Below are 121,832 nucleotides of genomic sequence, written 5' to 3'. Positions count from 1 at the left end.
GACCCTGAGATCATGACCTGAGCCAAAGACAGAGGTTCAACCCACTGAGCCACCCAGGCGTCCCCGGATAAAGAAGGGTCCTTAACTGAGTGGAAAACCAGAAGGCAGTGGGGGCATTTCCTCCCTCAGCCCTGGAAAGAAGGCGCATTCTCCCTGCCTGCACTTAAGGGCTGGGTGGCGAAGCCAGGGGAAGGGGGTTGCCGGCCAGGCAGGAGAAACTGCGTGTGCAAAGGCTTGGAGCAGACAGAAAGCAAGACGGGCCAGGTAGCAAGAGGGAGCTGTAAGTATGGAGAGAGCGGTGCTCAAAGGGGAGGCTGATGCCTGAAATGGGGGCTCTGATGTGGGGGGTGAGGAGATGGACCGCGTGGCAGTGGCGGCATGGGTGAGCTGGGAGGCCAAGGAGGAGCCCGAACTGCTTGCGGACTCTCCCTGACCCCCTGGGTCCCTCAGAGCCCATCCAGCTGGAGGGCAGAGAGGCTGGACCTGGGGGAGGCAGAAGCTGAAGGCTATGCAGGCTACACGGCTGGAAGGGTGATGGTGACCTGGGTGCCGACGGAGCACGCGCACCTGCTCTGAGTCGCCCCGCATGCCGCTGAGATGGACCCTGCTGTGACCCTGCTTCACAGATGGGAAAGCAGGGCCAGAGCTGGGAAATCTCTTCCTCCCATTCACACAGAGCTGCAGGGCTCCACAGGCTGACCTCGCTGCTGCCACCGTGACCCTCTCTGGTCCCTCTGCTTCCTTGGACAATCATGGAATGAAATCAGATAACGCTGTCCCTCTCAGCCACGTGTCCTGTTTCCAGCTGGTGCCCAGCCGTGGGGGATGTTATCAGCCAGGGAGGGCTTCTGCACGGGGGTGGGGGAGGAGGTGGGCATGGGAGGGCAGGGGCTTTCCAGGAAGCCCTGAGAGAGGAAGGCCAGGAGTGCAGAAGGGGCTGTTGAGTGCAAGGGGCATCTCCACCTTGGCAGGCACTGGGGTGGGGACTTAACTTTAGTCGCTGAGAGAGCCTGGAAATGCCTCTGCAGGGGAATTCTGACCTTCCGCTTATTCTGGAGTCAGAAAAACCTAGATTCCAAACCCAGCCCTGCCCATCCCCCTGTGCGATCTTGAGCAAATGTACTTACCTTGCTGAGTCTCTATAGACTTATCTATAAAGGGCTGGACAGCAGGGGGAGGGTTAAACACATATAACAAATAGAAATGTTTTAAAAGGTGGGACGCCTGGGTGGCTCAGTTGGTTGAGCAGCTGCCTTCGGCTCAGGTCATGATCCCAGCGTCCTGGGATCGAGTCCCGCATCGGGCTCCTTGCTCAGCAGGGAGCCTGCTTCTCCCTCCGCCTCTGCCTGCCACTCTGCCTGCCTGTGCTCGTTCGCTCTCTCTCCCTCTCTCTCTCTCTGACAAATAAATAAATAAAAAAATCTTTAAAAAAAAAAAAAAAAAAAAAAAAAAAAAGAAATGTTTTAAAAGGTGACCGGGGCGCCTGGGCGCCTCAGTCGGCTAAGTGTCTGCCTTTGGTTCAGGTCATGATCCCAAGGTCCTGGGATCGAACCCTGAATCAGATTCCCAGCTCGGAGGGGAGCCTGCTTCTCCCTCTCCTTCTGCCTGCTGCTCCCCCTGCTCACGCTTGTGCTCTCTTTCTCTGCCAAATAAATAAATAAAATCTTTAAAAAAGAGAGAGAGCGAGGTGATAGTAGCAGTTCGAGGCTGAATTCCCATGAAGGAGAGGATAATGGCTCACCCCACCCCCCACAGATGTACACGCAGCCCATGGAGCACAGTGCTGCAAAGAGTTCTTTTATTTGAGGGCAGTGCTAGGCCAGGCGGATGGGAAGAGGCAGGCACAGACCCCAAGCCAGGCAGGGGGCCCGCAGGCATGATGGGTAAGACAGGAGATGGCTGAAGAATGCTCTCGGATGCAGGTACCAGGCCCGGGACAGGAGGCACTGAACCTGCTTGACAGCCCACAGGGGCCAGACATGGGTGGCCAAAGTTTGTCCCACCCCCAGTGCCTACAAGGGGGCCAAGAGGGCACCCTCTTCGTCCTCCTTCTCCTGTGGAATCCAGGCCTGAAGGGGGTCAGATTCTGCGGAGGCCAGACAGAGAGGGCACTCAGGGCGGTGGTGCTGCCTCGGCTGGGCGAGGACCCCCACCCCCTGACGGCAGTGGCCGGAAGCACACACGTGAAGGGAGGCCACAGCAACCCGCCCCACTGCACACATGGGCACACGGGGGCCTCAGGGCAGCTCCCCTTCCTAGAGGAAAACCAAACCGCACACGTGTCCCAGGCTCCTGCCTATGGCCACAGGGCTGCAAAATGAAGGCTTGCCTGGGGTGTCACCTACTGGCTCTCCTCCCTGCCGGCAGCATGAGGGACAAAGACAGGTGGGCTCAGTTGGGCTCTCAGACGCAGGTCCAGGCTGAGTCCTGGCCCCAGCCAACAGGGGACAGAGGGAACCCCATGCGTTGAGGAGGGAGAGGTGTGGTTCCCATGGGTGACGTCAGGAGGAAGACATTGCCCTTAGGGCCACCCCATTGAAAAGACCCCAAACTGGCACTAAAAGGGACCCAAAGGGCAAGAGTGGGGTGGGGGAAGGGAACTGGGATTCTGCTGGCTGGCCAGGTACTCACAGTGTCTGGTAGGTGCTGTCCTTGGCCTTGAGGAAGCGTAAGACGAAGAAGGCTGCTGCCTGCAGGCTCAGCACCAGCACGACACCCCCAATGAAGCTGGCCCCGTCAAACCCAGGGTTGTGGGCTTCGGGAACTGGGGGGCTCCCTGCAGGGCGCAGGTCATAGCGGGTCACTGTGGACCAGGATCCCAACCCCACCCCGATAACCAGAGCAGGCCTCCTGGAGGCCCCAGTCCTCCAATGGGAGCCTTGAGCAGCAGGCTCAGAAGTTTGCCCAATCTGTACCCCAATGTTCATAGCAGCAATGGCCACAGCCGCCAAACTGTGGAAAGAGCCAAGATGCCTTTCAACAGATAAACGGATTGAGGGAAATTGGAAGGGGAGATGAACCATGAGAGACTGTGGACTCTGAGAAACAAACTGAGGGTTTTGGAGGGGAGGGGGCTGGGGGATGGGTGAGCCTGGTGGTGGGTATTAAGGAGGGCATGGATTGCATGGAGCAATGGGTGTGGTGCATAAACAATGAATCTTGGAACACTGAAAAAATAAAATAAAATAAAATTTAAAAAAAGAAGAAGTTTGGCCCAGATCCTGTGGCCAGCTGGGAAGTGCCTGTGGGAGGGACAGTGCCTGGCGGGGGTGGGGGGGTGGGGGGTGGGGCTTGGCTCCAGCCCTGGCTCTGCTCCCTGTTGCTCTGTGGCTTGATGTCTTTTCATATCCTCTCTGGGCTCAGGATGGCAAGGTCCTGAGAGCAATGAGCTCCCTTCTAGCCTCCCTATCCCACTCTGGCCAGGTGAGTTAAGGATGGACCCAGAAGCTGGGCCTCCAGACCCCTTTGCCTCAGAGTTTCTTTTGGCCTTGGTTCTCAGGGTTCAAAGCCAAAATACAGATGATACTGTCCCTTTTCAATACTCCTAAGTCCTGACACCCTGGAGTCACCCGATGTCAGAGCCCTTACAGAAGGAAGAAGTGGAGGCCCATGCCCTACCAAGTGTGTAAATGGAGACTAGGTGATGTACGTCAGAGGGAGAAGCTGGGTTCTGAGGACCAGACCTGCCCAAAGTCACCTCACAGTTAAGACAGAACCAGTCACACAGTGTCCCCTAAACATTTCTGCTCCCCCCACCCCCCACCCAGGCCCGTCTCAGCGCCCAGTTGCCAGGCTGTCTGGGTGGCTCCCACCTGTGCCACATTAGCCATCAACTCCCACTAGGGATTCAATTTCAGGCCCTAGGCCAGGTGCCAGGGCAGGCCTGGTGGCAGAAGGTGATTCTGGGGCAGTGGAGAGGGGCCCAGCTGGGAGATGGGTCCACCTCTCGGTGGGTGTAGCTTGTGTAAGGGGGTCTGAGAATACGAAGGGCAAAGGGTGGTCCCAGCTACACCACAGGGAGCCCCAGAGAAGGACACTGGGGGGAAAGTAGGAGAGGGAAGAAATGAGCTGCCCAAGACCAATCTAGGGCTCAGCCAGAGGGAGCTGAGCCATCAATAATTCAGCCTCCAAGATCAAGTTTCTGGCTTTAATTAACCAAAGCCTCTGCAGCCATCCCTATCAAGCCTGGTGACCTCTGGGCCCTGAGGGGCAGTGGGAACCAAGTGGCAGAGTTCTTGCTTCTGCTCTGCCAGGAGCCTGCTTTGTGAGGTAGTCACTGAACTACACCTCACTGGTGGCCTGAGCCAGCCATGAACGCTTCAGCACCAAGGGCAGGTCCTGAGAGGGTCAGCCTGAGCTCCCAGAACTGGTGGGAGGAGAGGGACAGGACCCATCACTTCCTCATCTCTTTCTATGCATCAGACACTGAACTAGGCTCTCTACGCCTGCCCGTAAAATCCTCGCAGCGATTCTGTGAGGTATTACCCAACCCATTTTACAGATGTGGGAACAGTCTCAGCAGGAGAAGTCACAGGGCTGAGGTCACAGGGCATGTCAGCACCCGAGCCCAGCTGTCTTTGCTGGCCCCTCTAATCCTTCCACCGCTCCCATTCTCCCGGGTAGCACCTACCTGTCGTGACTGTCTTTGGTTCATAGGTGGGGTAGTGGTGGGCAGCTGGAAAGACAGGAAATCCATACTAAATCACCTCTCCTACTCCATGACTCCCACCAAGAACCCAACCCAGGACAACAGCTTGACTTCTGACTCACATCAGGACCCCTGTTCCAGATCCAGGTCCAGCTAACATACTTTCAAGCCTCAGTTCATACAGTTCCTTCCACAAGGTGTGCCCTCTCTCCATTTCTACCTTTAAGGGTCATCTCTGATGACACCTCCTCCAGAAAGCCCTCCCTCCGTTCCCTTCTGAACTTCGGATTCTGAAGTCCTCACTGTTTTAAATTAGACGAGCTCACTTCTCCAACCCCTCCACACATCTGTCCTGGATCCTTTGGCTGTGCCAATTTTTAAATGGGGAAACAAGCCAGAGAGGGGAAGAGACTTCTCAATGAGCTAAAGGCAGAACTGAAAGTGGACCCAGGTGTTCGTGAGCATAGTCTGCTCCCTGAGAGAGGCCAGTTCCTTCCTGAAGGAAAGGCTCTGGCTGGGGACACCTCAGCCCCCTCTCTCCAACTCAGCTTAGGCCAGCAGGAGTCCCCTTACCTGGACACGACTCTGAGCGGTTGTAGAAAGAGCAACCTTCCTTGGCCACCTCAGCTTGGGCCACACAGTGTCCTGGTGGGAGAAGGTATAGGGGAGAGATTTGGGGAGAGGGGCCAAGGCCCTGGGGTTCTGAACTGGGGGCACTCGGTTTGGGGAGGGCCCACCTCCATACCTGGCTCCTCGGGTGGGCACTGCTCCCACACGCAGCTGGAGAGGTTGTGTGCTTTGTGCCCCTCCACACAATGCTCACAGAGCTTGAGCTGTTTGCAGGCCCCTCGGACAGCTGGCCAGATGTTCATGCGGAGCAGAGCTCCCCGCCCAAAGCCTCGAGCTCCTTTACCTGGGAGTGGGAGCAACTCCTTGAAACTGAGCTGCACCCGCCCTTCCCCGCTACTGTGTTGCTCACCCCTTTGCACACATACACTCACCTGGATCCCCTAAGGCCCACTACACACCTGGAGTTTCCACAAGCACATGGTTACACACACCCCAAGCTCCCCCACATTCACCCAGAGTCCCCTCCCTTTGCATACACCTGGGGTTTCCTGATAGATGTGGAGCGGCATACCCCAGACATACCTGGGGTCCCTTCACTTCCGAACACTTGGAGCCTATCATATACCGATGCTCCACACATGGCTAGAACCCCCTTCACCCACCGCTTGAGCCCTGAACTCTGTGGAAAGTCCCCTCCAGCCCCCCGCCCCCCAGCCCAGACAGCTCCAGAACCGGCGGCTGGATGAAGGCAGGTTCCACCTGCCCCTGCCCGGGCTGGGCCTCCAACCAGACCCTGGTCCGCGTTACCAGCCACAGCGAGCTGGGCACACAGGAGAAGGCAGCAGCAGCCGCCACAGAGCGCGACCCGTAAGGCGCGGGGTCCCGGCGCGGCCATGGGCGGGGCGGGGCAGGGGGTCGGCGGAGAGCTGGCGTGGTGCGTCCCTCCCGGACTCGGCTCGGCTGGGATGTGTGGAGCGAGACCCAGGCAACTTGGGCGTGGCCAGGTGGGCGGGGTCATTCTGGGGGAGGGGCCAGTCCCTCCGTCGGGGTGGGGCCCGGTCGTCAGGGGCGGGGTCATTGGGGGCGTGGGTGGTGGGCGCGGCCTGACCAAGCTCGGTTCGGCGATCTGGGCGGGGGCTCGGACAAAAGGGGGCGGGATCCAGGTGTAGTAGCAACAGCTGGTCCTGGGAGTCCTCACCAGCAGCTTCACGAAAACTTCGCGGGGTAGTTAGTATCCCTACTTCACAGGTGAGGAAACTAAGGTTCAGGAAAGGTGTGTGAGTAGGCGGAGGTCACAGTGCAAAATCTGGATTCGAAGCGAGGTGACTTTTCCCGCAGGCCGGACCTTGTTGAGTGAACCCAAATAGGCCCCACGCCCGGGGACTGGCTTCGCCCGGCCGCTGGACCCTGACCGCCCACCTCGCTTCACCCCTTGCCCTACTTCCTTCTGCCCCTCAGCTTCCCACCACGCCCTCCGACCAAGTTATTGGTCTCATTATTAGTAGGACAATTGGGGGTTTCCACAGACTTCCTTCCGCCTCAACTCCTGCCCTGGCACCGGCCTCTTCTAGTTCTTTCCCCCTCTGTATCTTCTCGGGTTTCTTAGAGGGCACCTCCTCTTTTTCCTCCTTCTCTTTCACTTCCACTCTCTTTCCCCTTCTCTGCTGCCCCCCCCTTCCCTCTCTTCTTCCTGATGGCCCCGTTCCTTCCTGAGATCTATTCCACCTCTCCTGGGATCATTTTGGCCATTCCTCTGCCATTGGCTCTGATCTGAAAGCCATCAGGTCTCCTATCTCCATCTCCAGCCCAGTGTTCCCGCCCCAGCTGCCACCTGTAACTAATAATACATAGTTCACACTACTGACCTCTTACTCTTAGTAGAGTATACATTCCACTAAGAGCTTACTTGCAGCTTCTCATCTAATGTCCATGACTACCCTCTAGGCATGGCTTTTGTTATCCCGTTTGTGGGCTTCAGAAGTAAAATCCGGCACCTGGCAGGCTCATTCAGAAGAGCATGTGGTTCTTGATCTTGGGGTCGTAGGTATAGAGATTACTAAAATAAGCAAATAAATAAATAAACTTAAAAAAAAAAAAGAAGGAAAATCACCTGCCCAGGGGCACATGGTTACAATGAGGGGGGCCAGGATGTGAACCCAGGACCCAGTGGGTCCATCTGCTTCCTGGGCACTTTCACCTGTGTCCCAGGGCCCTAAAACTGCCCCATTTCTCTTCCCCACTCATGATACTTCCTTTTTCCTTCAAAACACATATCAAATGTGTAATTAATTACTCTTTCGTATCCTAGGCTATAATTTCTATGAAGGCAGGAACCATGTTTATCTTCTTCTGTAGTTAACTCCCTCTACACTTAAGGGCTAAGTAGGTGTTTATTAAATAACCAGATTGTATCATGTTGTGACTGTATATTTGTCCTGTCCTTCTGGTCTGTGAGACCCTGGAGGGGCCCCCTACTTAAAATCATTTTATTTTATTTTATTTTACTTTTTTTTTAAAGATTTTATTTATTTATTTGACAGAGAGAGATCACAAGTAGGCAGAAAGGCAGGCACAGAGAGAGCGAGGAGGAAGCAGGTTCCCCGCCAAGCAGAGAGCCCCATATGGGACTCGATCCCAGTACCCTGAGATCATGACCCGAGCCGAAGGCAGAGGCTTTAACCCACTGAACCACCCATGCGCCCCCATTTTAAAGATTTTATTTATTATTTTTATTTGACAGAGATCACAAGTAGGCAGAGAGGCAGGCAGAGAGAGAGGAAGGGAAGCAGGCTCACTGCAGAACAGAGAGCCCGATGCGGGGATCCTGGGATCAGGACCCGAGCCGAAGGCAGAGGCTTTATTTAACCCACTGAGCCACCCAGACGCCCCACGCCCCTCATTTTAAATGTTTATTTGTAGATTGTCCATCTTTCCCCATCAGAATGGCCGCTCTGTGAAATCAAGGATTTTTGTTCATTGCCTTATCCTCTGTCCCTAGAACCATGCCTGGAAAGTAGCACATGCTCAATAAAACTTTATTGAACATTGAAAATGCAGGGATGTGGGGGCACTGGGTTGGTTCAGTTTGTAGAGCATGTGACTTGATCTCGGGGTTGTGAGTTTGAGCCCCATGTGTGGCATGGAGTTTACTTAAGAAAAGAAAGAATTAAAAGAAAGAAAAAAGAAAAGAAAAGGAAATGCAGGGATGTGGCCAGATCATCTCTCTGTCCATAACACCCACTCAAAGCCCAGGGAACTTTCAGTAAATACTGGGTGAATGAACAAATGGGTCTGTGTTAAGAATGTGTGCACAGGGGCGCCTGGGTGGCTCAGTGGGTTAAAGCCTCTGCCTTCAGCTCAGGTCATGATCTCAGGGTCCTGGGATCGAGCCCCACATCGGGCTCTCTGCTCAGCGGGGAGCCTGCTTCCTCCTCTCTCTCTGCCTGCCTCTCTGCCTACTTGTGATCTCTGCCTGTCAAATAAATAAATAAAATCTTTAAAAAAAAAAAAAAAAAGAATGTGTGCACAGACGATGCCCAGATTCTTGGGGCTTGAACAGGGGCTTGTGTGGATATTATCTGTGCCTCAGATACACGCCCATCTTCCATGAAGACCTAGGCCCATGGGATTCCCCAAATTGAAGAGAGAATGGTAAGGGAAAAAGTCTTACCTGGAATAGAGTGTTCATAGCCATCTGGTGGTCACCTGGGGAACTACAGGTGTTGTCCGCCCTGGTCAAACTTGACTCCCAGGTGAGTTTAGGATGGAATGGAAGACACACTGGATTTGCAGATAGACCAGCTTCACGTCCCAGCTCTGCCATGTACTGTGTGACTGGGGCCAAGTCCTTCAGCTTCTCTAGGCTTCACCCATGAAATGGGGATACAGGGTTGTTCTAAGGCCTGGGATCTGGTCTGGCACCTGGTAGGTGGGAAGGACTGGACAGGGTATCAGTAGTGGGGAGGAACCAAGGAGATAGGGCAGAGGACATGAGGAGGATAGAAGAGGAAGGGACAGCCATTTCTCTAGATAGCAGATCTTTGGGGAAGAGAGACCCAGTTGGCAGTGATGGCCTCCACTGTCCCATTGGCATCGGGCAGTTTTGAAGCGTGGAGGGAGTGCCTGTGGGAAAATCCATAGCTTCACTCGAGTCTCTTGGGTGTCTGGGGTTTCTCATGGCTATAAATATCACTGTACTCTTTTCCTCCCCGACTGCCTGAGAATCAGCTTCCATTTTGAACCACCCTGTGGCTCTCTGGATCAGGAAGTTTTAGCCAACCAACTACTTCAGTGGAAATGTGGTCGTTGATGTTCTTCACGGTGAGAAGACAACAGTATCCAAGGCAGAACGTTGGGGGAAAACTAGCCAAAATAGTATAAGACCATTCCAGATGTCATCTTTATATTTGGAGTCAGAACCCATGTTGACAGTGGCGCGGCAACTGGCTTGGGCGTGATTTACAATTCCTTGGATTATGAAAGAAAAATGAACCCAAAGACAGCCTTGCAAGACATGGTCAGCTTGAGAAGAAAAAGACCTCAAGAAAAGAGCGAGTGGGACATGGGAACAGAATGAAGAATGTCAGGCACCACACAGGCCCTTGCTGGCTCAGGCCAAAAGGACTAAAGACTCTGCAGTGACTTTATCTGTGGTGATTGTGCAGACATTTCATGAGAGGATTAATTAACTATGAACATTTGTAAAAAAAAAAAAAAAAGAAAAAAAGAAAGAACTATTACTGCCACTCAGAATAGCAGAAGATAGTCTCTCACATAGCTCTTTCCTGCCAACCTGCCAGCCACCTTCTCCCAACCCAGAGATCAGAGGGGAAGTTGCTAGAACCCAGCTCGGATGGGGAAGAGAGCGGACACCTGAGTTCTGGGGGGCTGATGCCCCTGTATGCTTTCTCTTTCACAACCCCTCCCATTCTGGACACTGGGCATAGCGGTACTCTCCACTTTCTCTAGATGCTGCTTTTTACTCTAAGCATCCTGCTACAGTACCAGGTGCTGTGGTGGCACGGAACAGGACAAAGTCTCTTCCTTCATGGAGCTTATATTCTGGTGAGGCCGACGTGAAGTAAAAAAGAAAATACATGAACAAACACAAATTTAGGAATGCAAAGCTCTGAGAAATAATAACTCAAGGAAAGAGGGGAGAGTGGGTGGCGTAATCTAGGATAGAGGTTTGGGAAGCCTGCTTCAGGGTTGACTTGAAGGCAAAGGCTTGAATGAAGTGAAGGGGTTCTGGGCGAAGGGAAGGCCAGGACCCTTTGCAAGGACACATTCACCCACAATCTGTGCCCTCAGTGGCGGTGTTCCCTGGGGCTTTTCTCCTCACTGAGTGAGATCATCTAGCCCTAGAAACTCAATTACTACGTGCACATCTATGCCTCCCAGGTGTCCTCCTCCTGCCAGATACACTATTGGTAGCTAACACAGTGCTGAGAATGTGCCGGGCCCTCCCACCAATCCTAAGGTAGATACTAATATTACCCTCTCTTACAGATGAGAAGACAGGCACAGAGTGCTGAAGAAATTCCTCCAAAGTAACACAGCGAGGAAATGCAGGAACTAGGATTCGACCACCTCTACCCCCAACTCACCACATCCAACTGGAAATGCATCATCTTCCCCAGCCCCTACGCTCTCCTCTTCCCTTGTACTCTGCCACTGGTCTGTCACCTCCTTCCCCCTGCCCCACACTGACTGAGGGAACTACAGCAGTGCCACGGTCAGGGGAGAAGTCAGTGGGGCCTGGGATCTGAGCCCCTCTGGTTTCCTGAAGCCCTAACCTAATCCCTGTCCTCCACCCCCATCCCACAGGCCTGGAGGGATCTACTGAGGATCAAAGCTAGAGACAGAGGAAGGAGAAGCAGCCAGTTTCTCTCCCCCTGGGCACATCTGTCACCTCTGGAAAAGTCAGCTGAATGGTGTATGTCCCTGGGACAAAGGACAGGAAAGCTGGGGAAGATGGAGCTCCTTCTCCGTGCCCTACCCTGCCAGAATGCCTAAGATGGGGATTGTGAGAGGGGCCTGCCCTGGGGACTGTGCTGCCAGGTTTTCTGCTTCCAAGTTCTTCCTGGCTCCCCCTCTCCTGCTGCTTCGGGGAAGTGCCCCCCCTCACCCTGCTGGCTTTCCAGATCCTTGAATAAATAATTCAGGTTTTGAAATCTTGCCAGGCCCACCCCTCCCGCGCTGGGAGGGCGCTATTGGGCTGACATGAGTGACGTCATGCAGCTCCTTATCCCAGCCCCAGCATCACGAGGACCTTCCCAGGCAGCACCTCACCTGCCTGGTCACTGTCAGTCCAGACCCTCTACCTTGTCCCTCTCACCCTGGAGTTCATTCACCACAGTCACCCGGTATCTTCATTCCAAGCTACCTTACAACCCTCTTCACTGTGTTTTGTCCCCTGGGTACCTCAGCACTTGTGACAGGGTCATGGTGACCTGAAGTCCTATCATCTGGACACTCCATCTTCCCTTTCCCTCGCCATCACCTCTGCCACCCTGGGATCCCTGAGCTCCATCATGTCACAGTCACCCTGACACTGCTATGGTTGCCCTGGGGGCTTCTCTTTCTTTGGCAGCGTCTCATGGCCACCATCCCCCAAGATCCTGTCACCTTGTTCATACTGTCACTGCCACCCACTTCCCTGCTCCTTCGTGTTGCTGTCACCATCACCTCAGGGCCCCATCATCTTGGCAACCCCCATCATCCTCACGGAGGACGCCCATTCAGCCTCATCACTCCGTCTCCGTCACCCGAATTCTGTCGGTCTCTGCCACCTGAGGGTCCCATCACCCCCACAGTCTTTCCAGGGCCCCTTTCTGCTTCCCCTTATATATTCCCCGCAACCTCCCTAAGACTTCTCCAAGGTATCCCATCGGCGCCCCCCGAAATCCCGGCCCGCAGAGGGCGCCGCGTCAAGGACAGCGCGGGCCGAGTGGGGAGGAGGCGGGGCCGCGGCCACGGTCGCTTTTTATGAATGGGGGAGCGGGCGGCGCGAGGCCTCATTACTATGCCTCGCCGACGCGCGCTGCGCCCGGGCGCGACGCACCCATTGGCCGGTCGGGCCGCTGACGTCACCGAACCCGGGGCCGGGGGCGGGGCGGGGCGGGTGACTCACGCCGCTTCTCCCGCGGCCGCGGGGGCTTCTCCGGGTCCGCGCAAACCCTTCGCCGCCCGGACCCGAGCAGAGCCTCCACGCGGCCCAGCCGCACCAGGTCCCGAGAGGTGAGTAGGGGGCCCCGCTGCAGGCACGAGGCATCCGGAAGGGCACGCAGGATGCTGGGGAGCAGGGCCGGCGGACAGGCTCCCAGCGGCCGGCAGAGGTCGGAGGTTAAGACCGGGAATCCAGAATCTGGGTTAGCAGGCGGGGATCCAGTGTCCGGGATGATGAGAACCGTCATCTGGGTGACCCCGCGTGGGGTGCGCTCTCCTCCGAGGCCCAAGGCCCTGGAAGGACTGATGGTCCTCTGCGATTGGGCTGGCAAGAGTCATCGGAGGCAGGGACCCAGGTGTCCGAGCAGGAGGTGTCTCACTTAGGGATCTAGACATACGGGCAGGATGCGGAGTCAGGCCCAAGATTCAGGTGTCCGGGCAGAAGGAGGGGTCTGATTCAGGGATCCGGGCCTCCTGCAGAGGGTGTCTGTTCCAAAGACCCGGAGGATTAGGCAGAAAGAGGTGTCTGGCGGGGACAGAAGTCTGGGCCCGTGTGTGTTGGGGGTGGGGCTGAGTTTCTAGGTGGTGTTACCCCGGGAGTGCAGGGTGGGGGCTGGAGGGAGCTTCACGCGCATTCTCTGGGGGCGGAGCCTCGGGCTGGCAATAGAGACTCGTGAGGGGTCTGGCAAGCCTCAGAAACTAAGCGTCATCCTCCCTGATGGGGAGGGAGCAGAGCTACCTCTACAGTCTAGAGATGTGTTTCCCTTCCCCAGTCCTGGGCCTACCCAGCATCGTCAGAATCCTACGGGCCCCCCATCCACTTATGGTAGTCCTTCACCTGGTTCTCCGCTGGTCACACACGTGGGAGAAAGAGGCCTGTGGGGCCCAGGGAGTTGGAGGGGAGAGTGGAGGGACCCAGTACAATGAGAGGAAAATAGGTCCCTCCTGGGGTGAGGGTGGGGGTGGGCAGGGGGAGACAATGGTATCCTGGAAGGAGCCCTGGGTCATGAGTTGGGGACAAGGCACTGGAACCCATCAGGTATCCTGAGGAGACACACTCACAAGGTATCCTGAGTGGCACCTTGTCCGGTTCAGACCCCTTCGCCCAGCACCCAGCCCGCCAGCTTCTCACAGGGCCTTTCTCCTACAGGTACCATGATGTGGGGTGCAGGCAGCCCCCTGGCTTGGCTCTCCGCCGGCTCAGGCAACGTGAATGTGAGCAGCGTGGGCTCAGCAGAGGGGTCCACAGGCCCAGCCGCCCCGCTGCCCTCCCCCAGGGCCTGGGACGTGGTGCTGTGCATCTCAGGCACCCTGGTGTCCTGTGAGAACGCGCTGGTGGTGGCCATCATTGTGGGCACTCCCACGTTCCGTGCCCCCATGTTCCTGCTGGTGGGCAGCCTGGCTGTGGCCGACCTGCTGGCGGGCCTGGGCCTGGTCCTGCACTTCGCTGCTGTGTTCTGCATTGGCTCGGTGGAAATGAGCCTGGTGCTGGTTGGCGTGCTGGCGATGGCCTTTACTGCCAGCGTGGGCAGCCTGCTGGCCATCACCGTCGACCGCTACCTTTCCCTGTACAATGCCCTCACCTACTATTCAGAGACAACGGTGACTCGGACCTATGTGATGCTGGCCCTAGTGTGGGGGGGCGCACTGGGCCTGGGGCTGCTGCCTGTGCTGGCCTGGAACTGTCTGGATGCCCGGGCCACATGTGGCGTGGTATATCCGCTCTCCAAGAACCATCTGGTGGTCCTGGCCGTTGCCTTCTTCATGGTGTTTGGCATCATGTTGCAGCTCTATGCCCAGATCTGCCGCATCGTCTGCCGCCATGCCCAGCAGATTGCCCTCCAACGGCATCTGCTGCCCGCCTCCCACTACGTGGCCACCCGAAAGGGCATTGCCACGCTGGCCGTGGTGCTTGGCGCCTTTGCTGCCTGTTGGCTGCCCTTCACTGTCTACTGCCTGCTGGGTGACGCCCACTCTCCACCCCTCTACACCTATCTCACCCTGCTCCCCGCGACCTATAACTCCATGATCAACCCCATCATCTACGCCTTCCGCAACCAGGACGTGCAGAAGGTGCTGTGGGCCATCTGCTGCTGTTGTTCCTCTTCCAAGATCCCCTTCCGTTCCCGTTCCCCCAGTGACGTCTAGTCCTATCCCGGTGACCCTCCAGCCCTGATCACTACAGAATTCCAGAATGTTAGGTCCTCCAGGGCTTTGTTCCAACCTCCCAGCTCCACACCCCCAAGACCCAGCTGGTTCTGGAGTTCTAGGACATCGGGTGTTTCACAAGATTCTGTCCAGATCCCTACAAGGCCCAGCTGGCTCCATGGTTCTAGAATGTTCAGGTGGCCAGGGTTCCACTCAGAAACGTCCCACAGCCCAGCTGGCTTGGAGTTCCAGAATGCTGCTGGGTGTTTTACAGTGCCATTCCAAGTCCCTGATCTCCCTCCACCCCCCTTTTGACCTTAATCATGTCACTTTACTTTCGGGTTTCCGAGCTAAAGAGTCAGAGAGGTTAGTCACTCAGTTGCCTAGATAGGAGAAAGAAAGAAAAATGTATCTATTTATATGTGCACATACAAAAAGAGTATCTATTTATAATTTATTTATTTACCTATTTATTTACGTATTTATTTATGGGCGGTAAGGGGAAAAAAAAGAGACCCACACCTTGAAATCCAGGCCATACCAGGGTACCCCCCAGTCCCCACACCCCCATTGCTGACCTCAGTTCCTAGAAGGGGGAAAGGGAGAAAGAGAAACCACGTATTTTGTTATTATTTTTGCTTATTTTTTATCAAAGAGATCATAGAAACCAGAGCCTTCTCCCCAGGCCCGCCCCTCTCGGGTTTGCTGGGAGAACACACCAGCCTCTGGTTTTTTATTTTTTTAAGAAGCCATCACCTGAGCAACCGAGAATTCCTCTGCGCTGGGGGCCGGCTGCCCTCTGGTGGCCGTTTGGGGGAAACTGCAGCCCGGCTAGGCAGCCGGGACCAGAACACGCAACCGCCCCAAGTCTACTCCAGCCTGGCATCCAGAGCCACAGCCAGGACCTGGGGGCCAGGCCCCACCCTGCGGTGCCCTAGAGGAGGCAGGGTGTGAGCCAACACCTGACCCCTCTGCCAACCGGGGTATGGCCTCCAGTGCTCCCCTATTCCTATCCCCAACCCATCGCTCAATAAAAAATGATTTTGTGATAAGTCTGTTTCTGTCTCTATGCGTGGAGGGGCTGAGGTGGACCCGATGTGGGCGGAAAGCCTGGAATGGGAGGGGATTAGATCAGGCCTGGGAGCCTGTGGAGGGATCTGGGAAAGCCCCAGGCCCAGGGTGGAGAGAGACTGACAGGTGACACCCCCACCCCTTTAGAGGCTGAGCTAATGGGCCTCTCTGCTCTGCTCAGACCCAGGCACTGCCAGACAAGGACCCCACCTTTCTTTTTTTTTTTAATATTTTGTTTATTTATTTGTCAGAAGGAGAGCATGCACATGCACAAGCTGGGGGAATGGGAGGCAGAGGGAGAAGCAAGCTCCTAGCTGAGCAGGGAGCCCCCATGCAGAACTCCAACCCAGGACCCCAGGATCATGACTCGACCTGAAGGCAGACACTTAGCCGACTAAGCCACCCAGGCATCCCAAGGATCCCATCTCTTTCTGAGGACAGGAACCAGGGTGCTAACCCTTTCTCAGGTTGAGAACGCGCTTTTGTTTCGAGCTTTGGCATGAAGTTGATGCTCAAAGTATTTCCATCTCCTTAATAACAGCTCCTTCTATTTGTGGGTGTTTACTGCGTGCCAGGCACTACGCCGAGTGTATTGCCTATGTTACCTCGTTTATGCTGAACAAGCCTCCCACGGCACCAGTAGTATCTTCTCCATTTTACAGATGAGAAAACTGAGGTTGAGGGAGGGTTAGTGACTGGCCTGAGGGAACATCCATTTCCACAACCTGTGCTCTGTTAGCCAATGGCCTCTCCTCTCCTTCCTTCCCAAGCCTGGAGCTTAGGACATTCTTTTTTTTTTTTTTTTTGGAAGATTTTATTTATTTATTTGACAGACAGAGATCACAAGCAGGCAGAGAGGCAGGCAGAGAGAGAGGAAGGGAAGCAAGCTCCCTGCTGAGCAGATAGCCCGATGCGGGACTCGATCCCAGGACCCTGGGATCATGACCTGAGCCGAAGGCAGAGGCTTAACCCACTGAGCCACCCAGGTGCCCCAGCTTAGGACATTCTGGACCCTGATTTGTGTTGGGATTCATTCTTGGAGGCAGAGGCCACATTTGGGAGGAGGTTGGAGGGACTATGGTCATTCTGGAGCTGGAAGAGCTTCTTTTCTATCCAAAGGCCAGTGATGGTAAGTGTGTGCATTTGAGGACATAAGTGTAAGTAAGTAAGTGTGAATAAGGTATTTCAGAGCCAGAAAGAGTATGTTCACCAGGCAAGGGCAGGAGCAGGTTTAGAAGTGTGGCTGAAGGGGAAGCTGTTTCTTGGCTTGCAAAGCCTCTCAGCCTCCCAGGGCTCTAGGTAGGCAAAACCTGGAGATGGAACCCTTAGAACACCCCCCCCCAATTGTACAGATGGGGAGACTGAGGCCTGATGTTGGGCAGTCATTGCTCAAACCCACACAGCTGTGCCAGGCTAAGACTCAGGTCTTTCTCCATTTCCCTGGCCAAGAGCTCTTACACATAGTGTTCAAGGCTCCTCCCCAACACTGGCCACAGGACCCCAAGGGGAGTGGACCTGCCAACAGGCGCAGGGTCAGAGCTGGTGGAAGGCAGACCTGGGCTGAGCTACACACAGCTCCAGTCCAGATACAAAGGAGGGGGTCCCACCAGGTCAGGAGGAGCTTTCTTTCCCCACCTTCCTGGAAGGTCCTCGGGAAAAGACACCCACTCAGCAAGCACCTCTCCATGCCAAGCTTTGGCCCAAATATTTCACACATCACCATGACCCTTTGGGTGGTATTATTGTTCTCCCCGTTTTACAGAAGAGGAAGTTGAGGCTCTGAGAATAAAAGCCCTCATTCATTCACTGCCCTCCTTGCGGACAATTTCAATTTCATAGGGGAGACTGTAATAAAGAAACAAGTTTAAGATTTGGTCATGTCAGAGAGCAGAGTCCTGGGAGAGAAATAAAGCAGGGAAAGGGCACGGGGAGTGTAATCTTTAAAGGAGGGATCCCAAGAAAGGCCTCACTGAAGGTGACAAGGGATCTACCTAAAGTCACATAGCAAAGGGCCAAACTGGGATTTGAATTTGGGTCCAGGGACGCCTGGGTGGCTCAGTTGGTTGAGCAGCTGCCTTCGGCTCGGGTCATGATCTCAGCGTCCTGGGATCGAGTCCCACATCGGGCTCCTTGCTCGGCGGGGAGCCTGCTTCTCCCTCTGCCTCTGCCTACCACTCTGTCTGCCTGTGCTCGCTCGCTCTCTCTCTCTAACAAATAAATAAATTAAAAAAAAAATGAATTTGGGTCCATTTGACTCCAAATCTGTTTCTATCCGGGGTAAGGGAATGAGTTTCCAGAGCAATTCAGAAACAGCAAGCAAGGAAACCCCGGGCAGGGAGCCCTGTCCCCAGGCTGGGGAGAAGTTGGAGGTCTCTAGGCACCCCCCGACCTTTGGGAGGGGCGGTGTGAAGAAGGGCCTCCTTGCTGCCTCACCCGTGTTCCCAAGGCGCCTCCACCGGCGAGGGGGTGGGGGAACGGACCAGAAGGAGAGGGTCCAAGTGCCTATACTATTCTGGGCAGGCTTGGCCCTTTGCCTCCCCATCCCAGCTCCTGGCTCCAGAGCTTAGCAGAGTCAAAACTCTTTGTCTGGGAGAGGCCGGGGTAGGCCGCCATGCTGCGGGCCCTAGTCTCTTTGCCTGCCTGTGGTAGTATGGTGGACCTGAGACATAGCTGGGAGCCCGTATCTGGTGTCTCTCTGCCTTGGGTTCTGGGCTCAACCTGAGGGATATCTCAGTCTGCTCCTCGGGTTGGAGCCCATGTGCGTGGTGGGGTTGGCTGGCTTCTCCCTCCTCCAGGGATTCTGCAGATACAGCTCAGGTCCTCCCTGCACCGCTACCCTCTGCTTCCTCCAGGAAGCCTCCTTGGCTAAGTCCTCTTGTGGCCATGAAGATGTGGTTTATACAAAACACCTTGCTATACTTCTCAAGTAAATATTATAGAGAAGTCTTGCCCTCTTCATCAGCAGAGGGACCCCTGAATGCAGGGCTGTGTGTCCCCCTCCAGCGGAGGGTCCTTGAGAGAGGGAACATGTCTGCCCTCTCAAGCTAAAGCCTTCTCTGTCTCTTACCGCTTCAGATTCATCTGGTTCTCAGCCCGGAGCTACTCAGCACTGGTGAGCGCGTGTCTGGTGCATATGTGTGTGTGGTGGGGGGGTTGTTTGGGGGTGGGGGGTGTCCAAGGCCCTGACGTTTTTCCACCCCCACGCCTGATCCTACCAGCTACAGAGGCTTGGGAGGTGAGCTGGGCAGTGGATTGGGGGAGGCAAGGGCTGGAGCCCTGAGCCCTGCCTTCTTGCCTGGGTAAGCCCTAGGGCCCATCTTTCCCTCCCTTCTTCCCAAGTCCTGTGTGGGGGAGGGGAGGAGCCCCGAGTGCTGAGCCCCTGCCGGGGCCATGACCGCCTCTCCCTGCAATAAGTGAGGAGACAGCAGCTATTAATATAAGATGAGTTCACGGGCTCACAGCTTCCGCAGGCTGGAAAACAGGCTCCCGGGGCTGGGGGCTGCGGCAAGTCTGGTCGTCTGTCAGATTCTCTCCTGGAGCCTGGAGCCCGCCAGTCCCACATTCCCCAGCTCCTGACACGCTGAGACCTGTATACGTGCAGACCTACGGGCATACACACACGGGCACACGCAGGCCGTTCAGAGAACACACACACACGCACATACATCCGTACATGCATGTCTAGCCAGGTGTATCTGGTATCTGGACACTGGTACACACACACACACCATTGCACACATGTTAGCGGGCCATGTCAACTTCATGTGCATGTGTTTGCATGGGAGCACATTCGTCAATGTGTGCACACACCCTTGCATGCACGAGTATGCACACACAGGCTTGGACTTGTATACGTGTGTGCACATGGGTCCAGGCATGCTTGCATACCCAGGCCCACTTGCACACCATTGCACACCCACATATACAGACACAAAACTGCACATGTTTAAACAGATGGTATCCCATCGGGTACACACATTGCACATAGGACCACATTCAAGGATGCAAATGCATGTATGTATGTCCCTTTGCACACACAGTCACACAGGCTCCCCGCTGCTATCAGTGCTCAGCAATCACGAATTCACAGGCAGACCCTCGGTTTCCAGCCACCAGGCGGGCTCAGCCTCCCCTCCTTGTCTCTCCCCTCCCCCACCCCCATGACAGGCAGTAAGTGCTCCTGCCAACCTCAATGCCTGCCTTCGGCTTCCCGCCCCCCAGGGGTCCCCAGATCCCTGATTAACCCCCTCGCTAATTGGCCACCAGCCCCTTGACTTTGCTGCAGGCCTTCTCGGGAGCTGGGAGCGAGAGGCTGCAAATTGGCCAAGCAGGATGGGTCTGGGGAATAGAATGCGGAGGTAGGGTGGGGGGTGCTGCAAGCCCAGTGCCTGGCTAGAGCCAGCAGTGCACACCCGGTACCAGAGCTTAGGGGAACACTGACATCATATTCTCTGCAGAGGGCACCCCTATGAGTCATGGGTACACAGTCACATGGAGCCTTCCCTGCACACACATTTACACACACTCAGCTGTCATTGGCATGGACGTGATTCACTCCACTTTTTTACGCAAATGCATGTGAACATTTGCACATACCCAAGTGCATTCATGAACAAACCCAATACGTGTGCAAGCAACATCTGACATGTACGTAAATTTACCTGCCAGATACACAGAAACCATTTATTCATGTACATCCAAACACGTCTTGTTTAGACACACGAGTGCTGTCCTAGGTATACAGGCTTGCAAACACATACACTTACATTTTACACAGACCTATGAATATGCTCCTAAGTGTACTTGTAGGCACATATGTGAGTACACACCCATGGAGTCCAGGCATACGTGCACATACCACTCACCTGTGTGGTACCTTGATGAACAGACTACCAAGTGGCCACCGAGTAGGGTGCCTCTTTAGCCTGCCTCTGGCTTTGCGCAGACTGCCAGTAGGGGTGGGGAGTGGTGGAACTCCCCTGGGGTGCAAGCTGCTGTTTCCCAGCCTCCATCTCAACACGGAACCTGGGACCTCTGTTGGGTTCCCCTTGGCCTTCAGGGCTCGACAGAAGGGCAGAACTTCTGGGGGCGCCTGGCTGGCTCAGTCAGTGGAGCATGAGACTCTTGATCTTGGGGTTGGGTGTTCAAACCCCACGTTGGGTATAGGGATTACTAAACAAAACAGAACAAAAGGAAAACCTTTAACCAAAAAAAAAAAAAAAAAAAAAAAAAAAAGGAGGGGCAGAGCTTCTGGCTTTAGTCTCTGTTGTTCCTGTCTCCTTGGCTCTGGGCCTGAGCCCACAGGGAGAGTTCTACTCTGTAGGCAGCTTGGGGCCCACAAGAAGAGGATATCTCTTTCCGTTCCTGCTGCCAATTTGCTGTGTGACTTTGGGTAAGTTGCTGTGCCCCTCTGTGCCTGGTTTCCTCAACCATAAAATAGCACTTAAAAGCTTTGTGTTGGAAATCCTCCCAGGACCAGCCTGAAGAATGCATGGGTCGTGTTTATGGATGTGCTATACTCAGGCATGTGACGTTTGGGAGAGGTGTCCCAAGATGGTGAGACTCCAGGGTGGAGGGTCACATGCATCGCGGTCAACTTTACTCTTCATCAAATAGGTGAGGAAGCTGAGGCCCAGAGAGGGAGCAGCAATGTGGGAGCTGGAAGGCCTGACCTCTGCCTTGCCGGCCCAGAGGTCCGCTTCTCCTGAAATCTGTGTACTGTGAGAGCACGTGTGCACAGTGCCCCAGGCAAGAGCGGGTGGCTGCCTGCGGAGGGTGTGGGGGGTGGTCTATGCAGGCCTCCTGCCACCACTGTACTGAGAATTCTACCATGAGAGATTCTTCTGGCTGTGAAAGCCTTTTTCCTTCCTTCCTTCTTTCTTTCTTTTTTTTTTTTTTTTTTGTCCTCCAGCTTCAGACCTCCCTCTAGACACCGTCATCTGCTGGGGCTGAGGGACTATGAAGAGCACCTGAAACTGCTCCCAGCCTCATTATGAGAAGGGAACTAGCTGACAACCACCCAGAGCAGAACTCACGGGAGAAGCTGCCAGGTTGCCCTGGCCACTGGGCGGCCAGGAGGGGGCAGTGAGGAACTGGCGGCGGCAGCGCGAAGGGAGGGGTGGCTCCTGAGGACCGCGGAGGCTGGCCTGCGATTATGTGTTCCTGTAACTGTGTGCTGATCTGTGCCCTTGTTTGCACAAGGGCAGGGCTCTAGGTGCAGTGTGTGCACATGTCCCCGGGCCTGGGATCTCAAGTGTGCCCGCTCACGTGTGCAGGTGTCACCTTGTGGGTGTCTGCATGTCTTTGTGCCTACATGTGCAATCTTCACGGGGGCGCGCGCGCGCGCGCGGGTCTTAAGCGCGGTGTACCTGCGGGAAGCCGGAGCCCGCACCTACGGACCCACTGTGTTCCCCCGCAGTTCAGGGCGCGAGGTACTTCCAACTCTCACGGTCTAGGATAGTTGGGCCCTCAGTCCGGTCCACTTGACTTTGGAGCAGGAGCAAAAACAGGTACCTGTAAACTTGGGCACCAGAGGGTGGGGCGGACCAGAACGGAAAACCCTAGCATGCTGCCCAGGACGCTGAAGACCAGGACTCCCGCTGGGGGGAGAATCCGAAAGCTGTTTCAGTTGCATGGTGGACAGAGCATGACCTCTGGCTTGAGAGAGACCCAGGTTTGAAGCGTGGCTCCACTCCTGGCCAGCTGCATGATCTCAGGCAGCTCAACCTCTGAACTTGTTTTTCTCATGTGTGCCATGAGACCTTGCCTCGTAAGGTTAGGATAAAGTGTGTGCAGTCTTGGGCAGGTAGTAGGCGCTCAGCAAATGCTCATTCTTCTCAGGATTAGCCCTGCGAGGTGAAGCATGGGGTCACGGCTCCCAAGTGGAGGAGCTGGAATTTAAGCTGGGGCCGCCTGCTTCCCAGAACCACATTCCTCCCCTCCAATTCCCCAGCAAGGGCGGCTCCCGACACCACCATTTTGTCTTCTCCCAGGGCGGGCGTCTGGCTGCCTGTCAGTCACCGGCCTTGGGAAGCCAAGTGCTGACTAAACACAGGCCTGAGCAGGAGGGTGGAGCGAGGGGCTCCGCCAGGGCGAGCCGGCTCCTGCGCCCCCTCCCCTGCACCCCCACCTCCAGCGATGAGCTCAGAGCGGCTGGCGCAGCAATTGCTGACAATTCAAAACTTCTGCCCCCTCTCCTGGGACGCCGGTGGGTGACTCTCTCTCCCTGAACAGCAGGCGTGACCAGTGGAGTCACCAACCTTGCTCCCCGCCCCTCTCCCGGGGCCACCCCACTGCGTCCTCTGAGCCCGGAACTAGAACTGGGTGTCTGCCCATAAATTACCCCCAGGGACTGTCACCCGCAGCAGCTGTGCTCGGAACAACTGTTGCTTCCTGGGTAGGTCATTTTTTGGGGTCAGAATAGAAACTCAGCCCCTTTGCCTTCCCAGGCAGGAGAGGGGGTGTACAGCAGCCTAAAAACTTTTTATCGGATTCCGCTGAAAATCATTCTATTTAAGGTAAGTTGCTTGGGTCTGAGAGGCAGACAAGATGCCGGCCAGATGTTGGGAGGCAACATCAGCATTCCGCCAGTGCTCCTCTTCTGCCTGATGCAAGTGGCCAACAGCTAGTCTCCCCTGGCCCCAATACACAGCCCTTGCTGGCTGAGGGCCGGGGATCTGGGCTTCTAGGTCCCCCAACTTGGGTCTCCTTCTAAACCAAAATGGTTTCCAGCCTTCATCTCCACCTCCCACACAGGGTACACCATCCAGACCCTGAGGGCTCCTGCTCCTCAAGCCTCCCCCCACCCCCAACCAGACCTCCCTTCAGAGCTCTGGCCACCACCTGTGGCTATCAACGTTGTCCCCTTCCAAACACTTTTCCCCTTAGAGACAGACACACACATGCCAGAGGTGGCTGAGTAGCTACAAAGATTTATCAAATTATTTAAAATGTTGGCATTTACATATATGCATGTATAACATAAAATTGTTACTTGGAATCCTCAGGTCACCAGGTGCTAATGTGGTCCACACATGGGCCTGGCAGGGAAACAAAGGAGACCAGGCTTGGAGCCACAGGGCTTTAAAAAACTGGACATCCTCCTAAGGGCCTAAGAGGAGTAGGGTGAAGAAGGGGTCACCGCAGGGGTTTGGTTTAATCCTACCCTCAGGGGAGAGGGACGCACTTCCAGACTATATCCCTACCACACAGATGCCCACTCCCTGAAATCAACGTGGCAACCACACCCGGAATCCACTGGAATAGGTCCTTATAAATATATTCATATCAGAGAAAACAAGGCACTTTGGGAGCATACAGCTCACGCTCCTACATGTACATCATTCTAGACAGGAAGTAAAAATTGGTTAGTTTCTCAAGTGAGTTAACTGAGTCAAGTTAATACAATAACAGAATTGTTCCCTAGCCCTCACTGAGGCACAGAATGAGGCGTATCTCCTAGTGACACCTGGTCCCAGGTCTGCTGGACCCCAGGAGAACTCAAAGCCTGAAGCCCCCAGGAGGCCTGACATCTCTCCTGAGCAAAAGCCCCTCACCCTGGGGCACCGGCCCCCTCCCCAGGCCCCGAGGTCAGGTGAGGGGGACTGCGGAGGGAGGCAGGCTGAGAGCAAAGCTGGGACACGGTGGGAATGCTTAAGCAGGGTCACCAAAGCCACAGAGACCTCAATCTGTCCAAGCTGGCGCTGCAGAGCCGGAGGACCGGCGCCACGGGAAGAGATTTCACATTAGCCCTGACAACACCGCCTCGGCTCTGCGGTGACATTGGCCAGGGTCGTTTCTGAGGGCGCTTGAGCTTCCGCTGGAGGCGAGCTGGAGCTTGGGCCAGCTGCTCTGAGCCTCCGAGGGATCGCACAGCCCGCCCCCTCCCTGTGGCCACTCCTTTGGAATGTAGTCCTCTCACAACCATGGCAAAGCCACAAGTCACTTCTGACACTGCCGATGGAAGCTGGGTCCCTGGGCCGCAGGAATGGGGGCAGGTCCCCAGGGCTGGGCAGACTAGGGAAGGGAGGTGGCTCCTTGCCTTCGTGCTTAAGAGTCCTCAGGAGCCACTGCTTGCACACTCTCCCCAGCTTCCGCCCAGTTTAAGTATCACTAAACTTTGCATTCTACAATTACAGGATTCTAAAGACACACAATTACCTGCATAGGGTCCTTTATCATCTTAAAGGGCTCTGGGTTTAAGGAAGCGGGGGTTTTTTGTTGTTGTTGTTTTTTGGTTTTCTGGTACACATATGCAGAAATAGAGCCCAAAGGGCCTCTCGGCTGACTGGGTCCCCAGCCCCCCGAGCTGAGGAGGCTGCGCAAGGCCGGCTGCTACAAAGCCGAGCTTGGCTGCATAGATTTTAATGAGAGCGTCAGGCAGAGCTGTGCTGTTGCTCTCCGGGACTTGCAGATCATTACCAAACCAGCTGTAGGATGAGAACACAGCACATCGAAACCCTAGGAGGTCACTGAGCTAATGATCTAATCCTACCTTCCACAGGCAGTGCCCCCACCTCCTCCCCCCTCCCCCGCCTTCTGCCCCCAGCCCTTTCCAGGGCGGACTGTGTCCATTCCAGAAGCCAGGCCAACACCGCCCCCTTCAAGGTCAGAGCAGAATGATAGCAAGTGGCTCTGGCTCCCCCTTTTCCGGAATGGAGGGGGATGGGGGTAATTTAGTCAAAGCCATTAGGCCCAAACCCTGGCCTGGCCAGGCCCCAGGACTCCTGTTTGGGAGAACCACTGCCCTCCACCCGCCTCTCCAGGCACTGCTGGGCTGCAGCCAGGGACACCTTCAAGCCATTTTAGGGTTCTGAAGAAAGCACCTTCAGCTTCCAATGTGCCAGGCGGGAGCACACACAGCCTGGACTGCTCAGCACTGGAGCATGGGGCCAGCCCTGTGCCAGACACCTGATGTGAGGAGGGGGAGGAGGGTCCACTCGGCAGCAGCCTCAGCAGGAGGGCACGAGGGCCCCTACAGGCTCGGCCCCCGCGCCGGGAGTTCACGGAGAGAAGGCAGGGGGGAGCAGCCAGCCCGGGCACAGCGGTAGTAGCCATGATTACACGCACTCCTCAAGCCGGAGGGCTTTATGAGGGCTTTGGCAATTACTACAACCATTTGCTGTGCTGGGTAGAGACAGATCCTGTTTCTCTTTGTTTCAGGGCTCTGAAAGCCAGAGAAGCCAGGAGAAGCTGGTTTCAGCATAAGAGGCCACACAATAGTTAGGGCAGAAGAGAAGAAACCTCAGTGTTGGCCAAAGCTGACCAGTTTTTTTCTGAATAATAGCACCTGTGTATTAGCTCTGGGAAGAGGGGGAGTGAGGGAGGAATATCACCGCACGCACTGAGGTGGGAGCTGGAAACTACAGCCAGAGCCCCTCTGCCTTTCAGCCCTCCTCACGGCTGCCAGGCCCCCCTAGGCAGCTACCTGCGGCAGCCATGAGCCCGAGGGACTGAAGTTTCTACAGCTGGCGGAACCTATGCTTAAATTGGGGAAATAAAAGGGGGACAAGTTGCAGAGGAATTGAAAACAGCACCTGTCAAAGCTGTGTACCCCCTTCCTTCTCTCACTACCTCTGGTGCCCCAGAAGGGCAGCTCCCAAGGTCATGTGGTTCAGTGGTGATAGTAAAGGGGGAGCAGAGAATTGTAAGACAGGCTACAGGCTCTGAGCAGCATGGATAGGCCTGGCACTGGCTCTGAGCCCTCCTACTGGACTCCCACCTACGGTGAGGTCTGGAGTAGCACAGAGCCAAGACTGTTCTGCCTAGATTCTAGCAAGTGCTCACTATTTGGTCCCAGAAGGCAGAGGTGACTTGGAATCAGGAATTCTGGGCTCTAGAGTTCTGTCACCATCCAAAGTGTGACCCAGAGCAAGTCATTTCCCATTTCTAGATTTCAGCGTCATTAAGGGCGTAGGATTCCAAGGAGTCCCACCGTTCTTCCAGTTCTGCAGTTCCGAGTCTCTAAGCTTGGCTCCTGATAGTCAGCAGAGGTCAGATCCCTGCACATCAGGGCTAGTTTGGTCATGGGTATTAGAGGTTTGAACTGGGCCGTGGTAGCTAGAGCACCTGGTAGCGAGGGAGGGCCATTTAAGGGACACCCGAACATCACACTCTGGAGAAAGGGCTTGGGAAGGAGGTAACAACCTCAGCCTTCAGAAAGGCACCATTTCTGGGCAAAGGGGGAGACACTCCTTAGGGCCTCATGGCTCCTAGAATAAAGGGTGTCCAGACATAGACATGGCTTAGCAAAGGGAAGCTCATCTTGCTGACCAGGGCAGAAAGGTGTGGCAGTCTGGCTGCTAGGGCACGACGTGGCCTGCTCAGCCCTCTTGGTGCATGGGAAAGGGGCTGCATGGATAGGGGCTGCCCCTAAAGGGGCAGGCTTTAGGACCAGAAGATGGCTGGCATTATTTGAAGGGTAAGAATTTTGGAAGGAGACCACAGTTGAAAATGGCTCTCAGGGGAAGTTACCAACTCCAATCTAAACCCAATCGAAGGGATCTGCTTTGGAGTTTTTCCTTCTCTCAATACGTAACAGTTACTTGAAGAGAAGAGGGAACATCTCAGCTACTGAATCTGGGGACCTGTACATGGGGAGATGGGAAAATATATGTTGATCTGGAGGAAGCACTTGGATATATCTTTGGTTGCTTCAGGGAAGACTTTGGCCCCTTGAAATTCTTTTTCCTCCCTTCCCCCCCCCCCATTAGACTGCTGGGATATGCATCAAAGAAAGCAGAAGGAGGAAAGAAAAAGGAGGTGGGCAGCAGGCAGAAAAAGTTAATCCGACCAGTCGTCCTCATCAAACTCAGAGGAGTCATCTTCTGAATCGCTATACTCCACAGCAATTCGACGGGACAAGATGGTGGCTACGTCATTGCCCACAACATCACGTTTCTCTTGTTCCTGCTGCTCCTCAACCCTGCGCAGCTGGAAGCCTGATGAGAGAGAGAGAGAGAGAGAGAGATGTGTTTAGAAGGTGAGTCAATCTCAAAAGGTCTCAGAATCCACATAGGCCTGAGGAAGGGGGAGTGACCAGGGGTGGATGGAGTCAGGGGAACAGGTGGGGGGAAGAAGGATCCTCTGAGAAAGCAAAAAGGGAAAGGGGGAAGCAAGGAAAGAAAGAAAGATGAGGGTTTATCCAATTCTGGCCCCAGTGCTACAGGTGTGTCGAAAAGGAAGCCTGCCATTCTTTCCATTTCCACACTGTCAGGCTGGTGAGGATGGCACTTCTCACGAGGGTCTAGGTGGGGAGTGGTCACCGAACCGTACCCACTGGGCACACAGTCTGCCCAGCTGATTACTGCTGAGCTCAGCTGCCCCAACTCCTCTCCCCCAGACAATCCTTTAGTTCTAAGAAGGCTCACAAACAGAAGAAACCACTCTAACCCACTGGGACCAGACCTAACCTCCAACAGAAAGAGAATAAATGCTCCACAACAGTGAGATGATGCGGGAGGGGAGGAAGGTGGGAAAGAAGGAAGGGAAGGAGACAAAGAGGGAAAGGGATAGGAGAAAAAGGCCGAGGAGGAAAGAGTGAGAAAGGGGAAAGAGAGAAGGGAGGACGGATATGAAAGGCACAAAAGTGGAGGACAGGGCATGACTGAGTGTGGCCAGAGAAGTACCTTCTAGGGTAGTGATGCTTGGTTTTCTCTGGGGCACAAAATGAATGCAAACACAGGCAAAACATCTCTTGTCAATGAGGTCAAAGACCCAAGTTAAGTATCCCTAACTTTACTTACTTACTTATTGTTTAAAGTAATCTCTGCACCCAAGGTGGGCCTCGAACTCATGACCCCAAGATCAAGAATCACGAGCTCTTCTGAGCCCAAGAATCCTTTACTTTAAAATAAGGTGGAAAGACATCTACATTTTTCATATTTTTAGAGTTAAGCCTTTCTTTAGGGTGATCTGAGGCCTGAGGTCCCTCCCAATCTGTCCCCACCCAAGGGCATGGAACCCCTAGCCCAATCTCCAGCCAGTCATCGTGGCTGCAGAAAGATAAGGCTTCGAGGTCCTGGACCCAGCACTGGGAATTACCTTGACGTATGGCTGAAAGTAAGTCACTGCGGGCATCACTCACAGGAGGCAAGGACGACTTAGGCTTGGTGGCATCAGAAAGCGGTGGTGGTGCAACAGACGGGTTTTCTGCACCACTGGAAGGGAAAGGAGGGGGCCCCGGAGGAGGAGGAGGGGGGGGAGGGGGAGGTGCACCTCCTCCTGGTTGGGGCAAGGGAGGTGGTGGCAGAGTTGGGTAGTCAGCTGTGGGTGGTGGGGGAGGAGGCGGAGGGGCAGCAAAATCGGGGTGAGGTGGGAAAGATGAGGGTGAAGGTGGTGGTGGGGTCCCTGGAGGCCCAAATCCTCCAGGTGGTGGCGGGGGTGGAACGCCCATCATTGGAGGTGGAGGCGGAGGGGCAGGTGGTGGAGCAAACCCGGGTTTGGAGCCAGGTGGAGAGCCCAGAGGAGGAGCCGGTGGTGGGTGGCTTGGGCTGACCACGCTGGATCTTTTGGGTCCAGCTAAGCCAGGCCCCCTTTGGTTGCTGTCCGCTGGGCAGCTGAAAGGACAAAGAAGAGACCCACCATCACTCTCAGCATGCAAACACCCATCTCTAATAAAGCTTATCTACAAACCTAGGTTCATTTTCGTTGACTGCTATCATTTCATTTTCACTCAAACAGAAAACACCTGAGAATGGTCAGAACAAACCAACAATCAATGACAGTCTTGTAACGCAATGAGCTTCTCATCAGCAGGGGGATGTAAGCAGAAATTGAGAAAAGCTATTTGAAAGAAGTTTAGACTGGGATTCCTCTATCAGGTAAGGGTTGGCCAAGGTCATCTCCTAGGTCCCCCTCAAACCTTCCAGCTTCCCCCCAAGGGAAGACACCCTCCTGAACCCTCCTCTAGGACAGATAGTCAGTTTAACTGTGGAACCAGGACAAAGAAGGCATGCAAGAAAAACTAAAATAAAAATCCAAACGTCAGGCGCCTGGGTGGCTCAGTGGGTTAAAGCCTCTGCCTTCAGCTCAGGTCATGATCTCACGGTCCTGGGATTGAGCCCCGCATCGGGCTCTCTGCTCAGCAGGGAGCCTGCTTCCTCCTATCTCTCTGCCTACCTCTCTGCCTACTTGTGATCTCTGTCTGTCAAATAAATAAATAAATAAAATCTTAAAAAAAAAAAAAAATCCAAACGTCACCCACCCACTGGGCTCTAGTCCTCAGGCTATTACCATTCACCAGATCTCGTGAGGGCAGGAAACCCGAGCTAAGCTGACCAAACCTGAACAGGGCACGGATTGAGGTAAATGCACCTCCAGTGTTCATGAGGAAAGTCCTGAGAAGGGATGAAGATCTGAGGGTCAGCAGAGATGGGAAATGAATGTGCCACCAGACTACTCCTGGGCTGAGAGACTACTAAGGAGCACCCCTCCCGGGTCAGATATGCTTGGCTGCAGCTGTAAGGTCTCAGGCCACGTGTGAGGCTGAAAGGTTTCTTTTTCCACCGTTGTACCTGCCCTCCACTAAGAGCTACTCCTCAGAAAAAAGCGTCCATCTTGGAACCTTCCACAGACCTTCAAGCCTTAGCTGCACCTGACAGGGCCGCCAGCAAGAAGCACTCTGGGATGAATGCTGTCAAGAGCCACCAAGAATGAGGCCAGGTTAGGGGAGGGGTTACAGCACTGCTCTAGGTGTCCAGCGGAGGGGTCTTCAACATATCTAATCTCTGATTAAACAGTGTCCACAGAGAACAGTGCACCTTTCAAAGCTCTCATTTGTCAGGCACCAGAAAGGGAAAAGTAACGGTAAGCAAACACTGAAATCTGAACCCTCCTCAGACAGACCCCTTTCCAGCCATTTTCTAACTCTTCCCCTGTACATCTCTGCCAAACATCAGTACGGACAAAGTCTAAGTTTCACCTCCCCTTTTCCTTTGTTTCATTCTTTCCGGCAGTGAAATGAACCAGAACAGGGTAGAAAGGTGACTGATGGCTAAGTTCCTCGATGACTGGGCAAGGTGTCTGTTAAATATTTTAAGGACAGCAGACGATATACCACTTTATTCCATGCTGAGTTAAAGCTAAGAAAAAACAAAAGGTAAGCTGGTGATCTCTATCTGCTCCAGTATAGCTAGTTGTTAAGAATATGGGCTCTCAGGGCACCTGGGTGGCTCAGTGGGTTAAAGCCTCTGCCTTCAGCTCAGATCATGATCCCAGGGTCCTGGGATCAAGCCCCACATTGGGCTCTCTGCTCAGCAGAGAGCCTGCTTTCCCTCATTCTCTCTCTGCCTGCTTCTCTGCCTGCTTGTGATCTCTGTCAAATAAATAAATAAAAATCTTAAAAAAAAAAAAAAAAAAAAGAATATGGGTTCTCAGGGGCCCCTGGGTGGCTCAGTGGGTTAAGCCTCTGCCTTCGGCTCAGGTCATGATCTCAGGGTCCTGGGATTGAGCGCCACATCTGGGCTCTCTGCTCAGCGGGGAGCCTGCTACCCCTCTTCCCCTCTGCCTGCCTGCCTGTCAAATAATAAATAAAATCTTCAAAAAAAAAAAAAAGAATACAGGCTCTCTCAAGACACGTAGGTGGCTCAGTCGGTTAAGCATCTGTCTTTCGATCAGGTCATGATCCCAGGGTCCTGGAATCGAGACCTGCATTGGGCTCCTTGCTTGGCAGGGAGCCTGCTTGCTTCTCTCTCTACCTACTCTGTTGCTCACTCTCACTCTCTCTGACAAATAAATAAATAAAATCTTAAAAAAAAAAAAAACTTAAAAAAAAAATAATAATATGGGCTCTGCAGACAGAATGACCTGCTCTCCAATCAGGGCCCGGCCTCTGACTGGCTGTGTGACCTTAGGTGAATTCATTGACCTCTTTGTGCCTCACCATTTACTCATCTGTAAAAATGGGTACCTACCTTAGGAGGGCTGTTGTGAGGATGAAGCAATATATACAGTGTTTGGCATGATGCCTGGCACCTCACAGACAATTAATAAAATGTTAATTATTTCTATTATCTAGACAGATCTGCTTCAAGTTATTTTACTGGTCCTGCCCTGAATTTGGAACAATTATTTTGTTGGGTTTTTTTCCTTAAGACTTTATTTTTTTAAGTAATCTCTACACCCAACATGGGGCTCGAACTCACAACCCTGAGATCAAGAGTAGTATGCTGCACTGACTGAGCCAGCCAGGCGGCCTGAGGTACACTTATTTTGTTCTTGAGTATGTAACCACCCAGAGTAGACAGGAGAGAGAGCACCATTTACCTGAATTCTGCTGGTGGGGGAGGCAAGCTGTCCTCAGAGAAGGAAGGAGAAGGTGGAGAAGTGGAGTCTGACAGCGGTGGTGGTGGGTAGCTGTTTGCGTCCACATTTTCAACAGAGCCAATACTGCCGTTCTGGTACACCAAGGTGGGTGGATACCTGACAATGAACCCAATGCCAAAACTGTCATTTAAAAAGTGTGAGTGGTACTCTCATTTTTTTTTTTAAGAGACCCTACAAAAATGCATTTGATACAAAAGATTTTGGGAAGAAAGAAGTAAGAATATTCCCACAAATTTTCTGCTATTCTGAAACTTTATTTTAGGACTAAATTCAGGATTAAAATTTAGTACTGAATTCTATTGCTAAGTCTCTCCCGGCTATTCCTGCTGGATTCAGAGGAATGGGATTCAACATGGATAATCAAAACCATGCTGCTCCTTCCCCAGTGCTGGCTGGCCTTGTCAAACGCAGCAGTTCTTTTAAATTCTCTCCCAAATGTTAAGAGCAGCCTATACGCAAAATCCCAAAGTCTGTCTTGTGGCAAAGGGCAAAGCTGAGCCCAAGGCTAGTGAGCTGCAAACACGTGACTGGCACACAGCCTGGTGTGGAGGTCAGCAAGCCTCTGGAGTACTCAAAGGCCAAGGAGGCATTTGATTGCAAAACCAAGCTAAGGACAAATGCAAGTTGCTGTGTGGGAGCTAGACTCGGTCTCCCTGCCAGGTCTCTTATCCAATATGACGAGCTGCCAACTTAAGGAGGGTACTAGGGCCTGTGCCTCACGTAAACCTGTCCCTCAGAGCACTGGGCCTTGGGTGAACAACAAACCTCCAAATGACACGAATACAACAAAGAGCAGCAGCAAAATACGGTTGGTTCTGCTCCATCTCCCCCTTCTCTCCACTACTGCTGGGTTCTAAAGAACTCATCTCAAACAGACCCCGGAGAGAAGAGTGCTGGAGGGAACTAATGAATCAAATGATGCTCTGATGCAGAAAATCCCCAAGGCCTGGAGCCCTGTAGGCCTGGTACATCTCTTTATAGGTTCACCAACAAGCACATCCAGGTAGACCAGTCATGTAGCCCAATCCCAAACTTCTTGGACAACAGGAAAATGGGAGGCAAAGTCCTCATTTTCACCAGTCCCATTCCACACACACAAACACAACAAAAACCAAATACATAATAGCTAGCATTCTGAATGTGCAAGTTTCTGGCCTTACAGTCATAGATCCTAGGATAAGGCCTGTCTGAACAGGATGGGACCACAGAACAAAATGGCCCCTTTTACTGGGAGGTGAAGGTAATGAAGGTACCCTCAGGTATGATTTCCCTGAAGAGAGAAAAGTTTATTTTTTCTCTCACCATCGTCATCACTCTTTAAAACAAATCTCTTAATCCAAGAAGAACTAGTGTCAGAAGTGTCAAGATTTTTAAAAGTCAAGATTTTCATGGTAGAGTTATTCCTAAAAGCAAGAACAACTCAACTCTTTCCTTTTATCATTCCTAGACACCCGGCATGGGCTGGCATGGTTCTCTGACAGCCAGGATGCAATGTATTTAGAGAAAAAACCAGGGCAACATTCATGCCAAGCAGTCGTGGTGACTTGGCTTTGAATGTCACACAGGTCGGACACCAGGATAAGCTTCAAACCAAGCTCAAAACCAATTTTTTTTTCCCCTTTTAAATCTCCAGTGTGATTTGGTATTGGGAAATGGGTCAGACTGACATCTACTGTTTCCCGATGGAGATATATAGCCTCAATACTGGCCGAGCGACCTTTCCCACACTGTCTCTGAGGTCTGCTTTCAGTCCCTTGGCCAGCCTCTCTCCCGAGACTGACAAAGGCTGACTGAAAAGTTGCTTCGGTGATGTACACAAATTCTCTGCCGGGCCCTTTCCAGTCCTGTGAAATGCCCAGCTCTTAGGCATGACCTTCAAATCAATGCTCTGGAGGCAAAGGGCTCCCAAGACCACTTTTCTTCTTTCCAGTCTTTTGTTTGGGGCCCACAGACATACTAGCGTCTGGCAGAGCAAGGGCACTAGAAGCCATGGGCCTTCTTTTCCGAACTACTACAGTTATATCATTTAAACTGCTGAGTCTCTTGATTTATTCAGCAAATTTTTATCACCAGATGGATGCACGTTAAGGTAGCTGATTAACAGTGATATTGATCTTAGCCACACAGCCAGACTTCAGGGGGGTGTGAAAGGTGTCACACCAGAGCTGCCAGGCTGTTACCCCTGTGGCCCCAGGCCCTTCAGAAATGCTACCAATAATACGAAAGCATTACCTACCCAGAAGGCCCCAGCTTTTCTTTGGATTCCACAAACTCCTGTCCCATCTTCATCTTCTCCCACTCTTCCTTCCTTGTCTTGATTTTACGTGGATTTACATTCCCTCTATTTGGATTATCTTTCTTTTCTTTCTATAATGAAAAGAAACAGAAAAGCCTTTGTAAAACACTATTCCAAAGTCCTCCGTTAAAATTCCATCCACCTTCAGGGATGCACACCCAAGAGATGACGTGCCTCGACAACACACAGTAACTAGAGAATTTATAGAATTACTGGTTTTGGAGTGACCTAGAGGTCATCTAGTCCAAACCACCTCCCAAGGTCAAACACATTCACTCAGTTTAACACTCAGACACCTCTACAGATGGGAAACTCACTACCTTTCTGGGTAACTCATTCATGTTTCTGAGCAGCTCTAATTGTTAGCAAGTTAGTAAAAAGCTATTTGTTACTTGCTCTGCCACAAAGGTCAGTCACTGTCTTTGGGACAAATAGAAGGAAACAGTTAACAAAACAAATCAAGCAACCAATGAGGAGTTCCTCAGCCTGTGCAGCTGCACTCGCCCCTGGTGCTCTCCTGGGCCTCCCAGCAGCCATGCTAATGGGATTGTGACGTTGCAACTGGTAGGTCATACGCTTACACACATCACTGGAGGTCGAAGGGGAGAGGAGCAGCTCCCAAAATTAGGCCTATGCCCTCACCCAGCCCTACCCAATCAGTAGTGAAGGTGTTAAACCGTTCCTGTTTGTAAATCAAACACTGTGGAGCCCTGTGCTGCTCTCTGAGAAATGAGCTGCAAAACTGGCGGGGAAGGGACTAGCCTAGCTTGAGTGTCCAGCAGAGTCAGGTGCAAATTGCAAGAGAAATAAATGGTGAATAGAAAAGTCAATTTCTAAAACTCAGCCTGAATATACTCAATTGTTAATAGCACTAGGGGGAACAAACACATTTTTGGTGTGATTTATACTTTCATCTTGGTTGTACTTGGAGTGGACACATTTTTTAAAGAGTTTCACCTGGCATCCAAGCAAGCAGCCACTCGGAATGATTACTTCATATAAGACTGGCTTCCTTTTTATCCCCCCTCCACAATCGTGCCTACTGATGTGTAGAACAGAGGCCCCTTTCCCCTCACCCTATGCTTTCTCTTCTCTTTCATGATATCCTTGGTGTCCTGCAGCATCTTCTCCTTCCAAAGATCAAAGAAGTACGAAGGGTCTGTGTAGAATTTGAGTGCCTCTTTCCCATCGTCCCTGGGATAGAAATGAAGACAAGTAGCTGTCAGTAGACAGATGAGCTCCCAACCAAATCCAATATTCCAAATACCTACCAGTTAGCAGTTTTTACACTGAGGAATCAAGAAGTCATTCAAATTGACTGCATATTTCCTCTTACACACCAGCATTCCAGTGCCCCCAGAATGGCACTTCTTTATTTATCTGGCTTTTTAAGAAACTTAGCCTTACTTTCAATTCCTGGTAGAGGAATTTGCATGGTCAGGGCAAGAACAGGCTAGAGCAGCAGGGATCCTGATTATTTCTAATGATCTGCATGGCTACAGACATCTCCCTGAGGATATCCTGATATCCTGGCACATCAGAGGGGATTTCTGCCATTGGTTCCCCTTCCCCCATCAATTCCCCAGGACTCTCCAGGAAGCATTAGCGGCTTCCCACCCACCTGAAGCCTGTACATGTATGTGCAGGCACACATGTGTACATTATGTATAGATACACATACACAAGAAAGTGTTTATGTATGCAGCTGTTATTCCTCTGTAAAAACAGGTAACCATAGCAATCCACCTTCCTGCTCCCTTCTGGAATAGCTCAGTACCCCCACCCTACCCCCAACCACAAGGGGGCCCCAGTGAGAACAGATGGCCAGCTGTTTTATGAGATTTAATTACCATCTTTTAGTGGCTGTGACAGAAGTAACCAAGAGAGCTACTGAGTGTCCATGTAAGGGTTACCTACCAGACTTGATAGTCCTGGTTGGAATCCTGCACTTTGGCATGACTAAGTCTCTCTCTCTTTCTAGAAAGCATGTGCTAGGGATGGACATTTATCAGAGAGGCAATTCTATTCCCTGGCCTGTCATGACACACAGAAAGCATTTCCGAATCAAACACTAATGACTTTTATATTAAATCTTGTTTTGAGTTAGCTACACCACTGCTCATTACTGTTAGGCTAAATCCAGATAACTGAGAGGAGAATGATAAAAAGGAAAATATCATTAACTGAAAAATAAACTTTGTTTTAATATCATTTTCTTATCCTATTCTATCACACAAGCCCCATGTCGTATGTCACACTCCCTTCAGTATCAGGTGTACACTCCCTTCTTGCCCTGAAACCTCTCTGCCCAAATCCAACTTGATAAATAATGGAGGCTACAGAGTCAAAACTCTGTCCTGCTCTGCTAGCTAGCCCCTTTGAAAGCCAAGGTAGAAACATAATTTTACATAATAATAACACAGGATAGACACTATGGGATAGATGCTGTGTACTTTTTTCTGTGTGAATAGTTACCACGTTCCTATTTCCAGGCTCCCTGGATCAGGTGGGTGTCCTTGAGTTCTGCACACACACACATCCTACTTTGCAGTATACCCATGTCTCGCAGAAGACATCTGCCTCCAGCTATCTGTAATTACTTTTTACCTGTTCCAAAGATATTTATGGATACAAGCAAGATAAATATTCACTTTCTGCCCCTGCTCAGTGGTTTTCTGCAGGATGATCGTACTACAGACCCCTGGAGGGGGAGGGGCTTTAAGTTGTCTATCTCAAGTTTAGCTGCAGCAGTATAAGTCCCAGCAGAGGGGAATGTCAAAAGGATGTTCTAAACAAAGTGAGCGACACTCATTTGGAAGAACGCCAATTATTCTTTAAGCTTTGGAAGGACCCTGAAGGCCCGGAGCAGCCAGTCCACAAAGCTAGCTCTACTAACACACCCAAACATCTGGTAATCTAGTGGTTTCAGAGTAAGTGGGAGCCTTGCTCGAATGCTGCCCCTGGGATGCAAGCTCTAGGACTGCTTTGTAACAAAGTCCTTTTGGTTCTATAATAACTAAATTCCTTGGATGGAATCCAGGATGGACCTGGCTTATACCAAATTAAACTCTGCAGCATGCAATGCTAGAGCAAACTTTCAATATATATTATATTTACTATGAATTTCAGAAACCAAACAATAATAAGTGACAAGTGTTTATATGGTAAACATTAGCTGCTGCTGCCACAAACAACTCTGGGGTAGGTAGTAAGCTTCTGGACACAATCCTCTGATGCAAACATCTTTAACTAAAATGCGAATCTAGTGCTGTTAACCACAGGTCAACAAAGGGAAGAACTAGCCAAGTTACCTGTAAGGGGTCAGATTGTTTAGAGGTGGAGGAGTATCACAGGTGTTATATGTTTCCAAGACAGGTACTGGGAGAGAGTTTCTGTCAAAAAGCTTCTGGTCTTGAACAGTAGAGCTTCTGAAGGCCTTCCGGGTGTTGATTCCTTGCAGTGACACTGAGAGAAGATGGAAGGCAGGAGAAAATGGACGACAGGCTATTTGAGCAAACACTGAGTCACACTAGCCTGAGAGGCCTCAGCTGCTGCGTTTCTTGGCTGCGGCTGTCTGCAGCCAGGTTTTTTTTCTCCCCCTCTGGGGAAGCCCCACAAGGCTGTCAGCAGCCCAGCCATTTCACGACTGAACAAAATGAGGCAACACAAAGGTTTACTATGTGGCCAGATCTAGGAGGCCTCTCCTTAGGAGGAATGATTCTTCCAAGTACTTTTATGGTAACAAAATACTATTGGGGGAGGGGGGATTTGAGCAAGAACTGGGGGAATGGGAGAAAGGGAGCATGTGGGGGTGTGGTAGAGCTAAAAAGGTTTCTTTACACCACCCGGGCTTGTGTCATTTCAAAGCAGAACTCCATAGGTCTCTGTGATTTTTTTCCCCTCACTTTTTTATAAATCCGGAGAAAAAAATCCTAAGAAACTACTCAGCAAAGCCTGCAAATGCTGAGCTCAGCTTCCTTACCTTCTTCTTCCTTGGGATCCAGCTGAGTGACTTTAACTTGTAGGCGGTCGACCCTCTCAGCAAGGGAACTTACCCGAGAGGCAAAGGTATTTGCCTGAGTAAAGAGCTCTCCAACAATGTCCTCTGCATATTTACCTGACAGAGCAAAGAAACCAAGTCACTAGAGCCTAAGAATGACATAAATGATTAGAAAAACTTGCTACTAAAGATTTCATTCCCCACCTCCCCAACACAAACCCACCCACCCCCAGGACAGTTTGGGTTACATGCAGACGCTTGCTCTTGGAGATGGAAGATGCGCCCTCCATAGCCTGAGCAGTCTGCATTTGTTCTCTAATAGTCTTCTAGGCAAACTCTGAATGGTCACGAACTCAGTGCAGGCTGAATAATATCAAAAGGTGCAATACAAAAAACTAATCCTGGAAGAGTAGACAATACGTCTACACATTTGCCTATAGCCCTTCACCCCTTGCTGCTCGGTAAAAGCACCTTGTAAAATGTTCTTGAAAACAGAATGGGAGTTACAAGGACCTTGTAGGTGTCTACAATTTACATGAAAAATAAAAAATTACATCCTGAATGGAACCTTCGAAGTACATTCAATAACCATGATGCGTTGTGGTATCTTCGAGGGGCCTTGAATTTATCAACAACTCAAAACAGAGAGTTAAAACTTCTTCTAAGAGGTGAAAAGGTTATTTTATGTTCTATAACCCACAACTTTGGAAGTCTTTGCTTTAGGTTATAATCCTTCAAATCTACATCTGAGGGAACAAGTGAAAAGCTGAAATTTTCAAGCCCTGCCTGAAAACCAACATACCAGTGGTCTCTTTTCACAGTATCTTATTTTTAAGAAAAAGAAAAGAGTTCCGTACTTTCAACCCTGGAATGCAATGAGAATTTGCAGCCAAAGAAACCTACCAGCAATATGACACTACCTCCATATTGTCATTCCAAGCCACAAAGCACATTCTTGCTAGGAATGAAAAGCAGCACACATGAATAAATATACTGAGTTTCTTACTTGCAAGGTGAAGGTAGGCATAAGTGATGGTGCCCAACCAAAAAAACTACTAAGAACTATTTTAAGTAGGCTCTGACTTTTAGCTTCTAAACTTTGTTTGTGCTTAGTCCACACTTGAGGGGGAAAATATTAGTCAAAAGGCCAAAGCTGCACCTTCACGGTGAACTGCAGCTCACCTTCCCAGTGTAACCTGGAGAGTAAGGATAAGACCAATCAACAGCATATTTTGAATTGCTGGTATATTTAGTCAATAAGGAGTTTCTAATCAAGGAAGGAACAAGTTTTTGCATACTGAACGATCTTGTGATTTAAACAACCATGGGAAGCTCCTGGGTTCAAAGACACAAATTGGCTAACAAACCTGCATTTCTGTTCTGCAGGCTGACGATGCTATCTGATCCCTGTCCATAATACAGCTAAGTTCCTATAAAAACCACACTGCATCATGTTCATTCAGGTAATGGAAAACTGTGATTGAAAAGCTAAAGCAGATAAACATACATTACTTATGAAAAATAAACCAGGCTCAAAAGTATCTGTTAACCAGGGCACCCCGGCTGGTCCAGTTGGTAGAGCATGTGACTTTTGATCTTGGGGTTGTGAGTCTGAGCCCACATTGGGTTTAGGGATTACTAAGAAAAAAAAAAAATCTGTTAACTGACTAGCTATTCTGGAAGAAAAGAAAACCCCCAAAGCAACCCATCCTTAAGGCACCAAGAATACCCGGGATTTCCTGCTCCTTGGTGAAGGGAGTAGTGGTAGTGTGAGTAGTGGCTAAATGTGGCAGCAATTTTCAAGATAAAATCTTACCCCCAACATATAAACATGTAAACACTGAGAATGCAATCTGAAGATGGAGGGAGGTGGTGTGAAGGTTTCCCCACCGTCACATCATCACATCAGGCCCGCCCTGGGTCTATACATGGAAGTAGCAGCAGACTTCAATCAGAAAAACCTGGAGTTGGGGCACCTGGGTGGCTCAGTGGGTTAGGCCTCTGCCTTCAGCTCAGGTCATGATCCCAGGGTCCTGAGATCGAGCCCCACATCGGGCTCTCTGCTCAGCGGGGAGCCTGCTTCCTCCTCTCTCTCTGCCTGCCTCTCTGCCTACTTGTGATCTCTCTCTGTCAAATAAATAAAATCTTTAAAAAAGAAAAACCTGGAGTTAATCTCAGTTCTTTCTATTTATACCTACATACTCTTCAGCAAGTCACAATGTCTCAGCCTCAATTTCCTCATCTGTAAAATGAGGGTAACTGTATCTATCAACCTTACCAAATTGTCATAGGATTAAATGGGCTAAAAATGTTAGGTTGTTACAATGAAACTGCCCAACCACATCAGATGAGTTTCAAGACTATGAGTTATCCTGGGGCGCCTGGGTGGCTCAGTGGGTTAAAGCCTCTGCTTTTGGCTCGGGTCATGATCCCAGGGTCCCAGGATCGAGCCCCACATCGGGCTCTCTGCTCAAGCAGGGAGCCTGCTTCCCCCTCTCTCTCTGCCTGCCTCTCTGCCTACTTGTGATCTCTCTCTGTCAAATAAATAAATAAAATCTTAAAAAAAAAAAAAAGACTATGAGTTATCTAAATATGCCGTTTTACACTTACAGGAAATTTAAGATATAATTCCAGTCAGTAATATGATAGTTCCTATTCTTCAGGTACTAAATATTACCCCAATCTCTGAAAATAGGAGTGTGACACACTTATATAAGGAGAAAACCAAAGTATCTTGTTCAGAGTTAAATTTCATTCATTCAGATTACCAAAACAGATCCACTATCACATCAGGACATTCACAACAGTTACCAACCATATTTTTGCAAGAGATTCCAAAGCAGTCTTCAATTTTTTTCTTAGCAGAACTAGTACTTAGCAGAACTGTTCAAATGGAATCTTAGGCAGACATGAATAGGTTAAATCTGATTTTTACAATTATGGCACTGCTTTTGCTTGAGGTCTAAGGTCTAAGAGTCTTGGAGTAGTCCCCCAGTGGCATGGCCCCTCTACACTCAGAAAACCCAATATCACAGCATGATTTCTTAATTTACCCAACTGAGGATTCCATTCTACCAGGTGGTCAGGATACTGACTCAAAAGTGCAGGCTGGCTGGCTGTGCCTATATTTCCTAAGATACGGCAACCTAATATGTGAAATGCCAATCTCTCTGCACTGAGGGAAAATAAAAACTCTGGATATGCTATCACGGAGCAATCCAAGACTGTGGAATTTTTAGTTTTGTGCTTTATCCATTCCATAATCAGATTGTGCCTACCAGACCAAGCACTTCTGGCTGTAGTAAATGAGGCCATGAGGCCAAGGTCATGAATGTGAAGCACATATGAGCCTATTCCTGCCCCACTGTCTGCAAGATGAAATTCTAGTCATCGTTCAAGGCCTGACTCAAATCTAATCTCCTCTGTGAAGCATTCCCTAACTCTCCCTATATTCCCACACCATGCACTGACTCCCCACAGGAGTATTACTTCCTTCCCTGTATTTTCTATGCACCAACAGCATGGAATGGTGGCGAGAATATAGGCATGAATCATTCAACAAACATTTACTGAGCTTCTACTGGGTGCCAGATACTACACAGGATAAACACTGGGGTTTAAGAACAAACAAGACATGATTTCTGCCATCAGAGAACTTTTAATTTAGTATAAGAGATACAGATAATTTTCAATATAATGTGGTAGGTAATAATTACAGGCACGTAATAGGAGCTCAGAGAAGCACTTAGGCCAGCCTGGAGGAGGAGGTCCTTGAGCTAGGCCTTGAAGATCAGCTACAAGGACGGTGAGGTTTCTCCAGGCAGGAGAAACAATAGCAAGGGCACTGCAGGAGAGACTGTGGTCTATCCCAGAAGTACTACAAGTAGTTGATAATTCATTTTTCTTCCTTCCTTTCCCCCCTTTTTCCTCCTTTTTCATTAAAAAAATTTTTTTTAAAAAGATTGTAAAATGCCTGGGAGAAGACGGATTGCAAAAAAAATGACTGGAGGGCACCTGGGTGGCTCAGTCATTAAGCGTCTGCCTTCAGCTCAGGTCATGATCTCAGGGTCCTGGGATCTAGCCCCGCATCGGGCTCTCTGCTCGGCGGGGAGCCTGCTTCCCACCCCCCCGCCGCCTGCCCCTCTGCCTACCTGTGCTCTCTCTCTGTCAAATAAATAAATAAAATCTTAAAAAAAAAAAAAGAAAAAGAAAAAGAAAAATGATTGGAAAGGAAGGCAAGTCTTGAAAAGTCTCGAATGCAAGACCAAGAAACTTATACAATCCCACAGTGAGGAACAGGGGAGATTTTTAACATTTGTACATTTATTTGTTTGTTTACTTAAAAGGATCTGGAATCTTTTTTTTTTTTTTTTAAGATTTTATTTATTAGACAGAGAAAGACAGTGAGAGTGGGAATACAAGCAGGGGGATTGGGAGAGGGAGAAGCAGGCTTTCCACTGACCAGGGAGCCTGACACAGGGCTCCATCCCAAGACCCTGGGATCATGACCTGAGCTGAAGGCAGATGCTTAATGACTGAGCCACCCAGGCGCCCCTGTACTCTTTTTTTTTTTTTTTTAAGATTTTATTTATTTATCTGACAGAGGGAGATCACAAGTAGGCAGAGAAGCAGGCAGAGGGAGAGAGGAGGAAGCGGGCTCCCTGCTGAGCAGAGAGCCCGATGCGGGGCTCGATCCCAGGACCCCGGGATCATGACCCGAGCCGAAAGCAGAGGCCTTAACCCACTGAGCCACCCAGGCGCCCCAACGCCCCTGTACTCTTATTTAAAAACACTTTTTAAGGGCGCCTGAGTGGCTCAGTGGGTTAAGCCTCTGCCTTCGGCTCAGGTCATGATCTCAGGGTTCTGGGACCAAGTCCCTCATCAGGCTCTGCTCAGCGGGGAGCCTGCTTCTCCCTCTCTCTCTGCTTGCCTCTCTTCCTACTTGTGATCTCTGTCTGTCAAATAAATAATCAAAATCTTAAAAAAATAAAAAAATAAAAACACTTTTTAGGGACACCTAGGTGGCTCAGCTAGTTAAGCCACTGCCTGCAGCCTAGGCTGTGATCCCGGGGTCCCAGGATGGAGTCCCACATTGGGCTCCTTCTCAGCGGGGAGCCTGCTTCTCCCTCTGCCTGCAGCTCCCTGCTGTAGCTTGCTGGCGGTGTGCGTGCAGTCTCTCTCTGACAAATAAACAAACTCTTTTAAAAAGTAAGTAAAGGGGCGCCTGGGTGGCTCAGTGGGTTGGAGCCTCTGCTTTCGGCTCAGGTCATGATCCCAGGGTCCTGGGATCGAGCCCCGCATCGGGCTCTCTGCTCGGCAGGGAGCCTGCTTCCCTTCCTCTTTCTCTGCCTACCTCTCTGCCTACTTGTGATCTTTGTCAAATAAATAAATAAATAAAATCTTAAAAAAAAAAAAGTCTCTAAAAAGTAAGTAAATAAATAAGTAATTTAAAAAAAAGGGCACCTGGGTGGCTCAGTGGGTTAAAGATCAGGTCATGATCCCAGGGTCCTGGGATCGAGTCCCGCATCAGGCTCTCTGCTCAGCAGGGAGCCTGCTTTTCCCTCTCTCTCTGCCTGCCTCTCTGCCTACTTGTGATCTCTGTCAAATAAATAAATAAAATCTTAAAAAAAAAAAAAAACCCACACACTTTTTAAGGGCACCTGCATGGCTTGGTTGGGTGTTTGCTTTCAGCTCAGGTCATGATCTTAGGGTCCTGGGATGGAACCCCCACGTCAGGTTCCTTGTTCAATAGGAAGCCTGCTGCTCCCTCTCCCTCTGCTCCTCCCCTCCTCCCCGCTTGTGTTCTCTCTACTCTGTCTCTCAAATAAATAAACAAAATCTTAAAAAAAAAACCCACACAAACTTTTTAAATTGCAAAAGTTAACAGACTTAATTTTCAAAAATTCAAACAATTCAGAATTATAAAAGTAAAAAGTGAGATTTGTGTTTTAAGCAGACCACTCTGGCATGGATATAGGCTTAAGATTTACAAGATTTTTAGGTTTATAGATTTAGGAGGGTTGATCAGAGAAAGGGAAGCCAAAGGGAGGATAAGGCAATCGTTCAGGTAAAAGTCAACAAAGGTCTGAACCAGGGCAGTGTTGGCAGAGACAGAGAGTACAGGACAGAGCTGAGAAAGTCTTTGGAAGTCTGACTTTACCTCTTACTGGCTGCTGTCTCTCTAGGCAAGTTACCTTACTTTTCTGAGCCTTCATTTCTTCACCTGAAAAATGGAAATACCACTACCTACCCTCAAAGGATCACCCAGGGGAATTACTTGACATCTATGTCGATATCCTACTAAAACTTGGTGTAAAGTAGGCAATCAACAAATATGAGTTCCCCTCCCACCCTCTCCCCGTAAGAATTACTCATTTCTGTCTCCTCTGGTAGATTATGAGCTCCTGGAAGGCGGAGACTATTTCTTATTATCGCTGTATTCCCTCAGCATCTGGCACATAAAATATGTTCAATACATATTTACTGGATGAATAAAGGGTCAGTTAGCGCCACAACATGAGGAAATCTTGTTTCCATAGGCACAAACCAACCCTGGCCCTCAGACTGGCTTCCTCCAGACAGGAGTGGTCTGATCACAAGTGGGAGAGTGAGCAATGACATCCATCAACACTACCCTGGAAAAACACCTGAGAGAGAGCATAACTCCTGCTGAGTGAGAGTAAGAAGCATCATTAGCTAGATGTCCTTTGTCCTATGGAGAAGGAACCAGTGTGTGATTGACTTCTACCCATTTGGCCTTCTTAGGGTGACAGAAGCAGAAATGATGCTTTTAAGAAGCAGTGAGGCTCTCTGTCGCCTTCACGTGCTTCCTCGTCAGCTGCACTGCTGTCAGTGTTCCTTTGTGTAAGACAGACACTGGCAGGGTTTCATTTCTTCCTGACACCCCATCCAAGTTTCCCTAAGCCCTGGATCAAGTGAGCTAGGTAAAGGCTTAGGAATCTCAGACCCCATACATCATATGGTCACAGAGCTCTATCTCCTTGGGGCCCTGTTTTAAAAGTAGGGCCTGATACTATCTGGGGGATGGCAGGCTTTCCTGATGTCTCACTGCCTTCACTAAGGGCAGTGATGCGATAGGAAGGGTGAGTGTCTGAAATAATTCATACCAAGATGCCTTTGCTAAGGAAGATCACTAAAATGGCGATTTGATGGACGTTCTTATGGGAGCTGGAGTGGCACTAGACAAATGCAGAGCCTATCCAATCATCTGCCCTTCCCATACCTCAGCTTCAAACAAAATCAGCTTGATTCAGAGTGAAATCCAAACCCATGCATATACCCCACCCAAGGCAATCTCATTCATTCTTGCCAATTAAAAAAAAAAAAAAATCATTGAACTGGCTTTCCCTCAGCTCCAAAACAGACTGGGCTAAAAACCCCATCTTCCTCCTAGAGAAGAATGGCTCCAGCTACACTTTGTGTCATTGTGTGTAAACGCAGCTTGCAAAACTCCCAATACCCCAGAGACTGCAAAAGTAATTTGTACCCTGAACTTGGACCTGGGGGCTTGCAGCACAATTAAATGTCTACCACGGTAGACAAGTCGGCTAGAATCTGAGTGTATGTTTACTTTACTCCTCTTTGGGAAGAAAAGTTGGGGGGAGGGGGGTGTCGGAGAGATAAAGACTACTGGCACATTTGAGGCTTCAACGAAGTCAGCTACATCGAACAGCTCGTGCAATTACAGGCACATTCCCCAACCAAGATACTGCTCTGTGAACCTCCCACTTTACACACAGAGAATTCTGCTCTGTCATTCCATCTGCAGTTTCTGCTGCAGCCCTTCCTGCTACCCTTCCCACAGATTTCTTTTGAAGCAGGTGGAGGGGGAGGTGGAGGGAACCTAGAGGGTGGCGGTAGATGAAGAAAGGGTTGAGGGGAAGAATCTGTACCAAAAAGGAACCTCTCTTTCAGGAAGGGGGGGATATATTTTCGCATTACCTAGGAAAGGCAGATGGGGGAGAAACAGGAACACGGGAGGAGAAGGAAACTAAATAAAGAGCACCAACGACCCCTGAGGGCAAAGCACAGGCTCTCTGCGGCACTCACTCAGGCTGCCCAGCTGTCGGATGACATTTGCCAGGGTGATGTTGGTCACGCATTCCAGCTCGCTTCTAACGCTAGGCAACGTCTGACGGCACAGGTGCCTTGGCTCGATGTTCCTCGTTACTAACGGCATGGTGGACCTGCTTCAGGCAATGCTCTGAATGATGAAAAACAACCTAAAAAAGAAATAACAGGAAAGTATTACTCAACCACAAATTCCAGGCACACTAGGGCTGTGTCAGTCTTTTTTTTTTTCCCCTTTTGTCTTGCTCTGATCTAAAACAGCTTTTAAAAAATCTTTTCTCCCCCATCATTTTTTTCTTTTTTAAGCCCCCACCCCGTTCCCTTCAATCTGTAAGATTTGCTATTAGAAGGCATGCTGGGGGCGCCTGGGTGGCTCAGTGGGTTAAAGCCTCTGCCTTCGGCTCAGGTCATGATCCCAGGGTCCTGGGATCGAGCCCCGCGTCGGGCTCTCTGCTCAGCGGGGAGCCTGCTTCCTCCCCTCTCTCTCTGCCTGCCTCTCTGCCTACTTGTGATCTATGTCTGTCAAATAAAGAAATAAAATCTTTAAAAAAAAAAAAAATAAAAAATAAAAAAAAAAAAAAAAATAAAAAAAAAAAAAAAAAAGAAGGCATGCTGGATACGTTTAGAAATTCTGAACTGGTGACTGTTGGCTGAGTTACACCGGGAGCATAAAAACCTAACCTTAAAATAACAACTGTGCTCCAACCAACAAGAGTCTCTTGAGGCAAAGAGGCATGGTCAGAAAACAGTTCATTCAGCAGGCTCTGAATGGTCTGGACAGATCCCATCCTTGGTGTGTCCATAATCAGCACAGATCAGATTCCAGATGATCAATTACAAGGATCAAAAAAGAGCTCCTGTCATCCGATAATCTCCACAATGGAATTAAGCTGCCAATACTGATTCCACTGATCTACATCAGGACGTAACTTCTCCAGTTCTTCCCTGATAGATGACTGTTAATGTACAACTAAACACTAGCTGCCAGTGTCTATTAACACTACTAAAGTTTCGTCTGTACGTTGACAGAATTAAAGAATATGAAGGAAAATTTTACGTGTTCAATATGTCAAACACGATGCTGAGCAAACTGTTCTATAAGATTCCCCAGTCCTTTCTCTTCTACCCAACAGCTCTCTTTCTTTCTCTCTCTCTCTCTCTCTCTCTCACATCCGGTTCAACACACCTGGGCCAAAAGTCTCTTGAGACAGCAGGAAGTGTCTGGAGCAGATCCGGAAACCTTCCGGTTACCGGTTACCGTTTCTTATCCTGTCAGCTGAGCCCCTTTTCCCTAGGAAATCCCCCACCACTTCAGGTTCATGCTGAGCTATTGTTTTAGAATTAGATTACCAAATTCCTAGCTTTACAAGGATAGGAGGAGGTTTTAGTCTCAACAAAACGGGTATTGACTATAGCCAAAGGCACACTGGGCTGGCAGGTCCTGTTTCTGTATCTTGTGAAACTAAAGAAATGTACAACAACCTAATGGTTTTCATGCTAGGGAAAATGCCAATTCACTTCAAATGAAAAGGTAAAGCATAAAGGTAACATACCCACATCCCCCAAATTGCAAACTCCTCCCTCCCTCTCTCTCTCTATATATATATATTTCAGAACAAGCAAAACAGAGGTTTACTTACATCCAATCTTAAAACACCAGCTCATCACCAAAAAAAAGTTGATTGTGAATAGAAAATGCTTAAACCAAGCTAAATATCATAGATCTTAAAAGTGAACCAACATATTGTCTGACCAAAAGGAAAAAAAAAAAAAAAGCCCTTCAGGCTCAAAGGGGGAGTAGAACCCTTTGGAACAGACTGCTCCTTGTTATGGACATTCTGATCTACTAAGAGTAAAAATAAAACAGGAAGCCAGCAGCTTGGGGAAGAAGATTTCCTGTCACCAACAGCAACAGCCCAAGAACCAAGAGAATCAGCTGTTTGCTCATAACTTTGAACCTCCCTTTAATAGTCACTGTGTGGCAGCTGTGCCTATCTTTGGGGTGCAGAGGTGTTTCCTGAATATTTGTCTACTGTCTAAGGAAATAATTTTCATTCCGTTCCTCTGCTAAGTTCCCCTTTGACTCAACAGGTTTTCTAATCCAAACTCTGGACTTTCCCTTCCTCTAACCTCTCTTTTACATGATGTAGAGGGTTATCAGGTACTAAGACACAGTCATTTAGTAACTCACTGGTGAAGAGTTTCTAACAAGAAAGGAGGCAGGAGGCTACAAACTGAACCTCACAGGATCTGTACACCATCCTCTGGATGCTCTTAGACTCCCAAATTTCAAGCTTTCTGGAGGAACCAGAAATTCAATGGTGCAGCCAGAGAATGATTGAAAACAGTCACTGCAGCTCCCTCTATTAGCAATCATTTCAGTATTTGTTCCAGCTTCTCAGAGAACTAAAGAAGCCAGATCCCCTTGAAATTCTGTGTTGAACGTGGCCACTGACAAGACATTCCAGACGTTCTCACTGGACACTTAACGGAAACTGGATTCCAGATGGTCAGGTACATGTAGAACTGGGGGCCAGGCAGGGGGTGCTTCTAAACCCTTGGTAGTTTAGCATTTACGCTTTCCCAAGGGCCTTGAGTAAGCAGATACGAATGGAGTCAACTCTATGTCATATGGGTGAGGAACCAAGTTTTCAATAGCAAGATGGTTTCCTCTTATGAAAAAAGCTAGCTGCCATTAGAAAAGTAAATCTGCTACAAAACAAAGCCATTTAGTGGCACCTGGGTGGCTCAATCACTTAGCTAGCGTCTGCCTCCAGCTCAGGTCATGATTCCTTCCCGAGTCCCCAGGATCTAGCGCAGTTCCCTGCTCAGCAGAGTGTCTGCTTCTCCCTCTGACCCTCACCCCACTCATGCTAGCTCTCTCTCTCTCTCTCAAATAAGGGAATAAAATCTTTTTAAAAAATAAATAAATAAAGCCATTTAGTATGTTTCAGAACCACCAAAGACAGACAAAACTGCCTGTTATATGGAATTACCTGAGTCACTGTTCATTTTCCTTTTGGATAATCAAACTTAGTTATATTCAGCATAAGAAGTACAGAATTATGCTTGATCTGAAACACAACAGTAACTTGACCAAGGGGATTTAAAAAAAAAAAAAAAAAAAAGCCTACATTCCAGGGAAGATAAACTTAGAAATGGGCAAAACTTCTAAGGCTCTTGACTGAATTCAGCTTCAAGTTGTGGAGTTGAAACATACTTGGGTTAGTACCCTGACTCTGACACCTTACTAGCTATACAATCGGGCAATTTTCCTAGAAACATTAAGTAATTTAACACATATAAAATGCCCACTACAGGGCTAAGAGAAAAAAGATAGTTATATATGTAGTTCCATGGGCCCTAGGAAACCTTCCTATAAAGTCAGTATGTTCATTCACAAATGTTTTTTAAACACTTTTAACTATGGACATACTATGTGGTAGAATGCAATAGTCACACAAATTTAAAGATGAAACGCTAGACTTTTATGACATTTAGTGTTTTGTTTTGTTTTGTTTTGTTTTTCCTGGAGGTTGCTCCCAGCCAGGCTTCTGGATCTCCTGAAGAACATACATTCTCTCCCCACTCTTTCACACTCAGTTCCTCATCTGATCCACAGAACAAAGAAAATGATTAGAGTGACTATTTTCTCAATTCTCCTCAAGACTATACATAACTAGCACCATTCCAGATGCATTGGAGAAAAAGTTAATACATTACATACAATGGATGCCTAATGGCATTAGGGTTTAATTCTCTCATGGAAACCCAGTTGAGAAAGGCTCCTCTATCATCAGTAGTCATTTAGTGGAAAACTTGTAGAGTACTGGGTGTTTAGAAACCACCGAATCAAGGAAGTGACATGGTCAAATCTGCATTTAGACAAATCATTCTAACAGAAGCAAAGATGTTATATTTGGGCAGGAGAAGGCTGGAGGTAAACAGATCAGTTAGGACTCTTCACAGGCTAAGAAAAAGACAATAGAAATGGAGAAGCCAACTATGGCTGGCAAATATGAATGAAGAAGCCAGTTTGCAGGGGTGAGTCTGCCCTTTCGAGTCCTATATGCTTTCTCCTGATACTCTAGAACACAGGTATATTCACAAAGTGATAAAACATATGTTTCTTTATTAAAAGTAGCATGAAAAAGGGTAAATGCTAGTGCCAGTGACAGAAGAGAAAGTGAAGAAATCTAAAAAAGCAGTGGTTCTCAGCTGGAAAAAGAAATTTTGGATCCACGAAAGAGTGAATGACCTGGGGGCACCTGGGTGGCTCAGTGGGTTAGGCCTCTGCCTTCGGCTCAGGTCATGATCTCAGGGTCTTGGGATCGAGCCCCGGCATCAGCATCGGGCTCTCTGCTCAGCAGGGAGCCTGCTTCCCCCTCTCTCTCTGCCTGCCTGCCTACTTGTGATCTCTCTCTCTGTCAAATAAATAAATAAAATCTTAAAAAAAAAAGAGTGAATGACCCGTCTTCATAGTATCAATCAAGTTCTTTTTCAGTTCTATTTTACTTTGATTAGGAAAACTATATGCTGACATTTGCTAATTTGGGGGTCTGAGGTCTTATACCTTGGGAGATGTTACACAGGAAAGGAATTAGAACCATTGAGAAGATAAAAGTTACAGGGAAATAGATTCCAATTTACTTAGTTCCTTTTAATTAGAGCTGTCCTACATTAGAATCGGTTTTCTTCAGAGGTTATGAGTTCCCAGTACAATCCTCTGGATGACCAGCTATCAAGAAAGCTGGGGGAGACATTCCCAGATTGTAAGATGCTGATGTTGAGATGTCAGAGTGGATGACTTCTACAATGCCTTCTAAACCAAAGATAATATAATTCTCACTCTGGGCTTCAGTTGCCTTATCAGCAAAATAAAGGGACTAAGTCAGATGATTTTTAAGAAGTTCTAAAATTCCTAGATTTGCTTCTACCTAAGTTGCCATAACCCCCTCACTGACCAACATCCAATATCCAACCTCCACTGCATTTTGAACACAAGGCCAGAGGCAGGTCTAAGAAATGTAGAGAGGGATGGATTATAGCTACGAATCAAACCCTTCTCCAGATCTAGATCCATCTAGTTACTAGGACCTACAGGATACAGAATGGTCCAAAGGATGTTCCAGACAGAGTCCTGAGGTTAAGTTATTTACACCCTGGGAGGCTCCCAGACTTATCTGGGAGTTGGCTACCCAAGTCCAAAGGAAAAATTGGCTTTGGAATAGGTCCAGACATGCAGCCAGACTCAGCACCAACCCCATCTTTACTCCTGGCTATTTTCAGCCTAAGGGACTTGAGAATGAGTCTGAGAACAAATAGAAGACTTTAGGTATCCCTCCCTAGCCTGGCAGCATATGGACCAGTCTAGACTGTCAGTACCATGGTGGGATTCAAGCTTTGAAGTGGAAACTGGATGAGGTGTTCTCTCAGGTCTCTTCCACAGTAAGGTTCTACAAGTCTGTAAATTAGAAGTTATCACGAAATATTTATATATCATATGTGGTCAGTGTAAAGTCAAAAGGAGACTTTGAGATCTGCCCTACATTCTTACAACTCTGATCCCAACAGCCTGAGGCTGAAGTGCAGTGAGGTGAGAAAGACTGAGAGGGAGGTAGAAGGTAATGAAGGAAGGCTACATGTGAGACAGGACACATTCATTTGTATCCTACTCTGAATTCCCGTCACCACCAGGACAGAAGACAGATGACTGCTCATTCTGGCAGTAATATTTATTACTAGCCGTTTATTATAAATAAATATACAATACTTCATTTATAGCCAAGGTCACTGATAGCACCTGCAAATTTCTAAGGTTGCATCCAAAAGTAAGTATATCTGAACTATAGCAATAACCATAACAACAGAAATGCTTCTCAAGGCAGTTCCTCTTTGAAACACTCCCCCTCCCCCAAAATGCTGATCAGCAGTAGCAGGGGATACAAACCTGTGGGGATGTTATAAGTGTGGCAATTAGGACTTCTGCTTTCACTTCAGCATTTCCCACTGTTCTGTAGTTAACAGCACTTCGGATGGGGGCATATGAGAAGAGCTTTACTTTGTAGACCAGTTTCCTCTTTCAATAGACAAACTTCTTTATGTTAAAGAATATGCATTCCACAGGGGTGCAAAAATTTCAATTGAAAAGTCAAATAATTTTATTTCAAAATGACAGACAACACACAGGCTTACTGTAATCTAAATCTGTCTACTAAAATGTTTAAAGAAGTATGAATTTACTGTTGCATACAGCAGTCCTCACTACCATGCAGCAACCACAAGGAAAAATGCCTCATTACAGACTTAAGCACCCGCCCACTTCCTGCTGAAATACAGGGTGAGGCTGAACCTACAAATATAACTAGACTCCCTCCAAACACAAGGAATTACAAATCAGTTTAGGTCACTAGAGCAATGTCTAAAAGAGACAGCGAGACAGGAATGGAGCTCCTATAGTGGACAGAGAACCAAAAATAGCTTACTTGTGATCTAAAACCAGGAGAAATTTCCAATTTCCTAAAGTAATGACAATGGCTATGAACCTACATTCAATAAATCTAAGGCTCCTTCTTGTCTTGATTTGGTCTGGGGAAAGTGGCCCAGGAAACACGACTTTTGAATTCTAGTATTTTACTCCTTGAGCACACTGTACATCTATCAAGAACCATTCACACCTGGTAATTCCATAACTTTCTATTACCTTTTGGGGGCAATACCACCTTTTGTTCTTACCTTTATTACTCTTTAGGCTCTAATCATAGCTCTGCTCTTAAGCCTAAAACTGGGGGGATCACTTTTTTTTCCCCCTAGTATCAACTATTTCATAGAAGACTGCCTCTTAAATGGCCAAAATGAGGCTTTTTTTTTTTCAGTGTGATCGTCTGGTTGTCCAAAAGAAAATACATTTTTTTAAAGATTTTATTTACTTATTAGACAGAGAGAGAGATTACAAGTAGGCAGAGAGGCAGGCAGAGAGAGAGGGGAAAGTAGGCTCCCCGCTGAGCAGAGAGCCCGATGCGGGGCTCAATCCCAGGACCCTGAGACCATGACCCGAGCCAAAGGCAAAGGCCCAACCCCCTCAGCCACCCAGGTGCCCCAGAAAATACATTTAAACAGTAGAGGTGGAAACCTGGATTCTAGTTCTTAATCTAATGATGACTGGCAAATGGGGGGAAATTTTCAATTCATTCTTCTAGCTCAGCTTTGGGCTACACCAAAAAAATGCTCAAAAGATGTGTATTAAACTGAAATTCTGTTTGCAAAGTATTCTGGTTTCCAAAGAAAAGATTTACTCACATAAAATATTTCTTACATCTCTATCCCTGCCCAGGTTCCCTGTTAGCTATCCACTTGCAATACATAGGATCAACAATGTTATCACTGACGACTTTCAGTTACAAACACAAAGTTCATTTCACATTTCCAATCTAATGCCAATTTCTAGCAATACTCAATTCATCAAATTGCAATGGTCTGAAATTCTCCAAACTGTTCATCGAAATGGGCTTACTTTTACTGATTGAATACATATAAATTTTGAATGATTTTACTCAGAAACGGAGAAATCTTACCCCTGGTATTTGTGGGTACTCAAGTAACAGATTTCTTTCAGCTACAGCCATTAATTCAGCATTAAATTCACACAGGAGTTTAACTAACTAGAATTCAAATAAAAAATTGGAAAGAAAAAAAACTGCACAGAAGTTTAACATGAAAAACAACTAAGCTGCTCTGAAAAATAAACAACCAACACACAAAACAAAACAAAGTATCAGGGTGCCTGGGTGGCTCAGTCCATTGGGCACCTGCCTTTGGCTCAGGTCATGATCCCAGGGTCCTGGTATCGAGTCCCGCATCAGGCTCCTTGCTCAGTGGGGAGGCTGTTCTCCCTCTCTCTCTGTTGCTCCCCCAGTTTGTGCTAGACTGTTCTCTCTCAAGTAAATAAAATCTTAAAAAAAAAAAAAAGTATCAAACCTCTACAATTGATTTAGAGCCAAGATTATTAGAAATATGCCAATAACTTACACAAGCCCCAGTAAAGAATCCTACATTTATAAGAGCTTCCTTTTTTATTTATCTCCAATGACAGAATGATCTCCAAGCGTGCCTGGATGACTCAGTAGGTTAGGTGTCTGCCTTTGGCTTGGGTCATGGTCCCAGGGTCCTGGGATTGAGCCCCATATCAGGCTCCCTGCTTGGTGGAAAGCCTGCTTCTCCCTCTGCCTGCTGGTGCACACTCTCTTTCCCACAAATAAATAAATAAAATATTAAAAGAGAGAGAGAGAGAGATCTCCAGTTAGTGGTCCCTAAAAATCTGAGGTAAGAGGATAGATACAAAATACATTTCTCTTGGGACACCTGGGTGGCTCAGTCAGTTAAGCGACCAACTCTTGATTGCACTCAGGTCATGATCTCGGGGTTGTGAGACAGAACCCCACATGGGGCTCAGTGTGGAGTCTGCTTGAGATTCTCTCCCTTTCTCTCCCCCTGCCCCTCCCCTTGCTTGTGCAAATAGTCTCTCTTTCTCTCTCTCTCTAAAATAAATAAATAGGGCGCCTGGGTGGCTTAGTCATTAAGTGTCTGCCTTCGGCTCAGGTCATGATCCTAGGGTTCTGAGATCATGCCCCTCATAGGGCTCCCTGCTCAGCAGGAAGCAGGCTTCTCTCCCCCCCACTCCTCCTGCTTGTACTCTCTCTCTCACTGTGTCTGTCAAATAAATAAATAAAATCTTTTTTTTTTTAAAAGATTTTACTTATTTGACACAGAGAGAGAGAGATCACAAGTAGGCAGAGAGGCAAGCAGAGAGAGAGGAGGAAGCAGGCTCCCTGCTGAGCAGAGAGCCCAATGCGGGCCTCAATCCCAGGACCCTGAGACCATTACCTGAGCTGAAGGCAGAGGCTTAACCCACTGAGCCACCCAGGCGCCCAAATAAAATCTTTTTAAATAAATAAATAAAACAAATCTTAAAAAAAAAAAAAAAAAAGGCATTCCTCTCTAAGTATCCAGACTTGTGCTACATATGGGAACACACTGTTGGTTTTTATGGAAAAATATCTAATCCCACTTTACTACCTTACTCAAAGGTAAAGAGGATGGGGCTAAGTGTAACCTTTTCTTCCTGGTTCTTGCAAGTAGCAGTGAGTACTGTACTAGGTTAAGATCCCTACAGATAAGTCACTGGAGCAACCACTGGTAAATTAGATACAGAGGTGTGTTTGAAAAAGAGGGAGGAAGGAGACATTCAGAGCTGAATCACGTATCTCGCACTGACATCCTGTCAGCTGTCTACCCATTCATTTTTATTTATTTTTGTTTTTTGTTTTAAAGATTTTATTTATTTATTTGCCAGAGAGAGAGAGAGAGAGAGAGAGAGCACAGGCAGACAGAGTGGCAGAGGGAGAAGCAGGCTCCCTGCGGAGCAAGGAGCCCGATGTGGGACTCGATCCCCGGACGCCGGGATCATGACCTGAGCCGAAGGCAGCCGCTTAACCAACTGAGCCACCCAGGCGTCCCTATTTTTGTTTTTTTAAAGATTTTATTTTTAAGTAATCTCTATACCCAATGTGGAGCTCAAACTCACAACCCTGAGATCAAGATTCGCATGCTCTTCTGACCATGTCAGCCAGGCACCCCTAACTCTTCACTGTAATCTCTATGGTGCCTCACTTCATATTTCAAGCTTCTCTCTGGGGTAACGGCTCCCTCTCTGGGATGGAAACGCCGAAAAAGAAACTGACTTTACACAACTGAGAAAGGCCAGGGGAAAAAAGGTTGCAGAGCAACAACAAAAAAGGGGATTCAGCAAAATGTTTTGCTGACAGCTCAGAGCAACATACAAACACACCGTGTGGTCATGGAGCAGGCAGAAGCAGCAGACCTAGATGGGACTGTTAATACACCAGCCTAAGTAAGAGAGAGACCTAGAAATCACAACCGCATCTGAACACCAGGAGTGGAATTATGGAGCAAATTGCCATGCAATTCCATAACAACTGTTCTATTCTGCCAGCTGTAACAAGAATTCATTCCTGGAGAAGTGTCACACACTCATCTGTCACTAATGGCCAAGCCGCCAGCAACTAAGAGATAGCAGCAAAGGGCAACTGTATATCTATCTACTTCCTTTCACAAGGTCTGTTCACTCACAAGATGGCATTTATAGGGAAAAGTCCTTGAGCAAAAGGAAAGTAAGTACCCATTCTTTTCTTTCTACCCTCAGTTTACTAGGCAGTTACCCAAACCCTCAAAACCTAAACAGCAGTGATGTAGAACAGCAAGAGTATGGACAGCACGACACAGAGGAACGGGTTTCAACTCACTACTTCAGAATTTTAGCTTTGGGACCTTGGTAAGCAGTGAAATCTCTGTTTCCTTGTCTGCTATAGCATAATGATTCCTAGTTTGTAAGGCTGTTGTGAAGAAACATGAAATAATGCATATATAAAATGCTTAACACAGTGCATGCCACAAAATAATTATAATAATAGTCATGGAGATGGGCACCTGGCTGCCTCAGTCGGTAGAGCATGTGACTCTTTATCTTGGGGCTGTGAGTTCAAACCCCACGTTGGACATACAGCTTATTTTTTTTTTTTTAAAGATTTTATTTATTTGACAGAGATCACAAGTAGGCAGAGAGGCAGGCAGAGAGAGAGGAAGGGAAGCAGGCTCCCTGCTGAGCGAAGAGCCCAATGCGGGGCTTGATCCCAGGACCCCGAGACCATGACCTGAGCGGAAGGCAGAGGCTTTAACCCACCAAGCCACCCAGGCGCCCCGACATACAGCTTATTTAAAAAAAAAAAGAAAAGCTGTAGTGATTGTTGTAGTAATAGGAGTAGTAGTAGAAGTACTAGTTCTACATGTATTTAGCATTTAACCATGTGCAAGGCACTGTTCCAAATGTTTTATATGTGGTTCTCTCAACCATTAAACAAAACTATTAATAAGTTTCAGGTTGTATTAATAGTTAATTATAGTACCCTTATCAATCAATGAATATTTATCAAGTAGACACTAAAAGACACAAAGAAGTATAAATCTGTCTCTTGACTCTATGAGTTTATAATTTGAGAAGACAGATAAAACCAGTTAAGTAACAATATAGCAAATAAACAGAAGTTCAGTTATGAAATGAATGATGTATTCAATGATGGCAACAGAAAGGATGAAAAGATCACTGTGAACTGAAGGGACTGTATGGATTTCCGGGAATAAAGATCTGGGCAGGATTTGGATATAAGAAAGAGCAGAACCCTTATCATGATGAATCCTGAGTAATGTATAGAACTGTTGAATTGCTATGCTATACACCTGAAACTAACATAACACTGTATGTTAACTATACTGGAATTAAAATTAAAAACTTAATTTAAAAAATAGATCTGGGGCATCTGGCTGGCTCAGTTGGTAGAGCATGTGCCTCTAGATCTTGGAGTTGTGAGTTCAAGCCCCACACTGGGGGACAGAGATTACTTAAAAATAAAATCTTAAAAAAAAATACATCTCAAACATTTAAAAAGTAATAATAAAGAGGGAAGGTTTTCTAGTGGGGGGTAATATAAGCAGAAGTCTTGAACTCTACCACTAAGAATTTATGGAAAGGTCACAATTCTAATGGGCTTGTTTTACCACACTTCTTCAAATCTAAGATGCCACTTTGATTGTGACATGTATGAGATGTGTTATGATTCAAGAGATGTTAAAATGTGGAGAAAACATACATCTCAGAATCAATGAAATATACTTTTTCTATATTATGAGAGGGTAGACAAGATGACTTACAAAAGGTCTCTCCAACCCTAAAATGCCATGGATGATTCTTGAACTTAGACTTTTTTTTTTTAAAGATTTTTATTTATTTGACAGAGAGAGATCACAGTAGACAGAGAGGCAGGCAGAGAGAGAGAGGGAAGCAGGCTCCCCGCCGAGCAGAGAGCCCGACGCGGGACTCGATCCCAGGACCCCGAGATCATGACCCGAGCCAAAGGCAGCAGCTTAACCCACTGAGCCACCCAGGCGCCCGAACTTAGACTTTTAAGAGAATATTCAAATTTCACCAAAGCATCACTACCACAGGAAGAACAAAGATAATAAAAATGAGAGTGTAGAACCTTACTCCACTAATTATTTGGAAGGCTACAATATTTATGTCCTAATTAGTATGTTCTAATTTTCCTTTATATACTTGAACATAGTTATAATCGCTGTTTTAATATCCTTGTTTTGTTAATTCCATCATCTCTGTCATTTCTGTTTCTACTGACTGATTTTTCTCCTAGTTATGGACTACATTTCCTGGTAAATATGGTAACTTTTGATTGGATATTATACATGATTTTACAATGCTGAATATCTAGTATTGTTGTCTTGGTTTCAAATGTGTTGGACTTTATTCTGGTAGGCGGTTAAGTTACTTTTGGTTCAGTTTGGTACGTGTGAGGCTTGTTTTTAAGCTCTGTTAGGGTGGCTCTAGAGCAGCCTACACTCTACAGATATTTTAGCCCCAGGGCAAAGATGTGGCCCTCTATGATCAATACTGGACGCTCCCACTGAGCACACCATGGGCTTTCCACTCTGGCTGGTAAGAACTCAAACACCTCCCTGCTCTGGGAACCAGTTAGCTCACATCTTCCTGGTCACTCTTTCCTCCCCAATCTCCCTCAAGGTGACCCCAGTCATGTGTGGGGTCAGCAACGATTCAAGGAGACCCTGAGGAGATTTCTAGGCAGTTCGTCTTTATCGCTTCCCTCTTTCCAGAACTCATCCTCACAGGTTTCAGTTGCTTCAGCTTTCCTTGAACTATATGTCTCTTTAGTTCAGCAAAGACTACTGTGCTCTGCTTAGAATCACCCTCCCTGCTCCATGATTAGAAGAGACATCTAGAGAGAAAGCCAAGGTAATCACAGGGCTTGCCTCCCCTATTTTCCTTCTCACAGGGATCACAGCCTTGTGCTTCCTATTTAGGTCAGGGTTGATTTCCACTGTACTTTTGCAAGGCCCTCAACAGTAAAGAAGTATTATAAAATTCTTAAAGTCAGGTTCATTTCAATTTATCTTCAAGTATGTACTATGGAGTACTTTTAGGAACAGGAAAAAGTAGGTCCTGAAATCAAACAAAATCAAAGAAAGCACTGCCAACAGGTAGCACACTATCACTATAAGCATATAACATATCTGGATAACATTTAATTAATTTTTTGAACGATCAGAATTGAGAGCAATGACAGAAAGTTCTTTTCTTAAAGCTCCTACTCATATAGGTACCTACCACCTTCAAAAATCAATATAGCTTGGTGAACCCAGAGGCATGATCCGCCAAGAAATTCAAGGATTTCCTAAGCCACTAGTTACATGATTTTGCACTGGTTAATTTCTCCAAACCTCATCTGTACAATGGGAAAAATAAAACCTACCTCATACAATGTTCCTAAAGAGAAAAATAAGATAACAGATGTGAGCCTTCTAAAGGGATGTCTAACACCCAGTAGGTACTCAGTAACTGACAGCTCTCATTACTATTAATTCAAAGGAATGCAGAGTTTGTTTAGACTTACCTCCCAGCAGTAATGAAATAATTTAAGGACAGCAGGTCAGATTAAACAGCATTGAACACTACACAAAGGGCTCTCCTAATTGGTCCTCTCTTCTTTGGTCTCAGTGGAGGCCAAGTAGTGGGTGGATCTCTTACCTTCTGAGACAGGCTCTCTGGGAGTGTGGAAACAAATGCTGGGAAAGAAATGGATGGCCTCTGCTTATATTATGCCAATTTTAAAGATTAAGATAAAGGATATCAGTCTTCCAAACCATAGTCAAGAATCAATTCAGTATTTTCACTTTATGTACTCTGAAAGAAAAAGTCTCAAAGGGACTATTATCTGGATTGTGGCATTTCTTTTTAAAAAATTCTTTCATCTTAAAGGCCCAAGGCAAATGTCACCACTTCTAAGAAGCCTTCCTTGACTCTTCCAGTCTGAAGTCATTTTTCCCTATCCAAAAGCGCCAAAGAGGTATGCGGAACCTTTTTCATGGCAGTCACTACATTCTATTTTGTAGTACAGATTTTTGGAGTGTACAATTCTTTGAGTATGGGAACGGAAAAACAAAATATCTTTAAACTTAACAGATGTAGGTAGTAACAGCAGCAGCTAAGGGTGGGATTCTTCAAACATCTCTGTATTATTATAATGTCTGTTCAATAGATGTTTGCTGAATTTCTAAAACATGCCAGGTATTTATCCACATTTTCTTATATATTTCCAATCCTCAAAACAGTACTGTAAGGTAAGTATTAGTGTTCTGATTTTACAGGTGAGAGAACTAAAACGAAGAGCAGTCCTGTAACTTCATCAAAGTCACACAGTCAGCTTTTAAAACTCAGGTCCAACCCTGTCAAAAGTTTATGCCTTTGCCATGACATCACACTGACTCTTCACAAAACACCCAAACCAAGAAGTTAGACAAATATGCTCATATTTCTCATTTTCACACACAAGTGCTACCAAACCCAGACTAGTTTCTTTTCCCTTGAAAAAAAGACTGCATGCTAATACAAGAAAGCCTTCCTGACATATTTACCCTCCAACTGAAATGGTGTTAATGAGGATAACACACTGCTTTCTCCCTCTCTACACCCAATTTTAGCCAGCTGCTCAGGGGCTTCACATCTTTCACTTTAAACAACATAAACACTGGCTCATTTAAAGTGCCAGCCTCAGACAACATGCTCAGATGCTACTGCTTTTCAAACAAACTCCTGTTTTCAAACAACTAGGCATTTGGGGTTCCGGCACTTCTGATGAGTTACTTTTATCTACAGGGTCCCTGAAAATCACTTTAAGTTTCATTCTCTGTGCACTGTTTGGCTCATCAAATCTTGTCATCAGGGACTTTTTTTTTTTTAAAGCACCTAATCTTTTATCTTCTTTTACAATGAACCAAAACACATTCCTATGGGTAATTCCTACCCTAAACTGTGTATGTCTATTTTAAAATAATATTCTCCTCTTTTTCCAAAAAAGCATAGCTGTTTTCCCTTTTTAGCCCAAGTACAGATGATTGTATCAGAAGTGCGTTTTCCCCCATCTCTTTCTGCATATGGGGAATACTGAAAAGATAAGTCTTTTTTAATTATTAAATGTAAATAGCTCATTAAATATAATCCAATTACTTTAATTGTAAAAAGGAAGTAATTACAATATGTACATGTATTCTTGCCTAGATTTAGTATCTTAAATTAATCTTTTCAGCATTAATATTTTAAATTAACCTCTGACATTAGAAAAATGCGAGAAACTGAGGTCTCTTTTTAAAAATATACCAAAGCTGTACTTTATGGATCTTTGTTATTTCACCTACAAAAAATTTTAGTGAGAACAGCCCCACTCCGACAGAATGGGGTAATTAAATACCACCTGCCCTAACTGAACTCGTATTTCTTGTCCACCATATATCATGTTAAAGGGTCTGTTTCTAGTGCCTTCTGGGACAAAAAGCCAAGAGATGAATTCTGTGGCATTCATATCCTCACAGAAGTTTTACTTAGAAAGACAATTCCAAGCCAAAATTTGTCAGAAGAAGGTCTTTAGGTATGTAGCCTAAGTTTTCTGTTACCTAATTTATATTCTGTTACTACCATCTTAGCTCCCTAAGACCACCCCAAGCACTCTCCTTGCTCTCTGGTCTCTAGACCTTCAAGTTTGCTATTACATTTTTCCCTCAGCAGCCATCTGGTTCTTTGGTTTTTACTCTTTTTTGGTAACCAAGGGCAAATAAGTTGCAAAGCTAAATCTCTATGAACTGCTTTGAAAATGGGCTCTGCCATAGTCTGTGCACTGAAAAACTTCTATTAAAATGGAAGGAAAAGGCTTACATAGATGAGGAATTAAGAAGACTGTACTTTGTTTTTCTACCTCCTACCAAAATCTATCACTGAGTGTTGTTTTTTAGAGAGAAAGAGAGAACGCGAGCGTGCGAGTGAGCTCACACACATGGGTGGCAGAGGAAGAGGGAGAGAAAGAATCCCAAGCAGGCTCCATGCCCAGCACTGAACCCAACACGGGGCTCGATCTCACGACCCTGAGATCATGACTTGAGCTGTAATCAAGAGTCGGTTACCTAACCAACTGAGCCACTCATGTGACCCTAAATATATATTCTTAATGTAAAATAACACTTACTGAGGAGTGCCTGGGTGGCTCAGTCAGGCAATCAACTCCTGACTGCAGCTCAGGTCATGATCTCAGGATCGTGAGTTCGAGCCCCGTGTTGGGCTCAGTGCTGGGCATGGTGCCTGCTTGGGGTTCTCTCTCCCTCTTCCTCCGCCATCCCAGGTGCATGCTCTTTCTCTCTCAAAATAAAATAAAAAGATCTGAATATATATTTATAAAAAATAAAATTTTATTTAGATTAACACAGAACTTTTTCTAAACTTTAGACACAGGAAGAACTATATAAATATTTACGTTGTACAGGTTAACAACCAGGGCCATGTTTGTACAACACTTTTCCTCCAAAGAAAAAGTTCTACTTAAAGGACTAAGGAGCAGGGTGCTTGCTTGGCTCAGTCAGTTGAGCATTAGACTCTCGACTTCAGGGTTGTGCTCAAGCCCCATGTTGGGTGTGGGCTTAAAAATAAAATCTTAAAAGAAAAAATACAGTACTAGGAAGCATTGTATGTTTTCAGCAACTCTCACGGATTTCACCGAAATAGATTTTCCTGTTCAGACCCTGTATTAATGAACCAAAGATGCTGCTCTGCCACACCATACCACTTCCCAAAGTGACTATGTGACTATGACTATGGTCACTATGGGTGACTATGACTAACTCCTTCAGTCATTCAGACTGTAGCCACACTGGAGCAGTTCCTGGCTACATAAGGCTGACTTCTGCTGTCATCCAGGCTAACTATGGAAAGCTATTTTACGGTCTGAAAGGACAGTGACATGGGTCACTGTTGGTACCTTCATCTCCAAACACTGTAATGGATTCTGAACAGTTACCAAAGGTTAGCAGAAGGAATGGAGCTGATATCTGATGATGATCACAGTCCTCCAGGACAGTACCATTAAAAGACAAGTAATTTCACAGGTAAAAGGTGTACCAGCAGCTAAAACTTATCCCCTTTCAGGATTTAAATGATTAAAGTTTCATCTTGATAACACTGGTATTTTTGTACAAAATGTATCTTATTAGGCCAGCACTTGAAAGTTAAAAAGGTGTCTTTAAATGCCTGCTGACCTAAAATTGCCATGTTCCATGCTTTAAAGGGACTGATTTTCTGGAGAAGGACAGTAAGATGCCAAATTCTGTTCAATGGAGATCAGAACACTATTTGGTGAACCTATTCTGCACCTGTGGAAGCAAAAGAATAAGACTGGCTCACGCGCCCCAGAGGGAGGATGGTATTTATCTGGGCTCTCCCTATGACCTCTTTGGCAGCAAATGTAAGAAAGTCCTTTTTTGAGGCTAAGGGGCGGGCCCAGGACTTTCAACTACCCATTCAAGCAGGGTTACGATTCCCCTCCTCCATAATTAAGTTCTCTTTCCTACTCTCCATGCATGCATGAATTGCAGTGACATTGACATGGGGGCCTGACATTAGTCTTTGAAGGTCATTTAAATCCTCCTACTTCCAAGCTGCCTTAAAAGGAATGCGTCATCTATTCCACAATGCCTGAGTGTGGGGTTTGACTAGATGGTACCCAAAGCGAACTCATCTAAAGCATGAAAAGAAAGAGGACTCCAAATTCAGGTATCATAAAAAGAACAAATCAAAGAAATAAAACACAATAAAACTCAGTTGCTCAAGAGACAACAGTAAGAGAAACACTAAACATTTAACACTGGATGAATGAAAACACTTCTACTGATAATTCCTTTTATTTAGGAAAGTAGAAAAGGTCATTCACAATATGGTCCCTTTAGATGGCTCTAGTCCCATCTCCTATTACATCTTCATATATACATTACCCTTCCCTGAAGTCCCATAGACCCTCATGGGGCTCCCCATTGCATCATGTTTTCTCCCTTGCCTCCCTACTTTCCCTCAAGTGTGACCACCCACCCGCCCCCAACAACGTCTAAGGTCTTCCAAGACTGAGTTCAAATGAAATGTCTCTTGACATGCCTTGCCCCAAAGGAGTTGATGTCCCTCCCTACACACTCTTTAAACTTCCATAACACCCAGTGCATGCCTTCCCCACCACACTGCATTAAAATGACTGATTTTCTTACTTGCTCTCCCACTAGATTGTGAATTCTTTAAGGTTGGTGATCAATCACCTCTAATCTTACTGCCCACCACCACGCTAGGCACAGGGGGAATGCTCAACAACTATTAATCTAACGAATGAAGTTAGCAGCTCTTGTGCTCTGGCCCTCGCGAAGGTGAGGACAGAGAACGTATCTGACCCTCCAGTCTTATAGTACAGCTTTCTGAGGGAAGATAACTCAATCTGAGTAGCCCAAGCTTAACCTCTGTTTTAGAATTAAGATTCCTGGTAGCTCACCAGATCACAAGACAGGATCTACACATACTCTTGTAGGAAATGGCCAGGAGTCTAATCTGGTACAAAGCAGAGTGAGACATTAAAAACCAGGGTATCTGGGGGGCTCAGTCAGTGGAGCATCTGGCGTTTGGCTCAGGTCATGACTCTAGAGTCCTGGATGGAGACCTGAGTCATTGGGCTCCCTGCTCAGTGGGGAGTCTGCCTCTCCCTCTCTCTGCTCCTCCCCCATGTGTGCATGCTCTCTTTCTCTCTCTCAAATAAATAAATAAAAATTTAAAAAAATTTTTAAAGAAACAAAATTTTTAAAATTAAAAACAGACAAGAAAACCAAGGTCACTCCAACATGAGTTACCTGCCACCTCCCTTTTATTCATGTACTTCAAAGCTTTTACCTTCCAATGTAAAGAGAGAAAAATTGGGGTGCCTGGGTGGCTCAGTGGGTTAGGCATCTGCCTTCGGCTCAGGTCATGATCCCAGGATTCTGGGATAGAGCCCCACATCGGGCTCTCTGCTCAGCAGGGAGGTTGCTTCTCCCGTACCTCTGCCTGCAGCTCCCCCCACTTGTGTGCTTTCTCTGTCAAATAAATAAATAAAAATCTTTTTAAAAAATTATCATGATAAGAGTTATCAACCAAAGGAGACACACTTCTAAAAAGGCTAAGGTCGGTCAGAATAGGTTAAGTCAGGAAAATCAGCACATATCCAGGCTTGAAAGAAATCCAGGCTGTCATTAAAATCTGCAGGCCTGCATCCTAAAATGTTAATAAGCCTCTGAAACTTTCCTTCCCCCACCAAATCAGCTTCTTGCTCCTCCCAATACTTTATCCCCACCAACTTACCCATCCATGAGCCTCTCTGCCTTTCTTTCTTTCCCTTCCTTCCCACCTTTATAAATACAGATAGAGCTGGTGAGAATCTGGCAAACAAATGACAACTTTATTTTTAAGCATTTATTTTATTTTTTTAGGGTTTTTTTTTAAGATTTTTATTTATTTATTTGACAGAGAGAGAAAGAGAGAGACAATGAGAGAGGGAACACAAGCAGGGGATGTGGGAGAGGGAGAAGCAGGCTTTCCACTGAGCAGGGAGCCCGATGTGGGGCTCAATCCCAGGACCATGGGATCATGATCTGAACCAAAGGCAGACATTTAATGACTGAGCCACCTGGCGCCCCAACAAATGACAACTTCTAGCTACATGTTAGACTTATATAAAGTGATATCCACTTATTTTTTCCTTCGTTCCCTTCCTTTGCTCCCTCCCTTCCTTCCATGAACCTTATATATCAGGCACTGTGCCACACACTGGGGATAAATTCAACAATGCCCTGCCCTCATGAAGCTTGAAAGCTACTGAAGGGGACAAAAATATTCTGTGGTAAGTGTCACTATGAACATTAAGTTCGGGGTGCCTAGGTGGCTCAGTTGTTAGGCATTTGTCTTCAGCTAGGGTCATGGTCCCAGGGTCCGGGGATCAAGCCCCACATCGGGCTCCCTGCTTGGTGAGGAGCCAGCTTCTTCCTCTCCCACTCCCCCTGCCTGTGTTCCCTTTCTTGCTGTCTCTGTCAAATAAGTAAATCTTTAAAAAGGAAAAACAAACAAAAAAACATTAAGTTCAAGGTTTTAATGGACGCATCCAGCTCAGACTGGATGAGGCTGACAGCAGAGAATGTTATTAAGAAAGGGTATCTTTGGGGCGCCTGGGTGGCTCAGTGGGTTAGGCCTCTGCCTTCGGCTCAGGTCATGATCTCAGGGTCCTGGGATCAAGCCCCGCATCGGGCTCTCTGCTGAGCAGGGAGCCTGCTTCCCCTTCTCTCTGCTTGCCTCTTTGCCTACTTGTGATTTCTGTCAAATAAATAAAATCTTTAAAAAATATATTTAAAAAAAAGAAAGGGTATTTTTATTTAAAAACAAAACAAAACAGGGGCACCTGGGTGGCTCAGTGGGTTAAGCCTCTGCCTTCGGCTCAGGTCATGATCTCAGGGTCCTGGGATCAAGCCCTGCATCGGGCTCTCTGCTCTGCAAGCAGGGAGCCTGCTTCTCCATCTCTCTCTGCCTGCCTCTCTGCCTACTGATCTCTCTCTATCAAATAAATAAATAAAATCTTTAAAAAAACAAAACAAAACAAAACAAATGGGGGGGTGGTGTCTTAAAGGACAAAAAATTTAGGTAAGAGAAGAAGTTGCGGATGGAGGCAGGAGTGTGCGCAGAGGCAAACAATGTTCCAAGAACAGCAAATAGCTTGGTGTGGCTAAAGTAAAAGAAGTCATGAGTGATGAAGCTAGTAAGGCAGACGGAAGCCGAGGCACAGAGAGCTTTGCCTGCCACACTACAGCACTTGGGGTGTGCTGAAGGCTACTGGGAACTATTTAAGATTGAGGCCAGAGAGTGACATGATCGGATTTGCATTTAGAAAGCTCTCTCTGGCAGCAGTGTGGAGAACATACTACATGAAGGGGTGAAAGACTGAGGCAGTAATCCAAGTGGAAGCACTTCTAATTGATTGACAGAATCTACATAATGGGAGAGTTGCAACATAAAATGACAGAAAGGGGCGCCTGGGTGGCTCAGTGGGTTAAAGCCTCTGCCTTCAGCTCCGGTCATGATCTCAGGGTCCTGGGATCGAGCCCCGCATCGGGCTCTCTGCTCAGCAGGGACCCTGCTTCCCTCTCTTTCTCTGCCTGCCTCTCGGCCCACCTGTGATCTCTGTCAGATAAATAAAATCTTAAAAAAATATATAATAAAATAAAATGACAGAAAGTGCTCTCTACAAAGTTTGAAACCAGGCTGTCACTGATAAGCTTTCCCTCTTGAACAATTAAATTACTTAATCTCTCTGTGCCTCCGTTTTTACATTCTGAAAAATTTGTTTGTGGAAGTATTACTAGGGGGCACACCAGACTGGGTCCAATAACAACAACCTTACCTTAATGCTTTAAAATTTATAGATACAAAATTTTTTTTAAATACATGTAAGGTATAAAGAATTATGATGGGGGGCTTGGTTGGCTCAGCCTGAAGAGTATGTTGTGACTTGATTTCAGGGTCTCTGAGTTCAAGCCCCACAATGGGTACAGAGATTACTTAAATAAACAAACTTTAAAAAAAATCATGATATAGCAAATATCAGTGTCCCTACCACCTAAGAATATCACCATTAGCTTTAAAGTCCCCTGCATGACTCTCCCCAAACCTATCTCCTTCCCTTTCACTCTGATAACACTATCCAGAAATATGTTTAACATTCCCTCATTTTTCTTTATAGTTACATCCTATCTCTATCTCTAAACACAGTTTGGTTTCCCATGTTTCTAAACTTTACATGAACCTAACATACATTCTTCTACAATCTTTCACTCTACCATTTGTTGAAATTCATTCATGCTGCTATACCTGCAATTTAGTCATTTCCACTGTTAAATGGTATTCTGTTGTACGGCTATACTATGATTTATTTATCCAATCTAAAGATGATAGATACTGTGATTTCTCCCAGTTTGGAATTTTTGCTATCAGCAACAGTGTTCCTAAGGACATTTCTGTACATGTCTCCCAATACATATGTGTAAGAATTCTTTTTTTTAATGATTTTATTTATTTATTTGACAGAGAGAGACAGAGAGAGTGAACACAAGCAGGGGGCGTGGGTGAGGGAGCCCAACATGGGGCTTGATCCCAGAACTTTGGGATCATGACCTGTGCTGAAGGCAGATACTTAACTGACTGAGCCACCCAGGCACCCTGTGTAAGAGTTCTTTTTTTTTTTTTTATAATTTTTAAAGAAATTTTTATAAACATATAATGTATTATTAGCCCCAGGGGTACAGGTCTGTGATTGTGTAAGAGTTCTTAAGGGTAGATAGATACCTAGGAGTGGAATCGCTGGGTCACGGGGTATTTAAGTCTTGAGTTCTGAGATAATGCCAAACTGTTTTCCAAAATGGTTTATTTACATTTCTGCTTGCCAGGTTCTGGCTGCTTCATATTCTTACCAACATCTTTTGTCAGACTTTAGTTTCTGCCAATTCGATGGACATAAAAGAGTGTATCATTGTCGTTTTAATTTGCATTTCCCTGATGACTGCTAATGAAGCTGAGCACTCCTGACCCTTTTGGTTGGAAAGAGCTACTTTTTATTTTTCCAAAACACCAAGATCAAATACCTTCTCTGAAAGCCTAGAACGGCTGCAGGTCATTCAGAATGCTGTCTCCCATTAATTAACCAGATAAAGATTGGTCTTCTTCAGCACTAAGGTAAAACCGTATAACCAAATGTCAGCCTTACTGACACCTGACACACGAGAAAAATCTGAAATTTTTCATCTGAGAATTGAAGGTGAGTCAGGGATTTTAGAAGGACTGAGACTAATGGGGTGCCTGGGTGGCTCAGCTGGTTAAATGGCTGCCTTCAGCTTAGTTCATGGTCCCAGGGTCCTGGGATTCAGTCCCATATTGGGCTCCCTGCTCAGTAGGGAGCTGCTTCTCCCTCTCCCTCCGTACCTTCCCCTGCTCATGCTCTTTCTTTCTCCCAGATAAATAAAATCTTAAAAAAAGAAAAAAAAGGCGGGGGGCGCCTGGGTGGCTCAGTTGGTTAAGCGACTGCCTTCAGCTCAGGTGATGATCCTGGAGTCTCGGGATCAAGTCCCACATCGGGCTCCCTGCCTGGCAGGGAGTATGCTTCTCCCTCTGACCCTCCCCCTTCTCATGCTCTCTCTCTCTCTCTCAAATAAATAAATAAAATCTAAAAAAAAGGAAGAAGAAGGGCTGAGAGAAAAATCGAGAGGGAATGATCAGGGCAAATATGTGATATTTAAAACGCTTCAGTATCTGGCATCGACATACTTTAGCCTCCTTATGGCCACAGCTTTCCAGCGCGCTTACACTTCAGCCACTACTCACCACAGAGGCCCTCCTGCACTCTCACGTCTCTGTGATCATTCAAGACATTTCCTGCTTCCTGGAATACCCACCTTTTATCTGTTTTGGTTTTTTTACCCCCCCTCTGCTTCTTGAAATGTTATTAATCCTTCCCTATCCAGTTCAAATGAATTGCTTCCACAAAGCCATTGTGACCCTGTTCCCCAGAAGAATTCATCAAGCCCTAGTCTGCTTTGATAGCATTCTTTTATTCTATTACACCATTCATCCCACATTACAGTTGTAACAGGGATAGACTGTGAGCTCTTTGAGGGAAGGTACCATCTTTCAAATCCTAAGGTGCTGAGCAGCACTTCTGTCACCCATCAATCCCTCATAAAATACTAGATAAGTGGAAAGAACGATGAGCAGAATCTGAGGAGGAAATGAGTCTCTGAACAATGGAAAGGTCCTTTCTGATTCTTGCTGACTATGAAGAGGAAATGAGAGAAAAGGCAAGAGGGAAGAAAGGGAGTGGGAGCTAATGAAGAATAAATTGTGACAACTAGGTTCCCTTAATACATTAAGATCCATGTCAGGAAAGCCAAGAAATGAAAATGTAAACCATGCAATTACTTTCTTAAAGGGGTTTCCAACAGCATGGAAAAGTAGAATTTATAACTGATTCTAAAACCTTAGGCTAGAAACAGACTCTTAGCACACTGAGGGTTGCTGGAGGAGAGAGAGGGTGACTTAAATGGGTGATGGGTTAAGGAGGGTACTTGTAGTGATGAGCACTGGGTTTTGTATGTAAGTGATGAAATCACTAAATTCTAGATCTGAAACTATTATTATACTGTATGCAAACTAACTGGAATGTAAATAAAAACTTGAAAAAAGGGAAAAATAAATAAAACCTTAGACTGTACCTTGAAATTCATCTGGGCATGGTGTTTTCTGGAAAAGAACTACAACTTCAATTTATTTAATAGTTAAAGATTTTCAAGTTTTTCTTGAGGCATCTTGGTAAGTTATCTTTTGCTAGGAGTTTGTCCATTTTATCTAAATTTCAAAATAAACCAAGATAGTATTCATAGTACTCTTTAAACTGAGTGGCAAAAATTACTGTTATTAGGATAAAATGGCTAGAAGAATGGAATAATGGCAGGGATAAGGATCCAAGACATAAAGATCCGAAGAGTCCACAATACTGCAACATTTTCATGTATCTGTGTTCCCAGAATATAGGCTTCTTTTTGACATGGGATCATGTTACGATCATGCTGATCATTACCCCTTCATTTATAATGTATTCTCAAAAGTATTTGTTGATTTCCTATATCAAAAAATACAAAACTAGGGCGCCTGGGTGGCTCAGTGGGTTAAGCCTCTGCCTTCGGCTCAGGTCGTGGTCTCAGGTTCCTGGGATCGAGCCCCGCATCGGGCTCTCTGCTTGGCAGGGAGCCTGCTTCCCCCTCTCTCTCTGCCTGCCTCTCTGCCTACTTGTGATCTCTCTCTCTCTCTCTGTCAAATAAATAAATAAATAATCTTTTAAAAATATTTTTTAAAAACCTGATAATTCAAGTCAGTATTATTTTAATAAGTTGATTTTGATTAATGCATGGTTGACCAGAGTGATACTTGCAATGGTCTTTAAAATAAAGGTTCTTTTAAATTAAGTAAAAATTGGGGCACCTGGGTGGCTCAGTTGATTAAGCAGCTGCCTTTGGCTCAGATCATGATCCCAGGGTCCTGGAATCGAGCCCCACATTGGGCTACCTGCTCACGTGAGAGCCTACTTCTCCATCTCCCTCTGCCTGCTGCTCTGCCTACTTCTGCTCTGTCAAATAAATAAATAAAATCTTTTTTTAAAAAATTAACTAAAAACTGGTTTCAGAGGCCCCTCATTCATTAAATTAGATGTTTAAAAATCTATCCCTTTAAATACAGCAATTCACTGAATTTAAAGAAAAAATCATCAGAAGAAATTTAACAGCTCTGAACTATACAACATATGCTATTTTCTTTTAAAGATTTTATTTATTTATTTGACAGACAGCGAGATCACAAGTAGGCAGAGAGGCAGGCAGAGAGAGAGGGGGAAGCAGGCTCCCCACCAAGCAGAAAGCCCAATGCAAGGCTCGATCCCAGGACCCTGAGATCATGACCTGAGCCAAAGACAGAAGCTTAACCCACTGAGCCAACCAGGTACCCCAACACATGTTGTTTTTAAAAATAAAAATGTAATTATTATTATTAAGACTACTGATACTGGGGCGCCTGGGTGGCTCAGTGGGTTAAAGCCTCTGCCTTCGGTCTCAGGTCATGATCTCAGGGTCCTGGGATCGAGCTCCGCATAGGGCTCTCTGCTCGGCGGGGAGCCTGCTTCCTCCTCTCTCTCTGCCTGCCTCTCTGCCTACTTGTGATCTCTGTCTGTCAAATAAATAAATAAAATCTTAAAAAAAAAAAAAGAAAAGACTACTGATACTATAAAAGCACATTTCATGATATATGAAAAAAAGTCATTTAAGTGGCTTTAAAAAATTATGCTAGTCATTTGTTTTACCTACTCCTTCCCCAAACCTTAAGCTACAGTAGCTAACTAGAAGGAAAACTACCTGATTTAAATTTCAGTGTCCTTGCTGTCTTTCCCTCTCCTACTCTAGGGGAGGTATACTTGGTTAAATATATTCCATTTGAGGAAAAAGAAACAAAGAGATAGCTTGATCTTTAAAATCCAGAGTGGATTAGACTAGAATAATTTGGAAAGCCTGTTTATAGAGATTGACCAAAAAATACTAGTCCTCTATTAGTGAAGGTCAACATCTTTAATTGGACAGAGCTCCAGGACAATGAAACTGAAAATAAGTATGATTAGAAAAATGGGAATGGACACTATGTGGGAAACAGATCAATGAGACAGCACATCCACCTCTGATTCTACACTGGTATAATCCTTTTTAACTAACATTAATAAAGCCTTCAGCACCATACAGTAAGGTTTTTCCAAACATCTATGGGAAATTGACAACAGTAATACTTCTTTGCCAATCTAGTAATATAGATGCATTTTACCAGCCCCTCTCTGCAGAAATCACATTCATAAAGATGTTTGGAGATTTATGGTTTTAAATGCCAATACTTTAAAAAACTGGACAAGTGTTACAGAAATTCTTATTGGTATTTTTTCAGTCTTGGAGGAAATAGGGTTTGACAAAGTATTTCCCAAGTGGTTTGAAGGAAGAAAAAGAATTAGCAAAATTGAAAGAAGAAAATATGAAAATTCGTCAGGTGAAGGCCTGAGGTTTGTTGGCAGAGAAAAAAGTGTCTGTATTGTGTAAACTAGAATCCATGATAAACAAAATTCAATTATAATGAAGCAATTATCATGTCTTATCACATTGTTAAACATGGAATCTGCCAAACAGTATCCTTTTAAGGTGTCCATTCTTCTTGGTTTGTATCAATTGTCCCACAGAAATTAACAACAGTATTTCCTCTTACTCTTAAAAGTGAACTGGTTAAAAAAACAAAAAAGTGAATTGGTTTATACAATAAATTAATTATAACACCATCCTATCCCTGAAGATCCAGGAGGAGGGCTGCTAAAACAGCTCAAAGTTAAGGATCCAATCATAGTCCCAACTAAAATTCAGTCCAGATTTACAAAACAGCAGAATAGCGCTGTGATCAAAAACACAGTGGACTGGAATCAAATGGCTTGAGTTCAAATCTCAGCCCTCCTAACAAACTCTTCAGCTCTGTGACCTCATGAAATTTTTTGTTTGTTTGTTTTACTCTTTATTTTAAAATAATTTCAATCTTGGAGAAAAGTTGCAAGAGTATTACAAAGGACTCCCTTAAGTCCTCCATCTAAGTTCACTAATTACTAACATTTTACCACATTTATTCCTCCCTTCTTTCTCTATTTTTAATATTTTTTTTTTCTTTCTCTATTTTTATTTAGGGCGTCTGCATGGCTCAGTTAGTTAAGCCACTGCCTTGGGCTTGGGTCATGATCCTGGAGTCTCAGGATCGAGTCTGGCCTAGAGTCCTGCTTCTCCCTCTGCCTGCTGCTCCCCCTACTTGTGCTTGCTCGCTCTCTCTCCCTCTCTGTCAAATAAAATTTTTTAAGACATTTATTTATTTATTTATTTGATGCAGAGAGAGAGCAAGAGTAGTAACACACGCAGGGGGAGTAGGTAAGGGAGAAGCAGGTTTCCCGTGGAGCAGGAAACCCAATGTGGGGCTCAATCCCAGGACCATGGGATTACTACCTGAGCCGAAGGCAGATGCCTAACAAACGAGCCACCCAGGTGCCCCTCTGTCAAATAAATCTTAAAAAAAAAAAAAAAGATTTTATTTATTTATCTGATAGAGGGAGAGAGAGAACACACGAAAAGGGAGTGGAAGAGGGAGAGGGAGTAGGAGAAGCAGACTCCCTGCTAATAAGCAGGAGCTGGCAGTGGGGCTCAATCCCAGGACCCTGGGATGAAGGCACTTAACCGACTGGGACATGCAGGCATAGAGAGAGAGAGAATTTTAAGCAGGCTCCATGCCCAACGCAGTTCCCACGACCCTGAGACCATCACCTGAGCTGAAATCAAGTCAGGTGCTTAACCCACTGAGCCACCCAGGAACCCCTTATCTATACTGTTCTAATAATGCTTATAGTCTTACAAAGCTTCTGGTTTAAAAAAGGCCCCTTTCATATCATCTCTCATTAATTCAATAAATATCTACTATGTCATTTGATTAATTAGCTGATTTGAATCTCACAAAAGTCTGTGATGCAAAAAGAACATGTATTACCACTCCCAATTTTAATTACCTCATTATAGATGAATAAATTAAGGCTCAGAGAGGTCAAGTGACTTACTTTGGGACACAGAGCCAACAGGCAACACCACCAACCCTCATACACCTGGATCCTCCGTCCCTTAACATACACAATTATCTCTGAGTGAAGCCCTAGGGTGATGCTACTTTTGAGGTAAAGTGAACAAGCATTCTAAAAGCTCTATGCCACTCAAAAGCACTTCTAGCTTACTTTTAAATGCAAGAAGTTACCTTCTGGTTGGCCGAAACTGCCAGATGTCTGACTTTCAGATGCTCTTCTTCTGCACTTTCTCAATATTCTAAAATTCTCTGAACTTTATGGCAATGCTTTATTAATATAGACTCCACACGTTTGCAACTTGAGATAAATTCAGACCTGAAATAAAGTTTACCTCCACACTCTAATAAAGAAAAGGCTGGCTAAGAAAACAGTATAAATAAGATTGCAGGGAGAAATGTTTAATGAGCTGTTTTTTAAGCATTTCAGGAGTCTAATTTACATACAATTAAAGTTAAATTGCACATCATTCTCAGCTATTCATTAAACCAGGTACAAGGACCTCTACCTAACAAAATAACCTGGTAACACTATTAGCCTAGTTTCAGCTACTGCATGACTCAAACAGCTGCACCTAAAGAAAAACAACAGACAACACTCTCACTAGGATTTACCCCAATTAGCCCAAATTAATGAGGTTTGATTGTACCTCCAATGATGACCCACAAAACCTATCTTCCCCTGACAAGCTAGAGTAGAAGCTCAAATGCAGTTGAACCATCAGTCCTAGAGTTAAATCATCAGTCCTAGAAACTACATAGAAGAAACAAGACAAAACAGCCACGGTATAGAGCTAAGAGCCAGAAGGCTAGGGTACTACGCCAGATTACACTGCTGAATCTATGTGATCCTGGTTCAATCACTCTACCTCTCTAGCCTTCAGTTATCTCATGTACCAAATGAAGGGAGCCAAGAATGTGGTCACTAAAAGGATCCAGAGCTCTTTGGCTAACACGTAGGAAATGTGCAAGACAAGTCTAGAACTATACTAGAAAGCAAGAAACACTAATCAAAGACTACTGCAGTTACGTCAAAAGAAATCAGCAGATGGAGGGTGGCGGGCTCAGTCTGCCTTCAGCTCAGGTCATGATCCCAAGGGTTCTGGGATAGAGCCTCACATCAGGCTCCCTGCTCAGGGGAGTTTATTTCTCCCTCTCCCACTGGGCGTGTGCTCTTTAAAAAAAAAAAAAAAAAAAAAAAGAAGAAATCAGAAGCTGGGCACCTGGGTGGCTCAGTCGTTTGAGCATCCAACTCTTGATATCGGGGTCATGGGATTGAGCCCCATGTCAGCCTCCATGGCGAGGGTGCAGCCTGCTTGAGATCCTCTCTCTCCCTCTCTCTCTGCTGCCCCCTCCCAACCTCCCCACAACCCAGCTTGCACACTCATGCACTCTCTCTCTCAAACAAAAAAAGAAATCATGAGCCAATGTGAAGAGGTCCCCACTGATCTAAGATGGAATAAAATGAACATCAGTAAGAATAACTACAATGGATTAAAACATATCAAATGTTAAAACCCGTAAATTCATAATGATTCCTTAAAAAAAACAACAAAAAACAATTCACTGATCCCCTTTGCAGCATGTCAGGGAACTAACCAATTATTTTGAGAAATTGTAATTAAAGGAGAAAGGGAAAGAATCAAGTATTCATCCTGCCTTTCTTGTACAAACCAAACCTCATGATAACCAAAGAGTTGATAAACGAAAGTTTTTCTTTTTTGTAGTATTTCAGCTAATTAAAATAAAAAATGACAAAACATCATCATTTTGCAAACATCTAATGAAATAAAACATCTAGGTAATCATTATCCATGATGACTCACAACACAAAAAGAGACATCTGAATATTATAAGCCTCCTGATGGTACACCACTTATGAAGCATTACTGTCAAAGCAGGAAATCTGGGGGCTCCTGGGTGGCTCAGTCCTTAAGCATCTGCCTTCAGCTCCAGTCGTGATCCCAGGGTCCTGGGATTGAGCTCCCCATGGGGCTCTCTGCTCAGCGAGAAACCTGTCTGTCTCTCTCCCACTCCTCTGCTTATGTTCCCTCTCTCCAGCTCTCTCTCTCTCTCTCTGTCAAATAAATAAATAAATAAAATCTTAAAAAAAAAAAAAAAAGGGCAGGAAACCTAACTCTGACCAAGCCTCTAGAGCTGTGCTGTCCAACAAGTAGCCATTACACAAATGTAGTTATCGAGCACTTGAAATGTGGTTCACCTGAATTGATACGTGCTATAGGTGTAAAACACAAAATCACAAAGATTCAGTATTTCAAAAAATGTAAGATTTCTCATTAATACTCCTTATATTAATTACATGTGGAAATGAAAATAGTTTACAACTGTTGGATTAATAAAAAAATATTATTAAAATGAATTTCACTTGGCACACCTGGGTGGATCAGTTTGTTAAGCATCTGCCTTGGGCTCAGGTCATGATCCCAGGGTCCTGGGATCAAGGCCTCCCCCAACACTGGGCACCCTGCTCACAGGGAGCCCGCAACTCCCCCTCCCTCTACCTAGTTGCCATCGCTTATGTGCACTCTCTCTTTCTCTCTCTCTCTAAAAAAAAAGAAAAGAAAAAAAATCCAAAGAGGGTGAGGGAGAAGGCAGCAGAAGTGGTACAGATGAAACAAGACTGACCATGGATGGATCATTGTTGAAGCTGAGCAATAAGCATACAGAGGTTCATTACTGTCCTCTCCAAATTTATATATGTTTGAAATTTTTCAAAACAATGTTTTCTTTTTACTGATTACTAAGAGAAAAGTTTATATGTAAGTTTATCTACAAGTTTTTCAATTTACAGGGGTATCCAGATGGCTCAGTTGGTTAAGTGTCCAATCTTGATTTTGGCTCAGGTCATGATCTCGGGGTCCTGGGATCAAGCCCCTGCAGCGGGCTCCATGCTAGCAGGGAGTATGCTTGAGGACTTCTCTGACTCTCTCTCTGCTTGACCCTGTTCTCTCTCTCTCTAAAACAAACAGACAAATCTTTTTTCTTTTTTTTTTTAGGATTTTGTTTACTGGGGAGCCTGGGTGGCTCAGTTGGTTAAGCGACTGCCTTCGGCTCAGGTCATGATCCTGGAGTCCCTGGAGGAGTCCTGCACTGGGCTCCCTGCTCAATGGGGAGTCTGATCCTCCTCCCACTCATGCTCTCTCTCTTTCCCTCTCTCAAATAAATAAATAAAATCTTAAAAAAAAAAAAGATTTTGTTTATTTATTTTCCAGAGAGAGAGTGTGTGCAAGCAGGGGCAGCAACAGGCACAGGGAGGAGGAGGAGGCTCCCCTGCTGACCAAGGAGCCTGATGCGGGCTTCAATCCCAGGACCCTGGGATCCCAAAAGATCAATCTTAAAAAAACAAAACAAAACAAAACAAACTCTTAAAAATTTTAGAAATAGAAGTTACTCAGTCTACAAAATTTATGAAAATCACAAGGTTGGCCAGTACCTCAAGAGGTATTACATCTAGTTTTCTGCCTCCAGGAACATTATCTTCAATTTTACCCCACTCAACACATATTTACTGAGTTACTACTACTCAAAGGCCCCAACACTGTGGATGTATAGAGACACAGAAATAGTTTCTATTTAAGGAGTTCCATCATATAGGAGAAATGAGAAAAGTGCACAAACATAAAACAAAATAAAAAGTGACGAAGGTGGGACGCCTGGGTAGCTCAGTGGGTTAAAGCCTCTGCCTTTGGCTCAGGTCATGATCCCAGGGTCCTGGGATCGAGCCCCGCATCAGGCTCTCTGCTCAGCAGGGAACCTGATTCCCCCACTCTCTCTGCCTCTCTGCCTACTTGTGATCTCTGTCTGTCAAATAAATAAACAAGTAAATCTTAAAAAAAAAAAATGATGAAGTTATGGTTTACTTTTGGTTAAGTAAATCACAGAAGCATCACAGAAGAGTGTCATGTCATTGAAAGCTAAAAATAGGCAGGATTTGGATATATGAGAAAAGGAGTACTATACTTGAAGTGGACATACAATGTGAGGAGAGGCACATAAGCAGAAAATAATGAGACATCTCTGGGGAATGAAGATGAGCACATTATTGCAAAAGTAGTGAGAAGCAAGGCTGGAAAGACAAGTAGGGCCAGATCACAGAATCTTAAACAGCCCGAGTTTATACTTTAGTCAGTAAGTGATGAGAGTCACACAAATGGAGTTACAGATTACAGAATATTTAGAAAGATGCTATACATCTCACTTAAGCAGAGTAGAATAGAACAGAGCTGGAGAGGGAGACAAGAATTAGGGACAAGAGGGGAGCCTGGGTGGCTCATTCCTTAAGTGTCTGCCTTCCGCTCGGGTCATGGTCCCAGGGTCCTGGGATCGAGCCCCACATAGGGCTCTCTGCTCAGCAGGAAGTCTGCTTCTCCCTCTCCCACTCCCCTTGCTTGTGTTCCCTCTCTCGCTGTGTCTCTCTCTGTCAAATTAATAAATAAAATCTTAAAAAAAAGAATTAGGGACAAGAGTCATGGCAAAGGTTAACAAAGGATCTGAACTTGAGTAGTAGGAGAAAAAGACATGGAGGGGACCTAAGAGTCTTGGTATGAAAAAAGATAGGGAGTTTAGGAAAGTCAATAGTAACTAAAGCCTTACATCTGGATGAACTGGGAAAATAGTGGAGCCAATGCTTGGTATGTTGGGAGACATATAACACAGCCCTAAAATGTGCTGAGGGGCATCTGTGTGGCTCAGTTGGTTGAGGATCCGACTCTTGGTTTCGGCTCAGGTCAAATAAATAAATAAAATCTTTTCAAAAATGTGCTGAATAATTAACAGAGTGAATGAATAAACAGAAATATGTGGGCAGAATAAAGGGCAAGTCAGCGGATTTGGAGGTGAGGAATGAGCAGAAGATAAGCTTAGCCTTCTCAATTTAACCTATGAGGAAGTCGAGGTCCTGAAAGAAAATGCTGCCCAGGTGTGCTAAATATAATTCCTAGAGAAGCAAAGCTTCCATCATTAAAACATGTATAAAAGGTATAAAAATCCATGCTTAAAAACCTATAAGCATGTCTCCCAAGCCAGAGAGAGACAAGCTATACCAATCTGACTATAGGTTCCCTAAAGCGAACAGTCCAAGAAAAGCTGAAGGTACAGAAGGGATACCCAGGTAGAGTGATCCAACAGAAATTCTGGGACTGGGGTTCAGAAGTGAAAGACAGACTTGGGACTTTTACATGGAGGTTGGAGTTAAAGACATAAGAGAGTAGATGACTTCCCAACACAAAAGCATAAACAGAGAGGCAAGTTCAGGGGACAACTTAGAGACTGACAAAGAAGGTAAGGAAGGCAGAAGAATCAGAACAATGCTTTGTTGTAGAGGTTAAGAGTTTCCAGAAGGAAGGCATGCTCAATCAATCCTTCCATTCTTCCTTGACCCACATACCTAATCCATCATGAAGTCCTATTATCTGTTCTACCTCCAAAATATATACTAACTACATACATCTACTTCGCTCCATTTCTTCTTTCACCACCTATTTCAAGTCTCTATCATTATTCAGACTTCTGCAATAGCCTTCTATTACTCACTGCAATCAGTTCCTGCCTCCAGATAATTCATTTTCTTTGCAGCAACTGGATAAATCTTTAAAAAATGCAAATCAGGGCACCTGGATGGCTCAGTTGTTGGGCGCCTTCAGCTCAGGTCATGATCCTGGGGTCCTGGTATCGAGCCCTGCGTCAGGTTCCCTACTCAGCAGGAGGCCTGCTTCTCCCTCTCCCACTACCCCTATTTATGTTCTCTCTCTCTGTGTTAAATAAATAAGATCTAAAAAAAAAAATTAAAATTAAATAAATAAAAAATAAAAATAAAAATGGAAATCATATGGGGCACCGGGGTGGCTCAGTCAGTTAAGCAACCAACTCTTGATTTCAGCTCAGGTCTTGATCTCACGGTCATGAGACTGAGCCCCGAGTCAGGCTCCAGGCTGAACATGCAGCCTGCTTAGGATTCTCTCTCCTTCTCCCTCTGCCCCTCTCCTTCCATCCCCTGCTCACACACACTCTCCCCCTCAAAAAAATAACAAAATAAAATAAAAGGAAAGGAAATCATATCATATATACCCACCCCCTGCTTAAAACTCTTTAAGTGACTAGATATTTAAAGATATCATGGGGGTTAACACACAATAAATAAATAAATAAAATGGTGTGACAACACTAACATAATTGTGTTCCGGGGCACCTGGCTGGCTCAGTCAGTAAAGCATGCAACTCTTCATCTTGGGGTTGTAATTTCAAGTCCCATGTTGCGTGTAGAGATTATGTAAAAACAAAACCTTAAAAAAGAATATGTTCCAATGAGGGAATACTTGTATTTTAAAGAGATATGCTGAAAGACAAATGAAATGAAGTCTGAGATCTGCTTCATAAGTAGTAAGAGCAAATATATCTGAACTTATTCTGTGAAGCCAGTATTACTCTGATATGACAACCAGACAGATTTCCCCTACTAAGATCAGGAACAAGACTATGATGTCCAGTCTTATCACTTCTACATAACAGTGTACCAGAGGTTCCAGCCAGGTCAATCAGAGAGAAAAGGAAATAAAAGGTATAAAACTGGAAAGGAAGAAATAAAACTCTATTTGTAGATGACATGATCTTGTATATAGAAAATGCTAAGGAAGGGGACGCCTGCGTGGCTCAGTTGGTTGGGCGGCTGCCTTCGGCTCAGGTCATGATCCCAGCGTCCTGGGATCGAGTCCCACACTGGGCTCCTTGCTCCACAGGGAGCCTCCTTCTCCCTCTGCCATTCTGTCTGCCTGTGCTCACTCTCTCTCTCTCTCTCTCTCTGACAAATAAATAAATAAAATCTTTAAAAAAAAAAAAATTAAAGAAAATGCTAAGGAGGGATGCCTGGCTGGCCCAGTTGGGGGAGCATCTTACTCTTGATCTCAGGGTCATGAGTTCAAGCCCCATATTGGGTGCAAAGATTATTAAAAAATAAAATCTTTGGGGCACCTGGGTAGCTCAGTTGGTTAAGCATCTGCATGCCACAATGGGATCCTTGCTCAGCAGGGAGCCTGCTTCTCCTGCCTGCCACTCCCCCTGTTTGCACACTCTCTCTCTCTGACAAATAAATAAAATCTTTTTTTTAAGATTTTATTTATTTATTTGACAGAGTAAGAGAGCACAAACAGGCAGAGCAGCAGAGGGAGAGGGTGAAGCAGGCTCCCCACTGAGCAGGAAGCCCAATGTGGGGTTCAATACCAGGACACTGGGATCATGACCTGAGCTGAAGGCAGTCGCTTAACCAACTGAGCCACCCAGGCGCCCCCAAATAAATATAATCTTAAAAAAATAAAATAAAATCTTTTAAAAAATGCTATGGAATGCACCAAAACAAAACAAAACAAAAAAACCCTGCTAGAACCAAGGTAACAGAATACAAGATCAATATACAAAATCAATTGTATTTCTATGCACTGGCAATTAACAATCCAAAAATGAAATTAAGAAAACAACTTTGTTTACAATAGCATCAAAAAGAATAAAATACTCGGGTGCCTGGGTGGGTCAGTAGCTTGAATGTCTGACACCCGATTTCAGCTCAGGTCATGATCTCAAGGTTGTGAGATAAGCCCGGCGTCCAGCTCCATGCTGGGCATGGAGCCTGCTTAAGATTCTCTCTTTCAGGGCGCCTGGGTGGCTCAGTGGGTTAAGCCTCTGCCTTCGACTCAGGTCATGATCTCAGCATCCTGGGATCGAGTTCCCCATCGGGCCCTCTGCTCGGCAGGGAGCCTGCTTCCTCCTCCTCTCTCTCTGCCTGCCTCTCTGCCTACTTGTGATCTCTGTCAAATAAATAAATAAAATCTTTAAAAAAAAAAAAAAGATTCTCTCTTTCAGGGGGTCGCCTGGGTGGCTCAGTCCGTTATGCGTCTTCCCTTGGCTCAGGTCACTATCCTGGAGTCCTGGGACTGAGTCCTTGGGCTCCCTGCTCAGCAGAGAATCTGCTTCTCCCTCTGCCCCTCACCCTGCTCACTCTCTCTCGCACTCTCTCTCAAATAAATAAATAAAATCTTTAACAACAACAAAAATGGAACGCCTGGGTGGCTCAGTCAGTTAAGCATCTGCCTTTGGCTCAGGTCATGACCCCAGGGTCTCGGATTGAGTCCCATGTCAGACTCCTTGCTCAGCAGGGAGCTTGCTTCTCCTTCTGCCTGCTCTGCCGCTGCTCTCCCTGCTTATGTGTGATCTCTCTCTAACAAATAAATAAAATAAAATCTTAAAAAAAAAAAGAGAGATTCTCTCTCTCTCTCTCTCTGTCCACCCCCCACTCATGCACTCTCTCCTAAAACAAAACAAAAGAATAAAATACTTAGGAATAAAATACAAATAGAATAAAATACTTTCAAATATACTCATAACATACTGTTTGTCCCTAGAAGCAAGCTTTAAACAAACAGGTGCCTGAGGCTGTATGACCAAACAGTGCTTGAGGATTAGCCTAGAAATGCACAAATACACTGATGTAAGTACCAAATTTTTAGAAATTTATCCTTTTTGGGGTACCTCAGTAGCTTAGTTAGTTGAGCTTCTGACTTTGATTCAAGTCATGATCGCAAGGTACTGGGATTGAGCCCCACATGCGGCTCCCCTGTTCAGCAAGGAATCTGCTTGTCCCTCTGCCCCTCCCCCCAATTCATGCTCTCTCTTTCAAATAAATAAATAAAATCTTCTTTTTTTTAAGATTTTATTTATTTACTTGACAGAGATCACAAGTAGGCAGAGAAGCAGGTAGAGAGAGAGGAGGAAGGAGGCTCCCCGCTGAGCAGAGAGCCCGATGCGGGGCTCGATCCCAGGACCCTGGGATCATGACCTGAGCAGAAGACAGAGGCTTAACCCACTGGGCCACCCAGGCGCCCTAAAATCTTTTTTTTTTAAGAGTTTTTGTTTGTTTGTTTGTTTTTACTTGACAGAGAGAGAGAATACAAGTAGGCAGAGTGACAGGCAGAGGGAGAGGGAAAAGCAGGCTCTCTGCAGAAAAGGAAGCCTGAGCCATGCTGGGGCTCCAACCCAGGACTCTGGGATCATGACCTGAGCTGAGGAACCCCTAAGAAGATAAAATCTTTTAAAAATTTTCTTTTTCAGGAATCCTGTTAACTATTCAGTATTAATGTAGAGATATAGATTTGAGAAGAATTACTCAGAACACCAAGAACTAAGAACAACAAAACAATGATGCCCACCCATTTAATGCTCACAAATCACCATATCTGAGGTAGTTCTGAGATATAAAAAAAAAAAAAAGATAAAAGAAAATAGGAATAAATTTAACAGAAGAAAGACAAGACTTGTATGCTAAAAACTACAATACATAGAAAAATTTAAAGACTTAAATAAATGGACATTCCATACTAATGTATGAGAAGATTTAATATTGTTAAGAAGGCAATACTCCCCAAATTAATTTGCAGATTCAATGAAACCCTTATCAAAATCCCAGATGGCTTTTTTTGCAGAAATTGACAATCTGGGCCTAAATTCAGATGGAAGTGCAAGAGATTCAGCGTAGTCAAAACAATACTGAAAAATAGGAAGAGTTGCCTGGCTAGCTCGTTCAATGGAGCATGCAACTCTTCATCTCAGGGTTGTGAAATTAGAGCCCCTTGCCGGGTGTAGAGATTACTTAATAAAAATACATCCAGGGTGCCTGGGTGGCTGAGTCAGTTAAGTATCTGACTCTTGATTCCAGCTGAGGTCATGATTTGAGGCTCCTGGGATCAAGTCCCACGTCAAGCCCCATGTTTGGCTCTGCTCTGAACATGGAGCCTGTTTAAGATTCCCTCTCTCTTCCTCTGCCCCAACAGCCCTGGCATTTGCACTCTCTTCCTCTACAATAAGTAAAATAAGTTTTTTTTTTTTTTTTAAAGTAAGCTCCACGCCCAGTGTGGAGTCCAATGCTGGGCTTGAACTCATGACTCTGAGATCAAGATCTGAGCTGAAATCAAGAGTTGTATACTTAACTGAGCCACCCAAGCGCTCTGATCATGCCCTTTAAAGCACAAAAGTTTTGGTTGCCTGGGTGGCTCAGTTGGTTAAGCGACTGCCTTCAGCTCAGTTCATAATTCCAGAGTCCTGGGACTGAGTCCCACACTGGGCTCCCTGCTCAGCAGGGAGTCTGCTTCTCCTGCTGACCTCTCTCCTCTCATGTCTTACTCTCTCTCTCAAAAAAATAATAAAATATTTTTAAAATAAATTAAAAATAAAGCACAGGGGCGCCTGGGTGGCTCAGTGGGTTAAGCCTCTGCCTTCGGCTCAGGTCATGATCTCAGGGTCCTGGGATTGAGCCCCACATCGGGCTCTCTGCTCAGCGGGGAGCCTGCTTCCCCCTCTCTCTCTGCCTGCCTCTCTGCCTACTTGTGATCTCTCTCTGTCAAATAAATAAATAAAATCTTAAAAAAAAAATAAAGCACAAAAGTTCTTAATTTTGATGAAATTTATCTATTTTTTCTTGGTTTGTGCTTTTAGATGTCATATCTAAGAAACTACTGCCTAATCTAAGATTGTAAAGATTTACACCTATGTTTTCTTCTAAGATTTTTATATTTTCAGACCTTATATTTAAGCCTTTGATTCATTTTGAGTTAATTTTTATTTATAGTGTTAGGCAGGGTTCCAACTTTATTCTTTTGCATGTACCAGCTCCTGTGCCAGCCAGGAGACCCAATAAGTTTTTTATCTTTTATTTTTTAAAAGATTTTATTTATTTATTTGAGAGACCAAGAGAGCAAGCGTGCACAGGCAGGGGAGGGGCAGAGTTGGAGAAGCAGACTCCCTGCTGAACAGGGGAGCCTGTGCTGTACTGGGGCTCCATCCCATGACCCTGAGATTATGACCTGAACCAAAGGCAGATGCTTATCCAACTTAGCAACCCATGTTTTATTTTTTTAAGTAAACTCTACCCCCAACATGGAGCTCAAACTTAAGACCCCAAGATCAAGAACAGCATGCTCTAAAACAAAAACAAAACAAAACAAAAAGAACAAAAAAGAGTACCATGCTCTAGCAGCTGGGTCAGTTGGTAGAGCATGCAACTCTATCTTGGGGTTGTGTGTTTGAGCTGCAGGTTGTTCGTAGAGATTGCTTAATGAAATTAAACAACAACAACAAAAAAAACAATTTTTTCCCCCAGAGAACTCATTTAGAAACAGGAATAAGACAGTTAGCATATAGCCCCCTTATAGATAAAGATGTATAAACAAAGGGGTCCCCCAGGGATTGATGCTGAAACCTAACCCAAGTAACATTTTTAGAAATTATCTCAAAAAAACTATCTAGTAAAATCTTCTTTGTTGGCAGATAACTCTATAGCAGTAGCTAGCAGTATGATGGTACAAAGTTGTGTGTTGAGAAATGTGGAAAATAGCTTCCATGTAGATAAAAATAAGGTAATGCAGTAATGGAAAAATAGTCCAAACTATAATTATCATATGATGAGCTCTAAAGCTACCTGTTACAACGTATAAGAAAAGGGTTTCAGAGTCCCTAGGCTTATCCTGAATACAGCTACAAAATGCAACAAAACGCTGTTATTATAAAAGCTCTGGAAACACAGAACACATTATCCTGCCCTTGTACAAACCAAAGTGTATCTGTACCTAGAAGAGAATGTGCAGCTGTGGTCATCACTGCACAAAAAAGGTAAAACAGATAAAGAAGGCCTATAAAGGTATCCAAAAAGACCAGAGGAGTTTCTGTATGCTTACAGATTTTAAAAAATAATATATAGGGGGACGCCTGGGTGGCTCAGTTGGTTGAGCCGCTGCCTTCGGCTCAGGTCACGATCCCAGAGTCCTGGGATCAAGTCCCGCATCAGGTTCCTTGCTCCGCGGGGAGCCTGCTTCTCTCGCTGCCTCTGCCTGCCTCTCTGCCTGCTTGTGTGTTCTCTCTCTCTCTCTCTCTGGCAAATAAATAAAATCTTAAAAAAAAAAATTAAAAAAAAAATATATAGGGACGTCTGGGTGGCTCAGTCGGTTAAGCATCTGCCTTCAGCTCAGGTCATGATCCCAGGGCTCCTTGCTCAGCAGGGAGCCTGCTTCTCCCTCTGCCTGCTGCTCTACCCCCCATTGGCCGTGCTTGTGCATGCACTCTCCCTTTCTCTCTCCCCCTCTGGCAAATAAGTAAATAAAACCTTTTTTTTTTTAAATTATAGATAGAGGGCGCCTGGGTGGCTTAGTGGGTTAAAGCCTCTACCTTCGGCTCAGGTCATGATCCCAGGGTCCTGGGACTGAGTCCCACATCGGGCTCTCTGCTCAGCAGGGAGCCTGCTTCCTCCTATCTCTCTGCACCTCTCTGCCTACTTGTGATCTCTGCCAAATAAATAAATAAATAAAATCTTTTAAAAAAATTATAGATAGATAGGACATTAATATAAAACAAAGAGGATGTGGGCACCTGGGTGGCTCAGTTGTTAAGCGTCTGCCTTCCGCTGAGGTCATGATCCCAGGGTCCAGGGATTGAGCCCTGCATTGGGCTCCCTGTTCAGGAAGCCTGCTTCTCCCTCTCCCACTCCCCCTGCTTGTGTTCCCTCTCTCAGTGGATCTCTCTCTGTCAAATAAATAAAAATAAAATCTTAATAAATAAATAAATAAAGAGGATGTGAAATGGTAAACACAGATTCTGCATCAAACCTTAGAAATTATAAAGCAGGGGCGCCTGGGTGGCTCAGTGGGTTAAAGCCTCTGCCTTCGGCTCAGGTCATGATCCCAGGGTCCTGGGATCAAGCCCCACATCGGGCTCTCTGCTCAGCGGGGAGCCTGCTTCCCTTCCTCTCTCTCTCTCTGCCTATTTGTGATCTCTGTCAAATAAATAAAATCTTTAAAAAAAAAAGAAATTATAAAGCAGTTATAAGTCTAAAGAAACAATAGCGTTTACTAAATTATTTTTTAAGCCCAGGTTTTAGAATCAGATAGAGGAATTTTATGTCAAAAAAACAAAGGATGGGGGGAGAGAAAAGGAAAGGAAGGAAGGGAGGAAGGCTTTGAATTCTAGTACCAGGAGGCTTGGTTGTGACTAAGGGCATGCTACTTAACTTCTTCTGCCTCACTTTTCCCAACTGTAAATAACAACTAATTTAAAGGACTATTGTGAGGAGGAATGTACACACTGTCTGGCACATAGGATACATTTACTACCCAGTAGCTACTGCTTTTATTAGGACAAATAAAAGGTAACAGTTTACTACCCAATCCAGCATATAAAGTAATAAAACTCATTACTCAGATGAGGCATACAGAATATAAGAAAAAATAATTTACATAGTCTAGATAAATACACAGGTAACATTTCCATAAGAAATTCCTAAGACAAGGGCGCCTGGGTGGCTCAGTGGGTTAAAGCCGCTGCCTTCGGCTCAGGTCATGATCCCAGCATCCTGGGATTGAGCCCCGCATCGGGCTCTCTGCTCAGCAGGGAGCCTGCTTCCTCCTCTCTCTCTCTGCCTGCCTCTCTGCCTACTTGTGATCTGTCTGTCAAATAAATAAATAAAATCTTTAAAAAAAAAAAAAAAAAGAAAGAAATTCCTAAGACAAAATTATGAAGTTTGGGCAACACAGTCCTAAATTTTGAAGGTGACATTTTCATCCCTTTCCCATAAGCAGAATTTGGGGCTAGACAGATGATGTATCCAACCAAATATGCCATTTCCTAACTTCTAACAACTGTTAACAAGTACTGAGCACTGGACCAAGTAATGATGTCATTTAATTCTTCTAATACTCCTTGAGATATGTTCTGTATTTTATAGAAAAATTACACAAGTCTCCATTTTACACATTAGAAAACTGAGGCTGAGTCACTACCCAAGATTTCATACAGAGCTAGTAAGTGAAAGAGCCTACATTTGCACTCAGATGGACTGACTGCAGAATCTACACTCATAACCACAGAACAATACTGTTTCCTAGTATGCAAGGCTTATTCTCTCTCTCTCCGGCTCCCTCTCAAATAAAAATAAAATTAAAATAAATAAACAAACAAATAATAAATAAATAGGGGCACCTAGGTGGCTCAGTCCCTTTGGCTTAGGTCATGATCTTGGCAACCTGGGATCGAGTCCCCATTCAGGCTCCCTGCTAGGTGAAAAGAGCTTGCTTCTCCCTCTTCCCCTCACCTCTACCCCGCTTGTGTGCTCTCTCTCTCTCTCAAATATATAAAATCTAATAAATAAATAAATAAACCCAATGAGGCCAACCTAGCCAAGATCACTGCCAGCTACTTAAATTTAGGATGGTCAAAAGCATGAACACTGAAACAACAAAAACTGATTAACATGGATGTGACAAACCTAATGAAGAAGGGAAACCTAAAAAACCCTAAACTATGATCTCAGCTATGGTAAACAAAATGCAGAGAAAGAGGAAAATATGTCAAAATGTTAAGTGGTACTGCACACTCGGGTGGCTCAGTTGGTTAGGTTAAATGTCTGACTCTTGGTTGCGGCTCAGGTCATGATCTCAGGTTTCTGGGATCACTCAGCAGGGAGCCTGCTTCTCCCTCTGCCTGCCGTTCCCCTTGCTTGTGCTCTGTCAAATAAATAAAACATTTTTAAAAATAAATAAATAGGAGCGCCTGGGTGGCTCAGTGGGTTAAGCCTCTGCCTTTGGCTCAGGTCATGATCTCAGGGTCCTGGAATGGAGCCTTGCATGGGGCTCTCTGCTCAGCAGGGAGCCTGCTTCCCCCACCCTCTCTGCCTGCCTCTCTGCCTACTTGTGATCTCTATCAGTAAATAAATAAATAAATAAGTAATCTTTAAAAATAAATAAATAAATGCTAACTGGTAGGATCATGGATGATTCTCATTCTCTGCTTCATACTTTTTGGATTTGGCAATTTAAAAAAATTTTTTTTACAAAGAGCACTCATTATTCTCATAATTCGAAAAAGGTATAAATAAAAATAAATCTAAGGTAACTTTCACTCTATTCACTTCTGATTGTGTAATTTGTTGCAATGAGCATGTATTACTTTTGCAATTTCAAAGAGATTTTAAAAACAAATAAATCTAAGGTATTAGAAAAGGGAAGTAAATTACATGCAAATACCAAAGCAAAAAAAAAAAAAAAAAAGATGTGATATAAGATTAAGCAAATTAGAGGAGCAGCAGTTTGTTGGAAAGAACTCTAGATACACATCAAAACCCTGGGTTCATACTGACATACACATTAATGTGGATGAATCACAAAAACTGTAGATTGAACAGGAGAATTCAGACACAAAAATGTGCACATGGTAGGAGTCAAGAACAGGCAAAATTAATTTGTAACAACACAAATCAGAACAGAGGTTGCCCCTAAGACAGTGGAGACTGATTGGAAGGGTATGTGAGGGAACACTGGAAGGTTATGGAAATGTTCTATCTCTTGACTGGGGTGTTGGCTACACGTGTTTACACTTGTCAAAACTCATCTAATTATATACTTGTGCTTCTGTCCATTACACAGTATGTAAACTGTATCATTAAAACATCTGATTAGGGGGGCGCCTGGGTGGCTCAGTGGTTAAAGCCTCTGCCTTTGGCTCAGGTCATGATCCCAGGGTCCTGGGATCGAGCCCCACATCGGGTTCTCTGCTCAGCAGGGAGCCTGCCTCCGCCTCTCTCTCTGCCTGCCTCTCTGCCTACTTGTGATTTCTGTCAAATAAATAATAATAATAAAAATCTTTAAAAAAAAAAAAAACATCTGATTAGGGGGGCGCCTGGGTGGCTCGGTGGGTTAAAGCCTCTGCCTTCGGCTCAGGTCACCATCCTAGGGTCCTGGGATCAAGCCCCACATCGGGCTCTCTGCTCCGTGGGGAGCCTGCTTCCTCCTCTCTCTCTGCCTGCCTCTCTGCCTACTTGTGATCTTTGTCAAATAAATAAATATTTTTTTAAAAAATCTGATTAGGGAGACTGGGTGGCTCAGTTGGTTAAGTGACTGCCTTCAGCTCAAGTCATGATCCCAGGGTCCTGGGATCCAGTCCCACTTAGGGCTCCCCCTGCTCTGCGGGAGCCTGCTTCTTCCTCTCCCTCTGCCTGCCACTTCCCTGCTTGTGCTTTCTCTCTGTCAAATAAAAATAAAATAAAATATTTTTTTAAAAATAAAATTAAAAATCTGATTAAATTCAAATAAAGAAAGAAAAAAATCTCACTAAAAAAATAAAGGACAGGGGCACCTGGGTGGCTCATTGGGTTGAAGCCTCTGCTTTCGGCTCGGGTCGTGATCCCAGGGTCCTAGGATCGAGCCCCGCATCAGGCTCTCTGCTCCGCAGGGAGCCTGCTTCCTCCTCTCTCTGCCTGCCTCTCTGCCTACTTGTGATCTTTGTCTGTCTAATAAATAAATTAAAAAAATAAAATAAAATAAAGGACAGGGGCCTATGGGTGGCTCAGTCAGTTAAGCATACGACTCTTAATTTCAGCTAAGGTCATGATCTCAGTGTCCCGGGATCAAGCCCCACTGGGGCTCTGTGCTCAATGTGGAGCCTGCTTCTCCCTCTCTCTCTCTCTGCCCTTCCCCACCCATGCCTCCACGCATGCGCTCTGCTTTCTCTCAAATAAATAAATATGTAAAATCTTTTTAAAAATATTAAAAATAGGGATGCCCGGGTGGCTCAGTAGGTTAAATGCCTGCCTTTGGCTCAGGTCATAATCCCAGGGTCCTGGGCAGGCTCCCTGCTCAGCCCTCTGCCTGCCACTCCCCCCTGCTTGTGTGCTCCCCCGGCTTGTATGTCCTCCCTGACAAATAATAAATAAATAAATAAATAAATAAATACGTTGATTAATTAACCAACTAATCAATTAATTAAGCTGGGAGGACGGGCAAAATGGGTGAAGGGGAGTGAGAGATACAGGCTTCCAGATATGGAATGTATACATCACAGGGATGAAAGGTACAAGGTAGGGAATATAGTCAACCGTATTGCAATAGCCCTGTTATGATGACAGAAGGTAGTTATACCTGTAGCGAGCATGAAGTTATCCAATCATTATGCTGTGCACTTGAAACTAATGTAACATTGTGTGTCAACTATACTTCAGATAGATAGATAGATAGATACATAGAGGCTGTAGAGTACAAAGAAGGGGAAAAAAAGACACTGTTTGACTCAAATCTACTATTTATTAGTTGAGTGACTTAAAGGAAGTTACTTAACCTTTCTGAGCTTGTTTACCTGTAAAATGTAGCTACTAACATAATATAACTTATCTTAAGTGCTGGGGAGTGATTGTAATGGTATATACCAAAGTGGGAGCACTGTGCTTTGCAATTTTTCATTGCAAATGAATGCTAAAGGAGTTTTAAAAGTAAAAAGGGGCAAAATTGTTCTTCTACTTCTTACAATTCCACAAATGATTTTGGTATCAGGAATAGTATTCTTTAAAGACTATCAGTATTCTACAAAGGGAAATTTAGAGTTCTCAATTATGAACAGAAAGGAACATCAATGGGCATGACCTAAGACCTCCTTCTACATAGTTAAACACAACTTCTCAAGATATTATTTCAGAGGGACCTGGGTGGCTCAGCTGGTTAAGCGTCTGCCTTGGCTCAAGTCATGATTCCAGGGTCCTGGGATCAAGTCCTCCATCAGGCTCCCTCCTCAGCGGGAAGTCTGCTTCTCTCTCTCAAAAATAAATAAGTAAAAATTTTAAAAAGAGAGTGAGAGGGGCGCCTGGGTGGCTCAGTGGGTTAAAGCCTCTGCCTTCGGCTCAGGTCATGATCTCGGGGTCCTGGGATCGAGCCCCACATCGGGCTCTCTGCTCAGCAGGGAGCCTGCTTCCTCCTCTCTCTCTGCCTGCCTCTCTGCCTACTTGTGATCTTTCTGTCAAATAAATAAATAAAATCTTTAAAAAGAGAGAGAGAGAGAGAGAGAGAAAGCATTTTATACTGCTGTTTAGTACTTGCTACAATGATGGCATAATCAGGGGAGAAAAATGTCTCACTTTTGAATACCCGAGAGTAAATGAATTATTATTTTATTATGTTGATTACAAAGTTTAAGTATCACCATAAGCCACATCATATATACATGTGTATATGTGTATGTGTGCTTATACACACACATATTCACTCAAATTGGAACTAAGCTGAACCACTGCTTTTCAAAAGGGCTTCTATATTCTAAAAATAAGAACCTTACTTCTGTTCAACCGGAATTAATCTTACAACTAACAGAGTATGCTTCAGACTCTCATATTTTACCAGAAAAGAAAAACAGCTTGAAAAGTAATATTATAGGCAAAGTTTAATAGCCTCTCCCATCAATCTCAAACTAATTTTCTTTATTGGTGTGTAGAAATCATGAAGAGCAAATTTTTCTGAGATATTTCTATATCTGAACATTATTTCCTCTGCAAGCATTCAACAATTCTTGTTTCTATTCTTCTCTTTTCTAATTCAATTCTGTTTGGTTTCTAAGTTAAGAAGTGTGCTTCATTTGCATAAATGGTAACTATTCTGAGATACCATTCATAACTATACATTTGAATTCTCCAGAGTACCATTCACAACTTCAAATGGAACAGGAAAAAACTCATTCAACATCACTTTAATGGTGACTAAGACATGAATGATTATAATGTTATATTGTGGAGGATTGGTCAAAGGACAGTGAAGTCCCCAAATGTTACTACTAACTTGTAATCACTTTATGAATGCCCCAAGGGAACAAGAACCATTGCCTTGACCAATCTACCTATCACAAAAAAAATACCGAGCTTAGAAAAATATGCCCATTAGCTTAACATAATTTTTTTAGAATTATAAAAATGCAGGGCCATCAAAAACTATCAAAGAAGAATCCTGACAAGTCCTGGCAAGTTTTCTATAAAACCAATACTGATTTTTCTCTAGGTGTTAAACTTTTCAGCTGTGAGCTTTTCTGAGAAAATCTTTTATGCAAGGTAGTAATAGTCTAGTAGTTCTTTACTCCACTAATCAGTGGTAGAAACTAAATTTACATAAATCTGTATAAAAAATTCAGCTATCTATCTATACTGCTCTAACATTTTTTTTTTTTTAAGATTTTATTTGGGGTGCCTGGGTGGCTCAGTTGGTTAAGCAGCTGCCTTTGGCTCAGGTCATGATCCCAGGGTCCTGAGATCAAGTCCCACAATGGGCTCCTTCCTTAGCAGGGAGCCTGCTTCTCCCTCTCCCTCTGCCTGCCATTCCACCTGTTTGTGCTCTCACTCTTACTCTCTCTCTGTTAAATAAGTAAAAATAAAATCTTAAAAAAAATAAAGATTTTATTTACTTATTTATTTGAGGGACACAAGCAGGAGTAGGAGAGGGAGAAGCAGGGTTCCTGCTGAGGAAGAAGGGGCTCTGAGCAGGAAGCCAGATGCAGGGCTTGATCCCAGGATTCTGGGATCATGACCCAAGCCCAAGGCAGACACTTATAGGCACCCCTGCTCTAATATATTTAAACCAGATTAAAATAAAATTTGAACAGAAAAAGAAAATAATGGGGCTACTTTAAAGCTGTCACTTCCTGGTTTCCCTCATTTTTTTTTTTTAAGATTTTATTTATTGGGGCAACTGGGTGGCTCAATTGGATAAGCCACTGCCTTCGGCTCAGGTTGTGATCCCGGAGTCCCAGGATCGAGTCCCGCATCTGGCTCCCAGCTCTGCAGGGAGTCTGCTTCTCCCTCTGACCTTCTCCCCTCTCATGCTCTCTCTCACTCTCTCTCTAAGTAAATAAATAAAATCTTAAAAAAAAAAAAAAAGGATTTTATTTATTTGAGAGAGAGTAAGCAAGGTACCCAGGTGCCTTTAAAGATTTTATTTGTTTGCCAGAAAGAAAGAAAGAGAGAAATAGTGAGAGCAGAAGCAGCTGGAGCAGCAGGCAAAGGGAGAAGCAGACTCCCTGCTGAGCAAGGGGCCCAATGAAGGACTCAATCCCAGAACCCTGAGATCATGACCTGAGCCAAAGGCAGACGCTTAACTGACTGAGCCACCCAGGCATCCCCTCATTTTTCTTTCTTATCCTATCCAAATCTTATCCATTTTTCTTTCTTATCCAAAGTCATAAACAAGAGATTGTGTAACTAGAAAGAAGGAATAAAAGGAGAGTGTACACCTAAGAACATCTACATTTACTTCCCTCTATGATTCCGCCGCCCCTACCCTCTATATAACAGTTCTCAACAGGGGGCAACTGTGCCCCTTGGGAGACATTTCACAACATCTGGAGACATTTTTGGTTGTCAGAGATAGTGAGAAGAGGGTACTAATGGGTAGTGAGTAAAGACCAGGGATACTGCTAAACGTCCCACAACGCACAGGATAGCCCTCCACAATGATAGATGATCCAGCCCAAAATGTCAATAGTGTCAAGGCTGAGAAACCCTATCCCAAGGCCTAAGAAAGACCTACCTCTCAGAAGACACTCAATAAATGTTTGCTGATCTGAACTGAAAAGACCATGAATTGGAAGAAAAGCAAAACTTACAAGTATGAAGTAGGAGACAGAGGCCATGATTTAAGCATTATTAGCATCTACTAAGCCTTTAATGCGTGTTGAGCACCAGTCCTATCAAAAATGAACGATTCAGTCCTGCTCTTAAGGAGCTCACAGTCAGGCAGAGTGAAGAGCTTGTAATCTGTCTAATATCAGATTTGACAAACTGATACACAAAGAAGAAAACAGGAGAGCCTGGGTGGCTCAGTCGGTTAAGCATCTGCCTTTAGCTCAGGTCATGATCCAAAACCTTGGGATCAAGCCCAAGTCAGGCTCCCTGATCAGTGGGGAGTCGGCTTCTCCCTCTCCTTCTGCCCCTTCCCCTGCTCAAGCTCTCTCTCATGCATGCACTCCCTTACAAATAAATAAAATCTTAAAAAGTCGATGCGCCTGGGTGGCTCAGTTGTTAAGCATCTGCCTTCGGCTCAGGCCCCGCATCTCGCTCCCTGATCAGCGGGAAGCTTGCTTCTCCCTCTCCCACTCCCCCTGCTGTGTTCCCTCTCACTATGTCAAATAAATAAATAAATAAATAAATAAAATCTTTAAAAAAGAAATTTTTTCATTTGAGAGAGATACAGAGACAGAGAGCACAAGCAGGGGGAGAGGGAGAGGGAGAAGCAGACTCCACGTGGAGCTGGGAGCCTGACATGGGGCTTGATCCTAGGACCTAGACATCATGACCTGAGCCGAAGGCAAACGCTTAACCATCTGAGCCCACCCAGGTGACCCAAGAAATTTTTTTATTAAAAAAAAAAAAGGAGGGGGCGCCTGGGTGGCTCAGTGGGTTAAAGCCGCTGCCTTCGGCTCAGGTCATGATCCCACGGTCCTGGGATCGAGTCCCGCATCAGGCTCTCTGCTCAGCAGGGAGCCTGCTTCCTCCCTTCTCTCTCTGCCTACTTGTGATCTGTCAAATAAATAAATAAAATCTTGAAAAAAAAAAGGAGGGACGCCTGGATGGCTCAGATGGTTAAGTGTCTGCCTTTAGCTCAGGTCATGATCCCGAGTACTACATCAGGCTCCCTGCTCAGTAGTGAGTCTGCTTCTCCCTCTGCCTGCTGCTCCCCCTGCTTGTACACTCACACTCTTGCTCTGTCTCTCTGGCAAATAAATAAACAAAATATTTTTTTAAAAAAGGAAAGAACATACAAAGGAGTCACTCAATTTTCCCTCGGCAGGCTTCATGGAAGAGATGACATCTTAGTTGAGTTCAGAAGAGCAGGAAGTATCTTATTTCATAGCTTATGAGCCTCTTTCCAAATAAAGAACCATTCATTTCTTCAGTCAACAAAAAACACTCCCCCACCCAAATCCCAAACAATTACCGCACTTTGCACCTATTCACAGTTTAGCAACTGTCACCCTCATCAGTCTTACTAAGTAAAACCACTACCCCAGAAATAAAACTTCCAGTTGTCTGCAGACCCAGACTCTATCTAATCCTGCCTAAGTCACAAAATCACAGCCTACCAACTAACTGGCAATGATCTAACTATGGGTCCACATCTACCAACTGTGTCAGTATCTTAGAAAGCTATTTTGCTGGGATGCTTGGGTAGCTCAGTTGGTTAAGAATGTTAACTTTGGGGCGCCTGGGTGGCTCAGTTGATTAGGCGACTGCCTTTGGCTCAGGTCATGATCCTGGAGTCCTGGGATCAAGTCCCACATTGGGCTCCCTGCTCGGCAGGGAGTCTTGTTTCTCCTGCTGACCTCTCTCCTCTTGTGCTCTCTCTCTCATTCCCTCTCTCTCTCTCTCTCTCAAATGAATAAATAAAATCTTTTTAGGGGCGCCTGGGTGGCTCAGTGGGTTAAAGCCTCTGCCTTCGGCTCAGGTCGTGATCCCAGGGTCCTGGGATCCAGCCCCACATCGGGCTCTCTGCTCCGTGGAGAGCCTGCTTCCTCCTCTCTCTCTGCCTGCCTCTCTGCCTACTTGTGATCTCTGTCTGTCAAATAGATGAGTAAAATCTTTAAAAATAAATAAATAAAATGAAATCTTTTTAAAAAAAAAGAATGCTGACTTTGGCTCAGTCATGATCTCAGGGTTGTGAGACAAAGCCTTGCACTGGGTTCTCTGCCAGGCATGGAGCCTGCTTAAGATTCTCTCTCTCCCTTTGCCCCTTCCCGCCCCCACCATCACTTAAAAAAAAAAAAAAAAAAGTCTATTTACCTTACCAAAAAATTTGGGTCCTCTTCCACCCTACCCAATGCATGCCAGGACCAGCAACAAAGTAACCAATATATAGGGGACCTGGGTGGCTCAGCTGGTTAAAGCATCTGACTCTTGGTTTAGGCTCTGGTCATGATCTCAGGGCTGTGGGATCAAGCCCTGTGGCCAGGCTCCAAACTCAGCGTGGGGTCTGTTTGTTCTTCTCCCTCTGCTCCTCCCCGCAATTCTCTCTCTCTTTAAAATAATAAATAGGGGCGTCTGGGTGGCTCAGTGGATTAGGCCTCTGCCTTCGGCTCAGGTCATGATCTCAGGGTTCTGGGATGGAGCCCTGCGTCGGGCTCTCTGCTCATCGGGGAGCCTGCTTTCCCCACTCTGACCTGCCTCTCTGCCTACTTGTGATCTCGATCTCTCTCTCTCTATTGAATAAATAAATAAAATCTTAAAATAATAAATAAAAATTTTTTAAGAAGTAACCAATAGGGTGCCTGGATGTCTCAGTTGGCTAACCGACTGCCTTCGGCTCAGATCATGATCCTGGAGTCCCGGGACTGAGTCCCACATCAGGCTTCCAGATCCATGGGGAGTCAGCTTCTCCCTCTATCCTTCTCCCCCTCATGCTCTCTCTCTCTCAAATAAATAAACAAAATCTTAAAAAAAAATAAATAAATAACCAATATATATTTATTGAGCACCTACAATATGCTTATGCCAATGGTTCTCACCCCTCGCTGTGTACTGACATCAGAGCTCCCAACCCAGGTATGAATATGTCTTAATGGTAAATTCCAATGCAAGACAGAATTTGCATTACAGAATACAAAAGAAGTACAAGACACAGTCAGTTCCTATCTTGAAAAGCTCATCCACAATCACAACAGGGTAATTTGGAAAAAGATATTAGTCTACCAATTGTAGTCCTTTTGCAATACTATCAATGCTTATAAAATAGAAGAAACTGGGGTAGTCTGGATATGAATTGCTCCTATCACCTAGTCCAGTCATACACCGAATCCACCTGCAACTCCTGATATGCTGTTCTATACCCTTTCTATCTCCTAGACAGTAAAAGTACCATTCTCAGGAGCTATGGAGACATCCCAAGTAGGAGAATGAACTGAAGCCCACAAATCAGGAAGCTACAAGGTAACCTGAAGGCCAGAATCTCTCAAATTCACGCCATCATGGGCCTTCTCCTTTTTTTTTTTTTTTTAATTTTTATCTACTTATTTGCGAGAGAGAGAGAGCGCCAGCATGAGAAGGGGGAGGGGCAGAGGGAGAAGCCCAGCAAGGAGCCTGATGGGGGAACTCAATCCCAGGACCCTGGGATCATGACCCCAAGCCAAAGGCAGAGGCTCAACTGCCTGAGCCACCCAGGTGTCCCATGGGAACTCCTTTAAAGAGAAGAAATACTTCTTTAACCTCCAACACGACTAGTGTACCTCACTGTATAGCTGAAGTGTCCAATAAGAGTAAAGAATAGTTTTTTTGGTTTTTGTTTTAGATTTTATTTATTTATTTGGGAAAGCCAGACTCAGAGCAGGGTGAAGGGCAGAGAGAGAAGCAGACTTCTTGCTGAGCAGGGAACCTGATGCGAGGCTCAATCCCAGGACTCCAAGATCATGACCTCAGCCAAAGGCAGACACTTAACCGACTGAGTCACCCAGGCACTCCAAGAATAGTTTTTTAATTTGCTCTTAGAGGACCTGGCCATTTAAAGAAATCACCCAAATTCATAAGGCTGGTAAGTTCAAATTTCTCATATAACATACACTTAAAATAAAAATACTCGGGGCGCCTGGGTGGCTCAGTGGGTTAAGCCTCTGACTTAGGCTCAGGTCGTGGTCTCGGGGTCCTGGGATCGAGCCCTGCATCCGGGCTCTCTGCTCAGCGGGGAGCCTGCTTCCCTTCCCCTCTCTCTGCCTGCCTCTCTGCCTGCTTGTGATCTCTCTCTGTCAAATAAATAAAATCTTTAAATAAATAAATAAATATACTCTAAATTAAATATATTTTAGTAAGCTCCTTACCAAGATATCCAAATTGTGGAAGCCTCAAAAATTAAAAATTAAAAATATTGTTGAGTAAACTCTACCCCCAAAGTGGGGCTTGAACTCACACTCCCATGATCAAGCATCATATACTCTACTGACTGAGCCCGCCAGGCATCCCCAAAATTAAAAATTTTTCAGTAGAGGATGCAATTCTTGATCTTGGGGATGTGAATTCAAGCCCCACATTGGGCACAGAGCTTACTTTAAAAAACAAAACAAAACAAAACAAAAAACTTACTTCAACCTAAATCCTACCCAGCAGTGATGTTCTCATACTAAAGACCACCCTGAGTTGGGGCACCTGGGTGGCTCAGTGGTTTAAGCCGCTGCCTTCGGCTCGGGTCATGATCTCAGGGTCCTGGGATCGAGTCCCACAGCGGGCTCTCTGCTCGGCAGGGAGCCTGCTTCACTCTCACTCTCTCTGCCTGCCTCTCTGCCTACTTGTGATCTCTCTCTGTCAAATAAATAAATAAAATCTTTTAAAAAAAAATAAAAAAAAAATAAAGACCACCCTGAGCTTTCAATTCTGCAAACATAAACCTACAGATCCTCGCCTGATTAGTCTCTCTCTGAATCGCACAGAAAAAGGTATAATTCTCTTGTTACACAAAAACTGGTGAGCACAAGACCCTATAAATTCCTTTTTTAGGGGTGCCTGGGTGGCTCAGTAGTTAAGCGTCTGCCTTCGGCTCAGGTCATGATCCCAGGGTACTGGGATCGAGCCCTGTATTGGGCTCCCTGCTCAGTGGGAAGCCTGCTTCTCCTTCTCCCACTCCCCCTGCTTGTGTTCCCTTTCTCTCTCTCTCTCTCTCTCTCTCTCTGTCTCTCTCTCCCTGTCAAAAAACAAATAAAACCTTTAACATAAATCAATAATAAATTATTTTTAAAAAGAGTTATAGAAAAAATAATAATAAATTAAAATTAAAATTAAAAAGAGGGTAGGGTGCCATTCAATGATCTAAAAGAGGGAACAAGAAGGGTATTAAAAGGTAAATTTGGGGGGTGCCTGGGTGGCTCAGTGGGTTAAAGCCTTGCCTTCGGCTCAGGTCATGATCCCGGGGTTCTGGGATCGAGCCCCACATCGGGCTCTCTGCTCAGCGGGGAGCCTTCTTCCTCCTTTCTCTCTGTCTGCCTCTCTGCCTACCTGTGATCTCTCTCTGTCAAGTAAATAAATAAATAAATAAATATTTTTTAAAAAAAGGTAAATTTGGGTACTTAAGGAAAAATGTACATTGGCACATATTAATTACAACAAGACAATTACATGAAAGATGGACATGAACAAAAAGCATTTTCTATGTACTACTGTTTTTAGGACCCATAGTTTGTTTTTGGTTTTTTTTGAAGATTTTATTTATTTATTTGACAGACAGAGATCACAAATAGGCAGAGAGGCAGGCAGAGAGAGAGGAGGAAGCAGGCCCCCTGCTGAGCAGAGAGCCCGATGTGGGGCTCGATCCTAGGACCCTGGGATCATGACCTGAGCTGAAGGCAGAGGCTTTAACCCACTGAGCCATCCAGGCGCCCCTAGGACCCATAGTTTTGAAATTAGTTTGGTCTGCAGTATTTCTCCTTGTAATTGTCCATGTCATCCTATAACTTATCCAAACTTATATGGACCCATGTAAATTTTATCCATTTATCCACAATCCCTTAACTTCAATTCCAAAATCTGAAAGGCTGTAAAGATAAGTTTTTCATTACTCATTTGGTGGCAAAACCCGACATGAAATGACATGAGGCTATTTATAGTATTTATTTATACCAGTTGCTGTGAACATTCTGACATTTTACTATAGAAATGGTAATGTGTTTGATTACAAGGTGCTGCCCCGATCTCTCTGGGACATTACATAACACACAGTACCATATTCCTTTTCGAAAATCCCAAAAACTCTATATTCAAAAAACATCTGGTCCCATATTCCTTTTCGAAAATCCCAAAAACTCTATATTCAAAAAACATCTGGTCCCAAGAACTGTTGTGGGGTGGTTTGGTTTTTTTTTTTTTGGCCCCAAGGTACTATAGACTGGTATGCTAATTAAGACTAAGTCTTGGGGTGCCTGGGTGGCGTAGTGGGTTAAAGTCTCTGCCTTTGGCCTGGGTCATGATCCCAGGGTCCTGCTGCTCAGCAGGGGGCCTGCTTCCTCCTCTCTCTGTCTGCCTCTCTGCCTGTCTGTCAAATAAATAAATAAAATCTTAAAAAAAAAAAAAAGAAGTCTAAGTCTTATACAGAAAATATAACTAATATAGAGATGAAGGTAGAACTTCAGATCAATTCAATGCCTTAACAACTATTCACACATACACAATCCTGTAAAACAAAGCATTAACAAGACTTTTAACAAATGCAAAACTCAAACACACCCTTACATATTTTTTCAAGTGATGGTGATACTTACATCATCCAGTATCTAGATCAATTCCTCTTAGATTGAAATTCACTAATTTAAATCATAGTTAATATAGACCAAAAGACTGCAATTGGCAATTAAGTTGAGAAAAACAATCATCCACTGGTAAATAAGAAACTCAGTAAAATGTTCTGATCTTTAAGAAATTTATCTCAGAGGGTTTCATATCTAAAATTATCATTTTAGGGATGCCTGGGTGGCTCAGTCAGTTAAGCATCTGCCTTGGGCTGGGGTCATGATCCCAGTGTCCTGGGTCCCCTGCATCAGGTTCCTTGGCTCAGCAGGGAGCCTGCTTCTCCCTCTGCCTGCCACTCCCTCTGGTCGTGCTCTATCTCAAATAAGCAAAGTTTAAAAAAAAATTATAAATTAATAAATAAATAAAGTATCATTCTAGAATACAATTTCTCAACTTTGAACAAATTACAATTGACTTTTTCTGTGAAAGCAGGGCCTTAGACAGGGACAGCAACAGGAACAGCTCTTAAAGATATCTGAATTGGAAGAAGAGTTTCACAGTTCTTTCCTTCCTTCCTCCTTCAGTAGCTGCTTTTCTGGTTTTAGAATTTCAAACAAAGAAATACATATTGGCTCCACTGCTAAGAAACGCCCTCTTTCTCAGCAACTTCCTCTTCCAATTTTCTTCCCTACCATTGACATATGAGAACAATACACACTGCCGGTCCTACCATTTTGATTAACCAAAAGCTGAGGCTTAGAAAAATTAAGGGCTACAATTTATCATATCCAACTACTAGTCTCTGACTCCAGGTCCACAATCTTCACTCATCTAGAAGTCAGATAACAGGGAACACAAAGAAAGGAAGGAACATTACGCTGCATCACAGGCAGGGTACTGAACCTTGGTTCCAGGAATCCAAAGAAATTTGAACAAATGGGAAATTTCTCTCATCCCAGGAAAATTTAGGGAGGAGAAAAAGTTACTGGGCTGGCTCCCCTCTGAACCAAGAGTCAAATCTATACATCAACAGTTGGTGAACTTCTACAAGCCACCCATTCAAGATTCAAACTGAGGTCTTTGAGGTTCTGACAACTTTAAAGTAACTTTTCAATTTAGAAACGGTCCTTTCCAACTCACAGACTGAAAAAAGGGAATGCGCTTATAATTAGCCATCCAGAGTTCAAGGTCCAGCCTGTCCCCATGCCAGAGGTCAATTCAAGTGTATGGGACCAGACCTCTCCCTCCATTTGTGACACAGCAAACTTCTTTTAAGTGGATAATGACTTCCCCCTTGTCTGATGATTCTCAAAGGAAACCACCTTACAGTTGGTTGGTAAGCTTTGTGTGACCTTGGACAAGTTACTAAATTTCTCTGAAACTCGGTTTCCTTAAGTGTAAATTCCCAAGAGCGGCTGTAAAAATTAAGAACATAAGCCTAAATAAGGGCTGGCACACAGTCGGAGAACCATAAATGCTTCCCCTCCCACTCCTAAACCCCCTGAATTGCTTGGGGCCTAACTTTCAATCATTGCCCCAAGAGGTTCCAAGGGTACTTTCCTCTCCTCCCATGCTATGGAGCCCCAGCGTATAACTTTGCCATCTCAAAGGCTCTGGGTCCCTAGAGGACCAAGACAACCAGAGTCTTCTACCTAATCATAGTCTGGGGTCCATCCAGCCTTCATGAAAGTGCCCCCTTAGCCAACTCGCCTCCTTACCCTGCAGAACCATCCAGTACACATACATACATACATACATACGTACATACGTACATACATACATACGTCCATACACACACGTACGTACACACAGTCCTCTCCGTCACTCCTCGACTCAGCAGGCCATGGATCTCAAAGAGCCCTACAATTCGTTCATGGCCCCGCTTTGGAAAACTAAAGCTCCGCCTGGAGAACAACTTGCCCGAGATCTCCGAGAACATCTGAGATCCAACTCATGTACAACTGCCTACAAAGCCTTCGTTTTACAAGTAGGGAAACTGAGGCCCAGAGAGGGAAGTGACTTGCCCAAGGTCACACAGCGAGTTAGTGCCAGCGCCAGGCCAGGATGAGGGCACTTTCGCACCTCACAGATTCGCGGGCCCCTCCAAATCTCCGAGGGGACCTCCAGGACACCTCCTCCCTGGGGAAGGGAGTGTAGAATAAGAGGCCACCCCGCGCTGACCGCTCCCCCGGCCACTGCCGGTCCGCGGCAGAAGGTGCGCCACCCACTCCCCCGGGACCCCGCGAGGCTCAAGGCAGGGGGTGGGGGGGTGGCGGCACGGCCGGGCCCGGCGCCTCACCCCGGGGCCCGCCCGCGGGGACTTGTTGCTCACCTGGTCTCGTGCGGTCGCCCTCAGCGACAGAGAGGCCTACCAGCCGCCCTGCTCCGCACGGGGTCTGTTCCCGTGGGCCGCCTCCGGGGATGCCACACAGCCAAACCCCCCTCAGCGCGCTACGCCCCCAGCCGCGCTCAACCGGCCCGCGTCCGCCATTACGCGATGCCCCGCCCTGGGACACAGCCACACCCCGCCAAAGGCCCTGATTGGCTCTCTGCCCCACCCTCCTGGGGCTTTCGGGCATTCCATTGGCCCGAGTGGAATGCCAGTTAAATAGCTACGCAAAAGACGTACTCAAGGGTACAGTCTGGAGAGCTCCACCCGAGCTACTTCCGCAATCGGAGTAAACAGCGAGAGGGCAAACCAAGTGAAGTGGGGGGTGGAGATTAAACTGAATCAACTCCTAAATTCAAGGAAGGAAAATCCTACCTAAGAAAGTGTAAACTCCTACAGAGTGTATTGAAATATGGATTTCACTTGTTAGAGTTCAAACAACCGGGGTTTTTGGTGGAAGGAAGGGGCCAAACCCGTGAACTTTCTGTGGATACCCCTCAAGTTGCAGATAGTTTTGCCCGGGTCTCGGGCCCGACCGAAAGTAGGGTGGGGAGAGTGAGTCATAGGCTCTGGCCCGCTGCAAAATGATTCTTCCGGGGCGAGGTCCGGGGTCCTGGGACTGGGAGCTGATTCTGAATGGCCGGGGTCAGGTGAGCGAGACCCTGGTCAGGCATCACCTCATTCTGCGACCTCAGACGACTTCCTGAACTTATCTGGGTCTCAGTTTGTCCTTCTGCAAAATAGGAGTAGTCATGTCGGCCTCATGTCCTGGCGTTTTGAAGCTACACGCCTGAGTTGGGTATATGTGCGTTTTGTTGATTATAAAAGGCTGCAGCTGGATACCATTTGACAAATTCACAAGTTAGCGAAAATCTCTCATTTAGTTCTTTTGAGCAACTCTGTAAGGCGGATATTGTCTTCGTTTTGCAGGAGAGAAAACTGAAAACTCCATGACTTACCCTGGGTCACCCAGGGAATTTGAAACAACCCTAGGACTCAATCTTGTATCTTTTGTCTTCCATTTCTGTATTTCTCCTTCCAGGCCTGGTGTCCCCTGAGAAAGACGTTCTTCCACCAACCCTTTAGCATTCCGGGCAGTGTCATGAGAGTGCCAGGCCAGTTCCCTTCTCTCCAGTCACCCTAGGCCCCAGCTGTTTCTAGGGTCCTAGGAATCAGGAGGTGAGTAGGGGATGACAGGTGGGTCAGCAACCCAGACAGAATCCCAAACAAGGACACAGGGGCAGTGACACCATTGTGGGCCCTCAGCAGGGCAGCCTCCATGCCAAGACTTAAATCCAGGTCTCTTTGCTCTCAGAACAGGGCTCTTTTCATTACAGGATTGTTTTTCCCAGAAGGGCTGCCTTGGCTGTAATTCCTAGTCCTTTTCCCTCTCTGGAAAGGAAGGAGGCCAAGATGGGAGGGGGAGGGGGAGCCATCTAAGCCTTTAGAAGGGCGGAGACCACCAAGTGCATGGTGCTGAAAGAGCCTCAGTGCTGGCTGAGTCAGTGACCTCCAGGCTCAAATTGGGACATGTGGTCTGACAAGCAATGACTATTTAAATCGTGACTGTGGCCATTGGGTGCTGGGAGGCAGCAGGTGCTGTGCAGAAGTCAGTGGCTTTGGGTTAGCCTGACCTGAAATTGCATCCAAGCTCCACTACTTATAGCTTTTTGAGCCTCACTTATGTCTTCTCTAAAATGGGGACAACAGGGCGTCTGGGTGGCTCAGTCGGTTAGGCATCTGCCTTCAGCTCAGGTCATGATCTGGGGGTTCTGGGATCTAGTCCTGCATGGGGCTCCTTGCTCAGCAGGGAGCCTGCTTGTCCTCCTCCCTCTGCCTGAGGCACCCCCCTGCTTGTGCTCCCTCTCTCTCTGTCAAATGAAGAAATAAAATCTTTTAAAAATTTCATATATATATATATATATATATATATCTCCACATCAGTGCCAAAAAAATATGTATATCCACATCACTGCTAAAAAAAAAAAATAAAATTAAAAAATTAAAAATAAGATGGGGACAGCAGGGCAGTTGTGAGGATTCAGTGAGTTAATTGTGAAATTAATGAGTCATGTGTAAAAAGTACCTGATATTTATCTATTCATTCATGGATTCATCTATTCAGTAAAAAATTACTAAGTACCGGGGTGCCTGGCTGGCTCAGTCGGTAGAGCATATGACTCTCGATTTTAGAGTCAGTGAGTTCAAAACCTATGTTGGGTGTAGGGTTTACTTTAAAAAAAAAATTGGGGTGCCTGGGTGGCTCAGTGGGTTAAGCCTCTGCCTTCAGCTCTGGTCATAATCTCAGGGTCCTGGGATTGAGCCCCGCATCAGGCTCTCTGCTCAGCGGGGAACCTGCTTACCCCTCTCTCTCTGCCTGCCTCTCTGCCTACTTGTGATCTCTGTCAAATAAATAATAAAATCTTTTAAAAAAATTATTAAGCACTGACTATGGATAGACAGCCTGCCAGTGGTACAGCTACAATGGTGGGCAAAACAGACAGACCCTCATGGAGCTTAGAGTTTAGTGAGGAAGTAAGTCATAAAACAAATGACCAGATGAATCAAAATAGAGTTAGAAACTGGTAAGGAACGAGAAGGCGAAGTACAAGGTGTTTATGAGAGTGCATGTTGGAATGGGGTGGAGCCAGAAGAGGCTTCCTGCAGAGGTGATATCTCAGGGCGAGTTGGTGAATGGGGCTGAACCAGGCAGCAGGTCTTTGGGAGAAGGATTGCAGGCCAAGAGAAGGGCATCCAGGCCAATTGGAATAGGTGGCAATGAGGAGGGAGGACAAAGCTCATGCAGGGGCCTAAGCAAATGAGGTGTTACAGGGGAGGGAACCTGACTTTGAAATGAGGCTCATTTCCAAGGGTCTGTGTACTTTTCTGATAGGCCCTGAATGCAAGCTTTGAGGCCAACCCAGGGTTTGCATCCTGGCCCTGCCATCTCACTTCAGACTGTGTGACCTTGTCCGGTCACCACACCTCTCCGTGCCTCATCTCCTTTTCTAAGAAATGGGGATAATGATAAAGTGTCATGGGGGGCAGTGAGGACTCAGTGTAGAATGTGTCTGAAGTGTTCCGGCACACAGAAGGCCCTCCATAAAAGGTGCTCATTCTTCCCAGCATGGAGGGAGGTGAGCCCGAGGCAGCAGATCCATCAGTAAGTTTGGGAGAGCGCTGATGGAAGCATTCATACACTGGGCAAGTTGTCATCTGACCTTAATTGTTTTGCGAGACTTTGAAGCCAGGCAAGCCTGGGTTCAAATCATAGCTATAGCACTTTTTAGCAGTGTGACCTTGAGCAAGTGACTTTGCCTCTGTGAGCCTCAGTTTCCTTATCCGTAAAATGGGGATCATAATTGTTTTTATCTCCCAGAACTGTGAAAGTTAAATGAGATAATAAATGCAAAGCACTGGGGCGCTGGGTGGCTCAGTTGGTTAAGCAACTGCTCAGGTCACGCTCAGGTCATGATCCTGGAGTCCCAGGATGGAGTCCCACATCAGGCTCCCTGCTCAGCAGGAAGTCTGCTTCTCCTGCAGACCTCTCTCCTCATGCTGTCTCTCTCTCTCATTAATAAATAAATAAAATCTTTAAACAAACAAACAAACAAACTTTAAAAAAAAATGCAAAGCACTTCACACAGTGATTGGCACATAGTAAGCAGCTGTTAAATATTAACTTTAATAGTATTATTGTCATTAACTCTAACTTTATTAGTAATTTAATAATAATTATTATTGTCGATATCAGCATTACCACCTGTCCTAGGTAAGATTTTGGAGCTTTGCTTGAAGATTGTCTGGCAACAAGAGCCATAGGTTCTCCTTTTAGGCAACGGACATAGACAAGTTGCTTTCTGAGGGGATGGTGCTGAGGGATCATATTAATAAGCACTAACATGGGGCATTTCCTATGTGTGTCAAACACATGCTAAGTGCTGTCCATGCATTAACTCATAAGTCCTCCTAGTAGCCTTATGAGTGAGGTCCTGTCATTACCATTATTTTACAAATGAGACAAAAGAAGCACTAAGAGGTTAAATGACTTGCCCAAGGCCACCCAGTCTGCAGGCGGCACAGCTGGAATTCGAACCCAGCCTCTGAACGTGAATGGACTTATTGCGCTTGAGGGTAAGCCCTCCCTCCTCTACCCAAGCAGTTCCGAGGAGTTATCACCGCCGAGGAGTTATCACCGCCGGAGGGATGAAGGCCAAACCCATTCCTTTCCCACCAGTTTTGAAAAGTAACCCCTGCCTGTTTGTTCCCTGCCCTCCAAGGCAGCTTAGAGCCAGCAATAGACCCTCTTCCACTGCAAGGGAAAGCAAAAAGTCATTTAGAGTCTGAGTCCCAAAAGTCTTGGCCAAGTCACACCCCCTGTCTGAGCCTCAGTTTCCTTATCTATGAAATAGGGATGATAGCAGCTTGCTTACAGGGCTGTTGTGAGGAGCACAAAGAATAAGGCCTGCGTAAACTATGAAGTGCTGTCAGCACAGGCAGGCCTCTCATTGTTGCTATGGGGATGGCAAACACCCTGGGGAAAGCAGCCTAAACCAGTACAGCTGGCAAAATTGCCGTCTCTAGAGAAAGTCCTGGGTTTGAGTCCAGGATCTGCCTGTTACACCCTGTGTGACCTTGAGCAAGTTATAAAACCTGGCTGAGCCTCAGTTTTCTCATCCATAAAATGGAGTGAATAATACCAATTGTACAGCTGGGGAGAAAAACACTGAGGGAATGCATAAAAAGCCATGAACCAATTCCTGGTACAGAGCTGGCAGAACCCAGTGTGTTAAGGGAAGAAACAAATCACAAGGACCATGAAGAATCACAATGACCCCTCTTCACCGCCCCTGGTTAAGGGGAAGAAGATGGAGACCAGTGTGTTCAGAGCCCAGGACAGTCTGCAGCCACTTCCCTACCTCTAGCATCGTCAGCTCTTGCTGGGTCCACTGCATCTCTCTCTCTCTCTCTCTCTCTCTCTCTCTCTCTCTCTCTCTCCCTCCTTCTCGTCAAACAAGTTCTTCTCCACTGAGCAATCCCAGGGGGCCCTGAACCTCAGTTCCAGCCAAGCTCACAGGCTTTCCCCGCCTCCACATCCTTAATCCACAGCCTTTGCATTTGCCATTCCTTCCACCTGGAATGCTCTCTCCTCCCGGAGAGCTTGTGATGGGGAGAGGGGGATGCTGAAGGGAAAGGATCTGGAATGATGCTCCCCTTCCTCCTCACTCCACTCCCCTACATCTCCCACGCTGCATGCCTGACCTCCCCCCGCCTCCCAGCGTGGGGGGATGAAGCAGCATCAGGAGGGGGAGGAAAAGGGGGAGGACTCCGTGAAGGGCCCTCTGTGGGGTTTTTCACCTGCTCAGAAGAGGCAGACGGAAATGAGAGCTCTAGAAAAAAAATGCCTGCTGCTCTGCTCCGGAGGCCCCCGCTCAGGGAAGCCTCCCTGCCTTCCCACTGTGCCATCTTCTCTTCCTCCCCCTCCTCCTGCAGGCAGGTGCCACAGTCAAGGAACATGGGTGGGCGGCAGGCCAGGGAGACGTGGGTTCAAATCCCATTCCTGTCCCTTACAGTGACTGGCCTGGCCTTAGCAAGAACCTTTGGCCCCCACATACCTCATTTCTCAGTAAAAGGACAAACAGTCCTGCCTCTCAGGCGGCTGTGAGGGCTAAGTGGGGTGCCAGATGAAAATGCCTGGCACAGCCAAGGTGCTGGGCCATAAGGCAAATTCACAAGCGCCATGCAGATACTCGCCCATTGAATTCCCGGTAAGGTAGGTACCCTTAATCTCCCCTTTTGACAGATGATGAAACTGAGGCACAGAGAGATGATCTACCTTGTCCAAGGTCACACAGTAAGAGGCAGAGCTTCATCTCCGTTCTGCCCACCACACTACGGTACGCTCAGTACTGGCTGTCAGGGGTATTGTTGCTCTGATTTGTTTTTATCGGAGCTGACTCTGTGCCCTCAGTGAGTACATGTTATTCTTCCCCCACATTCAAAATCTTGCCTGAATTTTCCCTCTGTCATGACATCCTCCAGGCTGTTTCTTTAAAGAGCATACATTGCTCTCTCGTCTGGCCAGGCCAACCCAGGGCTCTAGGGACCAGTGATCCATCCACCGAGTCTCTGTTTTTCAGCGGCTCCCAATCTGGTAGGGAAGAAAATACATATAATAAAAAAAAAATTGTTTCAAGTTTTTTTAAGTTTAGGGGCACCTGGGTGGCTCAGTCATTAGACGTCTATCCGCCTTTGGCTCGGGTCATGATCCCAGGGTCCTGGGACTGAGCCCCACTTCGAGCTCCCTGCTTGGTGAGAAGCTTGCTTGCTTTCTCCCACTCCCCCTGCTTGTGTTCTTGCTCTCGCTGTCTCTCTCTCCGTCAAATAAATAAATAAAATCTTTAAAAAAATTTTTTTAAATTTATTTATTTGAGAGAGAGAGAGCAGGGTGAGTGGCAGAGGAAAAGCAGGCTCCCCACCGAGCAAGGAGCCCAGTGTGGGACTCTATCCCAGGACCCTGGGTTTGTGACCTGAGCTAAAGGCAGAGGCTTAACCAACTGAGCCACTGAAGTGCCCCTACATACATAAAAATTATCATAAAAGAGGGAGACACCAATTGCAGCAGGAGCTATAAGCTCACAAAACCTTACACTCAACCTAACACAACTGAAGGACTGAGCAGGTTCATAGAGGAGGGGTCATTTGGGTGCGGCCTTGAAGGGTGAGTAGGAGTTCCTCAGATACGGTTATTTTTTATTTTTTTTTCTTTTAAAGATTTTATTTATTGGGGCGCCTGGGTGGCTCAGTGGGTTAAGCCTCTGCCTTCGGCTCAGGTCATGATCTCAGGGTCCTGGGATGGAGCCCCTCATCGGGCTCTCTGCTCAGCAGGGAGCCTGCTTCCCTTCCTCTCTCTCTGCCTGCCTCTCTGCCTGTTTGTGCTCTCTCTCTCTGTCATATAAGTAAAATCTTTAAAAAAAGAAAAAAAAGAATATGATGTGTAGTGCAGACCCTGCAAAGGGGACTGGATAAATAAAGGCTAGAGAGTAAGATATTTGGGATCAGTTCTGTGCCAGACCCTGTACTGTATATGCTGCAGGTATAGAGGTGGAGAGAGAGTAATTGGGCCCTGAAGATGCTTCCAGACTTGTTGGGGTGGGGGGGTGGGGGGGGGACAGAAAGCCACAAGTAAAGCAAAAATATCCATATTAAACAAAAACCCAAGGCACCTGGGTGGCTCAGTGGGTTAAAGCCTCTGCCTTCTGCTCAGGTCATGATCCCCAGGGTCCTGGGATCAAGCCCTTCATCAGGCTCTCTGCTCAGCAGGGAGCCTGCTTCCCCTTCTCTCTCCGCCTGCCTCTCTGCCTACTTGTGATCTGTCTGTCAAATAAATAAATAAAATCTTAAAAAAAAAAAAAAAGAATGGATATTAGATTTGTCAAATGCTTTAAAAAAAAAAAAAAAGGGCACCTGGGTGGCTCAGTGGGTTAAAGCCTCTGCCTTCAGCTCAGGTCGTGATGCCAGGGTCCTAGGATCAAGCCCTGCATCATCTCAACGGGGAGCCTGCTTTCCCGTCTCTCTCTGCCTACTTGTGATCTCTGTCTGTCAAATTAAATAAATAAAATCTTTTAAAAATAAATAAATAAAAAACCAGTGTTGACTATAAAATAGGAATAAGAAACCCCAATAAAGTTCTATTTTTTCCGGGGTGCCTGGCTGGCTCAGGGGGTTAAAGCCTCTGCCTTCGGCTCAGGTCATGATCTCAGGGTCCTGGGATCAAGCCCTGCATCAGGCTCTAGCCCTGCATCGGGCTCTCTGCTCAATGGGAAGCCTGCTTCCTCCTCTCTCTCTGCCTGCCTCTCTGCCTACTTGTGATCTCTGTCTGTCAAATAAATAAATAAAATCTTAAAAAAAAAAAAGTTCTGTTTTTTTCCCATGAGTGCTCTTTAAATGTTTTTTTTTAATTATCAAACATCAAATTAGTTTTTTTTTTTTCATCAAATTAGTTTTTAAAAAAATAATAATATTTGGGGGCGCCTGGTTGGCTCAGTGGATTAACCATCTGCCTTCAGCTCAGGTCATGATCTCAGGGCCCCCGGATCTATCGGGCTTCACACAGCAAGGGGCAGGCACCCTGCTCAGCGAGGAGTCTGCTCGCCTCCTGCCCCTCCCACCTCATACCCCCCCATAAGTCAATAAATAAAATAATATTTTTAAAAAATATTATATGTATACTTTTTTAGTGTCTCTGCTTTGCTGGTGCCCTAAACACGTGCTCGGTCTGCTGATTGGGTAATTGGACAGGGTGATAGGCCAGAGGGAGGCATCCAGGTGAGAGTGGAGAAGGGTGTGGAAAGCAGAGGGAATTTCACAGGCAAAGGCCCAGAGGCAAGAGGAAAAATGGCACTTTGGGGAAAAAGGAAATCCTTTGATGAGCGCTGGCAAGTGGGAAGAGGTGGCAATAGAGAATCGGTCTGGATTCTCCTGGAGCCGGGGAAGCACTAAAGGGCTTTAACTGGGGTGCGCCATAATCCAAGGTCCCTTCTGCGAGAGCTCACTCTGAATATTTCTAGAGACCTACTTCCAGTTTGAATCCATTCATTCCAGAGACCCCGTGTACCTACTAGGCTTCAAGGACCGACCCAGGTGCTGGGGCTGCAGCAGATTATTAAGGGCTTGGTGGGCAGGGACACTGATGGCCACCGGACAGTGGGTCTGGCTGGGCAAAGGCTTGGAGTGTGGAAGTGCGTGCCCTGCAGAGAGAGCCAAGCCCGGTGCCGGACAGTGAGGCCCTGAGGTGGGAGATGCCGTTCAGGCTCTTTGCTGTGAAGAGGCCAGAGGTTCCTAAGACCAGAGAATAAAGGAATGAAAACGGGGGCAGAGGCAATGGGCGAGGGGTGGAAAATCCTCATCTTGTAACCTCCCGAGAAGGCGGCCAAGTGGGCAGAGGGGCAAAAGGCCCAGCCAACCCCTTCAGCCCCCTGTGCTTTCCCAGGCCTGCCGAACCCTGCAGCTTGGCTCCTCGTGGCCCAAGAAGTCAGACCCAACCCTGAAGGAGAGCAGAGGCGGATGAGGAGGGCGCGAGGGACAGGCCCCGGCCTCTGCCCAGCAGGGCCTTCCCTCCCAGCGGCTGGAGCCAACCCGGCTGAGGAGCCAGAGGTTACGGGGAAGGATTAAGGAGTTGGTTGCTTTTTTACCCAAACTGTGGCTCTTTCTCTTTCTCTCTCTCTCTCTTTCTTTCTTTCTTTTTTTTTTTTTTAAAGAAAAATGTTCCTGTACACGCACCCAGAGGCTTTTGCAGGAGGCGGCTGTTGGAGAACCGGGAAAACAAGCCAAGAAACAAGAGAGAGGAAGAAGACCACGCCTCGCCTGGCAGATTCCTAATGGCCCAGGAGACCTGAGGCTTTACTGTGGGAGGCCGGTGGGGGGAGTGAGGGGGGTGCTGGCTCGGGTGGGAGGGAAGGGCAGGCCGAAGGACAGCCACTTGCTGGTCGGTGACCTTGGGCGGGATGCTGCCTGCTTCCCTCTGGTGAGAACGGGGAGGAGGGGGGCAGGGGCAGGGCTGGCCGGCTGAGGTCACAGGAAGGCCCCTTCCAGCCTGAAACGCGATCTCGGGATGTGGGGCCTGCCAACCTGCAGCGACCCTGGGCCAGCAGAGATGAAAGGCTGCCTGTCCCCAGCTTCCGGACCCCCGAGGCCCCAGTGCCTCAGACTTGAAGGGCAGCAAAGCTGCTGCAGCTGGCTGGAGCCAGTTCCTGGACTCCCCACCCCACCTGATGTCATCCAACCCTCCCTTCCCTGTTTGGCTGGGGACCCTCAGGCCCAGAGAGGGCTGTTGACCTACCGGAGGTCACACAGCAAGTTGGAGGCTGAGCCAGGGCTCACCACAAAGTCTTTGGGCTCCAAGTCCAGGCCTCATTCCCTTTCCCAGAAACTTGGCTGCCTGGGGCCTTACCCCAGGGAGTGGGAGAGACCCAGGGTTAGGGGAGACAGTTGGAAGCTGTGTCCTTTGAAGTCAAGACTTAATGTTGACCAAAGTGCTTTTCTTTTCCTTCTTTCTCTCTCTCTCTCTCTCTCTCTCTCTCTTTTTTTTTAAGACAAAAAAGAACGTTCCAGGCCCCTGCCATGAGCCTGGACTTGCTCTGTTGGCAGGGGAAGGAATGCAGCTCTGGCCGCCACAGCCGCTGGTGGCCAGCTGCAGCCTCCGCTCCCGCCGCTCCCACCCCAGTGGGCGCGGGGACAAAGGCCTCTTCTCAGGCTGATCCCCTCCAGCTCCCTGGATCAGTGGGGGCAGAGCATCAACCCGGAGGCTTGGTTACAGACCAGCTAAGTCGCCGTCCCTCTCTGAGCCATAGTGCCCTTTCTAGAAAATGGGAGCCAAGGATTTGCCTGACCTACTTCTCAACATTATGTGGGGGCTCCAAAGAGGTAAAGTTACAGAAATACAGACCTCTCTCTCAGCGCCTCCTTCTGCCTGAGGGTCTGCCTACTCAGACAGCCCTCTGCCTCACCTGACCCTCCCTCCTTCCTCGAGCTTCACCTGGCCAGCCCCAGCTCACTCAGCTTGGCTCAGCAGGACGGTCCCTTGCTCTGGGGAGCCTTCCCTCACCTCCAGGTGAATACCCTGCTCCTTCAGGGTATTTATCACTGTTGTAATTAAATAATTAATTGTGTAATTGGATCTGTCTCCCCACTACAATGTGAACTCGAGTAATAGCTGGCACCCAGTGCTTACCCAGTACCGGGGACCTTACACGTACCAGCCCACTGAGTCCCTGTGGCAGGGACTGTCCGTTCCCCTGTCTTATGGATGAGCAACCCGAGACAATGAGAGGTTCGGGGACTTACCTGAAGTCACAGCCAGCTGGAGGTTCGTCCGGGACGGAGCACCAAAGAGTTGCAGAACTGGGATTCAAATCTAGACCCCAGGCTGTAACCATTACCCCTCGAATAAGGCAGGCTGAGCTTGTTCCCTCTCCTCCCCAGCTTCCAGAACAGCCGGCATACAGTAGGTCCTCAGTGTGAATGAACACACAAACAGATGAGGAAGATACATTTTGGAGAAGAACAAAGCACCTTCCAGGAGTGAGTTTTGCAGGTGCCAAGTGTGGAGCTGCGCCATGGTTGGGGGACGGGGTGCCCAATAAATTGTGAAGGACCAATTATTGGGCTTCCCTCTGGAGGGCACACTTGGGCCGGAAGCCCCGGATGCCATCTTTGACAACTCCTTCCATTTCATCCCCAAGTTCTGCTTGGTTTCTCCTCAGTGCACCTCCTCTTCTCCATCCCTCAACCCTCATCTCTTTCTTGGATTTTTTTTTTAAGTAAGCTCTCTACCCAATGTGGAGATTGAACTCATGACCCAGAGAACAAGAGGCACATGCTCTACTGACTGAACCAGCCGGGCCCCCCTTTTCTTGGATTTTTGTAGCAACTGCTTTACCGGTTTCTCCATCTCTAACTTCTCCTCCTTCAAAGTGAGCTCTCAGTGTAGAAAGCTGAGTGCGGGTGCTGTCCCTCTTTACCCCCTCCTTCACTAATGAACCTTCCATGGCCCCACGGCTCTCTGGATAAAGCCCATACTCCTCACCAAGGCTTCTGCCACCAAGCCCTGCCTCCACCCATTCAGTCTCCCCCCTGCCCCCCCTCCTCCACATGTCCTCCATTCAAGCCACTCTATGTAGTAGATGTTAAGAGCACGGAAGCAGGGGTGCCTCGGTGGCTCAGTGGGTTAAACCTCTGCCTTCGGCTCGGGTTGTGATCTCAGGGTCCTGGGATCGAACCCTGCATGGGGCTCTCTGCTCAGCGGGGAGCCTGCTTCCCCTTCTCTCTCTGCCTGCCTCTCTGCCTTCTTGTGATCTCTCTCTCTGTCAAATAAATAAATAAAATCTTAAAAAAAAAAAAAAAAAAGCACAGAAGCAGAGAGACCTGGCTTCAAGTCTTGGTTCTGCCATGTACAGCCATGAGAGTCTGTAAGCAAATCACTTCCCCTCTCTGAGCCTTGAGTTACTGCATCTAGAAAATGGGCATAATTCTAATACCTAAGGAGTCAATGAATACAGAAGGTGCTGAGCCCAGTATCTGACATCCCCAATGGTCACTATAATTCTTATACTCTCCGCTGTCACAAAGAGCATTTCTTTCTGTCCATTTCACTTATTCTTTATGACCCAGCTCAAATGTCACCTCTTACAGGAAATTTTCCTTGATATTCACACCCTGTTCCGCAGGTGAAGTCAGTCTCACTTTCTATACTTGCTTGCACTTTGCTCCTCTATAAAGCCCTTGTAAATTTTGCTCTCTCTTTCCCCCATTACCCCAAGAATTCCTGGAGAGGAGGAATAAATACCATTTTCCTTAAGCCCCTGCCCGGCATGCAGCAGGTGCTCAGTAAATGTTGGTCGAATTGAAGGGAGTCACCATGGCTTGGTGACCACCTTGCAGGGAGAAGTCCTGAGTGGTGAGACAGCTGGAGTCTGCTGGGGGCCTGGCGCTGGGGATACTGGTGGCAGGGAGTGGGAGGCAGAGGGGGCGAAGGAAACTGCTGACCTCTGGGCTCTTCCTGGTGAGACCCTTTGGTACTCCAAGGAAAGGAAAGAGGGAAGAGGATATGAGTAGGTCCAGGTGCTGAGCAGGGGTGAGGTGGGTGGGGCTGTAGCAAGAGCTGGGGCGTGGGTGGGAGCTGGCAGACTCCCGCTCCTCTAAGACCCGGGCTGGGCCTGGCAGGACAGGGCCTCGCAGCCCAAGTCCCCGCCTGCCACACCCCGCCTCATCCTGGCACCTGGATTAAGTGACTTTTCAAGTTGTAAAGCTACATCTTGATTTGCAAGGAAGCAAAACCCAAGCCTGGCTTTGTCTTGTTGCTGAGCAGGGAGAAAGGGGGATGTTCCCTTTCATTTGTCGTTCTACATAGACCATATCTTGTAGTCCTGGGCACATCAAAGAAGGTAATTCTTGATTTTGCAAACCCAGGTGACGGTCACATTATCCCTAACTGTTGTTTCAATTGCTGCTCCTGCCACTCCCCCTACTAAAAACCCTTCTCTTGGGACGCCCGGGCTGGCTTAGTCAAAAGGGCATGGGATGCTTGATCTCGGGGTCGTGAGTTCAAGCCCCATACTGGGTGTAGAGATGACTTAAATTAAAAAAGAAAGAAAAGAAAAAAGAAAAAAAGAAACTTAAAAAACCCTTCTGGGCCTGCCTACTGCTGTCAGGATAAACTCCTATTTCCTAACCCAGCCTATAACGCCCTGGCCCTGGCTTGGATCCCTACCTCCTCTTGGATTCTCTCACATTTCACTCTCCCCCTGCCTTTGCTTCTTATGGCCTTTTCTCAGTTTTTCTAACATACCTTGCCTCTTCCTTCCTCTGGGCCTTCACACATTGTTTTCTGTGTCTTGAATGCTTTTCCCCAACCCCTGACAATTCTGTTTTATGTTTAGTATTTTTGATCCCTAGGAAATTTTTGCCTATCCCAAGATCATGGAGATATTCCCATACATCTTCTTCTAGAAGCTTTATAGTGTTAACACATTTAGGTTTGTGATTCATCTTGAATTCTTATTTTTCTAAGTAAGCTCTATGCCCAATGTGGGCTCAAACTCACGACCCCAAGATCAAGAGTCACACGCTCTACTGCTGAGCCAGCCTGGCGCCCCATCTTGAATTAATTTTCGGGCGGTGTAAGGTAGGGGTTGGGAATCATTCCTGCTCTCCAAATTCCTGGTCACTCTGTACAGTTCAGCTTATCCCTCACTTCCTTTGAGACACCTTCCCTGACTACCCTGACGTGAGCTAAGGGCTACTCCACAGCACTTAGTACCCTCTACTTTCATTGTAGCGTTTGTCACAATTGTAATTAATCAATTATTGGTGTAATTAGTTAACATCTCACCTCCTCTACTATACTGTAGCTCTGTAAACTCAATGCTTGTGACTGTTTTTTAATATTTTTTATTTTTTTTAAGATTTTATTTATTTATTTGACAGACAGAGATCACAGAGAAGCAGGCAGACAGAGAGGAGGAAGCAGGCTCCCCGCTGAGCAGAGAGCCCAATGTGGGGCTCGATCCCAGGACCCTGGGATCATGACCTGAGCCGAAGGCAGAGGCTTTAACCCACTGAGCCACCCAGGCACCGCTTTGTGACTGTTTTTTAAAAAAAAATGTTTTTAGGGGCACCTGGGTGGCTCAGATGGTTGGGAGTCTGCCTTCAGCTCAGGTCATGATCTCCAGGTCCTGGGATCGAGTCCCACATCAGACTCCCCGCTCTGCGGAGAGTCTGCTTCTCCCTCTCCCTCTGCCTCTCCTGTTGCTTGTGCTCTCTCTCTTTCTCTCTGTATCTGTCTGAAATGAATAAATAAAATCTTTAAAAAAATATTTTATTTGAAATATACACTTAGAAGAGTGCACATACCAAAATGTACAGCTCAATGAATTTTCACAAACCGAACACACCCATGTAGCATGTACCCAGATCGAGAAGCGGAACATTTCCTGCCCAGGAGCCCCCTCATATCCCTACCAGCTCTGACTATCTTTTTTATCCTTATATTCTTAGCAACCGGCATAGAGCCTGGCATTATTAGACTCTCAAAACACACACACACACACACACACACACACACACACACACACACACAAAACCCCTTTGTTGAATCAATGGATTAGTTGGTGATACTTAGTTTTTCTTCAAAGAACTTGACATAGGATCCAGTCTTGACTCTAGCCCCAACTTGGTGTGACCTTGAGGAGGTCCTTTCTGCTATTAGGGTCTCAGTTTGCTTTTTTATGAAATGGAGGTAGATGGAGGGAGGTTGGATTTGGGACTTTTCCAGATCTGGCATGTGAGGCAGAGTTAACCCCCCAGGTTCTGATAATACATTGTTGGGAACTCTTTTGGTCTTCTGCCTGAAAATGAGGACCCGGGAGGATTAGAAACTTGCTTCAGGTCAAGTATCAGAAACCTGCACCTGAGAGCCAGAAGACCTGGGTTTGAGTACTGGCCTGGCCTCTGGGCGACCTTGGGCAAGTCCCTTCTCCTCCCTGTACCTTCAAGTTTTCTTCGCCTAAGAGGAGGGGTGCTTAGATCTCAAAAGCTTAACAGTGATGCTGGCTTCAGGTCTCTGAGCACCAAGGTTCAGCTCCTAGGGTATGGGCCACTCTGGCCCTGGGCTCCTCCCTACCTGGCACTGTGGGGGGAGAGGGAAGCACACGATGTGATAACCGTTTTGGGGAAGAGAACTCGCAGTCTGGCCAAGGGGACCCAATGTTCAGCCAGGAACCAAATGGAAAATGGGCTCATGGTCCAGATGATTCTCTGTGTGTGGGGCTGAAGGGAGAGGAGCTGGAGTGTTCCAAGTAGGGGTAGGAGACCTGAGGGTGGGGGGAGGACAGAGAAAGCTTCCTGGGGGAGAAGACTTTGGAAATTGGCAGGGAAGCCCAGGGGCGCTTCCCAGAGATGGGAGGAGGCAGGAAGGAGGAAATTGGGTCCAGGTGACCACAGAGCAGCAACTTGGCTGGGGAGTAGGAGAGGCGGGGTTGGTGGGAGCTTGGGCAGCCGCCCCACAGCTGGGCCTTGGAGAGGAAGGGGGGGGCTGCCTCCTCTGCCTCTGGCCCTGAGAAAACTCCGTGTTCTCTGGCCACAGGCTGGGAGGGAGGGCACAGTAGTGAGCCCAAGCCAGAGGGGCCTCTCTCTGAGCCACCCCCAGGGCCCTGCTCAGCTATCCTGGGCCTGCAGGGCAGGGGGGTAAGGAGCAGAGGTAAGCCCCACTCCCCCAGCAGCTGCTGTATGGCCCTCCTTCAGCCTGGATCCCATCTCTGCCTCTTCGTGGCTTTATGGCCTTGAGGTGGGAGGCATTTTTACCGTACCCATTCCTCAGACAGATGACTGAGGCAGAGTGGTGGCCAGCCAAGTTAAGGAAGCCAGTTATAACTCTGGTAATGGTAAGATAGCAGAGCTCAATGTTAAGAGCTGGACCGTCAAGATTTAACCTCTGCCACTTCCGAGCTGCATGACTTCAGACAAGCCCCCTAATCCTTCCGTGCCCCAGTTTCCTCATCTGTAACGTGGGATGCCAATATTGCTTTATCAGAAGGTTGTCGTGAGGATGAAGTGAGATGAGAGACATAAAGCATGGCCGCCTCAGGGCCAAGCCAATGAACAGGCTTTGGAGTCATTCCTCCAGTCTGAGCCTCAGTTTCTTCTTCTCTACAATGGCACTAGGAATTCCTTCCTTTGGGGGCGTTTGTAAAGATCAGTAAGGGCAAGCTGGTCCCTAATGAGAGTGTACCAGAGGCCCTTCTTCTCCCCCACTCCATCCATGCTCTACCCCCAGCAAGTTCAAGGTCTACTCACCCACTCCCAGCAACCAGCTGTCCCTCGGTCACCCCTCAGGCCTGGAAATCTACACTGGCAGTGAGGTTTGGATTTGGCAAGGACTGATCCAGGCCCTGGGAAGCTAGCTCAAAGGATTATGGGACTGGGAACCCAGAGACGGTCTAGAAGTGGGTAGAGGTGGGTGTGGCCTCTTGCCCTCTCTGACTCCTGGCTCCATAGGGAAGGGCCCAGCAGAGGAGGGCCAGAGTGGGCTCTGAAATGCAGGGGCCCCCGCCTCCCCAGTTGCCTGGCTTAGGGGTCACACTACTCCAGAATAAACAACAAAGCCCAGCACAGCACGTAGTAGACACGTGGGGAGTAATAAGAAAGGCTGCCATTCATTATCTTCACCACCAACATTTAAAAGCAGCCACTACTGGGGCACCTGGGTGGCTCACTTGGTTAAGCAACTGCCTTTGGCTCAGGTCATGATCCCAGAGTTGCAGGATCGAGTCTTGCATCAGGGTCCAACTCCATGGGGCGTCTTCTCCCTCTGACCTTCCCCCGTCATGCTGCCTGTCTGTCTCTCTCTCTCAAATAAATAAATGAAATCTTAAAAAAATTAAAATAAAATCAGGCACTACTGAGCCCGTTTTGAGGATGAAGGAACTGAGACTCAGAGAGGTAAGCCATTTGTTTGGGGTAACACAGCTATATGTTGGGCGTCTGGGTGGCTCAGTCATGAAGCGTATGCCTTTGGCTCAGGTCATGATCCCAGGTCCTGGGATAGAGCCCTGCATCGGGTTCCCCGCTCAGCGGGAAGCCTGCTTCTCCCTCTCCCTCTGCTGCTCCCCCTGCTTGCGTTCCCTCTCTTGCTGTGTCTCTCTCTGTCAAATAAATAAAACCTTAAAAACAAAAACAAAAACAGAGCTGAGATTCAGAGCTGGATCTGTCTGATTCCAAAGGGGCTATTCCCTAAGGGATGGGAATCTCGAGGTCACCAGCAGACCCTTATTGGCTTTGGGCCAGGAGCTGGATGCTGGACTGGGCGCAATGTCTGTCCCAGGATGATGACCAGACCCACTCAGGACGGAGGGGTCTAACCCACCCTCAGAAAGCTGTCTTTGGGGGTGCCTGGTGGCTCAGTCGATTGAATGTCTGACTCTTGGTTTAGGCTTGGGTCATGATCTCAGGAGGGGGTCTGCTTGAGATTCTCTCCCCTCTCCCTCTTTTTCTTTCTCCAAAATGTGTTCTCTTTCTTTCTCTCCAAAATAAATAAATAAATCTTAAAAAAAAAAAAAAAAGAAAGAAAAGAAAAAGGAAAGCTGTCCGTGTGCCCAGAGCGCAACCCTATAGTAGCCTTCTAGCTCATTTTTTATTCGCTCTATGCACATTTGTACCCACTCCTGTGTGTAGAGCCATATGCTGGATCCCGGGGAGCCTAGATGAATTGGACTTGGACGCTGACCTCCACGTGCTGCTAGTCTGCTCAGGGAGGCAAGTAC

At 46.6% G+C, this 121,832-nt stretch overlaps 3 protein-coding genes and 1 long non-coding RNA gene across 7 annotated transcripts; 2 read left to right on the top strand and 2 right to left on the bottom strand.

Moving 5' to 3' along the window:
• Positions 1-1,776: 1,776 nt before the first annotated feature.
• On the bottom strand, positions 1,777-6,181 carry CD164L2 (CD164 molecule like 2; the record flags this gene model as incomplete). 2 transcript variants are annotated; one of them, XM_080801814.1, is made up of 6 exons in its annotated part: positions 6,026-6,181; positions 5,394-5,561; positions 5,222-5,293; positions 4,631-4,675; positions 2,632-2,776; positions 1,777-2,086 (listed from the first exon to the last, which is right to left on the bottom strand). In XM_080801814.1, the coding sequence occupies exons 1-6, from the start codon at positions 6,111-6,113 to the stop codon at positions 2,080-2,082; spliced, it is 525 nt and encodes a 174-aa protein (XP_080657940.1). In that variant the 5' UTR covers positions 6,114-6,181. The 2 variants fall into 2 exon arrangements, with proteins under 2 accessions (XP_080657940.1, XP_080657941.1); XM_080801815.1 differs by lacking the exon at positions 1,777-2,086 and having other exon boundaries at positions 2,628-2,776.
• A 7,359-nt stretch (positions 6,182-13,540) lies between these two features.
• Positions 13,541-14,533, top strand: GPR3 (G protein-coupled receptor 3; the record flags this gene model as incomplete). The annotated part of the gene is made up of 1 exon (XM_080802375.1): positions 13,541-14,533. The coding sequence occupies one exon, from the start codon at positions 13,541-13,543 to the stop codon at positions 14,531-14,533; it is 993 nt and encodes a 330-aa protein (XP_080658501.1).
• An 8,986-nt stretch (positions 14,534-23,519) lies between these two features.
• WASF2 (WASP family member 2) lies at positions 23,520-104,154 on the bottom strand (the record flags this gene model as incomplete). Of its 3 annotated transcripts, XM_080801132.1 has the most annotated exons (10): positions 103,957-104,138; positions 52,265-52,411; positions 46,294-46,466; positions 38,206-38,340; positions 37,535-37,688; positions 35,300-35,417; positions 34,164-34,294; positions 31,868-32,023; positions 28,646-29,160; positions 23,520-27,543 (listed from the first exon to the last, which is right to left on the bottom strand). In XM_080801132.1, the coding sequence occupies exons 3-10, from the start codon at positions 46,421-46,423 to the stop codon at positions 27,386-27,388; spliced, it is 1,497 nt and encodes a 498-aa protein (XP_080657258.1). In that variant the 5' UTR covers positions 46,424-46,466; positions 52,265-52,411; positions 103,957-104,138. The 3 variants fall into 3 exon arrangements, with proteins under 3 accessions (XP_080657258.1, XP_080657257.1, XP_080657259.1); XM_080801131.1 differs by lacking the exon at positions 52,265-52,411 and having other exon boundaries at positions 103,957-104,154; XM_080801133.1 differs by lacking the exons at positions 23,520-27,543; positions 28,646-29,160; positions 52,265-52,411 and having other exon boundaries at positions 31,864-32,023; positions 103,957-104,154.
• A 416-nt stretch (positions 104,155-104,570) lies between these two features.
• Positions 104,571-114,044, top strand: LOC308340642. The gene is made up of 3 exons (XR_013966628.1): positions 104,571-104,663; positions 105,056-105,192; positions 113,274-114,044. It is a non-coding gene; the product is annotated as an uncharacterized lncRNA (long non-coding RNA).
• Positions 114,045-121,832: the final 7,788 nt, after the last annotated feature.

Source organism: Martes martes (assembly GCF_963455335.1).
Source record: "Martes martes genome assembly, chromosome: 4".
NCBI lineage: Eukaryota > Metazoa > Chordata > Mammalia > Carnivora > Mustelidae > Martes > Martes martes.
The sequence above is the reverse complement of the archived record's forward strand: the minus strand, read 5'-3'. Positions and strand labels throughout refer to the sequence as shown.